The sequence below is a fragment of the Cyclopterus lumpus genome, chromosome 3 (genome assembly GCF_009769545.1).
Source record: "Cyclopterus lumpus isolate fCycLum1 chromosome 3, fCycLum1.pri, whole genome shotgun sequence".
Lineage (NCBI taxonomy): Eukaryota > Metazoa > Chordata > Actinopteri > Perciformes > Cyclopteridae > Cyclopterus > Cyclopterus lumpus.
The window spans coordinates 6,570,509-6,699,338 of record NC_046968.1 but is presented as its reverse complement, the minus strand read 5'-3'; the positions used below and the strand labels follow the sequence as shown (position 1 = coordinate 6,699,338).

The 128,830-nt window shown below is 42.9% G+C and overlaps 4 protein-coding genes across 5 annotated transcripts in view; 2 read left to right on the top strand and 2 right to left on the bottom strand.

Annotated features, from left to right (window-relative positions):
* Nucleotides 1–11,039: 11,039 nt before the first annotated feature.
* On the bottom strand, nucleotides 11,040–64,599 carry cep89 (centrosomal protein 89). The gene is made up of 18 exons (XM_034529569.1): nucleotides 64,293–64,599; nucleotides 63,561–63,667; nucleotides 62,902–63,048; nucleotides 62,217–62,409; nucleotides 60,033–60,084; nucleotides 58,993–59,091; nucleotides 58,431–58,670; nucleotides 57,567–57,709; nucleotides 56,049–56,099; nucleotides 55,445–55,528; nucleotides 53,958–54,061; nucleotides 52,920–53,035; nucleotides 52,329–52,509; nucleotides 51,596–51,763; nucleotides 50,087–50,228; nucleotides 47,483–47,572; nucleotides 20,340–20,488; nucleotides 11,040–12,251 (listed from the first exon to the last, which is right to left on the bottom strand). Exons 1-18 carry the CDS (start codon nucleotides 64,332–64,334, stop codon nucleotides 11,942–11,944), a joined length of 2,418 nt encoding a protein of 805 aa, XP_034385460.1. The 5' UTR covers nucleotides 64,335–64,599; the 3' UTR covers nucleotides 11,040–11,941.
* On the top strand, nucleotides 30,967–37,364 carry zgc:165481 (uncharacterized protein LOC100073327 homolog). The gene is made up of 2 exons (XM_034557559.1): nucleotides 30,967–30,970; nucleotides 36,619–37,364. The coding sequence occupies exons 1-2, from the start codon at nucleotides 30,967–30,969 to the stop codon at nucleotides 37,362–37,364; spliced, it is 750 nt and encodes a 249-aa protein (XP_034413450.1).
* A 2,667-nt stretch (nucleotides 64,600–67,266) lies between the features above and the next one.
* rhpn2 (rhophilin, Rho GTPase binding protein 2) lies at nucleotides 67,267–92,606 on the bottom strand. 2 transcript variants are annotated; one of them, XM_034561924.1, is made up of 15 exons: nucleotides 92,417–92,606; nucleotides 88,301–88,416; nucleotides 84,009–84,137; nucleotides 79,769–79,844; nucleotides 78,371–78,448; nucleotides 77,984–78,108; nucleotides 77,064–77,230; nucleotides 75,294–75,481; nucleotides 74,971–75,127; nucleotides 73,591–73,710; nucleotides 73,235–73,429; nucleotides 72,739–72,815; nucleotides 70,506–70,649; nucleotides 69,043–69,198; nucleotides 67,267–68,463 (listed from the first exon to the last, which is right to left on the bottom strand). In XM_034561924.1, the coding sequence occupies exons 1-15, from the start codon at nucleotides 92,480–92,482 to the stop codon at nucleotides 68,197–68,199; spliced, it is 2,061 nt and encodes a 686-aa protein (XP_034417815.1). In that variant the 5' UTR covers nucleotides 92,483–92,606; the 3' UTR covers nucleotides 67,267–68,196. The 2 variants fall into 2 exon arrangements, with proteins under 2 accessions (XP_034417815.1, XP_034417824.1); XM_034561933.1 differs by having other exon boundaries at nucleotides 67,278–68,463; nucleotides 72,769–72,815; nucleotides 92,417–92,597.
* A 17,065-nt stretch (nucleotides 92,607–109,671) lies between these two features.
* The window catches only part of slc7a10a (solute carrier family 7 member 10a), a 19,755-nt gene continuing 596 nt past the window's right edge, over nucleotides 109,672–128,830 (top strand). Inside the window, exons 1-11 of the mRNA XM_034527992.1 lie at nucleotides 109,672–109,860; nucleotides 113,882–114,086; nucleotides 115,301–115,452; nucleotides 123,977–124,102; nucleotides 124,690–124,843; nucleotides 125,521–125,644; nucleotides 126,072–126,175; nucleotides 126,293–126,389; nucleotides 126,521–126,670; nucleotides 127,500–127,677; nucleotides 127,769–128,830. The exon at nucleotides 127,769–128,830 is cut by the window's right edge and continues 596 nt beyond it. Of these exons, the coding sequence (XP_034383883.1) occupies nucleotides 109,755–109,860; nucleotides 113,882–114,086; nucleotides 115,301–115,452; nucleotides 123,977–124,102; nucleotides 124,690–124,843; nucleotides 125,521–125,644; nucleotides 126,072–126,175; nucleotides 126,293–126,389; nucleotides 126,521–126,670; nucleotides 127,500–127,677; nucleotides 127,769–127,869 (1,497 nt within the window). The 5' untranslated portion in view covers nucleotides 109,672–109,754 and the 3' untranslated portion in view covers nucleotides 127,870–128,830. The remainder of the gene's footprint in view (nucleotides 109,861–113,881; nucleotides 114,087–115,300; nucleotides 115,453–123,976; nucleotides 124,103–124,689; nucleotides 124,844–125,520; nucleotides 125,645–126,071; nucleotides 126,176–126,292; nucleotides 126,390–126,520; nucleotides 126,671–127,499; nucleotides 127,678–127,768) is intronic.

The window sequence follows — 128,830 nt, the reverse complement described above, 5'->3', positions numbered from 1 at the left end:
CGGCTCCCCGTGTCCCGTCGGCGTCCCGGCTGATCCCGGCTCCCTGTGTCCCGGCCGATCCCGGCTACCCGGGTCCCGTCGCCGCCCCGGCCGACTCCGTCGCCGCCCCGGCCAATCCCGGATCCCCGTGTCCCGTCGGCATCCCGGTCGATCCCGGCTCCCCGTGTCCTGTCGGCGTCCCGGCCGATCCCGGCTCCCCGTGTCCCGGCCGATCCCGGCTACCCGGGTCCCGTCGCCGCCCCGGCCGACTCCGGTTCCCCGGGTCACGTCGCCGAACCAGCAGACCCCGGTTCCTCGGGTCACGTCGCCGCCCCGGCAGACTCCAGTTCCCCGGGTCACGTCGCCGCCCCGGCAGACTCCGGTTCCCCGTGTCCCGTCGGCATCCCGGCCGATCCCGGCTCCCCGTGTCCCGTCGGCGTCCCGGCCGATCCCGGCTCCCCGTGTCCCGGCCGATCCCGGCTACCCGGGTCCCGTCGCCGCCCCGGCCGACTCCGTCGCCGCCCCGGCCAATCCCGGATCCCCGTGTCCCGTCGGCATCCCGGTCGATCCCGGCTCCCCGTGTCCCGTCGGCGTCCCGGCCGATCCCGGCTCCCCGTGTCCCGGCCGATCCCGGCTACCCGGGTCCCGTCGCCGCCCCGGCTGACTCCGGTTCCCCGGGTCACGTCGCCGAACCGGCAGACCCCGGTTCCTCGGGTCACGTCGCCGCCCCGGCAGACCCCGGGTCACGTCGCCGCCCCGGCAGACTCCAGTTCCCCGGGTCACGTCGCCGCCCCGGCAGACTCCGGTTCCCCGTGTCCCGTCAGCGCCCCGGCCGATCCCGGCTCCCTGTGTCCCGGCCGATCCCGGCTACCCGGGTCCCGTCGCCGCCCCGGCCAATCCCGGATCCCCGTGTCCCGTCGGCATCCCGGTCGATCCCGGCTCCCCGTGTCCTGTCGGCGTCCCGGCCGATCCCGGCTCCCAGTGTCCCGGCCGATCCCGGCTACCCGGGTCCCGTCGCCGCCCCGGCCGACTCCGGTTCCCCGGGTCACGTCGCCGAACCGGCAAACCCCGGTTCCTCGGGTCACGTCGCCGACCCGGCAGACCCCGGGTCACGTCGCCGCCCCGGCAGACTCCAGTTCCCCGGGTCACGTCGCCGCCCCGGCAGACTCCGGTTCCCCGTGTCCCGTCAGCGCCCCGGCCGATCCCGGCTCCCCTTGTCTCGTCGCCGCCCCGGCCAATCCCGGATCCCCGTGTCCCGTCGGCATCCCGGCCGATCCCGGCTCCCCGTGTCCCGTCGGCGTCCCGGCCGATCCCGGCTCCCCGTGTCCCGTCGGCGTCCCGGCCGATCCCGGCTCCCTGTGTCCCGGCCGATCCCGGCTACCCGGGTCCCGTCGCCGCCCCGGCCGACTCCGGTTCCGCGGGTCACGTCGCCGCCCCGGCAGACTCTGTTTCCTCCTGTCCCGTTGCCGCCCCGGCCGACTCAGGCTCCCTGTGTTCGGTCGCCACCCTGGCCGCTTCCGGCTTCTGTTCCCGGGGTTCCTTTGACACGACCTACGGCTCCAGAGCCCGGTTCCCCTGAGCCCGGTTTTCCGGAGTCCGTCTGTCCGTCTGGTGACCGTCCTTCAGCCCGTCCCCCGGAGTCCATCTGTTCGCCTGGTGGCCGTCCTTCAGCCCGTTCCCCGGAGCCCTTCCGTCCGCCTGGTGGTCGCCCTTCTGCCCGTCCCCCGGAGCAGGTCTATCTGCCTGGTGGCCGTCCTCCTGCCCGTCCTCCGGAGCAGGTCAGTCCTCCTGGTGGTCGTCCTTACGAAGCATTTTCTAAATGGATTGTGGCTCAGTTGATTTCTTCACCGGGTTGAGACTAGTGGCCACTAAAAGAACCACCACCCTGTGTAACCGGACTTCACACCACTATCCGTCGTCTGCCTGGAGAGGTATTACCTTTTTGCAGTGGCTTTGATGTATCCAGGTGTTCCGCTCTGCGATTTTTAACGACGTTGGAGTAGTCAGTAAGACGGTGAATGGACCTTCCCAGCGTGGATGGTGCCAATGTTTTCTTTTCACCACCTTGATGAGGACCTGGTCGCCTGGCTCCACACGGGTGTTCTGGAGGGGAACAGAGATGTCTGGCAGGTTATTTGTTCGAGCAATCTCGTTGCTTTTAAAAAGACGGCTCATCCAGTCAGCTAGTGTGTGCTCCGCCCCCGCCTCATCTACCTCTCTTATAGTGTCTATAATTGGTAGTCTAAACTGCCTCCTTGTCACTATTTCAAAAGGTGACAGCCCCTGTGGAGTGGGCGTAATTCTCATGTATGTTTCAACCAGAGACACACATTCCTCCCATGTCCTCCCAGTCTCTTCCATTGTTTTTCTAAGTCTCAGTTTTACTGTGCCGTTTGTCCTCTCGACTAACCCTGCACTCTGGGGGTGATATGCGCAGTGGTTTTTTAACTGAATGTTTAAATGTTCGGACATTAAGGAGATGACCCGATTTACAAAATGAGAGCTGTTGTCACTGTACAGTCTCTCTGGAATCCCTTTGTTTGGTATGATACTCTTGCAAATGGCTTTTGCTACAGTTATGGAGTCTGGGTTCAAAGTGATGCATCTCTTAATGGTGATATGTGCTTGTGACATAAGTGTAGCTGTTAATGCCAAATAACGTGCTGGGAATAAGAAAGCCATCTTTGTCTCACTCAATAACATGGATACTGCGTGTGGTACCATCAGTATGAGCGGATGGAACAGTATAATTTCAGCTGTGCAGCCATAGCGGCTGCACATACTGCTTGCACACATACAGGGAGGGCCTGGAACACAGGGTCCAATTTCTTTGAATAGAATCCTATTGGTCGTGATTTGGTCCCGTGTTTCTGTGTTAAAACTGATGTCATGAAGGCTCCCTTGCAGTCAACAGTCTGTTCAAATGGTTTGTCATAATCGGGTAATGCCAGGACAGATTAGCCCAGATTAGCCCACGAGGCAACATTTAGTAGCCTTGAAAGCGTTATCTGCAGCTGGTGTCCATTGTATCTTTCCTGTCAAGGTCATGTCGTCCAACAATGGTTGTGTTAAGCACAGGAATTGACCATGCTCATTTCTTCCTCCATTGCCTCTACCTCGGCCTCCTCTATAACCTCCTTGTCCTCTTGCTCGCCCTACAAAAAAAAACTTCCTGCTCATCCCTCTCTGCTGATACTACAAATGCTGCTGTCAGCTGGCTGCATTTTCCGCATAGTTTAAGCACTCTTGCACTGAACCTGTTCTGTGGTTGACGTTGAACTTTCGGATATATTCAGCTATTCCTGGGCCGAAACCATTCATTAAGGCCTGTTTTAACTGTTGTTGGTAGGGGGTGGCGTCTCCAACATCATATGGGACGCCGCTGTTTGCTCTAAAGCACTCCTCTAATCTCATCCTGTAATTTTGTAGAGTCTCCTTCTCGTCCTGTCTACATGTCGCTATTTTAGTGTAATCTGGTGCTACAGTGAACACCCTTCGTACATCTTCATATACTGCGTCGGTCTGAGCGCGCAGGTTTGCATGTCCTACAACTAGGAAATTTGCATTGACGCCTGCTCCTGCTCCTGTAAACACTCCCTTTACTCTTCCCCACTCGTGCCCAAATATTCCCCAAAACGTCCTAAGGACTTCACCTCCGTTCAATTGGAATGCATCCACCAATGCGCGATGCTCCCTGCAGAACGTTTCTGCATCTCGTTTGTACGGAGTCAGTCCTTCACATGCTTTTCTACATTGTTCTTCTGTCCATGGATGGAAAACATTTACCGTTACTTCCTGATCTAGGGTGCCGTGTGCTTGCCCTGGCATTTGTAAACCGTAATGCGGATTTGCTACGGCGACCAAGGGAAACGCAGAGGCCTGTGCATGCATGTCATCTTTCAGTTGTTCTAAGTCGGGGTATAAAGGGGGAGTGAGAGACGGGTTCCTCCCTGCTGCAACCAAACGTGTTTCAACAGGACTACGCATACCTTGTATTATATTTTAGTTTGTCTGTTCTGCTTTATTTTGTATTTGTAATTTTCTATTCCTCTATTGTGTTCATTGCCTCATGTATTTTCTGAAATGTTTACTTGTATTGATGTTGTTTTTACCTTGCTTATATGTAGAGCACTTTGTAAACTGTTTTTAAAGGTGCTATATAAATAAATGTATCATTATTATTATACCGCTCTCTCCCTTTTGTGCCATCCTCTCTACGTGTTTATCTATTGCTGCTTCACCTCTCTTTTTCCTCTCTGCTCTGGCTTTCTCCGCTTTTCTTGCGATCTCTCTCTCTTTTCTGTCTAGTTCTTCTCTCATTTCTCTCTCTCTATCTCTCCTTGCTCTCCTTGCTGCTGCACTACCTGATGTTGACACTCCTGTTTCATCGTCAGAATCTACTGAAACTGCTGCTACCATTGTACTTTGCTTGTCCCTCTCTTGGCTTTCTGGTCTTTTCTTTCTCTGCTCACTCCATATTTTTGCCGTTCTCATCTGTTTGTCCAACCCCTCTCTTTCTTTTCCTGTCTTTCCTGCCGCTGTAGCCCTAAGTGTTTCCAATAACTCAATACAGCTTGCTTTTTCTAACCTTCCTGTGAAACCATGTTTCTTATGCCAGGTTTTACAATGGATCATACTACCAGGACAATAATGCTCCATGTACTTCATGTCCCCCGTAGGGACCGGTTTGCTATCCCCATTCCCCATTATTCTTTACACTATGTGTTCTTACTTGACAACGTGTCTTTCAGAACCTAAATCCCTATTCATCACTTGTGTACTTCAACAGACCACAGAGTTTGTGTTATCACCGTTAGGTTTCTACTCTGCGCGCTGATTCCACTGATGACAGTTATTCAACCACTTGCATTCGACATTCATTCACAATTGTATGACCTCCTCAGGGTGGAGTAACCGCAAACCTCCTTTCGGTGGAGTAACCGTAAACCTCCTTTCGGTGGAGTAACCGCAAACCTTCTTTCGGTGGAGTAACCGCAACCTCCTTTCGGTGGAGTAACCGCAACCTCCTTTCGGTGCAGTAACCGCAAACCTCCTTTCGGTGGAGTAACCGCAAACCTTCTTTCGGTGGAGTAACCGCAACCTCCTTTCGGTGGAGTAACCGCAACCTCCTTTCGGTGCAGTAACCGCAACCTCCTTTCGGTGCAGTAACCGCAAACCTCCTTTCGGTGGAGTAACCGCAACCTCCTTTCGATGGAGTAACCGTAAACCTCCTTTCGGTGGAGTAACCGCAACCTCCTTTCGGTGGAGTAACCGCAAACCTCCTTTCGGTGGAGTAACCGTTCCTTACCTGTTATCTGAGGTCACTGGTTGGGTCTGGATCCTGTCAATCGTCTCAGGGAAGAAGGAGGTTGGATATTTAAGGCACCGGCCCGGCCACGAATTCACGTCACGGGACTTTGACAGGATCGGCTGATGACCATGGCTGTCGACAGACTTCGGCGTGTCTTCCCCTTCCTCTTTTCCGTTGACGATGTCTTGGGATCCGGCTCGAAGGACCAATTAATGTGGGGTTTTTACCATAAAGATAAAGCCCCACTAGTTCAATTATCAGACCCACACTCCAATGACCACAGATGACAGACTCAAGCTCTTGGTTTTACTTGCTGCAAGGAGAATGTTGAGCTGTGCCTCTGCACGTCTCCAAAACACTCTGGCTCGCCATTCTCCAGACAGTCCTTTTTATTGAAGCAAGTGGTTATCCCACACAGAATGAGGAAACAGTTTGTCTAGTCCCTTATCAGTCTGAGATGACCCTGAACCATGTGTGGTGCGCGGGTGTGTGAGGTATGTGGGGAGACACAAAACAAACCTAGTTTTGTGCCTGCACATCTTGTCCTCAGGGTGAACGGTATAGAATAAGTAAAACAACAACGTATTACTCTTCTTCTGTTAGCTACAGTAATTACATTCATAGGGCGTACATTCTTTAATGCAAATTGAAAACACATGCTCTAAACTCTAACACTTTTCTCCCATCAACCTTGACCAATTGTCTTCAACGGGTTCTACTTCTAAACCATCCAAGCTAGTTGCAATATATGACCACTGGCATGGTCCAGGTCAACCCCAAGGTCCCCCAAAAGCCCCCCCCCCCCCCTAACCCAATGAAAACATGGACACAGATCATTAGGTTACATAAGGACCGGATGGCTCGTAATAATGGCCTTGGTATGCCACGCTCCCACAGTACCGTGCACCTTATCAAATACCATAAATGTAGACTAGACAGGCAAACACCCATAGACCCTCTAATAACCCTGCAGGTATAGCATGCTGGTCCACTGCTCCAGGGCCTTGACGGATTCAGCATGGCCCCTTCTGGATCTGAGGTCCAAAAATCTGTCTCTTGGACCCCATCCCGACGAGGCTGCTTAAAGACGTTTTGCCTTTAATTGGCACCTCTCTGTTGGATATTGTTAATGTGTCTTTGCTAACAGGCCATGTACTACATTCCATCAAAGTAGCTGTAATTATACCTCTCCTGAAGAAGCCCACTCTTAATCCAGAGGTGTTGGGTAGATATAGACCAATCTCTAACCTTCCTCTCTAAGATCCTTGAGAAAGTAGTCGCAGATCAGTTGTGTGACTTTCAGTCAGGATTTAGAAAACACCACAGCACAAAGACAGCACTGGTGAAATTTACAAATGACCTTCTAATTGCATCAGATAAAGGACTCATCTCCGTACTGGTATTATTAGACCTTAGTGCTGCGTTCGACACCATTGATCATGACATCCTATTACAGAGATTGGATCAGTCGATTGGCATTTCAGGTACCGCATTAGGTTGGTTTAAATCCTATTTATCAGATCGATCTCAATTTGTATTTGTAAACGATGAAGCCTCAATGACCACCAACGTTAATCACGGAGTTCCACAAGGTTCTGTGCTTGGACCAATTTGATTTACCTTATATATGCTTCCTTTGGGCAACATGATCAGGAAACACTCTATAAACTTTCATTGCTATGCAGATGATACTCAATTATATCTATCGATCAAACCAGAGGAGACCAACCAGCTCGCTAAAATTCAAGCATGTCTTAAAGACATAAAAATATGGATGAGAGTAGACTTAAGACGTTCCTGTTTAATAGTGCTTATAGTTAGGGCTGAATCAGGTTTGCCCTGGTCCAGCCCTTAGATATGCTGCTATAGGCTTATAGGCTGCTGGGGGATGTTTTATGATACACTGAGCACCTATCTCCTCTTCTCTTTCTACTTGCACCTTACTAACTCTGCTTCCTCCCCGGAGTCTTTGTGACTTCACGTCTCATTGGACTTGGCTGTGTCTGATGCCTCTTGCCTGGTGAGCCGCCTCCTGCCTTGGCCCTGCTGATGCGCCCCGACCCCCCTCCTCTCTACCTCCTTCTGTTTCATGGATTGTGGAGGTCCATTCATGGATGGTGGAGGTCCATTCATGGATGGTGGAGGTCCATTCATACATTGTCATATTCATGTAATGTGTTTATGTAACTCTGTAATGATGTTCATCTGTTGCTTCTGTCCATCCAGGGAGAGGGATCCTCCTCTGTTCCTGATCCGATGTGAGGTCCTGGGCCCTACAGGGATGTAGTAAGATTGTAAAGCCCTCTGAGGGGACCTTGTAATTTTGAATTGAAAGTCTTCAATCTCTACCTCCTTCACAGAGGATGTGTTTGTCTACTTTGTCAATTGGGTCTTCCCACTGCTTGACAATATCCCCAGTCCAGATGAGCAGTTCTCCTCCCCTATGAACATATCCCATAGTCCTGCTTTCCCTTCCTGAGTGGTCTGGCTGACTTCCTTGGGACCAAATATCTATCCTCCATTAACTCTTTCCATATCTGGGTTTTTGCTGATGAATTCTACTTTCATCTTATTTAGTGCCCTGCAGTGGTATTTAGCTGCAGAAGGTCATTGTATGGATTATTTTGATGACAAATAAAATGAAACATTATGCATTGAAAACATGGTGACAAAAGTGAATAACTAAAAAAAGAGTCATCTGCTCTTGGAAGTATATTTGACCTGCTGTATTCATATTTGAATCTCATTTTATAATATTTGCAGGTCCCAGACATAACATTTTTTACATTACATTACATGTCATTTAGCTGACGCTTTTATCCAAAGCGACTTACAATAAGTGACATGAAATGGTCTCCACTGAAGAAAACTCTCTTCAGTCAGTGGGTCGTGTTTAAAGAGGATGAGAGTAGTACATGTGAAATGCCATGATTTTGAACAGCCTCTAACACGCTCAGCTACGATGTATAATAATTAATTATTTTAATCCCACTCCATGCCGCCAATGGTGTGCCAAAGTTACAAAATGAACAACAATATGCCTTTGGCACATATCTTCACATTCCAATAAATCTCTCTGTGTTCTCTTGTGCACAGAGAGCAACAACTAAGTATCTATAGACGTGAGGAGGTAGGAAAATAAGAACTAACTTCTAGAGACGTCGGGGGAGGTGAGGATACCGGCCTTCTGATTCCCCCCATGTGGAAACACTCTCTCTTCCCTTTATCATAGTATCACTATATTGATCCGGTCTTGGTTATATAAGTTTATTTTTGGACCAAATGGCCAAAATACAATTTTGTAATTTAGTGATTTTCTGTAATTTGTCTTTGTTTAACAGCCATTTCTTTTGTAGTAGCTGTGAAGGCAGTTCTGATTGTGGCGACTATGCAACAATGATAGCGACGCCTGGTGTCATTTATTGAGCCAACACAGCAATAATGTGACAAGCAGAGTTCATAATCAGCTATTGTCCTTGTGTACAAGGAATTTACTTTCTTTTTTGCATCTTTCTCTATGTACTTACACAGAAATAGAAAAACACTGCAAATCAGGACAAATAAAAGGTGTTATGTACACAAGTAGTGAAAAAATAGGTGTAAATATAAATATATCACCAATATTTATAAAAAGCACCATGTATCAACAATGAAATAAAAAGTCAAACGTTCTTTAAGTTGTAAACAAAACAACGAGATGATTATTTACAGTATGTACATACGGTGATGGTAAAATATAGCATTGCTTATGTTACAAAGGTAGAGCATGAATGGCATAGAGAATTGGTTGGTCACTTGGAGGGTCACAGGGCCAGAGAAGACAATGGGCCTATGCTTCGAAACAGCCTGCGTAGGTAACATAGATAAGAACAAATCGCAATGTGCGTGAGAGAGCCGTTTTATATGATTATGCCACACTAACCTTTTATAAGAATTGATACGTTATGTTTGTGAGAAATATGCTTACTTTGCAGAAACTGAAAGTGGTTTAGATGCTGTCTATCCCTACATTGTCTTCTCATGATTGTGTGTTGTGTTTCTTTAAAAGGGGTGTAACTTTCAGGTGTGTATAAATGAGCATGAGGCTTTTTCAAATGTTGAACCTTATCCCACAGACGGCCCTGAGTAGCTGTGTGATAATTTTCCTCCTTGCAAGAAATAAACGGACAAAGACAACTTTGATTTCAGAGACTTCATTCCTCCTTTCCCGATTGACAGAAACAATCTGCCATCACAATACATACAGTACATACATACAGTACATACATACATACATACAGTACATACAGTACATACATACATACATACATACATACATACATACATACATACATACTGACAGTGACAGGATATATGTACATTTTTTAAAAAGTCAGCAAGAAGAAACTGTCTGGATGTTTTGGCGTACACTGTTCTGCAGCGCCACCCACAGGGGAGAAGCTGAAACAGGTGAAGGGTCTGCAGTGGTGTGCTGTGCCCATTTCCTGTACAGTGCCAGTGATTATGGTCCAGGCTGCTGTCTCCTTTCTGTCAGGAAGTATTTGATCCACCGACAAAATACCTGCAAGCTGGAGTTGCAGGATGTTGTGCTGTCACTTGTTAACGGCATCTGATTGCCCTGGTCAACCGGGAGGGGAGTGAATGTGAATGTTTGCTTTCATATTTCTTAAGGATCCAAGAGTCTATAATTAGAATTTGAATGGCTTTTACAGGGTTTTTTAGTTGTTAGAAGGTAGTTGTTCCCAACCAATGGATTATACTTATTTTAAACAGGTACATTTCTGTCTTCTGAATACCAGACAAAGTGCAGTGTTTAATACACATACTGCTTATGGTAACAACATATTTACACTACTGTACAATAACAACTTTGCAACAAACATTCCCTATTTGGAAGAGGAGAGGATTTGGGCCTATTGTTCATGCTGGGTTGTGCTGAATGTTTTCATGAATATAGGTCCCATAGGTCTATATTTCAGATGTTTCAGGGCATGCAGAATATGTTTAAATAATATATGACAGAATTGTGCTCTATAAATAAACTTGCCTTGCCTTGACCTTTACAGCGTTAAATTCCTTTGATTAAAATGTTCATGTAATTGTACCCGATGAAGGGCAAAAGGCCGGAACGTTCTTTTATTAAGTCAGTGCAGGTGACAGACGGTGTGCAGGATTCTTCTCAGTCTTGACCTTTTGGTGCTGTGCAGATGCCAATAGCTTCATAGCGTTTGAATTTTAATCTAAAGAGTAATTCTTGGATGTTTTGTTGTAATGTTTAAGAGTCTCTCTGGTACATAACACTGCTTTTGTCGGGGCAAGAAACGTACATCCTTAAATGTACACATTCATACGAGTATATGTATGGTCGGCGGTCACTATGATGTTATTTTGTTGTTGTTGTTGTTGTTTTTTAAAGCGCATGTATCATGTTCATTGTGGATGACACTGTGGCTGAGAGGCACAATACCATATTTGGGCTGTTTAGATTTGTTGGCAGCCTGCGATCATACGTGTCTGAGCCGTCATGCTGGGCCGAGATCGTCAGCGGGGATTTGTGGTCCATCTCTATTCAGACAGCACTCTGCCTTGTGGTATCGGTCTAATGCAGCAGGGCTGTGGTAGTGATGTCATGGCATGACCGTTAGTATGATGTCTGTGCTCCCAACAATGCCCACTGGGCTACTGTTTTGTAGTGGAAAAAATAATTATTCTGAAACACACTATCCCAAGAAATATCACTTGGAGTCACTTCCCCTTGTCTGAAGCAGATTTAATTGAAAGTCAGTTAAAAAAATTCTGCTAAATCATGCCCCAAAATATAATCTGATGGTTTAAAAAGGTAATAATAGGAATAAGAATAATGTGACACGAGAGCCAAGTGCATTTCTTTGTACATAAACACTTGTTTTACCTTTTCAGGATATGCTCTGAAGTGCAGAATCTTCTCCAGAAAAAAAATCACTCAATGTCATTTAGATCATGTTGAATATCCTACTCTCCCTGTAGCTTTTCCACGTCTGCCTGTCCTGTACCATGTAACATTGGAACAATGATAATAATGCCCAGCAGGTGGCAACATTGGCCTAATTCTCTAGGACAAGATAGCCTTAATCAAGCTAAATAATGCAACTTTCTTCAATATTGGATGATATATATGGGTATGGATTGTTCATATATTATACTAGTTGGCATGGTCTATAAAACAGACAAATTTAACAGATGAAAAAATCGTTATAAAGATTATAAATCTTGGCAGCCGGATGTCAGCTATATTTGGCCACGCTGTCAAAACTGCTTCGTTCTGCTTCTTTTTTTTGTGCCTATGTATATCTATCACTGCAATCCTTGTGCCCAAACCAAGTTTCCTTGCGGGACAAAAAAGTTTGAAGTGACCTTACCCAGACAACTATTGCCTCCCCTTCATTTTCCATCCCGGCTTCTACCAAAGAAATGTGCTTACGAAGTAGTTCAATGCAGTTATGAGTTTGTTCCAGCTGACTATGCAAGTTTTAAGGTTTTACCTGCGAAACAAAGGGGTCCTGGCAAATGCTGGTACGTTGACATGTTCAGGACTGGAACTAATGCCGTTATCTCCACAGTCTATCTTGCCATTATGAGTGAACACACCTATGGTTTATGGCTTCAAGAATCTTAACAATAGAAATCCAGCCCATGCTTATGCCTCTCGTCCAAGGGGTTGTTTTGGTGGTCTGAGTCCGATTTAAATATGGACCTTCTCTGGTGCCCGGGGCTCTGATGAGAGGTCAAGGCGAGAGGCCCGGAGCTGTGTGTTTGATGCTGGGTGGCTGCAGTGGCCTCATCTGGAGCCTGGGAAGGCCGGCCTGGAGCGGCGCTGCCGTGGAGGTCCGCACTGAGCATCGAGTCCAAAAGAGTCTCTCTCATCTGTTGGTTCTCCCTGGTTGCCGTCTGCCACACCACCTCCAACTCTTCCTCTACTTCCCTGGAGGAGCAGAGGGAGGAGAGGCAACGGGGAGGTCAGTTAGTCATGCGCAAACTGATAGGGTAACATAAAGGAAAGAAGGAAAGAAAAGAAAGTTCTGATAATTGGATTGAACAATTACGAAAGAGAGAGAAAAAAAAAATACTTGTAGGCTGACAAACGTAACTAAACTCAAATGAAAGGTGGCATGCAGCGTTGATGTCGTCATGAAGCTCATTCATACTGCGGCTGCCTCGTCCTCACTCTTTATCCAAAAACACTGGGCTCCTGGGAACACAGCTGCATGCGTCATCTCCTCCACCAATTATTTCTTAAGTAGTGCCTCAAGCATTGTATTTTTTTTAAATGAAGGAGAGAAAAGCTCATATTAGCAATAGGCGTCAGAATGTGATGGAGCACAATCGTGGCTGTACTTGCTTTGGTTACATTTCACAGTGGTGGGAATATAAAATGAAGAGTTGAATAACGCAAGTCAAATGGAGGACGTGGGAGTGGGCAGTAAGATTGAAGGAGACTAAATCTTTCCATGTCAAAGATGTTGAAGTACTGCAAGTACCACCAATCAAACTAACGGCCAGATTGGAAAGGGTTGTGCACCTCTTTTCTACGCCTGGATTCCACTGTGTCATCGATCCACCTGCAGACACTTGAAGAAGCGTCAGTTCTGCATCCAACGCGTTAGTAATGGTGGGAAACTAAAGAGTCAAATATGAAGATCAGAAGTGACAGAGTGACATTTGTGAAGATGCTTGTGTTCAAGCAGCGTTCATCTATGGCACTCTATAGAGCAGCTTAATGCTGCTCTGACTGAGCTCCACCAAGAGTTGGGAGGAGATGCTCTTTCTTCTTTGCTGTGTGTTGCTGTCAGGGATGTAGATCAACAAATTGCAACAAGATCAGACAGAAATGTGCTGGTTCCTTTGATTTCCTTCTGATAATCTGGGGTGTTCACCTCCAGAACTTTAGTGTTAGGGTTGGATTGAACCTCATATGTCTCTCACGACCCAAAACACATTCAATTGTGTGCAGAATAACTTATTTCAACCAGGATTTATAGATTAAAACGACGCGATTTTACATTTAACTGGCCACAACATTTAACCCTTAGGTTAGTTATGGCCTGTTTAAACTCAGTCAAGCTGTTTAATTACTTTTAATAAGGGTCTGTTGAAACGAAAGCTTAAGGCCACATTGAATGCAAACAGGACACAGATTTTATTTTACTTTTCTCACCACAGGCCATTTTAAATCCACGGTGCTAGAACCTACAAGTCATCACAGCTCTCATTGTGCCGATTATGCTGAAATAGCCTCGTCCCTCTTGATGTCAAGAAACCGATCTGGAGGAAACGTAAAGAAAACCGAGTTTTATGGCATCAGTTGATTTTGAATGCGTCCTCCCGCTCTGACAGTTATTTCCATATGATCCCAATGATTGCTTCTTTATTTAGAAGCTCAACGATCCTTACTAACCATAATTATCACCCCAGCAAAACCTTTTTGTTACTCTGTCAAACAGCATGAGCAATATCTCAATTATTTAACCTCTAGATAATGTCCATTTTAAAAAGGAACACTTTGCTTGACACCATTACAGTAGTCGTACTCTAAATGAATACAACTGCTCTGAGCAAAGTCATGTTTAGGTTTTATTGAGACCCTCTCAGAAAGCTGTTTTTTGTCCTCTACTTTTGCATCCGATAGTCTAAATACTATGTCCACCAGCTGGTATAGGTTCAAAGTGCAAGGCCTTCACCGTCACGATGCCGGCCACGACACATAATCCCTGTTTCAGAGTTTGAGCTTTTGCCACATTCTTGACAAGACTGACAGGAACATGAACAACAGCCATGACAGCAATGCTGAAGAACGACTCCAATGTCCAGAAATGTGTCCATTTGGAATAAAAGCCATTACTGAATCAAAAGAAATACTATTTTTCTTTTCAGCCAGAAGATCTTTCTCTGGCCGTTTACCGACTACTGATAGATCCCTTTGACCCTTTTCCCAGTCGATGCTGCCTCGCATGTCGAGACCCGAGTTCCACACTCACGTCACCTGACGACAACTGGGCCAATTCCCTGACAGCGGAGCAAACGATTCGCTAATTAAGGACCGTGAGGTGCGTTGTAAAGCTTCAGGAAAAGCAAGCCAACGCAACGTGAGCTGAGATTATTTATCACGGAGTGAACAATATTGATATTCCACGTTAGAGTTGACATTTCTCTCTTTTGGTTTCACCAATCAACAGCCTGCTATTCACAGACAGAGACAAAAGAAAGAAGGCGTGATAATAGAACAACAGCTCCAAGGAGACAGCACTGCAATTACCTGCGTGTGCTGTTATTGCCATAATGGCGGCTGGATTAAAGCTCTTTCGTCACATGCATTTGACACGTCAGCAACTGAGGCGACCCGCTGCCGTGTCTGGACTCAGGTCGCCGCTTATTACAGGGAGCATCAGCATAACTGTACAACTCAAATATTGTTCATGTGCATTGGAAAGGAAGTGACAGGCGGAAGAGCCTCGTCTTCAAAGAAAGCGACGGACTCGTCTGCGTTAGCTGGCCAGCTGGTTGCAATTAAGTTTAAACACGTGTTACTAATTCAGAGTAAAGATGGATTCAACAGGTACATAGTAGAAACACACACATAGGATTGGGGATACACTTTTGTTGTTGTTTGTCTATCTTAAAGCAGTGACACACAAGACAAGACTAATAGTCTGCAGCCACGCTGTAGCAGCTCTGTGAGGCTGTCCTTAGAGGAACAACTGTAAAAAACTCATTTGATAAGATACTTATTATAATAATTAATGTCCATGCACGCTGCACAGAGTGAACCCAGCGACCTGCTCGTCTGCTTATAACAGCTGACTGTAACGGTTGCAGCGCCACCATCAAGCTCCCATTTGTGGTGTGGAGGTGATGATCGGATGCTCATCAACTATTGGATGGATTGACATACAATTTGGTACAGACATTCATGTCCCTCTTGGCATGAATTGTGATCAATTTGGCGATCCCTTAACCTTTCATTCAACGCCATCATCAATTTGTCTAATATTTGCCCGTCTGTTGGCAACACCGTATTATAAATAGTATTTCACAATGATGAATATTTCATGTTTTAGTGGGCAACGTCGGATCAAAACTCTGATGTATTTCAATTTAACAGGCTTTGGGACAACTGATTGCCCACCCGAGCCTCAGCTGCACTTTGAAGTCAGTGCTCATGAGAAAATGTTCACATGCGAACACGCTGGACTAAGATTGTATCAAGTTTGAATCATATGGATAGTTTATAATGGTCCAAAGGATCATTTTGGAGACAAGTGTAACCATCTATTTAGTTGTTTAGGTGTGGGGACCTGTTGCCTTAAAACCCCACAGATGGCGTTTGAAAAATAAATCTAAAATCATTAAGTCACTCTGAGAGCCAGCTGTATCTTGAGAGCATTGATTCAACTATGTGGGGAAAAAAGGAGGAGAAACACACTCTAATTCTTCTACAATGATTAATGATGTTTCTTTGAGTGACTAAAAACACTTTCTTCCTTGAGTATAGACCCACACAAACTCCATCGTCTGCTAATTACCTCGAGCCCAAACAGCATGCATGAATATATATATATATATATATATATATATATATATATATATATATATGTATATGTGTGTGTTACCCATGGCAACCACACTGCATTGTCTCTTTTGCAGCTGCTCAGACAAAATAAAAAAGATAAATCTCGCCGCAATAAGGAGTTGGACAATTAAAGTGTGTCTGTCGTGTGTAAGTGTATTTTTTGTGTGGCGACCGGCAGGTTGCACAGCTGCAATCTGACCCAAAAGGCTCAGCAGCAGCTCTTCTACCTCAGTACGTCTCCATTACAATTATGGCTTCAGGAAGCTGCAGCCATCTTAGGATTCGGTCTATTGCTCTGCAACAGAACTCCCCCTCAACATCCTCGGCCTGTCAGCTCAGACACAAACATTATTCAATGTTATCTGAGCAGCTGGGGTTTATAAGTCAGGCTGGGAGGCAGAAACAGGGAACCACATGAGACAATCCGTCCTTAATTATCACTTCGATAAAAAGTATTTGTCCTTCTGTTCCCAAACTGCAAAAGAAGTGTGTCATTTCGCATACACAGGGATAATTTAATAGCTCTCGAACCAGATAGATACTGCAATGGCTGAGTAATAGTCAATTGTAACATTCACACATGTCACCAGCTCTTCTAAATGTAATCTGGCTATTCTCAGATCCATATTTTAGGAGTTTTCAATGTGCCGTCCAGCATGCTTTGGGCGATACTCGGACATCATTTACATCAATTATTTTATACATTTTGTTATGGAATAAAGCTTGTGAAATTATTCTAAAAACTTATGCAATCGAATTGCAAGATATATTATATTGTAACATTATAAGAGCAACTAACAGGTCACACTGTGGGTTATTTCAGTCCAAGTCAGAAATGTCATCTTGGTGCAGCTCTACAAACGCATTATGGATTATATATGTGAGCGGAATGCTGCTATTAGCAGAGTACTCCTATGACGTGCCAATGGCAGACCTCCCCCTCGACTTGATCACAAAACCAACCTTCCAAAGAGAAGCTGGAGAACCGCAGGTACAAAAGAAGAAAGCGGTAGCTACTTGTGTAAAGTGTGTGTATAGAATCATCGTCCATCAATGTCAATTACATTGAGGGGGGGGGGGGGGGACCGCTGAGACTTTGTCACAGCAAGTAAGGAACAAGTAACCAAAAGGGGAAAAGAGTCTCTCTGCTGGACAGCAGACACAGAACCCCTCTTGAACCTGATGGGAAACCAAGGGATAATGAAATGCCATTAAACTGTGTTTATCTGCATTCATGGGCTTTCGCATTAATGATGCATGAGGTTCCAAGCTTGTGCGCCATTAACATAAAAAGTCAGCGGCTTACACCGCTTGTTATCCAGTGTGCGAAAACAGTAGGATTAAGACTGCAGCAGCCACAAGCTTGGAAGGAGGAAGACTGAATTTAGGTCTGAGCTACAACGGAAAGAGTATTTCACCAAGCTGAAACAATATCCAAGTAAACACAAGCTTACCCGGCTTTTAATAGTCCTATTAATAGGGGGGAGGGGAGGGGGGGGGGGCAGTGATCAGAAGGCTCAATTCCCCCCCTCCCGAGCTCCTGGAAGTCTCAGGCAGTGCTGCCTGCCTCTTCCTCTCTCTGTCTCTCTCTCTCTCAACAGAACAGAAGCAGGCAGGCAATAATCGCAACCTGCTGCTGCAGCACAGGTAGAATACCAAACAGGGCATCAGAGAGAAAAGAGGTAGACTTTTCTTCTCTGTGGAGGCGAGAAGTTTGACTTCAGCTGAGTGGATCGCTACCCGGCTGAACTCCTCATGCTCTCGCTGGTTACTCCAAGACACAAGTGGGACAAGAACTCGCCACCAACTATATACACTCATAGTTTCACTTTCCTGCTGTGGCTGGTAGACTAGTCTACTCTATTATTTGGAAGTCAGTCGGGCCTTCACCCACACGCATGCCGATGACTCACAGCATCCAGGGTACAGCGCGCATGTTTGGTGAGTCTGGTGGTGAATGCAGTTGCACAAGGCCAGCAGCACAGCGGTTTGCGGTGACGTAGAGCAGCCGCAAGTGCCGTGAGGGATGTGTTTGGTAGTGTGTGTGTGTGATTTGTCATTACAATGCCCTCAGGGTCGAGCAGGACAGGATCTTCTCACAATCTGATTAGCTAGCTTTCATTTGATAGCGGCGGGCAGCAGGCCCAGGGACAGAGCTAAAAACAGACACACCAACGAGGCAATAAAGGGGAAGTGGGAGATTGTTTCAGGAGCAACAAAGTACCAGGAGAGTTTTTCACGGCTGTCACACTGTAGCAGTAAGAATATCGTAAAAATGTCAGTCTCAACTCAGAGGATCGGACACTTTTTTCCATACAATGCCTGTCGTTTCAGTTATTTTGGTTATTACAGTACTTCCCCCACCAGGACAATTCAATTAGCTTAATGGACTATGATTATCATTTACAAACAGCCTTCATTTGTAAGATTGCTATTCTCTTCTTCTCTTCTCAAATTCTAGCAGTAAGTATTTTTTTAAAAAGCCAAGAATGTACTGTATATGTATACAACGACAAGAAAAACACACAGTATAGATTTACATGAATACAATATGAAACACATACTTAAGTTTGCATTTACAACAATGATTACCCACCATTCTATGCTGTTTGTCACAGTTTATGTGTAATTCTAAAATAAAGTGCTTGAGGCAATATGTGAATCCTGTTAAAAAAAAGAGAAAGAAATCAGGTAGGCTTGTTTCATCCCCAGCCAGGTAGCATCTGTAGAGGCTCTCACACAGTGGGGATCGGAGGGCTGGTAGCAACAGACGGTCTTCGGGGGGTTAACTGATTTAGTGTGGAGAGAGAATGTGTGAGCTGCGTGATCCGCTGCGTGCAGTGGTTTAGTGATGTCTGCATCGATATATTATATTGTACAAATACAGAAAGCCTGGAGAATACACCGATGCACAGAAGCAAAAGAGATGCCGTCTTGCTTTTGTAAAGTGGTGAATTGCATTATCAGGTGTTGTTGTTGTGTGTACTTATTGCATTGTTGTCCTGTTGGCTATTGTTGATCAAGGTTGATATAAATAATGATAAAATAATGATATTTGAGTAAATAATTTTAAAAAAAAAATCAAGTTATGATAATATTTCAATATGTGTTACTGTAACGAAAAACCCAACATAAACAAAAACGTCGTCCCTTCGGAGATAACCACCAACCTGCTGCGTCCTGAACAGAATTGTTGACATACTTCCATATTTACCACAATGTGTTACTGAGGGATTCACCCCCGGAATTCACGGATTTGCATGATGTGAACAATAAACCTCGCGGCACTCGAGGAGGTTGTTATTAAAGTGTTAATAATGAGATCACAAGCATCATAGTTGGTATGTGAGGCCCCAAAATCAAGTATGTCGATTTCTAAAATGGATCGGTCGGCGGATATTTTGAGCAGAATCGTTCTCAGTGCAGCTGCAATGATATGTTACAGATGTGTGTAACTGCGGACTATCGCCTCTTCCCCGACTGTTGTCCCTGCTGCGTATTGCATCTTTCGGACGCTTGGCGTTCATTTCTGAGGAAACCGGCGCTCCAAGCGGATGCAGGGTATGCGGGGCAGTAATCATGCACCCACGGCTTAAAGCTTCTTGAACTGATTTTTGTGGCCACTCGAGGCCGGCGCAACAAGCTGTGAACAAAGGATTGGCATATTGTCACGATGTGCGGTTGATATGGCGAATGTGTTTGCAAACAGAGAGGCAGGGAGAACCAGGACCAGGACTGAGCGGAGAGCTGAAGGTCAGACCCTGCTGCAGTAAAATGAGAGGTTTTCCAAAGGGGACTCTGGTGCTCGACCAAAATCAACATGTAAAATCAAAATCAATTAAATTCAGTTTATTTCAAATAGCCCAATATCACAAATTACAAATTTGCCTCAGAGGGCTTTACAATCTGTACACAACATCCCTGTCCCAGGACCTCACATCGGATCAGGAAAAACTAAAAACTAAATCAAAATGCAGTAGCTTTAAAGACTTGTGACCAAGGAATGTACATCCATGCAAAAGGCATTTGAGTCAGTGCTCTCTGGTGGGCAAACTATGGAAACACTTTCCCCTGAATTATTTCAAAATCTGGCATGTCTGTGCTGTACTGTCCCTGTGATAAATCAATGATAAGCAAAACCAGATGATAATTGGCCTGACTTATTCTCTTTGAAGGAAACAATGGAAGAAAAAGACAGACGATTAACATCGTCTAGACACCCCCCATCTGTTTCTGGCCAGTAATTGTCTTGTTGATGTGACCGGCTCTGCCTTCGTGCACACCTCACGGCTGCCTCTCGGTGTCTCTGCCCTCCCTCCCGCGACACACACACCGTCTCCTCTCTCTTTCTCCTCCGTGTCCTCCTCCCTTTTCCTGTACGCCCGCCCGCCTGCCTCCCCCCCCCCCCCCCCCCCTCCCCTCTCCCTCTCTCTCTCCTCCTACCGTTTGGACTGCAGCAGTCTCTCCTCAGCCTCCTGTCTTTCTCTGAGCAGCCTCTGCAGGTGAAGGATCTCCCTCTGGCAAGAAGCTGTCCTCCCCTCCGCAGCCTCCTCTAACCCTGCCAGTCTGGTTGACGCCTGCCTCCGGTACACCTGCACATACACGCACAGACACACACACACACACACACACACACAGACAGAGGAATGAGATGTGGAGTGTTGCTATGAAGGAGGCGGATTTACATGAAGGACAGCGCAGCAGGGACAACTGTGGTGGAGGAGGGGGAGTCACACACATTGGGACAAGGTGAGAAACCACACACACACACACACACACACACACAGTAACCTGCAGATCTTCTATGGAGAGGCTGGCGTGGGTGCATCTGTACTTCTACTGCATTTGTTGTTTGAATCTTTGTGACCAGAAAATAATAGTTCTGCAGGAGACCTACATCTAAGTTGTTGTATCAGCAGATCAGCTGCTGTTGAGCTGTGGACAGTAGAGAACTACTGCATGTGGTGCAGCACACACACACTCATACAAGTGGCATACATGTTTACCATTATGTGGACTAGAATAACAGTCATGGCAATAAAGCAAACGGGAGAGCAAGTAAAGTAAAGAAAAAATCTATTACAGAAAACACTGTGAGGGAGCAAGAGAGGCAGAGGGAAATACTAATGACCCAAAAAGATATGTTGGGCTGCTGCTCTGTGCTCTGCAGTTGGATATTTAGTGAAGAGAAAAACAAGGTCTGTATTAGGACACACACTGTGTGTCCATGTTTATCTTTTATTTGTGTGTGTGCATTGGAGTTTATTACTCTGTCTGATTGATAAAGGGAGGCATTTTTTTTTGAGTAGAAAAAGGTGTTTAAAAACTGTTGATAGATTTAGTACTGATTTAAAAACATGGCGGTATTTCTGAAGCCATCTTAGCCCGTCTTTGAATGTGCTATTTATGGTACAAGATCAGAGGACTGGTGAGTTGTAATTCAATATAATAATAATAATAATAATAATACATTTATTTATATAGCACCTTTAAAAACAGAGTTTACAAAGTGCTCTATATAAGCAAGGTAAAAACATAACATCAATACAAGTAAACATTTCAGAAAATACATGAGACAATGAACACAATAGAGGAATAGAACATTACAAATACAAAATAAAGCAGAACAGACAAACTAAAATAGGGGAAACAAAAGGAAACTGCATAAAAGGACGACATCACTTAAAAGCAGTTCTATAAAAATGGGTTTTAAGAAGTGATTTAAAAGAAGCTACTGATTCTGCTAGTCTTATCCCCTCAGGTAGGTCGTTCCAAAGTCGAGGGACTCTGATGGCAAAAGCACGGTCACCCTTTGATTCAAGCCTTGACTTTGGAACGGCCAGAAGGGCCTTGAAGGGTCTTGAAGGGCCTTGAAGGGCCCCACCGGAGGATCTAAGGCTGCGAGCTGGCTCATATGGGGCTAACATTTCAATGATGTAGCTTGGGGCCAGACCCAGGCGCGCTTTAAAAGTGAGCAGCAAAATCTTAAAATCAATTCTAAAACTAACAGGGAGCCAGTGGAGAGAGGCCAGGACTGGAGTCATGTGATGCCGTCTGTTAGAACCAGTCAGAAGCCGAGCTGCTGCATTCTGGACTAGTGGGAGACGGGAGATGGATTTTTGATTTAAGCCAGAAAGGAGGGAGTTGCAGTAGTCGAGTCGAGAGAAAATGAGTGCATGAATGACTTTTTACAGATCTGAGTGTGACAATATGGGTTTGATTTTTGAGATTATTCTTAATTGAAAGAAGCAGAACTGGACAATTTTTTTGATCTGTGATTCAAAATTTAATTGAGAGCCAAACATTACACCCACATTTCTGGCAACAGGTTTTAAATAAGCAGCCAGGGGACCAAGTTGACTCTTGATGAGACTGCTGTTATTGTTTGGGGAACTGAATAATATGACTTCTGATTTGGAGTTATTGAGCTGAAGAAAATATTGAGCCATCCAGCAGTTAACGTCAGAGAGACAATCTAAGACAGCAGCCAGGCTCTCTGGCTCACCAGGTCTCAGCGGAAGGTATATCTGTGTGTCGTCTGCATAGCAATGAAAAGATACGTTGTGTCGCTGGAGGATTTGGCCGAGTGGAAGCATGTAGATAGAAAATAAAAGTGGACCTAAAATTGAACCTTGTGGTACACCACAGGTAATGTGAGTCGTGGAAGACGAGTGATTACCTATGGTGACCGAGTACGATCTTTCTAAAAGGTAAGAATAAAACCAGCCAAGTGCAGTGTCCTTGATGCCAACCCAGGTTTTGAGGCGATCGATTAAAATGGCGTGATCTACAGTATCAAAAGCTGCACTAAGGTCTAAAAGAATTAAAATGGCGCTCTCCCCCCTGTCTGCTGCTAAAAGGAGGTCATTAGTTACCTTGAGGAGGGCAGTTTCTGTGCTATGAAGTGCTCTAAAACCGGACTGAAATTTCTCAAATATATTATTATGATTCATAAAAGAGTTGTGTTGAAACCACTTTTTCTAAAACTTTTGATAAAAAATATATACACAATAATATAATAATAATAATATAGTATGAATATTATATATAATTATATATATAATTATTATATATATATATTATTATATATATATTATATATATAAATATACACAATGTCATACAACAGTGCCTCATGATGCTTGTGAAAAACGAGAAATGAAATCACCTAAACAACTGTACTCCTATTAGTGCTGCACGTATGCGTGCGTGTGTGCGTGCCTCAATGACTTTAGAACAATACTATTTCACATTTCCTATGATTCGTTCTATGGTTGCGGTATTGTATATTTTGGACATTGTATGTTGCTGACAGTTTTGTAATTTCTACACATTTTCCCCTTTACCGTTTTATTTTACTATGTGACTGTTTGGGCCACGTTTTAGAAAGATAATTGCTCATGAAGAGATGATGAAAAGCGTGAAACAAATAAAGTAATTGCCTGGGATGGACTTGAAAGCTAAGAGCGAGTCAAAATGAGTTTGGCTCTGGGTAAAAAGGACTTTGGGTCCAATTAAATTTGACAGTTGCAGAGTCTCTCTCTTCCCATAGCCAAATGTGACCATTTCTTCCACATGGCTAGAAACTGCTGTTCATAAACAAAAAACTAAAAAATCACATTATTTCCAGACCAATAGTACACCGGGGAAATATAGTCCATACAGAAGAAAATCAGGTCATCATCGTCACCGATTTTTATAAATAATAATTAACCGCCTACACAATCTACACAATGGTGGAATCAACCACGAAACACATCATGTAGCTTTCCACCTTCCTATCAACATACAGACCCCAGAATATAAACAGAGCCTTGAAAGAGTAACACAACGCTGAGGAGCGCGTCATCAGTGTGGAACCCGAGACACCGAGTGGAGCGGTTTGTTCAGCAGTAAGTACATTGAAACGGCCCATTGTTGAATCAATGTATGAATGATGTTCGAATACAGATAGCAGTATCATTTTCCCCTGAAGGTGGATCTTGGCATGCATTAAATCATCTGTGACAGGCTCAGATATTCAGCCTCACCGTCTCTTAAAGACAAGGGATGCTGTATTTCCCCCAAAAGCTCTTCAGCCATGAGGCGGCTTGTTTTTAATTCGCAGACACTTTGAAACACCAATGGAACAGATGTGTTATACGACCCAACCAAGATTGTTTTTTGATTCCTCTTTTAAAGATAAGCTCTTGATGACGCCGACGAGTACTGATGCTGGAGCTGGTATCTTCAACTGTTTTGTCACCGAAAGCTTGGAGTGTCTTTCTTTAAGCAATCAAGCATTAGTAGTTTCAAGCAATACATATATTCAGAGCATCATCAGACCAACAATTGAAAACCTTTTTACTCAACCTCCTCTGAAGCGGTCTATCAGTGCACCTGCACAAGCCCCCGCAGTGCAGAAACTGGTTAGGTAACAAAACGAGGTAAAGGTAAAGTGTGAACGTTTGTTACGTGAAACAAATATATTGGTTGGGTCATTTATGTAAGTGCTTAAATTACGTTAGAAAAAGTCAACGGTGACTTGGTTTCACATGGGACACAAACATGGGACTGCTGGGTGAAAGTCCCGTGTTTGTTTGACCCATCCATCGTCCCTGACCCGCCCCCCTTTGTGGACTTTGCAGGGCCACAAGAAGAGCGTCAGACTTTGAAGCCATATTTTTGTCATATCCAAACCACGGAATCACATCTTCCAAGTCCATCATATGATGCCATGGGGCATAGACTTAATCTGAAAAGAGACATTTGCTAAACAGCAGATCATTTTTTATTTATTTATTTCCAGTACAAACAGTTAAAGAACCCTTATTTAAATCGTTAAGTCCTACAAGTTGAAAAATTCACTAATAGCCGAGTCCGGAGTTATTTTCCTCTGCATAACGATGAGCATGTGAGCGAACCGTTGGGAGGCGGAATTAAAGGCTTGCCATTGTTCCTGCTCTATGGGCCCACGGATACGGAAGAGGTCGTGTTACACGCAGCAGTCGAATCTGTTTGGCATCAGGAGCAACTTTCGTGGGAATGAACGGGACCTCGCCTTCAAAGCTGTATCCCGTTCTCTTCATACATCCACGGGGACTTTAATGCTCATACTACGTCACCTGACTTCCTTAAAGGCAGCCCTGCTGCATGTCTCGGCTCACAAATACATGTTGAATACATGTGCAAGTGCAAAACAGTTAATGAGCACAGCACTACAATAGTGTTGCAAGTACTGTGTCTGATTGATTAAGCATCTGACCTGCCTTTAATTTACTGACACCTTGCCACTGTGGAGTGCAGGCTGGTGTGTGTTTGTTTTAATGACTTGTGGGGTAATAAATCATGGCCAGCAGAATGCACAGCGTATAGCTAACCGCAGAGCAAAGCATTATTATTGGTCTGATATTTGAATAAAAAGTGTCCAAAAAAAGGCATTGACATCACAAACATGGCGGAGAGTTTTAGGTTCGGTGACTCAAATTAGCTGAGGTGACAGTTAGCAGCTACCAGTGGCCGCTTCTCCTCAGAAGAAGCTCTAGGTGGTTATTAGGTGGCAGTAGATGTCATCAGCCACCACCCTGCCGTAGTCTGACGTACGTAACGACCAGCGACATCGACAGGCTATTTCATCCCTTGCCCTATGTCACAGCTAAAGAAAATCAAACCACAACCGACAATTTAAACAGCCGTCTTACGATGTTATGACAAGGCTATATATATATAAATAACCGAAATATTGACCAATATACTGTAACTTTAAATGGTCAATCATTTGATGGTGCAATAAATTGTTTCAATGTTTAACACAGTGTCAATGTGTCAACTGCCAATTAAATCATATAATTCATATTTTTTACGTAATCATGTATCAGTTTGTTGTAGTTTGCTAAAGGACAATGATGTCACCAGATGATGTGTAGTCTACAGAGAGTATTTTCCGTGCACAAAAAGAGAAGGTGACATGTGTTGGCTGGCGATATCAAACATCTTAACACGTTCAAGAAACAGTTAACAATCTTGGTCCTATCTCAGCAGGGTTGCTACAAGGCCCCCGCTAACATGTGTGCCTTCTAAATATTCATCTGAAACGCATCTGGATCCATTCCCATCATATATTGGACACTTGGCCGGGCGAGTTGAGAGCTCTAGCCGTGAATATGGCCCTAGCTCTCTTCCTATCCAACATGCAAATTTCCAGTTGTGCTCAGTAATGAATGGAATTTGTATTTTCTGATGGAGAACTTTAACCTGGAAAGCAAAAATGTCTCCAAAGCTTACCCTAAATCTCCATCAGCCCCCTGGGGAGGCAGCACGGCAACAGCATCAGCGGTGACATTTAGCCCTCATAACACCCAAACCAATACACCCCCCTCCTAGCTATGTCCCAGAGGCTGGCTGACCTTCTCCACACGGTAACAACAAAAAAACACACAAAGAATTCAGTATTTGTCATACTACCATTCATGGGCGATTGTAGTTGTATATAAATAGGTTTTTCCATTATTGTTTATACATATCTTCACAACAATTGTTTATTCTCTGAAGTTTCCACAAAGCACACATTAGAACACACACACACACACACACAAACGTTGATATCAGTCTGAAAGCTTAAGAGTCGTGTGTCTTATAATATTTCATGTGTGAGCATTAGCTTTCCGTGTGCATGTGTTACACGTCCCTGTACATTTGAGCACTAGCTTTCAAAATCATTGAACGTACATTTCAGTCAGTCAACTCATGTTTCATGGATCTTTATGTGAAAATAGATTAATATGTATATGGCGTCCGACAATAATAACTTCCCCCTGGGGCGACCCAGAGCCTACTGATGGATGTTGTGGAAGAGCGCTCGATGTACTGCATGTTGCAGTGACGCTTTCTGCTTAAACTTGCTCTCAAGTTTCACTATGTTTAATTTCTAAAATGACCAGTCATCTGGTTCTGTTGTTTATCCATAGGAAATGCCATTCGAAATTCATCCTCTGGGTCCTACCACCTGTTTGAAACCAGCAATGTATTAGAGCTGCCATATGTCCTGCCTCGCAGTGAAAAACTAGTTGTGCCTCAGCCGACACCAGCTTCTACAGTAATAGTCTGAATGCAGAGTAAATCGTAGGCTTGTGTTAAAGGCTACCGTCTATACATCCTTGTATCTGTCAACCTGCCATTATTCAAACACCTCACAACCTCATAACCACACCATACCCTTTTATACGATTAATTAATTCACAAATCCAAATGTTTAAATTCCCGACGGCAAAGCCTCCATTCTCTGTATGAAGCATCAGTGCACGAGTAAACAAACTGACCTTTTCTTGCTGAAATTGGCTGTCTTGTGTCATTAGGTAATGAAGCAGTTCAATAGGGCAGGAAGACTACATGATACCCTACGCTACACCCGATCTTACTGCATCTAATAAAAGTGGATAAAACGGAGCATAATGAGAGGGAAAAAAAGAAAAGTTGTCCCTGAGGGGAACAAGCAAGACAGTCACATTTCCACTGCATGGTTCGACAGGGCAACACTGCCTTTTTTGAAGAGCCAATCTACCAGCATTATCCATTTTTGTATTCACTAAACCTAGATTTTTAATGGCACCCTACAAAACTACACTATAGGCCTAGACTACGTTGTACACTTGAACAAAGTGCAAGATTCCAGTGGTAGATAGTGCAAAACTGGTTGCAATTCTAAACAAAAGAAAAAAAACAACCTTGTGGCTGTGCTGGTTAAAAATATAGGGTGCATCTCCCAGTGGGTAAAACTAAAAATATAGGGTGCATCTCCCAGTGGGTAAAACTAAAAATATAGGGCGCATCTCCCAGTGGGTAAAACTAAAAATATAGGGCGCATCTCCCAGTGGCCAACCGGAGAACCCTGTGTGTTTCTGAGCAGCTCCAGCATGTAAATATGTATAACTTCCCGAATGTGAAGCAGGTCGGTCAGGTATCTTCTGTTGCTTCAGAAAAGGTAACAAAGGATGACATTTCTCCTTCTAAGCTACTGATGTACAGCATTGCATGGCTCAATGTCAAGGAAGATCTGATTTACCACCTGTCACCAGACTCTGCTGTCATGCCCTTTTGGTTAAAGATCTCTGACCTTTGCCGAGAAGTGAAGCTCTTTTAGTATGAGGCAGTCCACCGGTGTGAGGAGGTTGGCTCGCAACGGCAAAGGATAGCTACTGTACTGGGTTAGCGTAATGACAGGAGTAAGACAAAGAAGCCTCGTTGCCTGCTGTTTTTTTTTTTTAAAGTTCAGAGCGTGGGTTGTTGGAGCAGCTTTTCTGCCAACAGCGCACACACACACGCACAAATGCACTTCCCTTGGTTAAGAACTGGGAAGACAACGCGGCCGACAGCCCATCGGATTAACTGAGCTCTCCTCAGGTTTGTAACAAACATCTGCCAATGTCAAAGTCAATGTCACAATTAGTTCATGTGGCAAACATGCACATACCATATACTTGGGCACATAACACTGGATTTTGAGTGCTTTAGCAATATAAGCTCAATTATTTAGTGGTTAAGGTGAAATTACAAAGTGAATCTTTTTACACTCGTCTTATACTGTATGTATGTAATGTATATTTAGGTGAAGGTTGCAGCAGACTCTGTTCTGTTAGTGCTCACTTTTCTCCTTTACACACTTATGCATGCCTGCATTTTATGGTAAGGAGCTTCCAGAACTAAGCCACATCCACAGACATACAGTAATTGTTGTTTATGACAAATTATAATACGGGTAGATGAAATCAAGCATTCTGATTGGTTGAGAGTGAGTCACAGGGTGTACTTAATTCAGCCATAAAGTCCTGTATGCCTGTTTTCATTTATCTGAGCGTTCCATATCAGTGCGCACTCAAAACAGGTAGATTTTGTGCGGCCGTTAGTTGTCATTTCAAGCTTGACAGTTACCAAACGTGTTTCGTGTGAAGAGGAACTTCAGGTGGACGTCATGCCGCCATAGATAAGAAAGAACATTGTGACCTATGAAATGTTGCGCAACGAAAAAAAGCTCCCTTCAAAGCTACCGGGCACCAAATCTAAATGAAAGACAGCGTTGGAGTGATAATAATAATAATAATAATTCATCAGAGACGAAGGGGACATGAGAAAGGTTTTCCACGGATGCACAAGTAATTGAGATATCCAAATCAACATGAACAAAGTGTAGTAGCAAGTGTATTGTCATTTCTGTTATTTTAATGGAACTTTTATAAAATGAGAAATGTGAATGAATGAGATGGTGCAAGATCTAGCTAGGCTAACACACGTGATGTTCCCACTGCTGTTTGTCTGTTGCATAGTAACAGCCCCACACACAGGGACTATTTTCTCTAGGCTACTGAAATGCGATACACAACGTTTGGTGGCTACAACTATTTTGTGCTGAAAGGCAGCTTACTATTCACTTATTATTTATAATGTCGCTGGCAACTGTATTATAAAAGCAATAAGGTCCTCGAGGCAGGACTGTATCGTCAATAATGCTACGCATCGGGGATAACAACACCCTTGAACCGGACATTATTGTACGATACAGTCCTGCCTCTCGAACCTTATTGATTAAATACACTGACAGAAGTGTCATTTTAGGTCCACACTTGTAACTGCCAAGGACTGGTGAAAGATGTCTGAATATCTGTCAAAATGAGAGCAGCTCAAAAGGTTTCACAGGTCAATGTGCAAAATGCGGAGTAGAGAGGCCACGATTGACCCTTCTTTTTGACCGTTAAGACTCGCCCTCCCTGTTGCTACTCTGTCAGGCAACCATAGAGTCCACACTGTCACTAACTACACTCCCTGCATGAATATAATTGTATTTTTGGAAAATCCATCCATCCATCCATCCATTTTCAATACCGCTTATCCTCATTAGGGTCGCGGGGGTGCTGGAGCCTATCCCAGCTGACATAGGGCGAAGGCAGGGGACACCCTGGACAGGCCGCCAGTCCATCGAGGGCACATGTAGGGACATACAACCATTCACTCTCACATTCACACCTATGGGACATTTAGAGATCAATTAACCTGCAGCATGTCTTTGGACTGTGGGAGGAAGCCGGAGAGCCCGGAGAGAACCCACGCTGCCACGGGGAGAACATGCAAACTCCACACAGAAGGACCGCTCCGACCGGGAATTGAACCCGCGGCCCTCTTGCTGTGAGGCGACAGTGCTAGCCACTACACCACCGTGCAGCCCCAATTTTTGGAAAATGAAAAAGCAAATTCAGAGAGCAGCATTTGAAGGATGTAAACCTGATTCAGGAGCAAAAACAGGTTAAAAAGGAGATAGAAGCTCAAGTCTTCAGATCACAGTGTAAAAGTGAACCAAGTTAACCAAGAGACTGGTCTGTGTGTACACCCATTTGTTGTGAACAAGGATGAAAGATCTGCCAACAGCAGCATGAACATAATCTTCTGAATCAATCGTATAATTGAGAGGAGCCACACCAAGCAGATATTATGACCGCAAAGGTCAAAGCTATCATCAACAATCCACACGGAAAGGAGCAAGAGGAGGAGGCAGGGGAGCAGAGGACATATGCCATATACAGTATAAAGGGAGGGTTTACACCCACACACAGGAGTTTAAAATGGGGGGTGCTTCAGGGGCTTCCTTGTGTGGTATGTATTGTGGGATTCCTGCTCGGAAGTCTGAGTCAAAATGCCGTTGGAGGTAGATCCTCCAAAAAGGTTTTCTAATGGCAAGACTGTACACCTAAACCCAGCAAGTTGTACTTGCCAGCTAAAAGCCATTTTCCCTGTAGAAGAGAGCATGCATCTACTACCTCCCCCTTGTTATTTGCTATAAATGCAGTACACACAGCGTGTCATCAAATTTGTCCTGCCAAGATCCATGCAGAATATTGACTGTAAAGGTGCAGATGCAACAGAGCGCCTGGAGCCCGATGTTGTACTACACTTCTGTCGCTGGGATGACCCAGCTCAGGCTTTGCTTTCATCTTGGTGATAAAAGTATTTCGCTATAATGCAATACAATTTGTTGATCAAAGCTCTTTTTGCTTTCTACAAATATCGACTTGTTGATAGTCAACGTGAGTCTTATCGATTTCCCCATGGGTACGTTTTTTCTCTGGTTCAGCCTCCTGTGTCAGCCACAAAACAGCAAGAATGGAGCTGGTAGGGATTCAAAGGCAGAGGTACATAGTGTTCGTACCAACAAGTCTGCCATATTGAGTGACAAATTGCGTTGTTTGTAATTATCCATAAGAACAACACATTTTCCCATCTGATGCCACATCTGAAAGGACGGCATAATTTATCGGTTACAAATCACTGTTGGCAAATACATCTGTTTTACAATGTGACTCGGTAATGAATGGAATTGGTATTGGTGGAGAACTTTAACCTGGAAAGCAAAAATTACTAGGGTTTAGGGAAAGATTTGATTTTGGCTAAAAAAATAAGCACTTTGTATAGGTATGAGAAATATGCTGGTTTGGGGGGAAATTACTACTTCGGTACCTTTGTTGTCCACATTGGTACGGTTGTAACAATGTTACCAGAAAACTGTTTGGAAATGGAAAACCGACAGTGGTCTCCCGTATTAAAGCGTGGTGCTTTGTTGGCCCACCCATCCACCCGGACCTCATCTCTACACAGACTTTTTCGCTCTACAAAAACATTGGCTCTCCTCATGCTCAATGTGGCCACTAGAGGGCTTTGTTGCTTGTTCTACAAGCACCCGTCATTTTGGGGCACTTGGACGGATGCTGTCGGGTTGCTTCCTGGAATGCACGCCTCGTTCCTGCTGCATGTGTGTAATTGGCATTTGATTTCATGTGCAATTGTGCAGGAGTGCCACAATGGAGGGGGAGACGGACATATACGTAGAGCAACTGGTCCAACAGATGCTCAAAAGGGAATTAGACGGCAATGAATCCCTTGGTAGTTGCATCCTAATTGTAGGCTACAAACTAGTTTTTGGCAGCACAAAGGCTTTAATGTCCTGTGTAATTGTACTATCAGCTGATGTTGAATCACACGTTGTGCGCTCGATAAGGCGTGTGACGTGTGAAATGTATCTTTCAGACACTACTACAATCTCTTATCCGCAACTGCTTTCAGACTGTATTAAAAATGTGAAAGCCACCCGCTCTGAAGAAACTGGGTCCATACAATCTAAATGTACGACTAACTAACAGATCTTTGTTCTCCTCAAGACCCAAGCCAAGTTCCCATGACTTGCTCACTACCTGCTGATTAAAGTGAAGAGGGTTTAACTTCAGCCAAGGCTCCCTTCAGATGGGCCCAGCTTTACATTGAGCCCAGCTATTCTCATTTTGGTGACGAGCCGCTCCAGAGCTTTTAAAAAAAATGTTTTTACTGATTAATTGATAGCATTAAATCGATCAACATGTTGTTGTTTAATGGTTAAACTGTTAATAAGTGCAATAAGCACTTAGATAGCAGCCAAACTCAGTTTCTAGTTTTCTGCGTCTAAATGCAAGCTGGACCTCCGTTTCTTGTTCAAGGACGCTTTAAACCACTCTCTGGGTAAAGTCTCCCTAATCAATATACAGCCCAGCACAGAATAGGTTACTAAAAAATACAATATAATAAGATAATAGCGCTCAGTTTTTTTTTAAACAACCCATATGTGTGCCAAAGTAATATTTAACAGGATACTCTGGAGAACAAGAACACAATTTCCTCTTTTTTTTAGCATCAAGACTCCCCCAACTCTCCAATCAGATCCCAAATGTCAAATGTCAGCTTCAGTCCACCTCCTCCCGTTATTCCTCCTACAGTCCATAGTGGAGCTGCATAACTGGTTTCAAATCAACGTTTTACCTTTCAAAGTAGACATATGTACCATGGAGACTAACTAATCAGTCATTCAATCAATCTGTCAATAAGTCAGTTAAGCAAACAGTTGACTAGTCTGTCAGACAGCAACCGATCGATCGGTCCGTCAGAATACATATATTCATACATAATGCAGGACTAGGAAGCTGTTGAGCTCTCTTTCTTATGGAAGCCCATTTCCACCACTGTAAGAAAAAAATGAGGATCCTGTAAGTCATAATAATGAGATACTATCATAATAATGAGATACTATCTCATTATAATGAGATACTATCTCATTATTTCGACTTACTATCTCATTATAATGAGATAGTATCTCATTATTATGACTTACAGGATCCTAATTTTTTTCTTACAGTGGCGGAAATGGGCTTCCATACTTCTTCACACTCCATGTGGAGTGTATAACACTGCTGTGGCTAGGAAACAAAGAGTGGTTGATTTGTTGATCAACCACACACAGCTATCACTCCATTGGTTGCCAGCTGCCGTTCCCCAATTGGCAGCGAGCAGTAATCCCAAATTCAAGCCTCAAAATATCCCTTCAGAGAACTATGAGCAACCTCTCAGTCTATTTCCCAAAGGCGACTCAGCTCTGATTTAAGTTGTTCTTTTCTGTGGGGCTATGAGACGGATTCCTCATGGGTATGATGTGGAGTGTGTTCATATACCAACGGCCAGCGGAAAACAATTTCAAGGTTGAGATATTGGAGGATCTGGCAGCATAGAAACAATGGAAAATCCCGGTAGTCTTTTGAACCAGAGCAGCCCAGTGGAAACGTTTGTTGAACCCCGGAATGGAAATGTAATTATTCAACTCAAAACGCAGCATCTCAAATGACAACTTTTGGAAGTATTCAAGATATATTAAAAACCTCCACAGCCAAACGGATATGACACAGAATCTCAACATCCCAACTCACTTCCAGCTGAGCACATTGCTCGTTGCTCGTTCCACCCCACCCTCTCTCTCCCTTTGTTTCCTTCCTCTACTTCACTGCCTGTCCTCTCTTCTAAATTGGCTTTTAAAAATGTATTGATGAATGACTGGCACCTGGCATCGAACAGATGATTGACAGTGCGACAGGCACAGGTTTGATTGGTTTGTACGCACTCAAGATATGAAATGGATAAACAGAGGTGTGGCTCTACTGGAAAATCCAATTTACATATCTGGCAACTGCAGAGCGGTTATGCGCATTGAAAGTTGTGTACTATGACAGTATTGTGTGGAATTAAAAAGGTATGAACCAATAAAGGAGCGCAACAAAAATAAGAAAATAAGCTTTAAGAACACACACATGTATCTCTTTGACCAGAAATAATTGTATGTGTGTGTGTGTACATTTAACTCCACAAGACAGCTTTGTAACCTTCATGTTTAAGTTCATGTTGCCAAGGAGCTGGATTTTCTCTTGCATGATCCCAGTGCAGTGTCCTATCATTACTGCATTCATCTGTCCAGTCTGGGGGAAACTGGAGAAAATCGGCTCCTTGGATTGATGCAGCTGCTTCTTCCTGGCATCTTTCTGACATGTTTCAGAAGGCTTTTTAACGTAACAGGCTGCTGGCTGAAATATTTAACAGTCAGCAAGACACAGAGAGGCCTGCTGGGCAACTGCCAGTGCAACATCCACCTAATCAATCTATATTTCATGGTCATGAATGAATGAAGGACTGGCTTTTCTTTATATAGCATCTTCCTGACGGGAGGGGGACTCTCTAATGACGAGGTGAAGTAAATAAAGTAAGATTTAACAGCAATGAGGTAACTGCAGCTGGAGCTCGCGTAAGCACTCGGTTTTGTTTTCGTTTTTACTCAACCTTTTTTTTTTTTTACCTCAAAAGATAAACCTTGACCTGGACAAAGACTGGAAAGCCTGTTTCAGACTCTGCTGCGACCCCTGTCCTCGCTGATTGTCTCGTCTGGGGGATAGGCGACAGAATGCACACGTCCCTCACCATGTCAGCAGGTATTAAACAATAAAAGGACCGCTGATTCTACTCATGGGTAACCTCTCTAACGGGCATACTGACTTAACAAGAAAATTAGTCGGTTAAAACAAAGAAACCACTGCATTTGTCTTCCTGTAGAAAATTGGGAGTTATAGTCCCTCTTTTGCTCTGGACTATTTCAAGAGAAGAGAGCATTAAAATGAATTCATTTAATTGTCATTCCATGCCTCATTCAGTTTTAACAGCTCTATGTATAAAACACAAAGCATACAACTATATGACATAGTATAGAGCAATAAGAGGTTTAATTGAATACGGTATGTAGCACCGTGCATTGCGGATTTATGTCGCTTGCTGGAGCAGAGAGCGTCTCTCTTTCAGTCTCCTGAGTCATATTTTATAAGTTGACCTGAGGATATGTAATGCTGATTTCGAAAATTACAGATCTGCTCCCTTATGTGTGATCCCACCTATTTCACAACCCTGCGGGGCATTATAAGAAATCCACGGCATGGCTTCCCTAAAGAATATAGTTCCTGGCCTCGCCTCTGGTAGCAAGCACATCATGGCTCAGGTATATCTTGAATGATATGTGAAAACCAAAATGTGGCAGTAATGGGTGGAAATGGGTCTGGTCCCTATACCACAACAGAATGTTTGACTGGTTATTGGTTTGTATCGTGTCTTGATATCCTCTAATCTTTGCATGTTTGGTCCCCCATTAACAAGATCACCACCATGCCAACCATGAAACTCCATCAATACATTACAATGATACCAACAAACATTTATCAATGGGTTAACGCTCCATTTCATTTCACCACTTAGCACACTACTCTGAAATGTTAGTCACTTAGCAAGAGTGACACAAATATGAAGTTGAATTATTGATTAGACGTTCCCCAAAGTTCATGTTTATTATTCCAAGTCCGAACAACATACTTAAATGAATCATTGTATTAATTAAGTATTTTCATATTATGAAGCTGTTTAAATCTTAAATTATGTTTGTATGTACCTGAAGATGACAGTGATCTCATCTGTGCCACAGTGAAGGTCTGAGGAGGAGTACAGAGGGTGGGGGCTCCTTAACCTCATTCCTATTCATGCTAGGTGTCTATGGATTCATGCTTGCAGCTATTTGACATTATTAATGATGACTGACAGTTTCTTGCCGTTTCTCCAGGGAGGAAACTGATCATTGGAGTTGTCTCGTGTCAGCCCTTAATTAAGCAACTCAGGAGATGTATGCTCCTTTTTGGGGGTGAAATCTTTAATATCAATAATATGCCTCTATTATTCCACTCTCTATATATTTATTTTTACTTTGTAAATATTCTCTTTTTTCACTCAATAATCTGTGGGTTTTGTAATTATGATCTTTGACCTTAATAAATTCAACAGGCATGGATTATTGCACTAAGCATTAACAGAAGACGAGCAATTGGCTTTTAATTAAGAAATGTCATTGTTCTAAAGATGCGTATCCTATTGGATCAAATAGAAACCTAAAAATGGCTTTTTATCATGCCAGGGACAACATAAGCTTCAATTCAGAGGCTCGTCGTTTTAATAAAGCTCTGCAATAAAATTCCATTCTACACAAAATTACTGCATCAACTGGAAATGTTGGAGGAGCAGCTATCCCTCCCAGCTCTCCCCGAAGATCAATAGCATTCCTGGCTATGTCACGGAGGGCTCTGGGATCCCACCCTGATCCAACTCCCAAACCATATATCATTCATCACCAGCACGCACAGAGAACACTCGCAGTCAGAGAAGAAGGCTGACCTTTCCCTGCTGGGTACAGCCGATCACAGTAGCTAGAAACATCAACTTGTTCCAAAGGCAATTTCCATCCTACTTAAAGTCACATGTAATGCTGGACTGTGTACTATTTTCCTTCTGACTCTCTGCCTCTATATTTCTCCCGCCTACCCCAGAACACGACTTGAAGATGAGCGGGTCTCAGGCTGAGATCGAGGAGAAGGACTGTCCCCCACCAGAGGAACTGGAGTGTAAAATCTGTTACCAACGCTACAATGCCCACAACCGTAAGCCTAAGATCCTGGACTGCCTGCACCGGGTCTGCGTCCGCTGCCTCGTTAAGATCTTGGACATCGCCGACGGGACGGGCTTCATCTCCTGCCCCTTTTGCCGACACCAGACCGAGGTCACAGAGTACGAGGTGTCAGCCCTCCCCGATGATGCTATCATCATGTCCCACTTGGCAATGCGGGACAAATCCTGGAGCTCCGACCACAATAAGGAGGTGCTCCTGACTCCAACGAGTTTCTCCTCCTCCAGCCCGTCTCACGACTCCTCCAACTGCCTGGTCATCACTATAATGGAAGTGCAGGGGGGCTCACAGCACTCCCCGGGCCGAAACGGCAGCTCTGACGTCTACGCCGAGCAGAGCCTGGACTCGGTGTCAATGGGCTCCAATGGGCCGGTTGATCAGGACGCCCTGTCCAAGTTCTGTAATCATGTCCCGCGCATCCTGGTCTGGCTGCTGGGTTTCTTATACTTTGGCTCACTGCCTCTAGGAATTTACTTGTTGGTGATCCAGAGAGTGACACTGGGCATTGTGTGTGTTAGCTTGGTGCCATCGAGCCTGACAGTTTGCCTGGTCTACGGGTTCTGCCAGTGCCTGTGCCAGGGCCTGTGTGACTGTTCCTCCAGGGGCTGATGGGATGGGACGGGATAAAGTCAGCTGCAGTAAACAGGTATTTGATGTGTTTTACCCAAAGGGGAAGATGATGCGCTTTCCGACACAGACATAACAAATAATTGGCCAGTACAGAGACCTCAGGCCGCCTTCAGTCTTGGTCCGGTGCAACCCGTTTGGCCAACAGGAACAGAGCCCCCGACAAGATGTGTTGGTTGGAGCAGCGCCTCTACCTACATTTCTGTAATGTATTTCTGTAACCCATATTCGTTCTGTGCTGTGTATGAATTAGTTCGACATAACATTTGAGAGCAGATCCATAACTTTTGACTGACTTAATGACAGCACTGATAGAGTCCTTGGCCCTCATTTATCAACACTGTGTGCTGCCGAAAAATTGTGCATGCAATCGTTTTCAAGTGACACGTGGGATTAACATTAACAGTATTAACTTGGCTCTCCCAAGATGTTCCTTGGCTGATTAACCAATGAGTTTCAGCATTAATGGATAATTGTGAGTTCCCAATGACAAAAAGGGACGGAAATCAAAGTTTGGACACCAGTTAAAATCAAAAGGACACCAATTACTTTTTAGTGAGTGTTATTTAGGTCCATACTCTAGCATTCATGGCACTAGATGTTACCAAATATTTCTTCCTCGGTGCTCATTGGGATACTGGTCTTACCATCAGCTCATAAAACAATGCATGGAGGAAACGCATCGGTTCACTGGCATCTATCGGCTGAAGCTGTTGGTGTACTGCCGGTCTGTCTTTATATCCTGGTTGAAACACGACTCTTCCAGAAGAATGTAGTTGACAGGTCATGAATGAGCAACTGCAAAAATAGCGCTTTTCCAATTTCAGTGTACTGTTAACCAATGCACGGAATATTACAGGAAAAGGCTGAATGCATGTTAGTATGCAATGCACATCTCAGTGTAGACTAAACACAAATACAAATTACCAAATCAACTTTGAATTGGCCATAGTATTTTATGTCTTACCTATTTTACTGTCACAGCAATGGCTTTGGTCATACATGTGATGAGGTCGTCAGCATTGCTTTTTGAATGTGCCCTGCTCCTCTTCCTCTCTCTATCTATCATTGCGTTGAATGGATTTAGCACATTAGAGGCATAAACCAGACTCATATCTCAGGTTTTTTGATAGTCTTCGAATGTTAAGCAACAACCTACCCATTCAGTTCCTTGTCTGATTGAAAATAGCACCGGCTGCTCTGTCAGATTGTGTGCTACTGGTTGTAAAACACTACAAAAAGGTAGAGTTTATGGCTATGGGAGTCCTTCACGCTGTAAGTCACATCCTGCCATACTTAAGCCATGTGGATTTGTTGTTGTGTGGCACCTCAAGGTTGTGTGCATTATTCATGTGGCATCTTGGTTGTTCTTTTGCATGTAAGGCAAACACTCCCCTACGTATCACCATCCCGGCATATGGATTTCAGGAAGAAAGGGAACAATAAACTACGACGCTGTTTTAACGATTCTCATCATGTATAACTAGTTTTACATTTAGTTTCACATGTATGTAGAGAGAACGTTTTTATTTTTGATTAAAGCTTCGTCTGTGGGTTTCTAAAAAGTAGTTTGCCTTATAGCTCTGTGACAAAAAACACACATTTCAGTGTGTTAGATTCTCCGGAGACTTCTTGAGCTGCTGCAGTCGTACCCAGCAACGGGTGACATTTCCAGCACCACAAAAAAAAAGGTTAAGACTATAAATTGAGTGTTTCATTATGTAAGTGGAACTTTCTGTTCCTGAGCACGGTGTTTTATGAATTCACACTACTTTTGGGTGCCAACTTTCTTGTGCTCATTCTACATTGTACTCGTAGGAGTCCACCTTTTCTGTGCAATGTTGATACCTGAGGGCCCTGGGCTGTAAGAATGTTGATAGAAATAAACACACTTCAGGTAATTATATTCCTCATCAAAATGGATATGTCAAATTTGGGGGGGGAAAGGTTAATTTTGTACTAAACCCTTCCTCTACAGTTCAATGTCCAGTTAGTCCTCTCCATTCTCTGATGAGTGGTTCTACATTTTCTCTTCTTACCTTTCCTTTGTCAACTTCTTCCTCTCACTGTTCTTCTAGCTGTCTCTGTAGCCACTCCCTCCATGTTTTCCTGTGTTTCTTCTATGATCTACAGACTGCAGCTCTCAGCTTAGTGCCACACTTCTGATTACAGAAGCTACTAGACAATGAAATAAATGGAGAATTATTTTCTATATGTTGCGTCTGTACTTATTTCTATGTCTGCTGCCTGCCTATTTAGTTCATAACCATCAACATCGCTGTCAGCGCATGTTGATCTTGCAAAGTGTGTCCCATCAACCTCAACAAGCATGATGCTGTTGTTGTACTTTAAACCAATTAAATCACAAAGCTAGGGGGGCATTTTAATCTCCGGGCATTTTAATCTCCAGGCCACTAAATTTGTATAAGTCGATTGATTCTTCAAACCGTCACGAGACTGATGAGATAAGATCTGGCTGCACAAGATTTGAAGTGTTTCAAAGCGAGAGACAACAAAAGAACAATTTCTTTCACGCATAATGATGGTATTTCTAACTCAAAAAAGATGGATCGGCCTCTTGTTTTAGTTTTTTTTCAGGTCAATAACAGTCATAGATAATAAAGCAAAGTGATTAGGCTGATTTATACAGTACAACCAGCTAGAGACGGACTAGATTAGGAGCAAAAGAAAAAGAAAACAAAGGAAATTAGAGCCGAGAGACATCGACGGCAGGTCAGACAGTAGAAAGAAGATTTCATTTTCTGCCTGAGTGGGCAGAGCAGTAGCACAGTGCTCGTCAGTGGAGTGTTTGCACTGCCGGTTGTGCTGGCTGACATCTACAGGACCCTGCTTTCATCTTTCTGAGTGGCAGGTTACTTTTTTCTTTTCTTTTTTTAAACCTCCTCCCCCTCATCTGGGATATAAGGTACAGATATAAGAGGACACTGGATATAAGACATATAAGATATACCACAGACCTCACCTAACTGTCATCAGTTTGCATGTGGACTCTGTCTCTCTTTAAATTACACAATGTTTCCAGTAGAAGTGTAGTTTGTCAAGGACAAGATGTGAAGATAAAGAATCTTTGGGAATACAACTCATTTCCTGGGTTTCAGCTTTCAAATAGCAGCCAAAAAGTGGAAGAATCCTTAATTTCTTCAATTATTCACAAACACTAAAGATGAGGTCAGGGGTCACAACACCCTGACAATAGAAGGGGCAAACATCAATGCAATCCTATGATTATGTGAGATCACTGCGAAGGGTCCTGGGAAAGAAATGCTAACTAAGCGCGGAGGAGGATTTTGATTGGGAAGAAAAGTCCCCCGCTAGCATCAAGCAGCACGGTTCACGCAAACCTTTGACCTGGCTATATTTATACACGCATTCACTAAAATATTAAAAAATTTCAGGTGTTTCGAGGAGATGGAGGAGCATGAATTTGAATTACACATGAATAATGTAGTCGCAATCTGCCTTTTCTCTTTATAGCACACACTTAACACACAGTCCTTATCTTTTCAATTCATAAGGAGGCAACATGCACTCCAATCATCGAAGCTTGATAAGAATCAAATGAGAGCGAGAGGTTTTGGCTGGTCACTCATAAGAAAGCTGTGGGGATGTGGTAGCATTTCAGATTGGTGTGAAATGTGAGAGCCATAACATGTTAATGTTGTGGACTATAGTCAAATCTGATGGGAAAATGCTGCATCTGGTGCTTCAAACCAAACCAAAATCATTTGGATTTAATTATATACATGAGATTGACAGATGGAGTGTTAATGGATACATTATTTTTGCAAACAATGTTAGAAAAAAAAGAGATATTTTAACCTTCCTCACTGACATAACTGACTCATGTTGTGGTATGTTTTTCCAAAGCAGCACATTCATGCATGTTTTCCCATTATGGAAATGTGCCTGGTTATTTGGTTATTAAACTCCACCACCATGATGCAGATATATGAATGACTAGTTATGAATAGTCATTTTAACATAATGTGGACATAACGTTCTTTTTTATTTACGGGACGTTCACAGCCTTCCTGTATGTCCTGTGGAATTAATAGATAATCCCATTAATGTGCTTGTTTTAGTGTGTTCATCTGATAAGGAAAACCCAGATTGTCGAAAAAAATGATGGGCTAGATCCCATGTTATGTAGGACTATTGTCATATAAATACTTGGGATTCTTAATTGATGATTCTCTCTCTTTTAAACCTCACATTCAGCAACTTGTGAAGAAGTTGAAGTTGAGGCTGGGTTTCTATTTAAATAATAAGTCTTGCTTTTCTTTTGATGTTAAAAAGAGACTTGTTGCTGCTACTTTTATGTCTGTGATGGATTATGGTGATGTTTTATATATGCATGCATCTTCTTGATGTCTTCACTCCTAAGATACTGTCTACCATGGAGCATTGAGGTTCATAACCAATCTTAAGGCTCTTACTCACCATTGCTCCCTGTATGGGCTGGTTGGACTGCATTGTCCACCCGTAGACTGAATCTTTGGCATGTCCTTATTTATAAGGCAATTCTTAACGTACTTCCATCTTATCTATGTATGTTAATTCATCAGAAAAATGCTGGAAGCTACCGTCTTCGCTCTGACCCATGAGCAAGGCCTCCTCTTGCTATCTGTCCCTAACGTCCGTCTGGAAATGGGAAAAAGGGCTTTTAGCTTTGCTGCTCCTGCGGTTTGGAATTTGCTGCAGACTGATTTGGGTCAACGGGAGCCGGTCTCTTTAGGTGGTTTTAAAAAGAGATTGAAAGAGTTGGAGGAAGGTTCATCTGGTTGTAGATGTTTTTCTGACTGAGGTATGTGCACCTGTGGTGAACTGGGATATAATGACTTGAGTCTTAGTTTTACTAATTTCTTTTATTGTCTGTCACTGTTTTATGTTGTATGTCGGAAACTTTGTTAAATGTGCCTTTGCTGTCTTGGCCAGGACACTCTTGTAAAGGAGATGTTTTATCTTAATGAGGCTTTTCCTGGTTAAATACATTTTAAATAAATAAAAATGTTAAAAAACAATATAGCATAAAAGTAAGATATCAGTCTAATCATATATACAAGCAAAAGAAGGCAGAGGATCAAAGAATGACAAGATGTTTAGACTCTAGAGCAGTGCAAATGTCCTCCTTGCCATGCCTGTAAATTATTACATTATTAACTATGAAAATAACACATTAATCAATAATGACAAGAATCTTCAGGAGTTAGTTTATAATGAAGCACTTCCTGACGATGCATGACTCGTTTATTGAGTTGTAGCTGATCTATGACAGTAAATCTAACTAAAGTGGATGGAGTGTTTATCGGATTGACTTCACGCATGGTGGGTGTATAGATGAGGACTCGGGCTTTTGGGATTAATGGTTCTCAAAAAAGCTGCAACTTTCAAATGAGCACATTTTGAACGGGCACTGCAATAGTGGTTCATAACTTAAAACAATGCCTGTGTTATTTACAGCTCCAGTATAACCACTGCAGCACCTTGAAGGAGAAGTAACTGTACACCTTTAAGTGTTATCCTTTGTTAATATCTTGTTTTGCTGTCAGAGAATGAGGGAGTAGTCTAAGGTAATAGTACCTGTAAACATTTCTTTAGCAAGCTCTAGGCAATGAGTTAAATCAATCAAAGGAGGGAACTGGAAGAATCGCATATTTCTTCAATTAATCACAAACACTGAAGATGATGATGCTTACGATAGCACAGTGGTGAAAAGAGTACTCAGAACAACAACCACAGAGTAAAAATGCTCTGATAGACCTACAAGTAGGCTAAATGTTCTGCATTCAAAATCTTAGTGCAGTACTTGAGTGGCCTAAATGTACCTAGCTTCATTTCACCACTGCTAGGGCACAACATTGTAGCCTCTTTATTTTTTTCTCAAATTTCCAGGGGAGCATGTACCAGGACCCCACTCGAGAGTCAACCACCACAGACTCACACAATCCTGTAGGAAGCACTGAATACAATCTAAAATGAGGAAGGGAATTATTTTCCATCAATTACCATCACACACACACACACACACACACATCTCGCTTTCTCTCTGGGCTGTTGCTATAGATACACAAATAAAATTGTCAGCCCCACTGAGATGTTTTTCCCTGATGTGGCTTGAATGACAAGAGCTGCTGACAGCTGGAACACAGAGCACTGGCCGTGGAGCAAGGGCTAATACTGCCAGACGAATGCCATGTTCACCTTTGGCATGACAAATGAACCAATCATGACAGGCTGTACAAATTGGTGTTGCAGCACACCAATCATCACAGCGGTTAGATTCAAACTATGACGGCATTTAGACAGATGTAGAAACGGTTGCCATGGTGATTTGTTGGAATTGTCTGAGTGTTTGGGGGTTTTTTTCCCTCAGAAAATAGATGTAATCCATGCAGTTGTTGTCACAAAACGGATTAGGAGAAAAAAGTTGTTTTAATTAATACATAATGAGGTGATAATAAACATGACAAATGAACAAATCTTGCATTCCTTTTCTTTTGTATATTATCGCTATGGCAGGTCTGAACAAAGTGGCGACAAACATCTTTTACTAGAAATCAATTAAGTTATTGGCTGCATTTGAAGCAGGAAGTAATACATCCAATCACAGTAATTATCAGACAATAATCAGACAATACACAGGCAATTTAGTGGTATCCGCACAGTTGTGGTCTTGACCGTTTTTTAAGTAAGTCTCTTTGTCTGAGAACAGGACAGAGCAAAAGTGAGGCCAAGACGAGACCTTCAGAAAGGGGTTTCGAGTCGTACGACGCTGGAATCAGCAGCAGACATCAAACAGTAATGAGCTGCAGGAATACAGCACATGTAGCATCGTTGCCACGGATACAAGCAGGTAAGCACCATAGCTACTGTAAGAAAACTATGTTTAGGGGTTCAGGGAGCGGCGCGTTTGGGATTTGGGACGCTGCCTTTGCGTTTCTCCTATACGTGTTGCCTGGGGTGCACAAGCAGTGGGCGGGACTAGACTGAGAATTGCGACGTCTCAACCCGGAGAAACCTTGCTCTATTGTCAATAAAACGCTTATACATATCCTTTCAAGTTGAACTAATTCTTGATTGGTTGGTCGGGAAATTCTGTAAACAATTAATTAAAGAAGATGTTGTAAAAACAGTGATGGTGAAGTTTTAGAAGGAGATGTTAAGTGTATGAAGATGAGAAAAGAACAGAGGGAAAAAATGACAAAGAAATGTGAAAATTAAAGAACAAATAACTTCAGACATCACAACCACAGCCAGAGCCCAGTCCGGAACCTCTCCCTCCTCCCTATCCTTCATCCTCAGCCTCAACAGAATTCGCACAACTCGCCATCAGTCCAGAGACTCCAGGCGGTCTCTCTTTGGAACACTGGCCTACCTGACGAGCCCCGCACACACCAGAACCAGTAATATGTGTGAAATACCATTCAACCGTAATGATCCCAGTGTTGATAGTTTACAGATTATCAAAAGAAAACGCTGAGTAGGCTGGTAACGGTGTGCTTTAGCAGAAACAAAAGCATCAGCTGCGCATGCAGCAACGCTGTCACAGAGCAAACGGCAAAACAAAAGGAAAACAAAATGCAGAAGTCAATTTTGTTGATAATCATGATGATGAAGATGATGTGTTTGAACCCGCCTATGAAATGTGAATAAGATGTGTATTTACCTTCGAAGACAATCAAAGACTTGAGGCTTCTGAGGGCATGGAGGACGAGGTCGAGGAGGAGGAGGAGGAGGAGGAGGAGGAGGAGGACAATTCAAGAGGAGAGATGGTGCCTGCTAAAGGACTGCAGGCAGAGGAGGGACGTAGAGGGGAGAGAGGAGAGGAGATGGACGGCAGGGCTGAACACATCACCCACACTGATAGCACAGGACACACACACACACACACACACACACACATCCTGATATGCAGGCACAGACTGTTAATGCAGGAGGAAATAGAAGGATGTGAAGGGACTTTTTTGTGTGTTTGCAGAGCATGCAAATCTGTCATTATAGCATCTGAAGATAGAAAACATATTACTGCTATCTATGATAAATGGAATATTTACAGCCTACGGTTTTTACAAGAAAAAAAAAAAAAGAAGAACAAAATAATCCTTAAATTCAGCAGGGACCGACTAGAGGCAAATAACCAGAGCCATAATATCTATTCCAATACATTTGCATTTCAAATAAAAAAGTTTCACTGCTCCCAAAACCTACAATCAGCAGGGTTTATTGAACGAGTAAATGGCACAATAAAATGCAATGTTTGGCTCCGGTAATGTTTAGTATGCAGATATTGCCTAACAGTTTGTTAACCGTTTGTTAGCCAGGATGAGTACATGGGAGAGAACACAGCATCATCATATCAAGAAAGTCAAAAAGAAAGGAGATTACCTCTTCTGTTCTCCCCCACTCAGACCGGGTCTAAACCAGTCAAGATCGTAAAAGGAGAGTTGGGTCCTAATTTAGGTCGTAAAGCAAAAGACCTGGAATGCATCAAGGGGGGAAGGGGAAGGGCCCTTTCAAGCACACTAACTGCTGTCTGCATGGCAGAGAGAGCATCTCGGATTCAACTCACCCACTGCATGAAGGTACATCAGTCCTCTACTGAAAACTGCGTCACTGATAAACAAATACCCGTCTCCTGAAACCAATATGGACACCTGTCTCAACCCCAGTGAAGAAACCAACAACAATCGGAGGCCTAGGGAGTGCCTGTGAAGGGGAGCTCAGTGCTGAGTTTGAAAGTAGAAACTAGATAACCATTGAATATGGCACCACCTGGACCGAGGCCAGGAACAATTTCCGTTGCGACTCTCACCATACGATGAACCGACTGGCTTTAAATGTGTCCGACAGCGGTTCTCCTCCGCCGAACTGCTGAGTAACAAGAATTGTGCCGCTTTATATTCCGGTATAGTGCTGACCCATTGCCCCCTGTTTCTCACCCCATGCAGAAATCATACCTGTTTTACTAGGTACTGTGCTGAGGGAACTCTGAAGTGGTGCAATGAGACGTTTGATATTACACAGACGACTGATGGGTAAGAGAAATCGTGGTTTAAACACCAGACTGCAGCCAGAGCTGACACCTGGTGGTCCTGAGGTAAGAGGCTTCTGTCAAAACTTTCAAAACAGTGAAATGGCACATGAGCTGATATTGCCTTTCTATGGATGGCATTGCAATGCAAGCAAGCCGCCCGGGAAGTGGTTCACCACAGAACCAGCAGACAGCTGACCACAACATCAGGAAGCTTCAGTCCGTCTGTCTATAGTGATGCCATCGTAGTATCCAGGGGAGTGCCAGATAGATATGGGGCTTGAAATCAAATTGAGACACGTTTTGAATCAGTACGGTTTTGGTGGGCGACAATAAACAAAAGTGTCTACTGGATCAATGGCATAAATTAAAACGACAACGATGTGTTCATTATACCCGTGATGCAATAGAAGGCCTTGCATGGACAAAACCAGCCTCATGGCTTGGCAAAATAGAATGGCCTTAGACCTTAGCATTTCTGTCCATAATAACCAAAACGTTGGGTTGTCACTACAGTCTTGATCCTGTGTGGATGCTGCTGCATCCCCTGCATCCGCGGACTCCTCCTCAGGGAGCTCTCCTGAGGAAGGCCGAACACGACACTACTCGCAGTCGCAGTGTCACAGAGATGCTCAAGAGATCAATGGGCCAAAGTCAAAGAGACACACGCAGCAACACTGTTGTCATTGCTGGTGATTCCACACTTTATTAAACATAGGAAAATGAAGAGCTAGAAAGTCAATGAGTGTTTGTCAATTCATGCATTCTGAGTGGTGGAGTCAGATAGTAGATGGATTATCAAGTGCAGTGGAGTGGGCCGATCGATGGGAAATAGATTGGAGCGTTATCTTGGACGAAGTTGACTTCAGATAAAATGCTGCGTTCAAGTGTGGAATGTTGAGGCACAGCTGAGCCAAAGATGTAGCCTCACATGCTACTCCGACATCAGGGGTTAAAATCAGATTAACCTGCCTGGGGTAGTTTCCGGGGTATAGGTCCGTGGCAACGATGGTCGTGTGAAAGTGATGTTTTGAATAAAGGAACTTACTTTGACTTCTTCCTGTAGTTTTCCTAATCGTATTGTGCCATTCAGGATCCTGCTGACAAATCCCTGCTTTTCCTGCTGAAGAACGGAAGCCTGGGAAGGTAGAGAAGGAAGACAGGGGGTTACTGATCTAAAACAGGAACACAAAGGGGACACACACACACACACACACACACACACACACAATTGGATGGAGGAAGTACGGGATTATGGGAGGGATGATGAAGGAAGAGAAGGAAAGAGAATTGAAACTGTTGCCAATCAACAGTAGTCCGGTGTGAGCTATACAAACACTACCGCAAAGTATCCTTATTTTACATTAATAGAACCAATCAAAGTTTGTAGGTGTGCAGAAAAATAAGAAGGATACGAAAAGGATACAAATACAATACATCATTAAAACAATGGTGAAACATCTGTCAGCCTACAAAGCACAGCTAGTGCATCATGAAAGAACTTTAACTCAAGCTTGTGCTGTAAAATGAAATGGATGCACATTACAATTGAAACAAAATGAAAGATGTTTTGTATTGTGCCGAGAACATCAGATCGTGTCTTGGATATTAACATAAACGCAGTAATCCTGAAGGTCACAGCCAGACAATGAAGGCGACCATGATTGTCCTTCACTTGAAGAGCCAGTCCTCTTCAAATCTGCTCCTAGAAACAGACGCTCCTAATGTAATCTCGCCACAATAATATATTTACTGTGCGCATGCACAGACACACACATTAATCGTAGTCACTCTGTTTTCTTCCAGACAAATTGGTTCTTGTTATCTTTAGACCTGTTACCTCTAATATGGTGTCAGTCTGACCTTCCACACATGATGGGCTCTGGCTTTTCCTCTAAAAAGCCGGCCATGGCAGAGTCCCTGAATCTATTAACATTTACCAGAAATGTACCTTTCTCAGTTCCTCTGCCACACACTCGGCCAACCGAGCCAAGTTCTATTTGTTTCAGATTAGCAGGTATTTGTTTTTTGGTTTGTCATAGCTTTGACCATATGTTCTATTCTCTATATATTCATCTACTAACATGGCAGAGCAACTCCTTTGCCATGGTATAATTATACCCACAAAAAAGACTCTTCCAGTTCAGTACCAAGGCTGTGGGAGAACAAAAAGTCCTATTAAAAGAATATAAGTCTTTTGTTCATCAGTACAATGCTCAACAGTGAGAAAATGACATGTTCTTACATGCTAACTTTTCTATGATTTCATGCCTGATTATTTCTTGCTGAATACACTCAGTAGAGTACAGATGTCAGCCAGAACTCAGCACCGAGGAGCTGTTTCCTCAAGACTCTATTCTTTCATAAATAATGAAGCGCTTGACCCTGGACCAAGATTACACGGGTGCTTTTCCTTCTGGGACGTGCCACAATGTCTGCTGTGGTGAAAGTGTCCATTGCAAGCACAGGTAAGTACATTCTGTGCCATGTTTAATCCGTCCCACTTATCATATTCCCCGGCCTTATTTGCGGTATCATCCTGACTCACAGCTGTGCTGACATGGAGAGTGCCCTCAGGAGGCAAGGGAATGCTAAATGACAAACACACAAAAACAAAAGGTTCCTGAGATCTTTGAGGACCCTCTGCCCTCTGCCCTCTGCCCTCTGCCCTCTGCCCTCTGCCTCTGCCTCTGCCTCTGCTGACCAACCGCCATCAGCCACATGCTGCACGGCTGCTCCGTGTTACTCAATAGCCTAAACTGATTCATACAGCGTTGAGTTTCCATTTGACTATTTGTGAATATGGAACACTGCAACCAATCCAATATAACAAAGTTAATATAGTATAAAACAGTGCAGTAGAATATAGGGTGGTATATAAAATATAAATTGAAGTCACTACACTTAACATTTCCATACTACTTTATGCTAAACTATTTATGACTTTATGTATGTTCTTATATTCATATATTAATACAGACAAACACTAAGTATCATTACTCAATCATATTATGTATTATACAGTGTTATAGTAGATGACATCTCACTCTTGACTGACTTTGCATCTACAAATCACAACACTATGTATTGCACCATTAGCTGAAGTACAACACTGGGTATATATAATTGTTTTAATCTATATTCTGTTTTCTTTTTATCTCTACTGAATTTCCCCCCGGGGGATCAATACCGTCTTGAATTAAATGGATACAAAAATGTTGGTTAGCCTTTGGAGGCAAATACATTTCTGGGATTCAGGTTTTTAAGGCTAAATCGTCGTCTAGACGATAGCAGGTGGGTTTGCGAGATTGTTTACCTCCATGCAACCAAAGTTTTCTCAAACATGATTGTAGTCTGAGTAGCACTGACCCAGCAGGAACCAGAATGCTTCTGAAACCCAAACCTTGTTCCACTGCATTCATATGCAGCTATCAGTGTCTGAATTATCATGTGTAATACCTAAACCTTCTGCAGTGTCAAAAGTCCAAAGTGTAGTCCCTTGTTTCCCTGCAGTCATAGAGGTGTCAGGGACATCACTTGTACGTACACACACAGGCTCACTAGGGTGTCAGCAGCGCTGCTACTCCACGTGAATCATGTGTACTATGGGATGTACAAAATCTTTCAACACGATCAGTAGCATTGGTTGTACCATTTGTAATAGTTGGTCTCTCTCCAGGGAAATGTGCTCAGCCACAGAAATGACAGCTCCCATGTATTGCCGAGTCTTTTCCTCTTTCAACACGCACTCTTCCTTCTGTCTCTTCAATACACTCATCCTCCTCTCAGCTTTCCTGGACGATGGAGAGACGGGAGAGAAAGAAGATTTTAAAGAAAACAGATGGGGGGAGGGGGGGGGGGGAAACAATGAGACAAAAAAAGAAAAGGAGGATGGCAACAAAGAAAAATAGGAGGAAGAATAAAGTGGCAATTGAAGAACGCTGGTGGAAAAAATGTCTCAGGGGTTAAGGGAAACACACAGGGCAGATAGAACGGTTGAAAACCAGGAATACAATACAAAGAGTTAACTGGATGATATCTGGAGACCCTGCCTCCATGACACTGTTGGCTCATCAAACACCTTCTCACAATCTTCACACTTCCACAATAATCTCAGCCCAGGGTCTGCAGGGAGCAGAGGATGGTGGCAGAGACCAGAATACATTTTAAAACAGATGTAATCCCTGACCAAAATAAATGATGTACTGTTGGAAAATAACCTGATGTGAACTATGGTAAGATGGGAAATGCTGTTGAAAAGTCACTCGGGCAACTTCTGCTTATGTCTGTACAGATTGTTAAATACCTCTAAGACGTCATTTTGGTTGTACTTTTTGGGTGGAAGGGGGATTTTTTTTTTTTTTTATAACATGGGATAAAACACTGTACAAAAAAGAGGTTGTGAGCATGCCTCTAGTTCTCACACACCGTTGACCTTCCCAGAAACCAGAGATCAAGCTACCAGCTCAAATCTCACTTCAGCATAAAGGGAGAGTGCTAATTAGCTAAATTGGATTTAGTGGTTGGCGATTTGATTTAAGGATGTCTTCATGGGATTCTTTTTTTTCCCTTTTTAGTTCAACTAAACTCTCTGGGTCACACTTTAATTCAATAATTATGAGGTAAAATTGTACAACCATTTTATGCCCTGCAAACCCACATTTTATTTTTTTCCGCCTGTCGAGGTTAAAGTCGAACAGAAACGAATGGGAGGTCACTAAACTCCATGTACTCATGAGAATAATTGAGGCGTGAGTTTCCATGTCTTAATAGGTGCAACACAATTAACAAGAGGGTCTATCCAACAGTTTGTACACTCCTGAGGAGCAAAATAAGCAAAAACACCTGTGTGGGTGGACAATAGGTGTGAAGGGAATTTAAATGCTTCTATGTTTACAATGTAATAAAAACAAACAGTGTATATATTCCATTGCTTTGGGCTGAATAAGATAATAAAACATGCAAATGATATTATCTGGCCTATTATTGACTGCACACTTTAGTCTCATCAACAGCATTAGTAGCAAGAGCAGTATTAATGGGGACAGTAGCAGTACACTGTCAAAATAAAGCGTCAAACATTTCTTTGAGGAGACTGGCATGTCATAGCATCATGTAATGTGTCGGATGATATCAGACTATTTATTTGTATATTTAGTACCTGTTGGCTTGTTTGTTGAGACCCTGCTCAGCCTCCATTCTCGTTATGTCCGCAGTCAGGTTGGCCTTGTCCAGAGCCAGACTCCTATTCTCCTCTTGCAGGCTGGACAATCTGAGAAGTAACTCGTCCATCTCACTTTTATTCTGACTCTCCTGCTGCTCCAATTGTCTGCGAGCCAAGAGCAGATTGCACGGCACATTATAACAAAACATCTGGGCCTTGCTGAACACCTTTCAACAAAGAATATTGTACACTATAAATTGTACAAACCTACATAGATTTTTACGACTAACTTTCCCACCTCTATCAAACATGACCAATGTACCAACAGCGAGGACTCCGTACGACATTTGTCACGCCCCTGTGCCACTGTCTACTGCAATTAGCAGTGCAATGCTTCAGGCGCTACTCTTGTTTGTTTGTCTTGTCTTATTCTTGTTTTGTCTTCGACAAATCTATTTTAAACTGAATAAATAAGAAACTGAACTAACTGAATGTGCCATGTGGACAATATCAAGGACGCTGTAGACCCTTTTTCTATATACAGCAAGCGAGAGAGTTTGTCACAATGCCTCAATGTGTGTCACTAATAAAAACTACTGAGAGTTCATTCATTGTCTTGTTCTTACCACGCAACACAAAGTTAAGAAGCAGAACCTTTTCTAATACCAACTGAATAACCTTTTAGAGAAATACATGTTTAAATGTTTCAAATGAGACATTGTAGGCGTACCGTCTGAGTTTCCCAGCTATGTTGCAGTGTTCGTCCCAGGTGACGGCATCCTTGAGACGGGCCTGCAGCACTTGGACCTCCCTTCCTTTTTTCTGCAACTCTCTCCTGCTCTCTTCCTGGTCCTCCTGCAAACGCTGGTTTTCCGCCTCTGACAACATCAGCTTCTTAGACACCTTGGACACTACAACGCGAGGGAAGGGAAGCAGAGTTCTGCTTGTTTACGCGGAACACTGTTTACATTAACCCTGTGCTGGACAGCCTCCGTTTCAACTTAAAAAACACTAAATCAGCGGTTCTTGTTTCCATTTCAAGCTGCTGTGTCACATTCTAATGTATAAAGTAACTGTTAACAGCATGAAATACAGCAGAATTGTAACTGAAATCGGATCGGAACTTCTTCCAAAATCTTCTTGTTATTATCTTTTATCCTTATTGTTATAGTGTTGAAAAACACACACACACAATCTGCTGTGGGCTACAGATCTGTGGTGCTGCGTGTTCGCGCTGTGCCACTCTGCCCATTCCAGCTGCTGCGCTCTGAGATACCGACAAAGTCGCTACGGATGTACGGCTTTGAGGTTGTCTTTGTACCTTCAGAATGGTGTCTGCTGTGGCTGGCCTTGGCCTTAACGTGCTGAGCCTCGAGCTGATCCATCAGAACCTGGTTCTCCTGCAATACCAGCAGGGCCTGTTGTTGTAGCTGATGACTTACGGGGGGGCAGGGGGGTGGAGAGGAGAGAGAGAAATATTATGTCTAAAGCAAAACGCTGCTGTAATATGGCAGCATGAAGAATCACAAGCTTGCCTTATATAGGTACTGAATAGGTTGTAGCTTTTTTTGAAATATAAATGCCTTTTATTTTAAAAGCCAAAGTCTGAATGTACATGTGGGCGACTGTGGGTCAGTTAGCAGGAGGTCCGTCTTTCAACCAGAGGGTCGATGGTTCGATCCCCGCCTAGCCCTTGTCGATGTGTCCTTGAGCAAGACACTTAACCACAAATTGCTCCCCGTAGCTGTGTCTACGGTGTAGTAAGTAAGTCTCTTGGATAAAAGCGTCAGCTAAATGAAATGTTATGTAACACTACACTACACACTCAACACTAGGCATCACAAGTTAATTGAATGTTTTTGTGGAAAAACCACAACAGACACACATGAATATTCCAAGCAGAGAATCGTCTCACATGGTAGGACGCCGCAAAAGGACACAACATGTATTGTACTCTAGTCTACAGTAAGAAAAGTATTTAAACGTTGATATCAAGTTGATACACAATTTAAAACGGGTTCAAATGCCTCCATCGGACTATATCTGACATGTCAGAGCGATTCACAATGAATAGACACGGTAAGTATAGGAGTCAGCATTCAGTACAAGCCGGAGTGGTGACAAAAGACACAGCAGTGATGGGGAAGATATAGGAGCACAGCAGAAGAGATAAAGGCTTTACTACTTTTATGTCATTCGTTCACACTATATAAGCCCAGAGACGGGCAAGCAGGGGTGCAGAAGAGAATAAAAGGAGGCATTTAATGTTCACTACATCAGGGGAATGAATGGTGACGGCCAAGGAAGTGCTGATGGTGCCGAACAAATACACATGCACAGAGAGAATATTTATTCTTACCAGTTCTTCTGGCTGACCCCTTCGGTCTTTGCAATTTCACCATGGAGTCTCTCATTTTCTTTGATTATAGCCTCTACATGAACACGCAACTTCTTCACCTCCTCCTGTGGCAAGCAGACAAAGACACGTGTGAATCTCTGATTTCAAGGACAGCCAAACAAAACCCCCCAAAAAGGAAATCCTCTACTGTGCTACCAACCCTCTGCTAAGGATCAATGGTCTTCCTTCCAAGACAAGAGCCTTGATAGCAACTAGCTGGGTGCACCAGTTCTCTAGGGGCCTGTGCCATGAAGCGAGATAAGTGAGTTAGCCAGCTATCTTTTAGATTAGATTAGAAAGCTTTAATAATCCCCAGAGGGGAAACTCATTTGCCACCAAATCATCTCATATGGACAACAATAGACATAGTTTCCACAGGGCACAACCGACGGAAAAACCATTCCAGCGAATAAATAACACCATAAAACGCCATTTGAGACATGAAAACATCAGAAAGGTGCTAGATCTAAAAAACCGCATCTAAATGTTATAAAACGGATAGCTGCTGGAACAAAAGACCTTCTGAGTCGTTCAGTGGAGCTACTGAATGAGCCTCTGAGCACATTAAAAACACACGATCGGTTTTTGTTTGGCCTTGTTCTCTTTTCTACAGTCGAGATCAAAGTCTGGGGTGAGGCCGAGCGAGCCTTTCTGATCATCTTATTGATCCTGTGTTAATAATCCGCAGTAATGCAGTCTACCCCCCCAGCAAAGAACAGGATAGAAGATTCCCTGATTGTATTAGAACATGAAGAAGCTTTGTGCTGATATCGAATGATCTCAGCTTCCTCTCAAAGGAGTCCAAGTCTTGACTGAGACTTTGTAAATGCAGTATCAGTGTTCTTTTTAAATAGATATTTATTATATATTATATTTATTTATTTAAATATTTACATGACTTGACACATCTGCTGAGATCACTGGGGAGAGCTCCTCTCTGAACTTAACTAGCATAGTCTTCCAGTACAATAAGCAGGCTCACTTCTAACAGGGGTAGTTGGCAATGGAAACCTAGAGCTAAGCTAAACTGTTCTGGAGCAGGTCAACTCCAGCAGATCAGATCAAAACATCTCAACAGCCCCTTATACTGAACAATCAGCTCACTGGAAAAAACGCAGTCATCATTCCAACAGGATCATCATTTATTTTTGATTAATAATTGAAAATATAACCTACAACCTCTGTTGTCTTTTACTATGAAAATATTCCACGCACCGTTAAACAGCTTTGCTGGTGATACATGTGACATTCAGTCAGATAAATCTGTGTGTTGCAGGTTTTGATCACATGCATTACATATATCAAAAGGCAGCACATTCAGCGTTTGCTGCTTATGTTTCTGATAACACAAAACATTCTCCTAAATGGTCAGAGGACAGATGATAATAGTGGATAATAATAAGAAACACACACACACACACATACAGTTTCTCACACACACACTTTACCTCAGTGGTTTGCCGAAGTGCATCATTCTCGTTCATCCTGTCTTCATAGGCCAGCACCAAAGGAGATAAATACTTCATGTCAAGCTTAAAAAAATAAATAAAAAAGGACAGAGAGAAATTATCCAAATTGGCCACAACATCAAAACATTGTCTCTATTCACATATGCGGCTTATCGAAGGAAGGAAAATCCTTTTCCAGCCCACCAGCCACAGCGGTTGGTAAATCTGAACCACACAAGGTGCAGATGGGCTTTATTTTCTTGATCTCTCCAGCAGGAGTCCAGTCACTGTGAACACATTGTGAACAACATGGCTGCATGCGTTGGTCATTTGAGTGGTAATGCACACTCTTCTCCTTCTGCAACTTTTTACTGAAGCTGAGCTTCCAAACTATCAGACCCGTTATGTGCCACCAGACTGAGTATGTATGATTACACATGTTAAACCTGCATCAATCTGCTGAATAAAAAAACTTGCCTATTAAACTAGCAGGCAATCTTAAACAGATTGATTTGTTAATGTTGACTATTAAGCAGCCATACGGTTAGAATTCTGCCCTGCCATATTAAAGTAATTTACTTCACAGCTATATAAAGATACTGACCAGCCAGGGAGGAGGCGACCCTGTCTTTGGTAAGCCGCTGATTCTTGAACTCTGGATGAAACACAATAAGAAAGTTAGTCATCATACAAGTGGAGCTATGGTTGATATGGCAGCTTTAAATGGTGTCCTTCCCACAAAGTAAATAGAAAAATGTTGAAATGGTGAGAGGATTAAAGTCTGCTGCTTCTTGTGGACAGGTGCTTGGGGAAATTCATAGGGAAGCTCCACCCCAGCTCATTCACTTTGCTCGGCTTCTGCCAATCGGCTTGTAGCTCCGTCACTTCGAGCTAAACACTCTACGAAGTCACGACTGTTTGCTGTCCTGGCTCCTCATTGGTGGAACGAGCTCCCCATTGACATCAGGACAGCAGAAAGTCTCTACACCTTCCGTCGCAAACTAAAAACACATCTTTTTCGACTCTACCTTGAATAGGGAAGGTAGCACTTCAGTAGCACTTAAATGTCCCTTACTGATAGCACTTTGTAGTTTAACTTTAGTGAAGAAATTGTACTCGCTTGATTCTTGTTGTTCTGAGTTTGGACTCATGGTTTAATGCACTTATTGTAAGTCGCTTTGGATAAAAGCGTCAGCTAAATGACATGTAATGTAATGCAAGCCAACATTTTCTAAATCGCAAAGAACATTATCGTTTATAACTACAGAACAAATGGGAAATCAAAAGTAAACGGCAATGTTAATGTGGTGTATGGAAGCAGACAAAAATTCTAGCTTGCCCAATTTAACAAATCCAGATTCATCTTATCTCTTATTGTCATTCTCGGGATGAAACTACTTCCTAATCTTTTCCTTTATCTCTTGCTTTCACCAGCCGTCAGTATTGAGGGCGAGCAGAGACATCCAGCAACAGCAGAAGCAAACTGGTAGTGATGAGAGCAGAGATCTCTTGGTGTGAAGACATAGCATGAGGTGGCCATGATTAAAGCCACAGGCCAGCTTTCTTCTGCAGTGTAAAACACACAATAAACCAGAATGGACACACAGCCACAGACAGGGACAAGTGACTCCTTTAGTGCAACACATCTGATAGAAGGACAGACAAAAGAAAAGCCAGATTTAGCTCATCGGGGATTCGGATCAAAGGCAGATTTCTATCTTGAAGGCTTGCTGTGAAAATAAAGTGATGTACTTTGTCATAGATTTGGTATAAAAATGCTGATTGAAGTAGACTGAGGGGAGATGATTGCATTACAGAACACATGTTCTCCTATCGGTGAAGAGCGTAGAGGACTCCACTAGAACAGATACTCCTGTTGTCGTTTAATTCTGGCAACATGAGCCAGAATGGTAGGGGCTGATTGATACCAGAAAGGGCCCTGGTGTCATGAGGAACCGTTCTACAGGTGCGCTTTTTAAGGCTGCCTCCATTAGCCTTCTACAAGAAGTCTCTCATGCAAGGCGTGAGCTCATAACAGGGCCTACAATCAGGTTGCAGGAGGTCTCGTTCATAAATTGTCAATTTGGGAAACCGAGATGAGGTGCGACGCAGAAGGTGTTACCTCCTGTTTGGACAGCGGTCTGAAGGAGGTTTGGTAGCGGCTCAGCTCCACATTCAGACGGTGGACTGTCAATTTGAGGGCGTCATTTTCATCCACCAGCTCCTGAGCGTGTTGCCTCAGATTCAGTAGCTCCGCCTGGCTGCCTGTAAGCACAGCTGATCCGGTTATACATATTTTCGAGACGTGCTCTTATTCAGAATGCTGCGAGAACTGAAAAGAATACACTCGATTGATTCAGGAATTAAAAATTATATTTATCGCAAACAAGAAAAGTCGAGGGCTTAGTGGCCTAACTATACATACAATACCCCTAGTTTGCTGTTCTAGTTTCAGAAAGAAGGGAACAGCGAGGGCTGGTGTTATCTAAGACAACTTTAGTGATGGCTTTGGTCTTTCTTCAGCATGACTTTGTCTCTCCATGGGGTCTGCTGACTGACCCTGAACCCTTCACCCTCGGGGTATAGTAAAGAGAACATAATGAAAGCTTCAGTGAATAGTACTTTTCCATGCTGCATCTTTCTGCCCACCGGGAGGTCGGAGTCTCTAAGCACCAAGCCAACCTGCTACCCATTTAAACCGCCACTTTTCCATCCTTCTCTAAACTCTTCATGATTTTCCTTTTCGTGTTTCATTACTCCGACGCCTTCTACTTCTACTCATAATGCTGAGGAGTTGCTGTGGAGCTCAAGGGTCAGATCCACATCTACTCACAGCCGTATCTCCAGCTCCCTCCTCCCTGGTGCGACTCGCCGCTTCACTCCCTCTCCCTTTCCTCCCCTCCCCCTTCTATTGATTATTTTTCTCCCTCACGTCATTCCCTTCTGTCCGTCTCCTTGTGCGTCGCCAGCGGCTCGTCCAATCTACCTGCAGATGACCTCGGGTTGGAGGAGGCTTGGCTGTGACTGATCTCCTGCTCCAGCCGTTGCAGCCGCTCCTCCAGTAGCTTTTGTTCATCTACCATCCTCGTGTCCTCCACTGGCAAAGCCCACGCTACCTCCCTCTGCACCTCATTGCATGCCTTGCTGAGCTTTGGAGACGGCTGGGTGGGAGGTTTCAGGTTTTTGGCTTGGCTGGGTGGTTCGGTGGTTAGGATGGGTAGCTCGGCTGTAATAGGGAGGGTCAATACTTTGACTCAAAGTACACAAACATTGTCTCAATGGAATAAAACGTGAAAATCTAATGTATTCCTAAAAGATGATGTCATTATGGGAATGTGTGTATTAAGCAGAGCTTTTTTTGAACCTTTTATGTTAAAGTAATCTGACAGTTAAAACTAACTGTATAAAAATACAACATAAACATTCGTAATAACCTAACCAACAGAGGGCATATTCCCGTCAGACAGCACTTTTCAGTTGTCACATGACAGACAATAATAATTGTCAAAATGACAAGAAGACCCACAGCAGGCTTCTTTGGGACTTACACCCACACGGCACATCTCCCCGACTTCCAGGGCTCTTCCTGACAGAGGCTTTCTTCTTGGTAGAATCTACACAATGGACACCGGTTTCCTCAGGAAGATCTGAGAGATAAGAGAACAATCAGTAACCATACAAAAAGGCAGTGCCAATAGGACGAGTGCTGGATTAAAGAAATATCTCGTAAATGCATTTTAGGGACACGTAAAACATTTTTCGAACGGGGAAAGCGTGAGGCCAGCTTTGGTAACAACAACTATATAATGATTTTAATGATGTGAGGTACATTATGTCTGCTGTGAAACGACATAGAGTTGTATCTTTGTCGTCCTCTCAAGCCTGAGGAGGATCCGTATGAAGAATAGCCGAGTCACCATTTATTTTCGTTTCCTTTGTATGGGAGAAAATTCTGAAATCCAATTGCACATCTCTTTATATATCATCCATTACATTGATTTCGCAGCATGTTGTTTGAATGATTTTTATGGATCATTTGCTACTTTTTAAGAGTTTTTTTCTGGTCTGTAAGCAATTTATAATTATAAACATTCCAACTACTGATACATATTGCTGTCTACCCACCACAATATTGTCTGTTGAAGGTATTCATCGTCACCACCATCTTTTCACACCAGTGGTTACAACCAGCAGGAGTACCAACTGATGTGCTTTTAATGTGACCGCAATGTGTAAACCGATTTAGAAAAGTCATACCCTGTCAGAGGCAGTATGTTTGCCCGTGACTATTTCCTACAATCTCTGGATCTACAAACATAAATAAAATCTCAAAGTCTGACCAGTAAATACACCAAAATCAATGTATGTCCAATGCATCAAAAAAGCTTGAGTAATTTGTTATTGCTTCCAAAAAGACTCATTGAATATCTACCATGTGTAGATATTGACGTCTGAAGTTGTTTTATTGGGCTGTAAGGTCACGGCTCGGGTAAATGTACAATGGATAGCCTCATTAAACTTTACACAGCATTTGGTCTTATTATAGGTTGGGTTATTTTGCCACTACTGACAGATTATGAGTAATTACCTGGAGAAGGTGCTCTTCTGCTAGACATCTGAATGAGCTGTGATGTACTGGGCTGAAAGACAGACAGGCCAAACCAACAGACAGGCAGTCAGAGACGGATAATGAGAAATTCTTTTCAAAGAGATTTCCAAAGCCCCGCTGCCCGGAGCCCTTTTGTGAAGAGACCACTATGCCCATCATGGCCATTGTCGAAATGTGGAAAATAAAATCTTGTTGGTGCGTTTGCAGCATTGCTCTGAATCCCCAGAGACACATTAAGGCCATGTGAAGGGAGAAAAGAAAAGAAAGAATGAAATACAAGAACGTGGCAGACTGAACAGTGTAATCCACTATTGGTTCAAGGCATAATGCTCAAATGATTAGAAAATAAACTATATTCATACGCTAAGCTGGCTGTTGATTAAGTACATCTGATGCGGTTTAATTCAACAGTCTTGCAATAACAAAGCTACCTTCGTAAAAGGTTCTGATTCGACTGTGTGGGCACAGTGGAGCACTGCATGCTTTGAACAGAGGTGTGTTTCTGTTATTCTGTTACCCTCGTTAATATAAATGGAATGGACAAAATGTTTTCAGCTCACTTACTGGAGAAAAAAGCAGCAGGCAGCTAGACTCTGAGAGCCTGAACAGGCAACTAACACGGGGAAACAGAGCCCAGTGGGGCCATTAGAAGTTAGCAACCCAATGGAGCGATATATAGGATAATAACATGAATAGAATAGAAAAATATGCTGTGAGATAAGACTCTTGGGATATATCCATTTCACAGGTAAAATGGATAGACACAGAGCATGGAGTTGGCTTAACTCTGAGTAGGTAAAGAGAGACATTACAGGTGCGTGGCACGGTACCCACTTCTAATACCCTGTTGTAAGGGACAACCATGAATCACAATTACAAAGTCAGTTTTCGACGCAGGTTGCAGGGTTAGAGGAATACCAATTTGTCGCCACCTGAACCGTCAGAGGCAAACGATGCAGAATGATCTCATGGGGCAAAGGGGGAAGTCTCAGCAAATAAATACAACATAAAAACAGGGTAGGAACCCTGCAATGGCACAGCCAAAAGAGCTTGACAGAGGAACAGTGATTCAGGGACACTGAAAGGATATCTCAACACTCTCTGCGAGTCCTAGAAATGACTACCGAGCAGAATCCGCCAGTAAACTTTACAAATCGTCTCTTGAGTGTAAGACTCAATGGATCACGTTACCTTTATTCTGTGTGAAAATGTGCCTCCTAGTGGATCACACTGGTATCACGATACGCACAAAGCTTCAGAGAAGTCACAAACTGAAGTATGTATTAAAGTATTTCAGAAAGGATAATTATCTTCCCTCAACACAACATTTAAAAAGCAGATATTCTGACACTGGTGTTACTGATAACATTAACAATGTCTCAGTAGGACATCCCAATGTACACACGGGACCCTAAATGGCTTCACCTGAATGTAATACAAGTCATTATTAATCACAATCTGAGACTGTGCCTTACCATACCCACACTGCCAAACTATTTAGTATGGCAGAACAACATTTAGTATGTCCCAATATACAGAATGCCAAAAATGCCAGGATGTACTGCATCCGGTCACATTTTGCAGTATGCAATCCAGCATGCTTTTCTGGCCATTCTGACCCACAATCCACTGTACATATATCTGCAGATATATGTACAAAATGGTCATGGTGCAATGTTATGAGGAAGTAGTATGTCCCAATTAAATGCATACTGCATGCAACAGTACGTACTTTGTAAAGACAGCTGCCGTATATACTAAAAGTAAAAATTAAAAATATGCGATTGGGAAAGAAGCTTGACATAAAACTGATCTACAGGCCCCCGTATTTGGTCCCATTCTATGTAGCCTGTCACAACCATTCCAGTGAGCCAGCATGCACAACACCAGACACACATAAATGGAACTTATTATAAATTATAAATGTTATTTGTTACACCTGTGTGTTTATCCTGCAATGAAATGTGAAATTGGCTGATGGTGGGTCTAGTGCTCTGCTGGACACCATGCAACTCCAGCTGGAGGTTCACTCATTTGCTAAAACAATCTTAAACAGCAGTTATTTATGGTGAGAAAAAATGTTTTCCTTTGTCTTTTTTTCAAATTGGAAATAGTCAGAAACTCGCTTATACATAACAATGAGATCATACTGTAGAGTCTCACCTTCGGTTTTAGTGGCACAGAATAGATAGGTTCTGTGATCGAACAATTCACCTCTCTGTCAAGAGTTTGGTAAACATGTTCCTCCCTGTCCTCTTCACTCTCCACCTCCTCTTCCTTGTCTTCCAACTCCTCCTCTGAGTGGTCAGGGGAGGACAGGCGTGGTCGGCTGTCCAAATCTTCTGACCATCTGTCCCTGAGGAAGGTAATAAAGCAATATAGTGATAACCAAAACGGCTAAATTAAATTCCGTTATCATTCATTCCATTATTTATAACTATGCGTATCCTACTGTGATGTCTAAAAATGTATTCTATGAGAAAGCCTACTTGTAAAATTGCACACACAAAAAAGAAAGAATTAGAATATAATTTGAAGTCTCAGTAAAAGCATAGATGGCTTCTTGAGATAGACATTACTATCCGTATTCCAAAATCTCTCTTTCATTTTTAAAGGTCACATTACACATTTTACAGACATCTCTTTTGCTCAATTTCTATCAAATGTACTATTTGAGGAAGCTCAAACAATACATGTACTTCTACTCCTTAAAGTAGGCCCCTTTGTTCTACTGTGACCCTGTTTTTCTACTGTGACACGCTAGATAAATACAGCCCCAGGTACGGTTGGAATAATTTGTCACAAAGCTTGTGATAATACTGACGCATTTGCCAGAGGATGTTTTTACCTTTTGAAAAGTTCTGTGTTGATGTTTGGCTCAGATATGAAGAACTCTGATTGGCCACTTTCAGAGAAAGACCTCGGCCGGATGGGAGGGATGGCCCATGTCTGTCCAGTGAGCGACGAAGACCAGATGGCTGCTGCCAAGGCCGATCTCGAGATGGAAATACGTAATTCATATGAGATTGGACAGACACTTTGTGTAATATACGCATAAGAAATGCTGCTAATCGCATCAAAATGTCAATACTTTATTATTTCTTAATGTTGATATTGATGTGATACATTGTTAGGTAAATGTATGATGAAGCTTAGTAATGAATACATTGGTCATGGTAACAGTCCAAGCTCTTACAGGATGAGACCAGAATACATCTCTTCTACAAACATTTCAATAATAGTTCAATGTTTGAGGACAGCATGAAGTTACACATAGGCTGGTGATACATGAGAGTACATTTTTGAGAAATAAGATTGACACCGATGCATCTTAGAGAAGTTAATAAAGTAAGAGTTGCATTTATTGTTTCAGAGTTACGTCTCAAAGTACGGAAAAGGATCTGTGATGAATCCCTGGCTAGTTCCCAGGACAGGAATACAGGGAGGAGGAGGAGAAGAAGGAAACACAATGAAAGGATGGTGGAGGTGATGGAGGTTGTTAGGTACCTGGGTCTCTCAGGTGAGGGGTTTGGGCTGCGAGGGGGCGGGGTACGAGGCACAGCAGGCTTGGGGGCAATGGAGGCAGCAGGGATCAAACCATGAGCTATATGCTTCTAAACGACACGCACAGAGGAGGGTTAGAGAGAGGGTTAGCGTCACATGGACACACAGTAACACGCACACGATGTGGGCCAATGGTGAAGGAGCGTGTGAGTTCGTCACGTTACATTCAATCATTGTTTTCACATCCACACGGACGAAAAACTAAAGAGGCTGAAGTCACACAGGTGGAAGGGTGGGAAAGGATGATTACAGAATATACAACGTGACCACTTGATAAACGAGACACCACTGAAGTATTCAAACAGCCTGTTGTTATAGTGTGTCCAGTATTCAGCCGTCAACTACACAATAGTTGTCTTTCTAAATAACAGAAGGGAGAATAAAGCACTCATTGTACTCGCCGTTTTAATTGTTGGTCAACAATATGACGTATTAACGTGACAACCCCGGTGTTGTCAAACACTAGCTTAAACATGTCTGAATTATCTCACGTAAGCCTAACTTTTGCTTTAAATAACCGAAGTTATCTAGCAGTTAGTTAAACTATTTAGGTGAAGTAAACGCTAGGTTGGTGTTAGCTCAATTAAGCACACAAAACAGTCATTTAAACGAGCTTAGACGTTTAGCTAGAAATGAAACACGGTGAACGTAGTTGATAAAAGAAGCGAAACTTACAAAGTCGTTGTCTTTCTCCCTCCTGAAGTTGAATTTTAACATAGTGGAAATAAGTGACGACTTTGTATTCAATAACGTTAGCCGGAAGTTTTGCTTTAACGTCAGTTTAGGCGAACTTGTGTGCCGACCATACTTTAAGTCGAATAACCGGAGAAAGGGCTTCGTGTCGTTGCCATTGTGTTTCAAATTATCTGTCCTATTTCGCCCTCAAACAATAAAGGGAGAAAAGAAAAAAAAAAGGCAAGCTAGCAGCGTTCAACAGGCTGGCTGTTTGCAAAAGATTTATCGTATCTAGACGCTTCACCGTAAGACAGCACCTTCCTACAAAAGCAGCGCTGATTGGTTAAACGTGAGGAGCGGAGCCAATCAGCGATGAAAACGATTCACCTAGCAACAACGTCCTTACCGACCAGCGGCCATGCCGACAGGGGGCGATGTCGCGCCATTAAAAACTAAATATGTCTTTCTATGTCGATAAAGCAACAATATAATGTATCATAAATACAATATACAGCATACTTTAATGAATGTGTCCAGTACAATGTAATAAATACCCTTTTAAAGCATACCTCACATGACACTCATTCAAGTTTGTCTTCCATCCAGTTCACTTTGTGAGTTCAATAAAGCTCCAAAAACGTTGCAGCCACACTAAAAAAAATGATTCAAACTTTAAACAAATATCCCCACATTTATCTCCACTGATTGATAGAATTAAGGTTGTCCAAGCATGAACAGATAGGGGAAAGACATGTTGTCATAATATCCTGGTGAAGAAGGCCGGCTCCATCATTGGCTGCAAACAGGACTATCCTGAGCAGGTGGTGTAGAGGAGGACACTGAAGAAATGATTGTCCATATTGGAGAACCCGGACCACCCTCTCCACCACCTACTGCAGGGACAGCGTTCTCCAACAGACTGATACAGGAGAACATTCCTGATACAGGAGAACATTCCTGCCAAATGCTATTAGACTTTATAATAAATCACCTCTGGCCAGATCCTCCTCAAATGTAATCAACATCAATAAACCTCACACCACTTTCATTTTATATACTTTATACACACTAATATACACTGTATATACTTTTTAAATATATTTTATTAATTTATTTAATTTTCTTAAATGAAATATGTCTTGCTCTGCTAATGTATTGTATTGTATATCTTGTAACCTTGTTTGCTGCTGCTACAAACAAATTCCCCCCTGGGGATGAATAAAGTATCTATCTATCCATCTCTCCATCTTTTCTACCCACCCACTGTGTAGGATGATTGTAATAATATACCTTGTAAAAAACATATAATCTGCTGAAATTTAGTTTTATCAATTCAATTCAATTCAATTTCAATTCAATTCAAGTGCTGAACTTTGCCCTTAAGAACAGTGGAAGTGTAAATCCTATAACCAAAAGTCAACAGATTTGATTCCAGCAGGAGATAGTTTGACTTTAGGGGGAACTCATTTTCAAAGTTCAAAGCTTTGAGAATAAACGATAAAGCTCTGTCTGTTATGCCTAAATGCCCAACCACACACAAAACACACAGATAAGTGCCAAGCTATTGCCCAAAGATCATGACTCGTATGGGTGATTAGCGACCGGATGGGATAAATCACATGGTGTTTTTCTTGTTTCCATGCAGGCAGATTAGGATGTCATGTGACCCCAGGCCAGACTCCCATCGGTTACAAACCCATGAGTGTTGATTTAGTGTGTGTTGGCACAGCGAGGGCTGTGTTCAAACTTCATTCCAGTCATTCTTAACCTGCTGGGTAGCTTCAATCACTGAGATACACAGAACCACAAATATATGAACATATATTAAATAAAAAAATCCAGGAAATTAGTTTTGTCCCCTTCTTTTATTGAGATTTGAGTTTATACATATGACACAAAGACTTATAGACAAATCGTTCACACCACAGTTGCTATGCAGTACAAAGTTCAGGGAGAGAAGCAAAGGCAACCTGAAACCTTTAGAAGAACAGGTACCATGACCCTCAGCATAGACCAAGGCATTTAGGATCAGTATGCACGTGAAATCCTCTGAAAGCATTTATGAATATCAATCAATTACGGCACTTTGTTAAGCATAAATGGCACTTAAGACACCAGGTAAACGGAGACAGTAGAGGGTTACATCTCGTCAGTGTTACGGTTTAAAAACATTTACATTTTAAAATATATCTTTCCATCGACAAAATGTACCAGTATATATATATATATATATATATATATATATATATATATATATATATATATATATTTCACCAAAAGGATTAAGCAAGGCTAGTAAAATACATTCCTCCAAGAAACCAACCAAGAAGTCCAACGTGCAAAAATTCACAACTTGACCATTCACAAACTCATTCTGAAACCTACAACGTACAGGTATATATATATATATAAAATATTTTTTTGTGTATTTTTTTTATTACATAAATAATTTGATTATCAAATGTGCATAATAATCTACTTTGTAGATAAAGAGATAGCCCAACACTGCAAAGTGTCAGTAAAATGTGGGATGTGACTCAAAGAGCAGAAACCTGACTGTGGGCTTTGATCAAAGTCACTGTTGGGTGACCGGCCGTCCAGGTACGATGCAGGAAGCCATCGGCCTTCCCACATTCTTCCCTTCTGGAGACAAAATAACCTTTTAACTACATCAAGATTCACATTAACACAGAGACACGCAGCTCACGGTCTTCTTACAAATGGACAAACTGCCAGACGGCGGCAGCACTGATCAAAGAGGGCCAGAACCGGGTACGATGAGTCGGGATGGCGAGTGGGACATCCTGGCACATTCCAGATGTGGAGGCATTTTGTGGAGGCACATCTAAAATACCTATGATTCCATTTACATTGTGTCCCAGACATGGCACTTAGCAGAAGCAATAATCCTCAAAGGCTGTCTCGCAAATGAAGTGACAATAATACAAGGTATTTGTGTGATTATTATTTTTTCTTTTTTTTTTAGCAGCTTATAGAACTTTGCATTCATCAACTCTACCCGGACAAAAAACATCTGCACAGCACAATTTGTATCTCCCTTCAATCACTGGCTTAACATTCAGCATTAAGGTTAAAATACCTACATATCTGTTTAGAAAATGTATGCATTTCAAACCCCAAAAACCAATCAGTCTCCACCGGTTTACAACAAATATTGTGTCAATGACCTAATCCTTCACATATACCGCTTGAAACACGCCCTGTATTGAGGACACAGAGGACATAACTGTACAGTGCACAGCTCCGTCGGTACATAATGGAAGTAACAAGGGACGGCTTAAGCCACAATAAAATTACCCCCTTGCCGCCCAGTTGGAGCCGACGCCGGGTCTGTTTGTACAACTTCGCTTCTGCGTCCCTCAATTCATCCAGAGCGCTTCTTCAAGAAAACATACTGAGTTGACAGTGTAACGTAGAGGCCTGTCTCAGTGCTGTGTGAATGTATGTATGTATGTATATACACACATATATTATATTTATATACATAGAGAGAGAGAGAGAGAGAGAGAGAGAGAGAGAGAGACTGGAATGATAACTGGCATGCTTTTCCCACTGTGCAGTTGTACTGTGCTGTACACATACTGGCGCAGAACAGAATGATTTCCCACTATCTTTGTTGTGCAGCCCAGTTTACTTCAGGCTCCTATGTTACAGTATTTGGCACAGCCACGTTCCGAGGTAGCTGGCAGAAATGTCCTCAATGCACTGGTGACATACAAGCTACATAGACTGCTGCTCAGTATTTCAGTGGAAACACCGAAGGGAACTGATACCGTAGCATAGCAGGTTCAGTATGGGTACAACACAGCACTGAATGCAGCCATACTTGGACTAATATGCATACTGCACAAAGCTTGCAGACTGCAAAACGTCTGCAGCCAGCTCAGTAGAGGGCACTGTCGTTGTTGTAGGAGCTGGAGCTGGGGAACGAGGGACAGGGCTTATTCCAGGGAAGGGAACCGGAGTGATCCGCTGTGGGGAGGCTGAGGGTGCTGGCGCTCTTCAGCCGGTTCTTCAGAGCGAAGTTGAGGAACGATGACTTCTTGGTGACTTTGCGGGACTTGGGGTTTTTGTCGTCGTCGTCGTAGGCCAGACAAATCATGGAGTAGGTCTTAGGCAGGTTTCCGCAGAAGGTGGCACTCTTGGTTGGCTGGACAGAGAGATTGACAGTGAACTAATTAGTCACGGTTTGTTTTAATCATAGAGTCGCTCTGGACCCTGCACAGCCTCGATCGATGAATGGGATCAATAGGTTAGACATTTTAGTTGGTCATTTTCTCACTCTTTTAACACAGAGGTCAATAAATACCTCAAATCACTTTCTAACAATAACAGGATGGCTTTTTGATAAACATAGCTGTTACTTTTTACCCTGTGCATGTCCCACTGAGAATGAGCCTAAGACTAAATTATTTGAGCTCACCCACTGGCTCATGAACCATTTTCTACATAATCCCCCGAAAAAAAACTAAACTGAATTTGTTATTTTAGTCTCTGGTTATTTAACAACTCACACAGATGAACTCTGGTTTGGTGCACTGCATCATATCCAGAGATGTTTCCTGTGAAGTTGAATACGATATTTACTTTGTCCGGAAAACCTAACCTCAAAGGAGAAATCGGATATTCTAACTGTCAGCTGATACAAACACCAATCTTGCTGTCAATCAAGGAAACCAGATTGATGACATTCTTTCTCAGCCGACAGGAAGGAAAAGGTCACGCATACCATTGGAGGGTTGCTGTCCATAATGCTGACCACCTGGATGTCAATCCCCTCCTCGTTCACATCCTTCAGCAGCCGCATCACATCGCTCACGCTCATCCATTTGCAATCAATGTCGCCCACGGCAACAATGTAGTCACCCTCTTTCAGACCATCGGCCTGGAAAGACACAAGGAAGAACATGAGTCAGAGAGGAGGAACAGGAAGAGAGAAAGAACAGGAAGAGAGGAAGAACATGAGTCAGAGAGGAGGAAGAGAGGAAGAATAAGAAAGAGGGAGGAACAGGAGTCAGAGAGGAGGAACAGGAAGAGAGGAAGAACAGGAGTCAGAGAGGAGGAACAGGAGTCAGAGAGGGAGAACGGGAAGAGAGGAAGAACAGAAAGAGGGAGGAACAGGAAGAGAGGAAGAACGAGTCAGAGAGGAAGAACAGGAGTCAGAGAGGAGGAACAGGAAGAGAGGAAGAACAGGAGTCAGAGAGGAGGAACAGGAAGAGAGGGGGAACAGGAAGAGAGGAAGAACAGGAGTCAGAGAGGAGGAACAGGAAGAGGGAGGAACAGGAAGAACAGGAGTTCAAGAGGAGGAAGAGGGAGGAACAGGAAGAGGGAGGAACAGGAAGAGGGAGGAACAGGAAGAGAGGAAGAACAGGAGTCAGAGAGGGAGAACACCAGTAAGAGAGAAAGGCCAGTGAAATGTCCTGATGCTGCAAATCACAAAGTAAATATTAACAGGATTTGCTTGAACGGCAACCAAGTCAGGTTCAACCCCCTGAAGGGGAAATCTGTCTCATCTACATGAGCTGAGCTATTTCTGTCTGATAACGTGATCTGTGTTCAGAGGCAGATCCGGAGAATCAGTCCGTTCCAAAATAAATCCTGGTGAATGCAGTGTTAAAAGTTATAAAAAGTGTGGCCTAGTTTGGCTTATGTAATACAACTAATCTGATTCTCTGCATAGCCTGCAGGGCCCAACAAGAGTCGTCTCTTTGTCAGCACCTCTCAATGAGCTGTCGGACTGAAAAGGATTGCGGAGAGTAAATACTCTCTGAATCTTAATTAAATTAGTAGCCACGGTGACTGTAGGAGGGGGAGGGGGGAGCGCCTCCGAACATTCTTGAAAGCTAAATCCTGGTTAGGTTTCTGAGAATTACGTTATTTAATCCAAGGTTCTCTGAGCAAATAAGACTATGCCATTTGAACTTGTTTGATATTCAGGGCGCGAGCAGGAATTTTCAAACGGTTGGTTCTCCCACCTCAGGCAGGGAGTTAATATTGAGCAACTATGGCTATCTGTTAAAATTCAACTTGACAGTACTTCAGGTCAGTACAGACTGTGCTTAAAAGAACATAGTTTAATTGCAAGCTAATTTTAATACCATACAGAAGTGAATTGAAACTAAATGCTGGCTGCAAAATAGGTGATCAAACTTCCCGTGTTCATCCAAAGATAAGAAATATAGGTTGACTTACAGCAGCGGAGCAGAGGCGGTCCAACGAAACCACCTGGACTGGTGATTCTCCTTTCAGGGTGAAGCCCAGGTCTCTGTCTTCTGGGAGTTTTATAGTCCGTGGGGCTGTCCACCGCTGCCTGGCTGAGAAGACCGACAGAGGGCCCTAAACAGAGACAGTGTGGGGATGCTGGAGTCAATACGGCGAATAATAAATCGCAATAATAATATACATTACGATAGTATGTTTACTTTCTTTCTTTACTTTTCGAAAATAAATTAATGAACCTATTGATCTAGTGTTTTATATCTGGTCGTGACATGTTTCTCCCAAATATGCTGCACATACATCAGCATCGTTTCCTGCGGTTACCGGGGTAACCGCAGCAGCAAAAAGGTACATCTGCCTCTACTAGTACTATCGAAGATGTTCAAACGACAAGGAGCCCTAGAGATGAACACAGTTGTTTGTCACTGATGTCTAAACGAATGCAATGAGAGACTAAGATGGGCTATTTAAACATCTTTAGACTGGGACAGTGACTGGCCATCGCTGATGGGACGTTGTGCAAACTCAAATCAAAACACAATCTTTCACATCACGTCAACTCCGTAAAGCAGCCACTCGAAAGGAAACTGTGGAGGCCATGAATGCCACACAGGTGTTTCAGCCTTTGCCACCTAGGTCTCAAAATAGCCAGAGGTACATGATAGCCATGTGGCCATGGCGGATATTTAAATGATCCATCTCTCTTAGATTAGCCCCTTTCTTTTCCCCCAGACTTGCACTCTCACCAGTCCAGTCTCATTTCCTTTTGAAAAGGCATGCATCCTCCCGGTGCCTATGAAAAACTCTCAACATGCTGAACAGGTTACTTCTGCCTACTTCATAGTATCTTCCATACTGTACAGTTGTAGCTGACAAAACTATGGCCGCAATCATCAATTCATTCTGTTTAATAGATTCATTTTCCAGTATAAACTTTTAAATTATCTTGAATCACTGAAGCTTACTTTGTCTTGACACGTATACATAACATTATTAACCTCTATGCATCACAAGGGAGATTTTCGTCTTTTTAATTTTGCAGCCAATCGTCATAAACTGTGTCGCTTAAATACAGACACTCAAGGACAAAAATGTCCCCATTGAAACCTATTAAAACCATAATTTTTTTTTATCCCATGGCCATTGCAGCATGAAATAATTTCTTCATATATATATATATATATATATATATTCAATATTTTCAAACCAATGTTGATGTTTTTCATTGAAAATTTCATATGAACAGTGGACAAACGAACATTTGATGGGTTAAAGGTTTTTGTCCTAGCAGGTAGAGACAAGTGTTAAATCAACCGTAGTTTTCAATCATATTTATAAAAGGACTTCAATGATTAATCATTTTAAACTGTCACAAGTTACTTTCCCATTAAAGACAAACATGTCCTGCTATTTAATAACTAGCTCCTATTAATACACTTCTTATCTTATGGAAACATCTCTCCTCCACAATTAATCCTATGTCAGAGGCCTCTCCGCCCTGCTCCGTTAATTCTATCGCCGTGGTGATTGTGCTGGATTTCACTTTTCAATCTCAATCCAAGGATTTGAGCCTCTTCGTCAAGACTGTTGTGAAATCCAACCGTGATCTTCTGGGGTGGATTTTACAACAGAGACTCCTCACATCTGTTGTTTGGGAACGTCCGCTTCCACCATTGACCTGCTTACCAATCATTTGCATCTGCGGTTGTGATGATTTTTTTTTTTTGTAGTAGTAGTAGTAGTGATTGTAAACCCGTGCGAGATAAAAGAAAGGACTCGCAATTGAACGCCTTTTTCAGAGGACACAAACAGAAGATTGCAGTTATAGTGGCAGAGGATGCCAGTGCCCGTCTCCTATCCACCACCTCCACCTCCCATCCAGGGTCCGAGCCCCTCTGTCTATGGTTAGTGTTAGTTTTGCTTGTGTTGCTATGGATGAATGTCCTGGAAGGCTTTGGAAACAAGATCAGACTTTGGATTGCCTCTTGCTCAAATGTGCCAAAGCTTCCAGGAGACACATCCTTGGTTGGTTGTATTCATAAATGACAAAAGAATCTATATAAAAATACACTCTGGGTTTTAAGTACACTACCAACGTCTAAAAATACAAATCCAGAGCCATTTCATGTCACTTGATGAATAAACCGACCATGATGTACAAGGAAAAATAGCAATGTTAATGGAAGATTATTAGTAACCCACATACCAGCCTCTGGAAGAAGTCTGTGACTTTCACCTTTGTCGTTGCGGGAACCTCCATCTCTGCTTTGTGCTCTGTTTTAGCTACGGAAATAAAGGAAGAAAAAAAGAAACATTGCAGTCATTCTACACTGTTTACTCAACAGTCACATCCACCTTTCAACTGGCGCCATGTTGAGAGAGGCGGACAGGGAGTTAGCAGTGTAAACATTACGTCACCTTTACCTGACAACAATGTCCCTTATCACAGCTGATTGCAGCAGGTGTGGAACAAAACCAACTACGTGTTAAAACCAACCGTTTCCCGAGAGACAAACCTCACAAATGAACACCTCGGTCCTGCTTGACTTTGGCAGCATTCGTGAAGTGTTTGTTGTGGTGAGACTGAGGTGACTGGTTAGTTTCTATGTCAACCACAGGAAGAATAGCAGTCACCTCAGAGACTCAAATAAAATCGGTACAACTGTTCCCATTCTCCTCGTTTAAAAACATTTAAGACTCACAGATGATGTCCGGGGCCTCCGTGTAGTCAGTGAACTCCTCCTCGTCTTCATTTTCGCTGCACTTGTTGAGGGAGCGCTGGAGACTGGCTCTCAAGATGTCCTCCAGGACCTCCAGCTTGTTCAAGTGATGGCACAAACTATAGATCCTTAGAGCCTCCTCGTGACCCGTTATGGCCCGGCGAATGTGCGCTTTACCTGGGAGGGAGGATGGAGAATTGGCCATAGGGTGGATTCAAGTGGAAAGGGGAGCGGAGGAGAGAATAAGAGAACAAAGAGGAAAGAAGAGGGTCAGAGGTGAACGGGGGAATGTCAGTTCTGGTGTCCTCCATTGTCTTCAGTTACGTGCTCATTCTTACCGATGCGTTCACGTTCATCTCTTCTTTTCAGGATGTCAAGAGGAGAGCGTCCCTCTGGGAGGCGATCGTAGACCTGGGACAGCGTCTTCTCTTGCTGGTCCTCATCGTCACTGAGACCCACTGAACGCACAGACAGAACCAACGTTAGCGTTAACCGAAAAAACTGAACGTTACCTCCCACCAAGATCGGGGTCGATGCTGAAAACAAATGTCCGACTTCACTCTGGGTGAGAGTCCTGTCTCTATGGGTCCTGTGGTTAATTGCTCTATTCTCCTCGTTCGCGCAGGAATCTGTTAATGAGCTGCCAAACTCAAAGCCGCTTGGCTTCGTTGGTCCTCCATTCAGCCCAGCCCCATTCATTGCACTCGCTAAAATTATGACCGTCCATGCTAAACTTCATGTAATATGCTGTATTTTTAAATCGCTTTTTAATCTGCCGTTTAATCTGCTGTTTAATCACTTCTAAAGTGCATTTGTTAAGGTGTAGTAATAAAGTGAAGTGATATGAAACAATGGCATACCATTGAAAACTAAGGCAGTGTGACACTAAACCATGCTGGAGGGGTTTTATTCCTTTACAAAACATCCTTTAGCTCGTCTCTCGCTCAGTGGCTGGCTCACTCGAGGCCACTTGATTATACACATCATTACGAGGCTACAGAAATGGAATCCTACAGCAGTCGACATCCACTCAATTTTAACTCGCTCCAACCATCTCTCTTTTTCCCCTCATGCTCCCTCTCTGAACTATGGTGTGTGTGTGTGTGTGTGTGTGTGTGTGCGTGTCTCTCTAAATAGCTGTTGTGTAATAGCATTGTGGCTGGCTGTGGTTCAGCCCAGCCATCTGACATGAACAACTCAGTGGCCCATACAGCACATTAAGAGAAGGATCAGGTTTTCCAGGGTGTTAAAAAGTCTTATTACACCAATCCCAGAATAGTTTTACACCTTAGCAGCCAACAGCCAGCCTAATACCACAGAACTAGTCGAATTCAAACATGTACGGTGGATGTGCAGAGAGGTCGTTTATGAGTGGATACAACTTTGTGGACATAACCTCCACCTGTGTTGTTGTCAAACGAGAAGAGGGACAACATTTGATTCGTCCCGACTTTGCCTCTAACTATGGGATTATTAAACAACTTTGTGTCACAGTATGTCTGTGCGGAGCACACCTGTCTCTATTTGGCATCTAGTGCACGACTGCAAAAGGAGCAGTCGCTAACAAATAAGAGATTCGTAGTGACATTCTCTCCTTTTTTTTTTTTTAGTCGTTCATGTTTGTATTAAAAATTCTGAATTGAGTTCAACCTTCTCTGTCATCTTTTTACACGTGAAATATGTGTGAAAATGATTAAAATCAAGTGTAAATTTCTTACACTGGTGGTCCAAGAGCGCTGAGGCTACAAAGAAGTGTGCCATGGAGCGGTAGTGGTTGGTTTTGACTTGCGTCGTGGTGGACCAGAAGAACGGGACATTGTCTTTGATTGGTGTCTGGATCATAGACTGGTGGACTAGGTCGTAGATTTCTGAGACCTGGCAGGAAAAGGAGGGTAGAGTTACCGAGAGGACATACAAATTAAATTAAATTGTTGTGACATTATTACTTTACATGCACTTTGCCTACAGTGTATCGCCAGTAAAAGGAACAACACACTGCCTCAATGATACGAGGGCTGTGTGGGCCTTTGCTGCCTTTTACCTTTGCAGCCTCCTGGGCCATTTTCATGAGGCAATGGAACTGGTTTCGGATACCAGGCAGTGCAGTCTTCTCAAACAGGCACTCCTGAGCCTGAGCGAGCGTCATCCGGATCAACATACTGAGCATGGCTGGGCTCATGTCGTAGCTGGGAGTGTGGGTGAAGGTCTCCTTCAGGTGGTTCAGGATACCTGGGGGAGAACGGGAGGTCAGCGCAGCTCGAAACCAAACTATTCATTTTCATTTTCTGTAGCTAGACCTTTAAAAAGGTGCGAGTGGTAAAAAAAAAATAATAATAATAATAATTATTAATTAATGGGACTGCTGACTAAGAATTTCAAATGTTTTGTTTTGTTTGTGCTTTTAAGACCCTTTCCTGTCTTTTCTCTTCATTATTAACGAGTTACTCTACAAGTGGCAGCTGGTACTCCGCGTTGTAGAAGTACTGTACCGATAGTATAGTTAAGGGTTTGGGTAAGAGTGAATATTCATAGACAAGACTCAAATAGTTTATTTGGGAGAGGTCATATGGTTTGCTTGTCCACAAAATGACTTCAGTCTGCTGGTCCATGAACCGTAATTACTGACACATTGTCTCATACAAATGTTTTAAAAGGTTCCAACAGAGAATTAAGTGATCCAGTTTGTCAGAGCATCTAACTTCTTCCTTTCCTCGGGCATGCTGCTGTTGCTACAGTATCCAGTGCTGTCTAGTGGGCGTCTTTAAAGTTGAGCCAAGACGACACAAACCTTGCTAAATTAGTTTTTCATGTTTGATGGAAGCAACAAAACCATCTGCATTCCAACTGAGAATGCCTCCCCTCTTATTCTACAGATTAATAACCTCGCAGCAGAGAGATGTAGACAACTTAATAACAGAGCACTGCCTCGCGAGTCCTCGTCTAAGATTATTGTTGGCTCGCTCCTCACGTCCTCTAAGCCTCTTTCGTGTCCCTGGCTAAAGGGCACTGCGGCAGTCCTTCTGCAGACAGCATCCCTGCCTATCACCTCAGCTTAGTTTATTGTTGTCCCTGCACACTAGTGACAATACCCCTCATAACAACATCATTATTTTACTTAGTAGAAGTCTAAATTATAGCCATCAAAGCAGCATCACCAAAGCCATAGCCCGTAGAGCTGTAATTATACTGCACTCCTCATACTGCCAAGACATAATTCTATCAAGACTTGTCCGAGCTTCCTGAAACCTCAGAGGGTTGGGAAACCAGTTCCTATGATGGGTCTGGAGCTCAGCCACATGACAAGAAGCCAGAGAGACATTTATTCTTCGTCATGGAGCTGAAGTCAGAGGGCGGAGGCTGGCACATTTTCTGAAAATATGTCTGTGATTCATGCCAGTGCACTTTTTCTGAACAGTGTGTGCTTTTTTTGTTAAACGGGAAGGTCATTAGAAGATGTCTGAAAGGGGAGAGGATCATTTACACCGGGCTATTTTTGGGCCATAGTAATGGTCTGATTTTCATATTAAATGTTTCAAAGAACAAAACATTTAAGGTGTTAACGGTTTTGGCTTCTTTGTTTAGTAACCATTCTCCTGTCTTTCATTTTCCTCCTCTCTCTACTCCAATCACCTGTTTCTTACAATGGGAGCGTTTCAGGAGCTTAGTTTTTCGTATTATTTCTCTCTTTTGAACTACTGAAACCAGATATCACAAGGGATCACAGATAAGCCTGGTCTTAAAGAAATAAAGAAAATAATGTTGTATCTGTAGTATCTCTTTAAACTAGTTCATGACTCCGATCTCTTCCTACCTGCACTTTTCTGGAAGGCAGAGATGGCCTCCTCCAGGCCGGCTATCGTCTGTCGGTTACTACGGGTACCGATTTGAGAGTAAAGGGCGGCCATGTTGAAGAGGATGCTGGCCTTCTCCAGGGACAGGTTCTGTTGGCACACCGGCACTCCTGTGAACGAGTCGTACCTGATGGAAAGAGAGCAAAAGTTTGTCACTATTTATTTAAATATTCCCTGTAGGAATGTAATGGGTAAATACAGCGGGAATAAAAGCCTGTATGCCACAATGTGTTGTAAAAACTCTACATCACACTTTAAGTTTGTGAGAGTTTGAAGCCTTTCAGACGGTTTTCTTCACTATCTCTGCTGCGTGAATGAAGTGCATTTAGCATAAAGTCAGTCGGTGGTCAGATGCCATATCAGCGAAAAAAAATTATAATGTATGTACTTCATTTAAACGTTCACTCTTGAGTTTAAAGTAATTCTACAGGTAGGGTTTTGTCATTATTTGCTGACAGTGTCTGCTCATGAAGACAGGTGCAACATGCAGCAGGAAGGCAATATAAAATGTAAAAAATCGTCGATCAATCAGTCCTATTTATTTATTTATATATTCATTTATCTCTTTTATTAGACAAAGCACAGCCTGGCGTCTTCAGGTAGAGATATACCAGTTGATCCATGGATTTAAGGATGTAAAATGTCTTGGGTGTTTAAGCTCAAAGGCTTTGGAAAACCCCAGTGTAGGAGCTCAAGGCAGCTAGATTAAAGAGCAGCTTTCTTCAGAATATTCTTTCCTTAATCTCCGTTGTATCACTTCTCACATAACCTCACCGGTTGCCTTTCCGTTTAGGGTTTGGAACTTAAGGTTCTGTTGATGATATTTGTTTTGTAAACCAGTATCCTATGAAAAATGTCAATAGTAATCATTGGTGTGTACCAGGTGAAGAAGATGCCAGTCTGGCGGTTTGGGGAGAAGAATCGGTTCTCCATCAGAGGAAGATGGCTGGAGTATTTGGCCAGCAGTTCCACCCCGGCCTCGTCTCGACTTGGCGTCCTGCAAGCCTAGAAACATGGAAGTAAAGAGATGTGATGGAGTCTGCAATGATGGAAAACGTATTGCAGTGAAGACAGCTCGGTTGTTGTTGAAAGGATCATTCCACCCAAATTTTGCTCACTTAGGAGTCTTTTACTATTATTATTATTATTATTATTATTATTATAATTATATTATGGAATCCACTAAAAAAACTTTTTTTAAAAAGCCACGTATCAGAAACGATTAACACAACATATAAGGTCGTGTCAGACTTTGTGTGCACACTACCTGTCGCAGGTCCATCAGGTCAGCAATCTCATCTTCAAAACTGTTCCCGTCTTCACTGTAGTGCTCCAAGATGAAGTCCTGTCAGAAACAACAAAAACAACTCAACATCTCAATACACCATTTTCCAGGCTCGTAGTCGGGGAGTGCTCTGCTGCTTAACCCTGTGACCTTTCGGTTACAGGGCAGCCACTCTCACAGCTAATCCACATCATTCTCAACAGCACACAGAAGTCATATCAAGTGGGGCCAGCGAGCGCTGCCATTCTGTCAGAGGCTGCCAGGCATTAAGGTTGGCTAGATTACGGTCAATGAGTAGAGCAGCATTAACATGCTCATAAAGTCTCAGTTCTTGGCCACAAACCAGAAGTATCATCAGGACATTTACATAAAGAGCCTCCCCGCGTCTGGGCATAGCTACATGATGGTTTCAAAAGCACTCCCCATAACCACTGACCCACTTTGGTGAACAAGACAACACGTCTTATGGTCGGATGATATATTGTTCCTGAACATACACACAGCGATCATAATGTCGTAGTTGAAGTGCAGGGTGCAGACAATGTGACCCAAATACGTCCTGAAAGGAGACGTATCAATACAGACTCAGTTCCTTGAAAACCAGACAATGTGGGTCATATTTGTTGCATGGTAAATATTGCTGTCCCGTTACTATTGGTTAGTTTCTATTTAGGATTGCTATTCCTCCCCATCCACAAAGTCTGTGTTCATACTGTAAGGATCTTTGGGAACGTTCTCTGTGACATATATTTTATTTAATGGCAGTTTGGGTTATTTGATGATGATATAAGAAAGAAAGAAAGAAATGTACACTTTTATTGATCCCCGGGGATCATTCTTCTCTGCATTTGACCCATCCTTGTTTATTAAGGAGCAGTGGGCTGCAGTGAAGCGCCCAGGGAGCAACTGGGGGTTCAGTGTCTTGCTCAAGGACACTTCCACATGCAGCTATAGGGAGAGCGGGGATCGAACCGGAGACCTTGTGGTTACGGGACGACCACTCTGCCCCATGAGCTACAGCCAACCCCTGCATATACTGTATGTGCCGGTGAGAACACAATATTTAAGCTCTTTGGAGCTCAGTGAGTTGCTGCTTACATCAAGTACTATATTAGCATGAAAAGAACAACTTCAAACCTTGCATGTGAAATCATACCTGGCCAAAGCTGATTATGATTACCATAGAAACACTGTTTAACAACATCACATTATTCTGTATCTCTTTGCTCCAACATTTTACCAAAGTTATATGTTTTTTTTCTTGAAAGGAAAATGTTGGGAGTCAGATTGCCTGCATCGCATGAAATGGAAAATTCTAAATGTCAAGTATATTTGCAATAACAAAAAGGGCGAAGCAAGCTGTACGTGTTGCTTCTGTACCTTGAACAGAGTGGAGAAATCAATGTCTTTTGTCTCCTTCAGACCCAGAGCAATGAGGGGGATGTTGGTAGTTTCCCTGTGAGCAAAACAGAAAAATATTGTGATCAGTCATCACATATGCTCAAAGTAATACGCATAACAGTAAAGATTCTTGATGTTTGCAACCAATACAATAAGTCAGTAAATGCTAACAATACACAATACAGCAGGACTTTGCATACAAAAAAGGACAATGTCGTGCTTATCTTGGTGTGATTTATGTACGCACGGCCAAACAGCCAAACACTGATGCATTAATAGGTGAACAAAAGCGGGCTCCAAGTTGTGGTGCAAGATACCAAACGACAAGAAACTCCCTTTGACGACAGACCCAGCCTTGTTAGGGATATCGCGGCAATAACACGGTCAGATCATAACATGTTTATTATGTGCAGTGCCCAGGATCACACCAGCGACGTCTCTAGTACTTGAGAAAGTTAACATTTTGATCAAATCTTTAGTGTAGCTTCACAGAGGGGGAGTCAGGATTAGACAGATGGTGCTGTAAGCACACACACACACACACACACACACACACTGGAGGAGTTAGGATTTAAAAGGTGAATGGGGGCCCCCACGTCTCCTCGTGTTGTAAAGCCTCACATCTCTCTGTTGATAAATCATTCTGGAGTTGCAGCCCTGCTTCACTAACGCCAACGAGCAGGCTCTTTACCTTCTATTGTTTTTTACCGACCAAAAAGTAAATAGAAGGCTGCCATAAAACGGCAGGTTTCCCTTCTGATCTCAGCTGTAGCTATACTAGTTTGGAGGGGGGAGGAGAGGGTTCTGGCTGTATAAACCTGGAGGTCCTTGCTGCCGACAGATGGAAAGCAGTCAGCTTGTTATCAGAGCTGAGGAAATACAAACTGACCGATACCTGCTGCAAAACCTTTCTGAAAGCAGGGGAGTGAGGTGTTGCCCTTAAAAGAAACAAGCTTGGGTTACTTCTGGTTTTGCTGGGCATTTTATTATTCAAATTTCCAACGAGGGCAACAGCAGCCCAAACATCAGCTCCAACATGAACACGCCGTGGTGTTGTTATCCTGAACCCCATTTGAAATTGATCCCCTTTGATGGAAAGAGTCCCAGAGACTCGGTGCAGCCTTTTCACTGCATGCAAGACGTCAAAACCACCTTACACTCATTCGTCACTTGACGATAAGGCAGCATTCCTCTGGCACACTGGCTCCGTGAATCACAGAAAACCTCATTCATCAGCAACAGGCTGCAGTGTAAGCCATTAGTACTCGTAGATGAGATCGCTCTGGTCTTTTCTCTGGTTTGACAGAGGGGAGAGGAGGGGAGGGGGGGGTATCTGTTCTGCAGGGAATTTGAAATGTTAAAAGCCTCTCAGAAGCTCACTCCCCTTCCTCTCTCACACACACACACACACACACACACACACACACACACACACACACACACAGTGTACGTGTGTGTGTGTCAGTGTGCATGACATGGAACAGACGACCATCGAAACGGCAGTCAGGCGGAGCTCTGGTTTTAGCTCTGGGCTTTAAACCCTTTACCAAAAAACAAAACTCTGCATCTAGAGTTGTTTCGTGTTGGCGCAGAGGAGACCGGTGCGTTTCTGGCTTCTTGGCCTCTTCGACCCCCCACAAAAGGTTGAGTGGTGGCTTGAGTAAGTTCGCCACAGGGCAAGTGTGCTTCAAAGGGAAAGGTTGCACATTTTGAGAAGTACGCTTATCTGCTTTCTTGCCCGTGATAACATGAACACATGTCTGCCAATTAAATATGAAAGAAGAGCAAGGAGACAGGCTTGGCTTAGCTTCGAATGAAAACTGGGAAACTAGTCTGGCTCTGTCCAAAGGTCTGAAAAAAAATCCATTCAGCTTGTTGTCCAGGTCAAGAACATGTCAAAGAGGAACTGAACAACCATTTACTCAGCACAAGTGACATGTTGGTCAGAATACCACACTCACAAATGTGTAGAGTAAGCATGTTGTTCAACAAAGTGTTAATGGATAAGCGGCCATGATACGATTGTCAAGATACAGTGAGCGAGTAGCCGTTATTATTCTCACGGGGTGGTTGAAGTGGGCTCACCAGCGTCCCGTACAGCCAGCACGCTGCACCGGTCACATATATGTGCTTTCCGTTATGCATTAGCTCATGCTCGAACCAGCTCAATCTGGTCTGAGTGAGATGTAACCTCAGAGAGGGGCCATCCAGAGGACGCTGTGCTGGTGGGAATGGCCTCGAAATAAGCGAGGAGACTTTTTTTTTTTTTTTCGTGCTTCAGACCGAGGTTGTATTTCAGGCTGAGAGGAGGAGGCAAACTCTCCATTGTGCCTGTGCAAGGTCATCCCACTGAGACACCTGCTCCGACTTTCTCAACATATCCGATACTCCTGCGTGCAAGCTACGCGTCCGCCTGTATAGCAGGGCCTTTTGTAAGTCTGGTGGTGTGAATGTGATGGTGCACGTGTTTTCATCAAAAAACAGCAAGACAATGGTGGCCAGCTGATGGTTGTTTCCCAGCATTCCTATTGTTTATGGATGGAGCAGGTGCTTCAATAAGAGCCTGACAAGGAAGCTGGTGAGAGGCTGAATGTTCCCACACTCGAGTCTGTCTGCTCCCATGAGACAGAGGACACTTGGACCTGAAGACTGTACCGAGAGGCAGCTGTTGAATTCTGTCTACATCCATGTAATTAGTAAACCAAATGTCTTGTTCTTAGTGGCTAGTGTGTTTAATTTAAATCTAAAAAGAGGAGGATGTTTCCTTATTCTTTGAACCAAAAAAAAAAGGTGGTCGCAGCTTGGACAAAAAGCATCCCTCAATGCTCCTCAGAACTGTTACCATAGTTACCACCATACAACAACCCATGACCCACGATCCTCCACAGTCTCCCTCTCCTTCTCTTCACCCTGTTGTGATTTGTTGTCATGGGCAACATGGCATCCTCTACAGAAGTGTGTTGTGGTTTGTGTACGAATGGTAATGAATAAATGCATCATACATGTACTGTATGTTTGTGGTGTTGTGGATCAAACTCTCGCGTCCAGTCTGCCATCAGTCCAAGAAAGAAGTTCTCTGTCAATAATACGCCCACGGTCTGTGTGTGTTTTGATAGTTTTGTCGAGGAATGACTTGCACCGACCCTCGACCACACAGTCCCCGGTTAGTGGCACAAACACACGAATAGGTCAAATAATTGCTTATTCTTGCCCTGCTGTTAGTCAGCAGTCACCCTTCTTTTTTCTTTTTTTTTTAAATGACTGTTGACTTTAACGTGTGTATCCTCATGACATACTGCATTTTCCCAGCCCACGAACTTGGCTCGTCTTTGAATAAATTAAAACATCAGAAGCTATCACTGTCACACGAGCCCATAAAAACTCTATGATCAGACCGACGGTGAGAAGCTTTGAATAAGAAGTTTGTCCCAATTTGCATGCAAGTTCAGCTCATAGTTTCCTCGTCGCTTTGTGCATTGTATCACAGAAACCAGCCGGTCCGGTCCGGCAACAACAAACTCGTGCACTTTGTCCTCGTGTTGTTTTAACATGCCTCGCTCTTCCGCAATACACCAATTTTCTCTGCTCATCTGTCATTAAGTGTCTTTCATGTGGAGGCCTTCGTGATGACTTAACCACAGAGTATCGGAGCCAGATCAGTCTCTTATCGGCTGCCAGTGAACACTGTGTGTCTGTGTTATTCTTCTGCTTTATGAATAGCAGTCTGGGATTCAGATCTCCAGATTGTTTGCATATTGAGAATACTCTGACATGTCCTCACCTCTTTGAAAATTAGAATTAGGATCAGATTTTGTTCAAGATTAAGGTTTCATATTGTTGGGTCAATGGTGTCCTTATGTGAAGAGAGCGCCAGGGCCCAGTGTCCACACTGGAAATCTCTGTGCGCGCATTTTAACATGCACTCTATTTAATGGACTCATCCCAGGCAGTTAGTATGAAAGTACATATTTCATTAATCCAAGTAAGTACATTATATTGCCTGAGGATGCATTGCTACTGGCAAAACCAAACCGCATGTCATTTTCATTGGCAATGTTCATTTTTAATCCAACAACGTACATTTCTCCCTTTTAATTATTAAATAGTTTTTTTATGATGATGAATGTTTGTCACTTTGAAGCAGTTTCCATATTGCACCAGCTGTGGCCGTAGTGGAATCATTAGTAATAAAAGAGGGAGCCGTAATACGTTGACTTACTGGGTGTTCTGGTAGACCTCCACTGAGCTGTTGAGTCCCTCCAGCTCGCCCATCAGCAGCTGCAGGTTGGAGTTAACATAGCTCAACTCCAACAGAACCATCTCTTTCACCTTGTTATTGGACGTAGCCCTGCACACGGGAGAGATTTGGAGAGGAAAAAAAAGAATGACACGACATGTTTGAAATAAAAATAAAATAAAATAAATATCAGTCTTGTTATTATCCACTCTGACAAAGCCAAACGTTCCCGCAGCTGAGTATTAAAACAAGCATGCCCCCCCCCTCCCCCCCCACTATTCTGGACCACAGACCTGCGTCATTGTGCCTTACCGTGCACTTCATTTACTCTCCAGCACACAGCGGCTTTACCAAGATCTATGAATCACAGTTGCAATCCCTGCGTAGTGCAAATGGGACGTGATCGCACAACGTGGAGAGGTCAGTGGTCAGAGGGCCTCATTTCAATGTCATTTGGTGTACATTTATGGAAACCAAAGGTTCGGTATGTACACTACACACATGAGTGAATACTGTACGTTTTTTTGTGTTGAGGTGGGCAAAGATTAGCGCATTACACTGACACTGTGTGTGTGTGTGTGTGTGTGTGTGTGTGTGTGTGTGTGTGTGTGTGTGTGTGTGTGTGTGTGTGTGTGTTGAGGCTCACTGCACAGCAGAGATAAGGTTGTAATGATAAGCCTGTGTGTTACCATGCAAAGACAAAGTGGTGGGATCTTTTGTAAAGCAGAATTTATGATGCATTGTACATTTGTGAAACTGCAATTAACATGCATCTGTAGTGATATCAGGTAACACACACACACACACACACAGCAATAGTCTCATTTTTTCCTTATCTGTCTTTTGCAGTGAACCCTAACACATTCTCTGTCAGTTGTAACTAATGCACACCCCAGACTCATTCTCTCTCTCTCTCTCTCTGTGATGTTTAAGAAGAATGGTGAGATGAAGAAGCCCTGATCAGGCAGGAGTTTAAATGTAATCAGTTAAGCTGAAAGTTAAAGAGACAAAGCATGTATGGAGGATGAATCAACACGTTTTAGGGAATCAAGGGACTCTTCTTCTTTAAAACTGGTTCACTCTGCTCTTTGGTTTTGAATCGTGCTCTTAAAATTACTGAGAGCAGTCTCTCTCTCTCTATCTCTCTCTATAAAACACATTGGAACATAACCGGGAGGGTCAACTCCTACTTAGCATCGCTTCCTTTTGGCCTGCTGAAGGGTTTCTAAAGGAGGTTTGGCCTGGGGAAGCCATCAGGGTGGAGGAGGTGGAGGTGCTGTGGTTTGGGCAGAATAGATGCCAACTCGCCAGCCAAAAGGCTGTTTTTAATATCTAATATCATCCTGCTGAGCGTGGGAACAAGCCTGTTACCCACAAGTGGGGTTTCACTGAAATCCCTCCCCACCGCTACCAAAACCTCTTTCCTGGAAGTGCTGTTTTATATATTCTTGGCAGATTGACAGTGTGTTGTATTTTTCCTCAAAGCCTTTGATTGGAACAGGGATATCCGGTCCTGATGATGATTGGAGTTGACAGAGAGAATGACTATCTATTACATGTCAAGCTTTAAAAAGGGCGGTCCACCGCTTTGACGCATGAAGTTTCAGTTGCGAAGTCTTCTGTGACTTTGGGGGAGATTTCTAGCGTTTGAAAAACAGCTAAACCATGAACTCTCAAACCCAAGCCAAGATAACCCTGATGACATCTCGGCCTCTGCTGCTTCGACTTTTGAGCATTCATCTTTTTTTTCCCTCGCTACATGTACATAGATGTCTGAGTTGTTTTTTTTGCTTTTGCAGTTTGGTCTTTCCTGTATCCCTGTCGGTCTTTTTCTCTCTTCTATCATCGCCGTTAAGTGCAGTGAGGTTAAGAGAAGAGAACTGGTCTGACTAGAATGCCTCCACCTGTTGCTGATAGAGAGAGGAATGCAGAACAAAAGAAAAAGGGAAAAAAGTAAGATTGACGGCAGCAAATGACAAGGACAAACAAACACACACACACACACACACACACACAAGGATTTAGATTCTTCATATGTCATAATGACTCAAACTAAACTCTTAATATAATATTTTTATGCTGCTTCTTTTGTAATAAAAAAAGGGTCTTTTCTGTTCTCGAATACTTTGTTTATTGATGCAAATGTGGTTTAGATAGGTCAAGTGGATGGTCCAAATAGGTAGGATTGCCATGGCAACCTTGTTGTATATTATTATATATATATACACACACACACATGGAAGATCGCAGGTACAGTCAAGACTGTATATGACCATAAATAAATCGTGCTTGGAGCATACATGAAACTTTAAAAAAAAAAAATCATCCTGGCTGTTCCCTGCGCTGCAGCTGGGCTACTAGAGGCACTCAGTCAGTCCATTTGCCCCTGGCCTTGGCTGGGCAGACTATGTGAAGCACTAGAGGAATGTGGAGGCCTCTGAGGCCGACAGTAGGCTTAGACAGACCTAATGGACACACACACACACACACACACACACACACACACACACACACACACAGAGATGATTTGAGAATCCCAGTGGAAGTTGAGGCTCCACTATCTCAGCGAAAAGGTGCACCGCTGTACCTTATTGTACCGCAGGACACTTTTATATTATCAGCAGGCCTTTACAGTTCACCAACCTTTTCCATGGGGAACATTGTCCTTTTGCCAAAGGCTACACAAACCAGAAGGTGGACACTGAAAGAACTGTATATCTTAATGCAATCCAAATCCTGCAATAACAAACAGTACTTTTATGAAGCGTATAATATTCCCTTTCTTTTGACACTTTGTCAACGAGCTTTGATTCAACTCTGGACATGTTTTTCCCTGTAGATCATCTAGAATGACCTAAAATGGCCTCATAAGATGACTTATCACTCCAGGTTGTTTTTCTATCTCCTAACGTTGTCTCGCCAGGCAGCTAGCTGTTGAAAGACAGTATAGCAGGTTCGGGTGGTTTTTTTACGTGTTCAGGGAAACAAAGACCCAGATTGAATATAGAACATATAGAAAATGCACTGTTCTTCTCTCTTATCAGCAATTTACAATAGAAAAGAAAATTTCTCAATCTCCAAAAATAGACTCCTCAAATATGATGGCCTTACATTTAAGTACTAAAAAAATAAATAATCCAATGATTAACCAAAATGGCAGTCAAGAAACTAAAGCCTTCGTCTGCAGTTTACACAGGCCAAGCACTGACCTTTTCGGGATACAAAACACCGAAGGAAATCATTTGTCTAAACGAGGCAGAGACTAATTACAGGACAAGTAAAATAAAGAATGTTGGAAGGATTTCTGAAGTCACCTATGTTCTACAGCCCGCCTGAAGCCTTTGCTGTAATGCCACAGAAGAGAATAACAAACATAAAAGAGGGCGGGTTGAACTCTTGTGCACACAGCACAGCTGGTCAAGTGCAACGGACGGGCCTTAAACATACAGTGAAAACCAGGTAAACATGGAGCACTTCTGGACTGCTAGAGCCACTCTTCAGCCTGGCTTGAAGCTTTCTTTACAGTAAATAGGTCAGACAATAAGCCTACATTTTGTTTTACGAGTGATCCCATGATATAATTCCTGAAAAGACACAAATAGCATTTTGTAAAGAGCATTTTTGTCACAGCCAGGCTGAACAAAAAGCCTGCATGGTTTTCCAGAGGTCAGTAAACGTCCTAATTCTTTCCTGCTGCACTGCACCTGCTGAGAAATATGATCTCTAATAATGCCATTCAATGCTACAGGAAGTATTTCAGCAGCAAAATGGAGACGGATTTCGAGTCTGGGTGCCATTGACCAAGCCACATCTTTATCCAAACTAAATTCACCTTTTAGCTCCAGGGCCAAATGAAACAACACAACACAACAACAGGTACTCAAACCTCTTCTAGCTAAAGAGTTCACATAATATGCTGCGGTTTCTTAACAAACCACGTATGACAATAGCCATTTGTTTTCTGCTCCACTTCAACACGTGTCACCTAAGAGTTTCTGTGTTGTCCTAAGTCTCACCAAGAATTCATGGCATCCGATGACAGAATAATGACAGAGACGAAGCCAATTCGTCTCGACATCAGCAGACCAGCTGGAGTTTACTAGAGGTCACCAGTAGCACATAACAGACAGGTGAATGACAGACGGATGAAGGGCGAGGGCAACAAACGCATAACTGTGTCCAAACCATCCGGCACGTTCCACTGGCACAATCCGCGTTGCAGGGAATTAGCACATTAAGCGGACACGAATGGGGAGTATGTGTTTAGTTCTTACTTCAGCAGGTTCTCAGCTCCAGCCCTCATCCTCATCTGTTTGATGATCTGCTGGTTCAGAGTGGCTCGCTGATTCTGCAGTTTGCTTCGTCCGGTCTGGGCGAACGGGTTACAACCCTGAGAAAAGGAGATGCAGGAAAAAAAAACATGTCAGCAGAAGATTATATCTTGTGTTATGAGTGGGAGGGGAAAAAAAGAAGATTTGCATCAAGAAAAAACGTGCAAATAAGTTGGGGCGATTTCCCAAATGATGTTTTGTTACGCTAATGCAGTCGTAAAAATAGATTTTCAATTTCCTTCAAGTTGTTCAAAATCGATTTCATTATAACCTATGTCTCTGTATATCAGGTCAGTAAATCTGAACATATCATGATACCAGTGGCGGGACAAAATTGACCAGGTTTGTTCTTAAACCTTTCATCCAGAAACGAGATATTATTATTTGTTGAAATTATTAAATTGCTAGAACACGTTCCTCTGATGTCAACATGTTGTACATTTGGCTTTGGGATTTCTTTTCGTGACATTTTTCCTTTATTCCCAGAAGTAACGGTGAAAAGGAACCTGAATTGGGTGTGGGAGGCGCTGCACCTCTCTGTGTTTACACGCGGCCAGTCAGTGGCTGAACTGTGTGTCCTTGTCGCTATCCCAACCACAAGTGTCCCAGCCTCACAGAGTCAACAGGCTGTCACTCATACACGTGCAGAAAAATGGGCCTGAGACATTCATACTGACTGACTCACAGCACAACGGAGGTGTGGTCTGTTACTGTTATTCAAATTGCAAAAAAAAGCAGCACGATGCTCAAAAACCAGTCAGCTCAGTAAAACCTGTTAGTTTGCAGTCCTCAACTTGGGACACATTTACGTTGCGTTTGTACACAAGTCTGACGTCAGCAGCAGAATGAGCTTCAGTTTCTACACTAGGAGAAAAAGGGAAAGAGTCAGACGTCTCAGCACTCTTCAGTGTCGTTTTATGTTCATTACTTAAAGTCCCAGTTCACCTTTTGTTATGTACACCTCCGCGACTGGGAGGTTGCATTGACCCATGCTCAGCATGGCTGACAACAGCCTGGCTCGGAGGGATTGTTTTTAATTATTCAAGTCAGTCAGTGTAGTCGCGTTTTGTGCCCTTGAATCACCGGTCACATCGTTTACATCTGAGTCATGTTGCTCATCCAAAGGGACATCCTGTAAGATGAGTAAGCAGTGATGGTGTCCTGCCCAAATGTACGAACTGTGTACTGACCAGACAGCGTAATGATTAACCATTTACACAAGTGAGCACCTCCTTAATTACACAATGAAGCCGGGTCGAGGGTGCCGGGGGAAGGGGGGGGCGACAGCTATTCTTAGAATGACAGCAGGGCGAGGCCGAGAGCGTTCGACTGGAGAGGGTGTGAACAATTGGCAGTGTGCTGTCACATCAGTCATTACACCAAAACCGCAGCGTACATGTTTGAGTGAAAGAACAAGGGACTGGCTCGTGGTTGATAGTAACCATAGCAGTATGTTCTGTTTTCATTTTTAATATGTCGCACATTAAGAAACTTGCTGGCATTCCAAAAAGATGACCGTGATCCTGACGAAGCAACTTGACTCTGGTCAGCTGATCAGTGACCATTACATCATGTCTCATCATCAAGAGTTACAGTCCATGAAACTGATACCCCTCAACTTCTGGTCAGCTCAGAGACGAAACAAAAGCTCAACATTAAATCAAGTGACACAAAGAAGTGGGCCTTTAGCTCCGGCTATAATACTGCCTTACCTAACCCACTGGACCACTCAGGGAATTGAATTACTGAGGGTGGCGCTTTGGTAGACCGCTCAATGGGGGGGTGCTTCATTCATTCCGAAGAAGGACACATGTTTTTATTCAGTGAAGTACAGTAAAAGACAATATTCAATCGTCATTGGTCTTTTTAGAATAGAAACCCTGCTGAGGGAATACGAATGTGTTTCCAAGCTGAGGTAGCTCGTCTGGTTTCTCAACCAGGACACATGTTGTCAATTTGTGTCTGTGGTCTGGCTGGAGGACGGCCTCGGGCCAGATGCTACGTCAGTGCTCTCGTTGGCCGAGCAAGGAGAATCGTGCCGATTCGGCTTTTTTGGTCTGCCAGCTTTCCATCCAACAACCGTCCAGTCGGAGCTCAGCCAACTGGTGAGGTGAAAGAGTGGCTGGGACGACTGTCCTGAACCACGACAGCTCCCCGGAGCGTCGGTTGAACCCAACGAGGCCTTGTAAATCATTACACTCATTTTCAGCCAAAGAGAAGAAGGGTGCACAGAAAAATGGAAGCAAACATCGTCTTGGCTCTACTTAGTTACATTTTGACCAAAAAGTTTCCAAATCGTAAAACCCTTCAACATGACATAATGAGAACGCAGAACTCATTGCGTTGTGGTTTCCACTAATGTGCAAGGCTTTCTTTTTGTCCTTCTTTTTTTACTGAGAAGGGTTTCTGCAATGATTGCAAAGACTCAAGTGTGTTCAACACTTGGGAATGCAGAACAGAGGAGAAAGGAAATGGTGAGAGGGATGGAGAGAGTAGGATGAGACAGGCTCTACAACGTGTGTTACAGTAATAAAGGAAAGTGTTTGTGATTGGAGGTATTGGGCTCTACGCTCTCCCATCATTTCTAATGGCAGAGCCAGACCCTGGTTCCCACTAGTGTGCAGTCCACAGCCTAAATCCAGACAGCGTTCAGAGGGGGATTCGGGGGGACTGAAGGACACAAAGGGTCTGTTCAGTTGCCCATCCAAACAAGCTCATCTATGAAAACACTTTGCCGCATGGCAGACCGGGAACTCGGTTTAAAACACATTAGATAATCACTCAACTACTGCCGAGAGCTTTTCTCATAGCCTCAAACTAGACAAACTCACGACAATGTTACAGTCACAGCTCCATGAAACCTAAAACTGGTTGGAGGGGTTTCTGTGCCGGTTTCGAAGCGGTACATGTTAATTACTATGTAATGATGGCTCAGCAGCATACCTATTTAGATAATGAAAAGGTGTCAACTTCAACACCGCCGGGGAAAATATGTTATCTTCTCTGATCTATCAATTCAGTTTACTTGGCACTAACACACACATTTCAATCATTTAGCTGATGCTTTCATCCTGAAGCTGTGAGATGCAGTTAATCGATAAATATAAAAAAGGTCAAAGGTCAGGGCTTTAGTGGCCTTACAATGTTTCCTTAAACACAGCAGCCGATTGTTGTGATTATCTAAGTCCAGGAGGCTAAATCTGACTGTAGTTTACCAGGCGTCTCATCAAAGCTTTGGAAGAATCCTCTCACACACACACACACGTTAAATGCCAATCTCCATCGACACCTCTGATAACTAGCAGGAAACTGATGCTGTCAATTATGGGATGTTTGGTCATTGATCTCAGTCTCTGCCACTATCAGGCCGCTCTATTCTTGGAGTAAACGCACACACACACACACACACACACACACACACACGCACACACACTCACACACACGCACACACACGCACACACACGCACACACACACACACACACACACACACACACACACACAGATGAAGCTGACAGTGCTGAGGTTTCTGCTGCTGCTGGTGACACATCAGGCGCTGCAGTATTATTTGTTGTGTGCTACATTTTAGACCATAGGGTTTCTAAAAATTAAAAAGGAAACACTTTTCTCCATGTGGTGATTCATATACACCTTGGTATGATTTATTGTGTCCGAAACCTGTTTTCTGTGGTCAGTGAACGTCCCTCAGGTCATGACATCCTGTGGCCAGGCAGCATTTAACGACAGGTCACGTTAGTTAACGGCGTGTAAAAACAACGTTAAAATGAAGCTGTATCCGCTTCGTCTAACGTCTTTTGTAACAATAGAAATGAACCGAGACTCTGAAAATACAAAACATGAAACAGCTCCAGCCAAGCTGTAAACATGTCACACACAGTAAGCTAACAGCGGGCTAAAGTCATGTAACCTACCCACTTTCAACTGCAAACAACGCAAGTTAGTCAACGCAACGTTACGTGACGTAAACGGATATCTAGTTATATGTATATATCTCTATATATACATATATTGTTACCACATAGACACAAACAAAGACTCACCTTTCTGAAATAAGTGCCGTCTCCTCCGCCTTCTTTGATGCCGTTTGGTAAAAGAGTGTCCGTCATCCTGAGGGCTCGGAGACTCTCGGAGGGGAAACGAGTGAATTAAAAGTGTGTTTAAAAAGCAGAGCGCTGCGTTCAACAGGTGGGTATCCTCTCCGCTCCAACTGGCTGTCTGCTCGCGCTCCTCTGCGCACGCGACTTTTCCAGCAGAAACCACAAACTCCGCCCCAAACGGGGGTAAAAAGAAGAAGAAGGGGGAGGGTTGAGAGGCTGGGTGGTGCCTTCAAAGCATGAAGAAAAAGAGGTTGCTCTACCCATTTGTTGTTCACCTATATACAAATATGTCATATAGTCTACGCTTGTGCCTCCATTTGGCACATGATAGTGAGTAAATCACTGTTGTGCTCAAATAGCTACTGGTTTTGTTAAAAAAAAAAAACTTTTATTTACATTTAGTATTACCTGTTTTGTTGTTGTTGTTTTAAAAAAATATTTAAACCATGTTGTAAGTTAAGAACAAGAGACACCGAGACAAGTACAGTCCATACTGAGATAATATCCTAATTTTTCCTAATATGAATTATTATTTTTTATCTAAACAACAACCCCATAAATGTTGCAAGTTGTATTCAAATAATGTAGGGCAGAGCGGGGTTGTGTGGGACACTTTTGTATCGACACCGAATTACCTTCAATGGCTAAATGAAAAGCAATGGAAATATTATTATTCTTTTTTTTTTTAAATGTACACGGTAATTTCCCCAATATGATTACATCGTAAGACTTACATTCAATACTTTTCAGTCTTAATTTGAAGTCATCTTTTTACAATGCCACTTGTTCGCAAACGTATTTGTTTGAAAACATTTGTAAAAATTACAATATTTTCATAAATTACTGAAACAGCACTCTGTGGAGAGCAAGTGTCTTTTGCAGAGCCATACACTGACCGTGCACGTCTCCCACATGTGTGGAGAAAGACAGATGGTCTGAAAGGTGCTGACGTAAAGGGACAGATCGATACAAAGACTTACAAAAAGTAATACAAAACTGTGCTTTGAATTGTTTGCCTGGCAAAGGCAGTGATAGGATCTGTGGGTGACGTGAGCTTTACCCACACACGAGCTTTAAAGGAGCAGCGTGTAGGATTTTCGGACATCTAGTGGTTAGTTTCCAGATTGCAACCAACTCAATACCCCTCCCTTCACCCTTCTTCTTCCAAACTTGTCGGAGAACTGCCTGCTTCCATTGTGGCTCATTCTATGGTAACGAAAACACAACGATTCTTATTTAAAGATGACTAAACACTAATATTAATAATAATACAAAAAAAACATAGTTATGAACATTATATTCAATTTCTTCCAATAAACGCTCCCCTAAATTCCACACACTGTCTTTGTCAGTGGCTCCTTTAAAAGGTACAACGACAATCCATTATGTCGTGGTGTGTTTCGCTCATTAGTATGGCTGTGTCTGAGGATACAAGAGGAGCCGTCTGCTCGTGTTTGGCTGGTTTTGCCAGTTATAAAGCAGGTTACGAGGTGGTAAACACGGTCAGGAAAGGAGTATTGATAGCAACGACACAGAGTTGAAGCCATAGGAACGCGGGTGCTGCTGCTGCTGTAAACTAGGCCAAGGCTGTCTTTGTCTGGGACCTTTCTGCATCCTAAAGCCAGACAAAAGCTAGTAAAAAGGACATTTTCTTCTTTTTTTTGGATTCCTCGCCTCATTTAACATGTGTGGCTGAATGGTGTTCTTTCCATTTGAATCCTGAATGTTAAAGCACATTCTGTGGCTTTTTCATTTGGGCTTGTCAAGAACGCAGAGTTCATATTGAAAGGAATGCTGGTTAAGCAGTTCATTAAAGAACTCATATCAGTTTGCCAGTTTACCACAGAGTGAGTCAGTGAAGCACCGTGAAACGAACAAGGTGAATGATCACGAATGTTTTAGAGGTCAAAGAAGACATTTACATTGTTACTGACCATTTTACTTTTCTGAGGTGTTACGGCACAGCACTGAGCTAGAATGATGTCACAAGCCTGTGCAAACCGGTCAAGCTGCAAGTTTGTATGAGTCATAACTGTTAGTTAGTCAGCACATTAACAGTCAGACCACACGATGTGTGTAGCATCATTGGTATCACTGCCTACTTCTGACGTCACTGCAGAGGACTGGACTTTGGTGACACAAAAATATTGGAATATTGAGTAGAAAGAGTGCAGGGGGCTTCTGCATCTGTGATTAGGAGGATATTCAGCCACTTAAAGAGAGTGCAATTGCTAATTATGATGTGGAGTAGTCCTGATACAACTGGATAAATGTAAAATCAACTTCTGAAACATGAGGCTGAGGTCGCTGCCACTACCAGAACCACAAAAAAACACCAATCATTAATGTTGTACTAAACAACATGGACCACTGGGTGGGGGTAAAGGTCAATATTTAAGTATTGCCATTGCCCGTTCATTCTTCCATCCTTTTCTAAAATCACTGGATGATCTGCTTTACTCATTTAGTTTGTTAAATTTTTTAAACTGATGACCCATTTCCGCTTAGATGTGCCAGTCAGACGGGTAATACCAAGAACCGCTACATTAAAATGATTGACAATGTTGTTCATATGTGTTTTAAATGTCGGCCAAGTCTGTCTGAGAAAGATCTAAACCTTCCCACGTCACCTTGAGGTATTTCTCGTGGCACATATTCAGGAAACGCATGTGTCACTAATAATGACGGCTCCTTTCAATTCAAAGGTCTGTCACGAGGTAAACCCGTGGCCTGTATAGTAAGACGCACACACACGCTGCATAGCTGCCTCCATTAGTTATTAAATTAAGCCGGCCTGGAGGTGTCCGTGTTGTTGTTGCAAGATTTCACATCTTCATCTTTATCGTGGGCACCAAGCATGTTTGTAAATTAGACAAAAGGGCAAGTATTGAACATATTTTTTTTAAATTTATTTGCACAATTCAAACAATAAAATCACAACAGAGATAAATGAATATCACAGTGCAGGAAGAGACAAAAAGCCATCTAGGCTTATTTGAAGCCTCCACCTATATAATATTTAACATTTTACAAAATTACAAACATAAAATGGAAAATGCATAAGATAGACAACGAAAGAAAAAAGAAAGAAAGAAAGAAAAGAAAGAAAAATAATGTAATTATATCGAGTCTGAGTATATCCATGTATTTGTATGCGTTGAGTAAGAAAAACAAACTGCTTGTAACCTGTTTTCTCACATTGCCTTCTGTCCGGCCTTGAACCATCACATGGTCAACAGTTTAATCTCTTGTGCTTTAAATGTACTTGTCCTCTCTACGCTCAGTCACACGACCACGGAATCCAACCCGATGACATTCCACGTAATGAATTTGTAAACTTCAGCTGCTTATGTGACTCGACCCAGCGGGCCACGCGATAGTTATGGCTGCAAAACCATACTTTCTCTATAATCACAGGGCATGGCTTGGAGGTGAAAAACTGAGCGCGCTTTCTATTTACAACCTATTTCCCAGTGAATATGGGCGGTCCACACACTTCATCCACGCTATCGCGTGTCTGAGCATCTGTTTTCTTCCTGGTAAAAGAAAATCATGTATGAAAGGATATTGACTTTGCCTGATAGATGAATACTTTAACAGAGTTGTTCATGCAAACAGACACGATTAAAAAAGGTACTGAATACTGACGCCAATGCTCAGCTACCGTCATTCCAAAAATCTAACCGTCGTTCCCTCTGGGACCCATATTAGTAAAACCATATAGAGGTCCCGGCCCGTTAAAGAGTACGGTGAACTGAGGGTGCTTTGCCTATTCCGCTCATTTCTCTTCTCCTCACAACGAAGCACAAAGCCGATTGTAAGTGGACTGCTTCCCGGCTGCTTTTCTAAAAGCAGAGGGGGCACTGCAGTGAACAACGGGCACCGGCGTTCAACCCCTGGCCCAACAGGAAGTGCTTTGGGGTTGCTATGCAGCTCTGCTCCCCAGCCGCAAGAACTCGGAGTTCCCTGTTAACAAATGATGGCCAGTATAGCAAACCATTTGAGCGGGCACTCCAGAAGCCCTACAGTAAGAATAGATCAAGGCCGGGATGAGAGAGCGATAGTTTATCCTTGGCTGAAAAGTGGTGTTGGGTTCATGGCCTCTTCTCCTTCCTTTCCTCTTTTGTTCCCTCTTTCCTCACTCTCTACCCGTATCTGTCCCTCCTTTCCTCTCCCCTGCCTTTCCTCCCTTGGCGGCTCTCCCTTTACTTCACCTGTTACCTTTTCCATCCTTGTTTTAATGATCGTTTCCTCCTACTCGCCATTGCCGCTTCATAAACTTGATACATTCTACTAATACGTACTGCAATCGCACACTGTGATGTGGAATTGCTATAGCTCCTGATTATTATAATATATTATATCCTGGAATTACCCATTTCTGCCCTGAAATTAATACTGTGAAGTTAACGTCGAGGAGTAGAGATATCCACTGCCTAATGTAGTGCAGATGATAATATAATAGAAAATTGTCAGGGTGAACAACTGGTAATCTAAATGAACTAGTTGTAAAACCCTTGGCATATCCTCTGTGGCCTTGGTTTTCACTGCAATAAGACCTACACCTCTATGAAAACAACACAACTATGGCTAGAAATAGAGATAACTCAAAAATGTCTTTTGTGCAGAATAAGACATTTACAATGACAGAAATTATTTATTTTTTAAATAGTTGAATTTCTTTGATATGTTATTTTACAGAAATTGTCAAACAATGGAATCCATACAACTTTTTTCCAAATTACCATAAGTGTCAGCAAAGTCGGGAAAAGGGAAGCTCTGCACATTCAAGGATTCATATGGTTGTAGTGCTTTGAGCTAAATGCTAATGTCGACATGTGAGCCTCACTTATTGCTAACGACATCATTCATCAATCGTTGGAACGTCGCAGGTGCATTTTGTTATTCCAGCCCAGTTGGAGTAATGAAAGCTGTAATTTGGAGACAACTAACCTGCCTATAGCCTTTCAAGAGATCGAATTTACGGATGAGCTTGTCAGGTCATATTACCAGACCTTGAATGAGAAAGAGATTGTTAATCAGGTGCTCAAATGACTTGCTAAAAGTCTGTATTGGTTGGATTTGGTCATCTTTTTTACACCAAAGGCCAAAATAAATCTCTCAGAACACGATCATATGTTTTCCTCCTGTGCCCCGACTCATCACAAGAGCAAATCATCCATCCATCCATCCATTTTCAATACCGCTTATCCTCATTAGGGTCGCGGGGCGCTGGAGCCTATCCCAGCTGACATAGGGCGAAGGCAGGGGACACCCTGGACAGGCCGCCAGTCCATCGAGGGCACATGTAGGGACATACAACCATTCACTCTCACATTCACACCTATGGGACATTTAGAGATCAATTAACCTGCAGCATGTCTTTGGACTGTGGGAGGAAGCCGGAGAGCCCGGAGAGAACCCACGCTGCCACGGGGAGAACATGCAAACTCCACACAGAAGGACCGCTCCGACCGGGAATTGAACCCGCGGCCCTCTTGCTGTGAGGCGACAGTGCTAGCCACTACACCACCGTGCAGCCAGAGCAAATCATGACATTTCAAAATGTACAACCAGTGAACCTGGGTACGTTAATCCTTGTCACGCTCAGGTGTGACAATGGCCATGTGACCCAACAGTACATGCTGTTAAGTTGTAAACAAATACGCAGTCAATATCTGATTAAAAAAGAATGAGAGGAGAGATCTCTGCACACTCGTGACTCCAATACAATCTATTTTATCTTATCTCTATGAATCATTATTTATGCACAAATCTCCTTTTAATATCTACTTTCCCCGATGTCTACCTGCGAGCCAGCACCTCACAGCCTTTAAAATGGTACGAGCCTTCTCAGCCCATTATGTAGACTTTGTCGGCTGCGGCCTCTTAACTGAGACACAAGTTGTGTGGGTTGTCATCACAAATCTTTTTCTCTGTGACCAGAGGAAGCTGCTTCTCATCACCACCACACAAGTCCTTAAGCTCATCCTCCACTACACACTCCAACCCCCACCCCTTCTTCTTCCTCCTTCCATCCCATGATGTTCCCCTTATTTCTTCTACTCCTTTTCCTTCTGTCCTCCCTGTCCTCCAGCTCCTCCATCCTCCTGCCGCTGCACTGGGATGCTGTGATGTATCTGTTTACAGCACAACTCCTCCCCTGATGCCACCACAGTATTTGGGCTATTTTCCCCTCCATCTCCTCCTCTTCCTCGTCCCCTCCCGGCGTCACACTGAAGCCAGTGTTTTCGGCTTGCCTTCCTGTCGCCAACAAAGCATCTCCTCTCTTTGTTGGGGCCTCCTTTTGGAGATGGAGGCTGCGCTCCAAGTTAATTGTGCATTCGTTAGCATTCGCCTGCCGCAACTTAACAACTTAACTCCTTAAACTGTAGATGAAGTGTAGATGAAGTGGTGTGTGTGTGTGTGTGTGTGTGTGTGTGTGTGTGTGTGTGTGTGCGTGTGCTTTTCAATGGTTGTTATTTTTTTCTCGTTAAGGCAGCAGACACGGATGCAACAGAAACACTTTCAGCAATATTAAATTGCCAATCAATTTTTCTTTTCAAAAATCAAGCTCAAAGGACGCTCTAAGAGGCAGATTCCTCACGCTCAAGAGAGAAGTGAAGGATGTTCATTTACATTCCCTACCAGGTTCTGCTGTCTGCCGTGTGAGTCAAAAAAACAAACTTTCAGTTAGGAGAACCGGTCAGAGTGCTGCAGCTGATGGGCATGTCATTAGCTTTGCAGATATTTGATCACAAACATAAGTATTGGACAAAACGAACATGTTGATTTGTAGAAAGTGTAAGAGTTCCGAGAGTCTCGAGCTACCTTGTGCCTGGAAGAAGAAGCTCCGAAGCCAGAGATATATAATAATCATTAGTTAATCTTAACAAACAAGAGTCATCTGTATACATACATGGTCCAGGCCCGGACGCGCTCACATGGCTTCGCTTCCACAGTCTCCTGACTTAGCCAACAGTTTCTGTCTGGCGTCACCACGTAAGAGACCAAATTCACGTCTCACAATTAGTTTTATTCGCAGTCCATTCGCTGAGCTAAGCTCCCATTGGTTAGTGGAGGTATTCATGCAAATACCTTTCAGAGACACAGCATGCTACGCTGACCAGCGAATAAGACATAAGGTTCACACCTGAAGGTTAGTTCCATTGGCCACTTCAAAGAATGCCTCAAATCGATAAACTAGCGGGGGTCAAAGCTCACACTTCCGGTCAAGGACAGGAAGTTCCCCTTCAGAATAAAACCCTATTATCCTGCCTACAGAATAAAAGCAACATCTCAGGTTTCAATCGGCATCCCTTTAACTATTGTCTAAACAATAAAACATCCATTCATTCCCATGCATCATACAATGAATCATTACATTTGTCATTAACAAACAGAATAATAAAACAGTGATCCTCTCTTATGCTTCATAATACATTCCTCAGAATATTCCTCAAATTAATGATCATATCTTTCTTTATGTATTAATTTAAAACATAACCTCTCTTATCTACATGTGCAAGTGTATATAAAATCCACTACAACCTAACAAAAGCGAAGGGATCGCCAATGGTTTTACAGTTAACTCAGCTAGGAAGATGATTATGTGTTCCAAATCCTGTGGCAATATGTGGTGAGACATTTCACTAAAAACCACACATGTGAACCTCATGGAGTTGCTACAAAGGAGAAGTCAGGAGTCGCCAAAGTCTTTAGGACCACGTTACATGAAAAACCAACGAATGCCTGTACTGTCAATCAGGTGAGAGAAATTTCACCGGATAAGTGAAAACATTTTCCACCAATTCTTTTCCTCTCTGCTGTATCATCTCAAAAGTCTCTACAGTCCGTTACTTTTTCTTCTCTACCATTTCTCATTTCACGTATTTATCCATCTGATCTCTACAACCCATCATCTGAAAGTATTATGTTGAATGTATCAAATGTGGCTGCCTGTATCATGTGCATTGTCCTTTCCATTGATCGCCTCTTCATCTCTGTCTCCCTCTGCTTATAGCTGCTGGGAAGGAAGAAGAGCAAAAGGATTGCAAACTCACTGGAACTCATGATATATATCATATATATATATATACATATGTATATATATTTTCTTTGCAGATAAAAATCCCACTTCTCAAAACACAAACTTTTTAGAATCCTTACGGCTCTTTCAAGTATATGTTCTAGCACTGCTACGAGCAGGGAGACAAACCGAATTTAACAAAAAACTCGGACACGGACACCAAAACCGGACGTTACCTATGTTATGAAAAGAGTTGATGAATCCAGTCCTATATTCAGTCCGAAACACCGAAACACATCATTACATTTCTAATCAACTCATTCTGTATATGTTTACGCCATCACACCTTACTTTACTATACCTTTGATGTATAATACAAAACAAACTAAACTTAGAACGCTGCTCCTCTGATCACATGGTTAGGGTTTCGATCATTTATTACACGTTCTTTTTTAACGTTTAGATAAATTAATTTCAATACCTCCTCCCTTTATATGTACAATTGCTCATTATATATATTTATAGTAACTCATTTTAAATGGACATCAGCAAAAACAAGTCTCCAAAGTCTCGCGGAGGTATCTGCGTGATTACAAGATCACGGACAACATCACGCATGAGATTTTCGGTCAGCGGCTCCAATCTGAGGATTGGCTTGGTGCTACTGAGGGGTTAACAACAGACTCAATTTTTCAATGCAAATTATTTATATATATATATATATTTATATATATATATATATATATATTGTATATATATATAATATATATATATATTTATATTATATGATATTCATGATATTTATATTGTATATTTATGATATTTATATAATATGGTATTTATATATCATATTATACTGAATATTATTATGATATATATATATATTTACAGTATATGTATATATACTGAATTAAGATGTCCTTATTATGTCAGTGTTGGAATACATATTAAATATTTACAAATATTACAAAGTAGTAATGCATGTTTGATATTTTTTTTGCATTGAATCATACTGGGATGTTTGCTGAAATTGATTGTATGGCCCTACCAAAAAAACATCCCACCAGCCGCCACTGCTGATAATTTACATTATATTTCACCGCATAATCTACAGGACTACAGAAATTTTGATTATTACATTTTGGGTATTCAAATATTATTTTGAAGGACACCAATCCAAAAATATTCCATTACAAGTAAAAGTGTTTATCAGTTAAATGTATTGGAAGTATAAAAGGTGTTCATTCTGCCCCCACTTCGCTCCTGCAGATCACAAGCAACATTTCTCCACCTTCCCCTTAATGTATAAGGAAGTTTCAAGATGATGCTCCTCACAATGGACGGTAGGTCCAGTTCCTTCATATGCATCATTTGCTCCGTTAGATTTGAGCATCCTCGAAGAAAAAGAAGATAAGGATTTTAAGGCTTTAAGAACTTCACTTTTAACAGGTGTCCTGAGGTCAGATGGAGTTGACATCTTTGGAACAAGGACCAGGGACAACGTCTTCCACAGAACCGGGACTTCCATGTTGGAACTTTAGATTATTAAACTATTTGAATGGCATGTTATTTAAGATAATTAGACAGTTCTTGTGGAAACTGGGGGAAGTGGCATGCATTGTCCTTTTTGATTGTATCACTGGGAGTCGCCAGAGTAAGAAATGCCGACTGGTGAAAAAACAAGGGTCAAGCCGAAAGAAAAAGAAAAAAACTTGAGAGTCTTGTGACTGTAAATGCCAAGAACTGACAGAAAGGCTGCGTCTCATGGTTGAAAAGAACATTTTGTGTGTTTTGAATGTTTAGTCAGAGGCTAATGGTTATCCAGATGATCTTCAAGATGATCTCATTAAAAGTAATCTAATGTCTATGCTTGACAATTGAATAGCTCTGAATTACACAAAGATACAAATGCTTGCATTCAAGCTGTTACTTCCTGTTTTTTTTTTTTATTTAAGTCTTGTCGCTGTCCTGAGGGAATTCCTGTCTCCCTTTAAAAAGAGACCGTGTGAACCATTTAGGGGGAATAATTGGCAGAAATGGAATAAAATATTCATAATATGTTTTCATTAGTCTGAAACTAGGAATTGTTATGTTTTTGTTAGCTTAGAAAAAGCCGTTTATAACTACGTAGGGAGCGGGTCTGATCTGTTTTTAAAATTCTATATGTTTTTAAAAGCCAATTATTTAGTCATGAAAAAGAACCGCTTGTTGATAAAAGTAGGTATTTGTAGTAAAAAGAACATATACCTTTCCCATAAAGACCACCATAGTTCTCCGACACACTTGGAAAGGGAGGGGTGAACGGAGGGTCAAGTTGTCGCTTGCAACCTCACAGCTAAATGGCACTAAATCTCACACAATGTTCCTTTAAGAGTATATTCCAGTGATTGTTACTTGGGTGGAGCCTTTTCCTGAGATACCTGAATGAACTCTATTCCTTTGAGTGTTATTTTCATAGTCTGTACATTTGTCAAATATATAAATAGCTCTTATTGGCTTTTGTTGCGAGTTGAAGCTTTGCTAGTAAAAACACCTGATTGATAGCTGACGTAAAACAAGGCGTGATGTCACACCCTGGTTTGTGTCTGGACTGCGGTTTTGACGCCTCAAGTTGGCATTTTGTCCCGTTGCCATCTTGGATTTTTTTAATTAAAACGAAAGTGACCATATTTCGACTGCAGAGGAGTGACGGAAAGGGACGCCGTATACGGCTCTGTTAGGGTAGTGACCTGTCACTGACAAGGTAGCCAGAAGAAGACTTGAAACTACCGATTGAGACCATGTTTGCAATGTTTACTGAGGGAATAAATCAAGAGAGAAGTCGAGTCATTTTCTCATAGACTTCTAAGAGTCGCCCCCTGATGGCCATTAGAAGGAATGCACGTTTAAGGCCCTGTCGGATTGGCTTCCCTTTTACAGTTTTTTACAATTGAATATACACTAAAATCAAAAGTATTACACAATTATCCAAACCGTACAGTCAAGAAGCAAAACTCGGCCCAGATTTGCACCACTATAACGCACAATGTCTGCCTCACACTGTTTACAAAACAATACACACGACGGTTTGCAAAACACTAAACACACTTCTATCCATTACACACAGAAGTATATCGAGATGTCACTTCCTTGCACTGAATGACAAATGACCACACCTATGTGCCAATTGATTAAACACAGCAGTCAGGTGCGCAAACACAAGATTGCTTAATTGCGGACACACCAATCAGGTTTAAGCACAATGAAAACCAAGGAGGGTGATGCATGAAAACTGGGACATGTTTTTATTGTGAATCTCCATGTAGACTAATTAGAGTGTATAAAGAAAATAAATGTATATTTTCATCAGTCTGCAGCATTGGTCTTGTGTGGTGTCCAATGTATACTGTTCAAGTGTGTTTAGTGTTTTGCAAATCACTCTGTGTATTGTTTTGCAAAAAGTGTGAGCAGACATTGTGCTTATGGTGGTGCAAATGCGGGCGATGTTTTGCACTTTTTCTGTGTACTTCACTCCCACGACTAATCACTGAGAAGTAGAATTGCTAAAAGTGTTTTAGGTTTTCAACAGCAGTGTGTAACTGGTCCAAACCAAATTAAGTCATATGCTGTAACAAAATATGGTTTTGATAAATGTGTGTATAGTTTTTACAAGGGTGTTTGATTTTGCAAGGGATCTGAGGAGTTTTGCTAATTGGGTTTGTGGGTGTGCTAACTGTGTGTACCGCTTGCTCAACACACAGGATTTACAGCGCAGGTGCAGACAATGAACCATTACAGCACAACATACACCGCTCTGAACGAGTCCTATTCATGTCGATAAACTGAGGGAATAAACATTCAGGATCGTGATGGTTTCTCTCTTCAAAGGGATCCTAACCGTCATCTACCCTGTGTATGTGTGTGTGTGAAAACATATATGTGGCAGCGGGGTGTGGCTAGGCTCAGCTGCAGAGTGGGTGGAGCGGGGGTGTGGTTCAGGGAACAGTGTCATGATGTGTAAATGAGCCTCAGCTGGGATCAATTATATTCTGTGTTCCATATAAGAACAGGAGTAGCTGGAGAGCGGGTAGCGGAGGCCTGGATCGGTCGCTACCAGAAGCGACAATGATGTTTGCGGCCCCTTTTGTGCCTTTTTGTGAGATTAAACCCTGCTTCATCAATAAAGATGTATTCGTGTGGGTCAGCCATTGCATCTCTCAAACATTTACAGGAATAAAAAAAACACACATTTTACTTCAAACATATACGGTGGATATTCAGTCTATATGTACTACAACATTACTGTGCATGTACTGTGATACAATACATAGTGACAATGAGGCAAATTACCTGTTTTCCCTCCTGAAAGTACGAACAATGGATGCAACTGTGAAACGGCTTAAGTTTGGCTGGACTAGTTGGCTAGCTTCTCCCATGTACCTCCACATGATGAACAACAGTGGCACGGATTTCATCAGAAATTACTTGTCTTTGCTGTCCTCTGCCTCTGCCTCTTCCTCTCCATCTCCATCTCCATCTCCCTCTTCCGCTTCCGCTTCCGCTTCCGCTTCCTCTTCCTCTTCCTCTTCATCTCTCTTCCTCTCTCTTGTCCCTCAACCTCTGCATGGTTGGGATCCATTGTTCCAAAGGACATGAGCATGCCTCTAAGCTCTATTTATTGACCCCCAATTCTGATTGGTGTGTTAACAATTTTTGTTTTCACCTAGAGAAGGGTGTGGTCTCTGAGTTTATGTTATGATAACTTGAGTTAATTATATTGAGAGCATGTGTTTGCTGAATGAACACGTAGTGTAAAGAATGATTTATTTGGTCACTTTTGTGTAAGGTTTTGCAGAAAGTGTTTTGGATATTGAGACATGTGTGGACACAGGTGAATTGTGTTTTTGGTTATGGGAAATGTGTGTGTGCTTCTGGGAATGACGAAAAGGTCTGGGTGTTTGTGCTCCAGGAACCAGGTTTTGTGCTTTAGCAATCGAGAAAAACTGTAATCATTCCGGGGTAATGTCTCGCTCTCCCCGTCCCTCTGGCACGTAAATGCCTATTTAGCTAATTGGTATGAGTGTGAAGTTTTACAGAGGTCCTTGTGAGGAGACCAGACGACCACCCCCGGGCTGCACACTAAGTGTGTGAATCCAAAAAACACTATACTCTACCATCCAAATTTGATCGAGAAAAGAACAGGACTCAATATATGAACCACTACCTTGAGTCCTGTTCTTGTCCCGAAGTGACACAGCAGCCCCAAGTGTTGTCAGAAATAAGTAACATGGTTGTGCTTCATAGCTGAAAAAGTTTATCTTCTGTTCTTCTGTCGAGACTTCAAACCAGAAGAGAAGAGCAGCTGCTTTGCTTGGACTTCCATATTACCTGAGGGAGGACTCCAGCGGTTTCATCTCTGTCTGTGAGGTGTGTGAAAAACAATGCACTAAAAATACAGAAAGCTAAAAAGAACTGACATTTTGTCTATCAAACTATGGCATGATAAACTAGAGAGATGGGGAGTGAGAGAAAGAAGTAATTTGCGTATGTGTCTGTCTGTGTGTCTGTCTTATGTGTATATGTCTGTGTCTGTGTGTGTGTCTGTGTGTCTGTCTTATGTGTATATGTCTGTGTCTGTGTGTGTGTCTGTCTATGTGTATATGTCTGTGTCTGTGTGTGTCTGTCTGTCTGTCTATGTGTATATGTCTGTGTCTGTGTCTGTGTGTGTGTCTGTCTGTCTGTCTATGTGTATATGTCTGTGTCTGTGTGTGTGTCTGTCTGTCTGTTTATGTGTATATGTCTGTGTCTGTGTGTGTGTCTGTCTGTCTGTCTATGTGTATATGTCTGTGTCTGTGTGTGTGTGTGTCTGTCGGTATATGTCTGTGTCTGTATGTGTGTCTGTCTGTCTGTCTATGTGTATATGTCTGTGTGTGTGTGTGTGTGTGTCTGTCTGTCTGTCTATGTGTATATGTCTGTGTCTGTGTGTCTGTCTGTCTGTCGATGTGTATATGTCTGTGTCTGTGTGTGTGTCTGTCTGTCTGTCTATGTGTATATGTCTGTGTCTGTGTGTGTGTGTGTCTGTCGGTATATGTCTGTGTCTGTATGTGTGTCTGTCTGTCTGTCTATGTGTATATGTCTGTGTGTGTGTGTGTGTGTGTCTGTCTGTCTGTCTATGTGTATATGTCTGTGTCTGTGTGTGTGTCTGTCTGTCTGTCTATGTGTATATGTCTGTGTCTGTGTGTCTGTCTGTCTGTCGATGTGTATATGTCTGTGTCTGTGTGTGTGTCTGTCTGTCTGTCTATGTGTATATGTCTGTGTCTGTGTGTGTGTGTGTCTGTCGGTATATGTCTGTGTCTGTGTCTGTATGTGTGTCTGTCTGTCTGTCTATGTGTATATGTCTGTGTGTGTGTGTGTGTGTGTGTGTGTCTGTCTGTCTGTCTATGTGTATATGTCTGTGTCTGTGTGTGTGTCTGTGTGTATATGTCTGTGTCTGTGTGTGTGTCTGTCTGTCTGTCTATGTGTATATGTCTGTGTGTGTGTGTGTCTGTCTGTCTGTCTATGTGTATATGTCTGTGTCTGTGTGTGTGTCTGTCTGTATATGTCTGTGTCTGTGTGTGTGTCTGTCTGTCTGTCTATGTGTATATGTCTGTGTGTGTGTGTGTGTGTGTGTGTGTCTGTCTGTCTGTCTATGTGTATCTGTCTGTGTGTGTGTGTGTGTGTGTGTGTGTGTGTGTGTGTGTGTGTGTCAAACTGCACTAATGAGCACACCTGTGTGCTGCCAACATTAACGGTTGCAATAGTGATAACTTCAAAGGGAGTACAGTTCCATAGGCTTGACCCTAAGCCCTCCCAAACAAGTAGTAAATGAAGTTTGCTTAGTGACATGGTTAGCTACTAAATATTTCATTTTAATTTTCAAATTACCCGTTCACAAGGAGAAGCAACAACAAAAGTGGACATTGGCCTTCTCATCGTTGCAGAGGACGGTGGAAGTGGGAAACAGTTGCTGGCAAAGAACATTGTTGATGTCGCTGCTGGAGGAACGAATCTTTCTGCACCAGCTGAAGGATGTTGCCAAAGCCTTTGCAACGCTGACGGGACTCCTTTACAGCCTAAACGTGGACTATCCCAAAGGACTAAAGTACACTTTTGAAGTCATGGGCATCAGCAATGCCACTTGTTCAGCCAAAGTTAATGGACTCAGGAACAGGATGCTTCAAGCGTAAGCAAGTTGGCCAAGTTAATGGTTTTCACTTTCCGTAGTATTTTAAAAAGGCCTGTAAAAGTTGTAGAAATGTTGGGCTGTATTTTCATAATATTAAGATATGCCAATTGGTGCATTTTTGCTATGGAATTTGAATTAAATCAAATAGTAATATGAATGCTCTTTAATGTCTGTGTGTACCGTTAAAAAAAAGACGTGTAAGTTGTTTGGCCAAATTAAGCATTTTAATTTTGTTGAATTAACTTAACATTGAAAGTAAGATAAACTACTCATTAAAAAGTAACCTGGCTGCCTTAAAAAGATAAGTTAATTTAACAAGATGCCGAATGGAGTCAACTTGTGTTAGTATATTTGCTGCAACTAAAAATGATAAATTCATTAAACAAGAAGATTAGTTCAAACTACTAATATTTTCATGTTTGGACAGCTCAGAATATTAGTAGTCCTTCTTTGTTGTCTCAACTCTGATTTAGGTTTGTACAACTTAAAATGTATTGTTGGTAGTACTAAAAAACGTGTTGATTAAAATTAAAATTAAAAGTTGATAGGACTATTTTTTAGCTTTCCCTTTGTCTGCCCAACTATTCTTAGTGTAATTAACTCTAATTGAAGTTCAGACAATTTAAGTTTCTTAGCTTGTCTAACTCAATATTTTAAGGCAGCCAGTATTAATTACATTTTAATTAATTAATTAATTAGTATTAATTATATTTTAAAGCAGCCAATATTTTAAGTTGAACTAGCTTGTTTGTTTTTTTGGCTGTAGCTCACGGGGATGAGTGGTCGTCCCGTACCAGGTACCCGGTTCGAACCCCGCTTACCCCATTAGTTGCATGTCGAAGTGTCCTTGAGCTTCACAGCCCATTGCTCCTTAATAATTAAGGATGGGTTTAATGCAGAGGACAAATTTCATACATGTAATATGTATATATAATATGACAATAAAATATGGTTTTCATTACTCACCACATTTAAACTTTGACAACACACAAAACAAAACTGTCTTTTTATAATAAACCGTTTTCTACGCAGACTTGTCAGAAGAAACACAGTTAATTTACAGTAAGCGTGCACATAAGCCTTCCCAGTTGGCCAGTGTGCAAACCACCAGGCAACTGGTTCATATTTCTTATATACATCTATATTTTCCTGCGACCACAAGAAAAAAATATCTACTTTAAAAATGCATAAAGGCATGAGGTCACGAGACTCCATCTATAAATAAGGACGGTGTCGACGTTCTTGTTTTAACAGGTAGGCTTACGTGGAGTGTCAAATGAACAGTACGCTGGCACCCAGGAAATCTGATCAGAGTAAAAATGCCTTCTTTAGAACTTTTACACAAACAACACATAGACTAACCATGGGAAAAGGTCCGTGGATAACCACATAGGCAACACATTTGTGTCCCAACCAGTCCTACCAGTGACTGAAGCTGGCACGCCTCCAGCAATAGGAGCCAGCACCTAAAGCAGCTGAGCTCTACTGTCATGATTTGCATTATGTACACATTCTCTTATCCTGCTGTGACATGTACAAATTACATCTGTGGATACAAAAAAAAAGCCTGTTCTCATCCTGTTCTTTCAGTTTCTGTTGACCTAAAAAGCTACATGCCGATGGTGTTGATCATGACGACTATGGGTCAGTGGTTAGCAGGTCTGTCTTTCAATCAGGGGGTTGGTGGGTCAATCCTCGCCCTAGTCTATGTGTCCTTGAGCAAGACACTTAACCCTGAGTTGTTCCCTGTAGCTGTGTATGTAGTGCCTTTTTTCATTCATCTTATTTGAAGTTTACAGTTTCCCTAAACAGTTTGACTATCTTTTTATTCATTTATAATCATGTTTATCAAAATCTCGTAATCCCACTTTTACATCAGACTACCTGAGTCTAGGTGCTGATTTCAGTGGCGAGTCGTGCGCATGCGCGTGTCCTACGATTCATCAGTAGTAAATTATAAGGGCAGCCCGGGGAGCGGAGCTTGGTTCAGTTTACAGTATCTGGACCGGACTGAGGCGGGCAGGCAGCAAACTTGCAAGGCCAAGGAGATGGGGGACAAAGAGAAAAAGAAGAAGGATAAAAAGTCCTCCAATGGCGACAGAGTCACTCTGAAAAAAGAAATTGGACTTTTGAGCGCTTGCGCTATCATCATCGGTGAGTGTGTGCGCCAGTGTGCGTCTTAAATGTTCGTGGAGAGTGAATTCGGCTCCAAGTAGAAACGTCCGGCTCGCGGAATAACTACCGTGACGTGCACGCGCTGTGCAGTTGTTGCTGTGATGTACACGTTACAATGGCATATGGCACACAATAGGATACGGTCACGGAGTGGGGTCCGTTGTTCCCGAACTACTGTAAGTACACTGCAGGGGGATAAGGGAACTCGCCCGTAACATTCAGACACGGCTTCGCAGTCTGACTTTGGCACAAACCGCCGAAATACGCACGGAAAGAGTCGCTTTTACGCGCGGGCGGTCCGCCTCCGATGTGTCGGTCCACCTGGGTTTTGTGTGGAAACTGTTGCGTCAGTCGTGATCATCTGAATATGGACATGCCTACGTGGCTGAACTTTCCTCCTGTTGAACTTGAAAGCCATGCAGACAAAGCACAGCCTCCATATAGATGTATGGTTTTGTGGAACATTACAGATGTTGTGGAGCATTACTCTGCCATGGGGGGTTGTGGGTTCCACGGCCCCCACTGTAGATTGACGCCGGGGGTGAAGCAAGGCATCAGTGTTGTTCCTTGTACTCATCCTTAGATCACCGGCTCGTAGCCTTGTTCAAATGTGCTCGTGCTGCAGCACAGTACGTTGGCATTATACACATTGAGAGTATTAAAAGAGGAAGTTGCTTTGTTGCAAACGGTTTCCTAAATGATGATGCAGGTTGCAGAACAGTGATAGAGTGATACAGTATAAACGACCCCATCTGCAGCAGGAAAGTCAACAGGTTATGTGCTGTGATAATGTGACAGTCATGCAGAGGGTTCCCCAAGCACCAACTGATCATCAGAGTCCAGCCTCTACATTTATGGAGGCAGGGGGAGGACACGGCAATTTACTTAATGGCATGACATGAATGTCGTCATGAGGTCATGGAGTTATTTTTGTGCGAGAATTTGACTTGTTGGAGATGTGTACACTAACTCCCTTTTTTGTGTTGTACACTACGGATCGCTAACTTGCATGTTTTAGAGTAGGGAGGCTTTACATTCTGTCTGGTCATGAAAGAGTGAAGCAACATGTCGAGGGGGAGGATGAGGAATGTGCCGGGGGAAACATACAGTACTGCCATGACTTCCATAACTCCGCCTGTACGTCTGCTCTCCAAATGAGAAGGTCCTCCTCCACGAGTAGGCGGCCCCCTCCAAGTAAAAGGGATGTTGAAACAAACCAAGGTGGCTAAAAGTTGAAGACAGATGTTGAAATAATCAGAGCCCGTTGGCCGGTGATTTCCACAGAAGTTTTTTTTTCTTCTTTCTACAATGTTTGATATATGGAGATAAATGCGAAAATACCTGCCAGAAAAAGTAATAAATAGAGAATAACAAGGGCAGTTGTCATTAGGGCACATAACAAAACAGACTGAGATCTCGGTGAAAGGAGGAATAGAAAGCAATGTGACATTCAAAAAGCCTATAATAGCTTATCTTCATAAACAAGGTCACATCTATTGTGCTTTGATAGAGGTTGATACAGTTCCAGTTAAGGCTTATTCTTGACCCTGCCTGGTTATTTATTCATTCGGCAAGTAGCCGCTGTACAAATCCGTACATGTTCAAAGTACAACCAAAAGGCTGACTGCGTAAAATAAGTTATTCCCAAAGACTGGTCGCAGGAGATTTTATTAGGGTCGCCAAACTATTATATATTATTATATTATGTATATATATATATATATATATATATATATATTCTATAGTTTACAACACTTTTGAGCCACATGAGGGAGTCTGGATGGTCATATTATTCTGATTATTCTCGCTAACATTGAATCTAATATGACAGGCTAGTGTAATATCTGTTTGTTTTTTTTTTACTGAAGAGAGAAATACAAGGAGAGGCTGTTAACCCCGCCTTAATGCATATCGTTTATCTCATGAGACAAATTAAAAAGAATGACATATCCTGTGAACTAGGCTATTTAAAGGCATTTATGTGTAATAGAAAGTATACTGTATGTTTCCACCACACGTGCAATAAATCAAGTTGAGTTGTTGCTGTCTTTTTACACGTATACTACTTCAAAATAGCTGGTTTACCTCTCCAAGATAATTAAAAGTGATGCAGAAATGGCAATAAAAATGGTCAGGAGCGTACATATCGTGAATCGGGTCCCCAGAGAAGAAGTTTGGTAAACCCTGCTTTACAGTGCATCAGTGAGCTCCGAGGGTTACGGACTTGGTCTACTTTAACGTTGCTATTGTGTGAAATCAGTGCTCAAATCACTCAGGTTGGCACTAACCAGTTGCCAAGTCTTTTCTGTGTGGCGCACAGATGGAGTGAGGCCTGTGTGCAGCTATCGCGCACATACAACTTGAGTCATGCTACTACCCACCAGATCCAGCCTACTCACATATCTACCGCCCCGCTCTAGTCAGGTGGATCATTGGCTGCTGCCTCGCTGTGTGCAATCACTACCGCTGCTGCTTACGTTTTAAGGGCTGGACAGTCAAATCAAATGTATCCAATTACTTACGCTCCCACATTTCACCAGCCCCAGCTCCACTCCATAAACCACCTCATCCTGTAGTATCTCTTTCTGCGTGTACATACTAGTCAGATAGATCTGACTAGTATGTTTAAGGGTTGACAGACCCTTAAACATACTAGTTTAAGGGTTGACAGAAGAGCGTGGTGGTGTGTTGCTTCACTCGTGGTCACAAATTGAATAAAATGGTGATTGATCTGAGCAGTTAATTTGAGACCATTTCCCAGCTTCAGTGGAGGGAGGCTGAGAAGGTCAGCAGGACTGTGATTCATGCTCTCAGCCGCGATGCCAAGCTTTATGACATAACAAACACAACGTAGGCGTTATGCAACCGCTCTGCATCCCAGCACGGCCTCCACAATCAAATGTGACAGTGATAAATGCACTGTTTGGACCTCCTCGCTCCTTCTGCATTCAGCGCTGCTCCAACAGGGGAAGCTGCCTCACTGGGTTTTAAACAGCAACAATGTTTACAGTGGACAGAGTCATATTTTTATTTTCTTCGAAGAGCCCTTTTGTTCTCGAAGTTCTCCAAAGAGGAGAAAAACATGGTTTTGTTTAGACAGCTGTTGGTTTCTGCTAGTTTTTCTTTTTTTGTAGGGGTGATGACACATGAGTGCCATGCTGGATTTGAACTCATGACATAGTTGCTTATTATGTGTGCTTTGGCCAACTGAGCCACCAGGAAATCTCTGTTTGGGGGGGTAGCTGAGCCAGGAGCCTCAATGAGCCAGATATAACTATGGTGGTGTCATTATATTCTTCTACTATTAGCATTATTAGTGTGTTGGACATACACAGCTTGGCTTGGCTCTGCAACTACCGATTTCTGATGATCATCAAAATCAAGATTCATTTCAGCTTGGTACGGTGCATCTGTTCATAGAAGTAAAGACTTGTGTTAAATCTAAAATTATTAAAAGAAATATTATTGTCACTATTTTGGGGTTCGCCCAATTACCCTAATACAACCTGGAAGGGGCTCTCCCCCGCTATTTCCTTTTTCTTCTCATAAAGTCTGATCAAAAACTGAGAAAGTCTGTGTTTTATCGCTATTATTTATTTCTTTTGACTCTGTTGACATCCCACTGAATATTTAATGCATGCAGCCTGCAATGTCTTATGTAGCGCTGCCGTGTGGTTCCGCATCACCACGGGACAACAATGACACATGCTGACGCAAATCAACTTCTACCTTCTCTACCCTTCAACCGATCGAAAGGTCAAAGGGGGAATAATGTATTCTGTATGTTACTCTAGATTAACTAAAGGGCCACAGGGTGCACTCTCCTTGGTAGCATACAATTATTATAAATTACCATAAAAAAGACATTTCCAGCGTATCAAATAATGTTGTCCTAATTATCTTATACATAAATGGTTACAATGCTCTCTGACTACTTTCTAGTTAAATATTTGTATAGGGAAGGGCAAATAACCCTCTTAATCTGTGTTTTTCTTCAAAGGTAACATTATTGGTTCTGGGATATTCATCTCACCCAAAGGCGTATTGGAGCATGCAGGCTCCGTGGGGCTGTCACTCATCGTCTGGGTTTGTGGAGGGGGGATCTGTGCCCTCGGGTCCATGTGCTACGCTGAACTTGGGGTCACCATCCCAAAATCTGGAGGAGACTATTCATATGTGACAGAAATCTTTGGAGGGCTAGTGGGGTAAGTACTGTTGTTGTGTCCAGTTACCCTTTGTTTATCTCTACCAGGAAAATCATGCCATTGGTCACATGTATTAGTGCGTCTGTGAGTGAGTGAGTGAGTGTGCATCTCGAGGTCTGTCCACAGCTAATCTCACATTCTGCAGCAGCCAATGTAATATTTTGAGTTATGGCAGCATGCTCAAGGACCTCAAGGACCTCAAGGACCTCAAGGACCTCTTGCTGTTGCGGTGACTGCTATTGACAGCCGAGTGACTCCTCACTCACCACTCTGAACGGGTAGGGGCCGCTTGTGACAACCACAGCTGAGTGAATCTCAGACCCCCCCACCGAGCAACTGCACTGCGCCCACAGTGGAGGGATAACAGTGTGTGGTGTATATACACACTGCTATGTACCTTTTGGTTTGTTTTCATCTGTCCATCCGGGGAGAGGGATCCTCCTCTGTTGCTCTCCTGAAGGTTTCTTCCCATTTTTCCCTGTGAAAGGTTATTTTTGGGGAGTTTTTCCTGATCCGATGTGAGGTCCTGGGACAGGGATGTCGTATGTGTACAGATTGTAAAGCCCTCTGAGGCAAATTTGTAATTTGTGATATTGGGCTATACAAAATAAACTGAATTGAATTGAATTGAATTAATAGAACTGAGGGTTAGATTGTACTCACTTGGTATGGATTATACTTAACAGCCTGTAGACAAGAGGCCTGCCTGGGACTAATACGCCCGGAAAGTCTTGTGACTTGTCAGCTGATCATAGAGCAGCACTGTAAGACTGCTGTCGAACATGCACTGTGAATGCCTGGGGACGCACTAGTTTAGTCCTATATGGCTCATTCATTTGCATGTGCATTAAAGTTCAAATAAAATAAAATAATTAAAGTCCAGTAAGATCAGACATACTGTATTCTAGTGTCAGCAACAATTTCCATCCGCCGTGTGGTGCTTTTTTCACTATCTGAGCACCAGTCTCTTATAACTGGTGTCAAGATGCCATTGTGCAAGTCACGCAACCCCAACTGCTCCAGTGGAGCTATACAAAGACCAACAGCAGGAAACTATGGTTGTGCGGGGCAGCTCTGAGGTATAAGTGGGACTGTGAAGTCAGCATGGAACTGAAAGAGAGCGGCGAGAGCTCCTCGCCTGTCCAAAAACAGTATTCCCCACAGTGTTACTCTCACACACAACATCCTGTGTGTTTTGTCTCCTTATCCCGTAGTTTCCTGTTGTTATGGAGTGCCGTCCTCATCATGTATCCAACCACGCTGGCCGTCATCGCGCTCACTTTCTCCAATTACGTCTTGCAGCCGGCCTTCCAGGACTGCCTGCCGCCGTACGTCGCCACCAGACTCCTCGCTACCATCTGTATCTGTGAGTTACAAACATTAAAAAAAACAATGCGTTTTAGTTATGATCCATTAGTTCTTCTGTTTAGTCTATTTTTGGCTCTTTGCCATGAAGTATCCAAACTATACATCTCAGAGATCATCTGCAGATCAGTGCAGGTCTTTTTCCTCACTCATTATAAACCATATGCAACAATGACACGTTTAATTCTTCAGAACACACTTACGTACATATGTCTTTATATTTGTGAACTGTGCCATTGCAATACATGAAGTGCAATACAACATTGCAGCTGGGAATGTCTGACCTTCCACTGGAATGCAGCATTAAAACAGCAACTGTACAAGCTTTCATTAAGTGGGTGAAGGTGAGATCGCTATTGTGTACCATCTGTGATGGGGAGAGGCACAACAAACAAGGTTGACACATAGGCCCCATGAAATACGTTGCTTTTTTGGCTGTAGCTTCCCACAAGGGAAGATATTTATCCTGCTCGGTGATTGCGTGCCTATCGGCTTTTGTCATTGAATAGCAAGAGCCAAGCAAACGCCAATGTGCCTCTTATCTAGGGATTTTGTTGGGAAGACAACAATCAACGAATCCGGACTAAAGTTGTGTTGTGTGAACTACACGAGCCGAGGCGTTTCCGGGCCAGATGAGATATATAATCCCTCCAGTATGTTTTGGTTATACCTCGGGACCTCTAACCAGTTGAACATGCCCGGAATATCTCGCAAAAGAGACTTCCAAGAGGCATCCCGATCAGATGCGTGAACCACTTCAGCTGGCCCCTTTCAATGCAAAGGACCCCACAAAGAAAGCTAATTTTAAGCCACTTGCATCTGCGATCTCGTTCATTCGGTCACCAAAGCTTATGAACGCAGGTGAGAGTCCCAACATAGATAGACTGGTAAATCGATGTCCCGAGGCCCGGTCAGAGACGCTAGCCAAGACCTTCAGGGTCACTGAGGCACTCAAACCCCTCTACCATGTTACGGTGGTGATTCATTGGAGGGGGGAAAACGCTTATAATGGGAAAAGCCTGATTTTCAGAAAGTACGTCCTTATTTTGTCAAATTCCACGATATTCAGGTATTTTGCAGAATATTATTTTAAAATAAAAATTCAAGTGACTTTATTCTCTACTTAGGCACACATTACACACCGTATCACACTTCAGACCTTCTGTTCCTCTAGCGCAGTGGTCGCCAACCCGTCGATCGCGATCGACCGGTCGATTTCGGAGACGTTCCCTGTCGCTCTCCAAAATAAAATCAAAATTAATTCAGAAACACATTGTTCCTCATTCTCGAACATTTTCTGAAGAGTCTTCTGAAATGTTTTCTTGCAGACTTCAGAAGATCAACGTCAGAAAAGATCTCTGATCGCCTGATTCATGAACACCTGTAAATGGGTTCTCAGCTACGCTCCCGGATGAGGGGACCGTAGTCCTCCGTGGTGCTACAGGTGGGGCGCAGTGGGACATGCAGAAAGACCTTTATTGAGAACTTCACATATTACAAAAATACAAAGCACACGGACATAAAACTAAGTCATTAATAAATACATGGCAATATGCCTGTACCTTTGTGTAAATGTTTACGTTACGATGTTAACAGGTTACGCCTGCGCATGCGCGACGACCAAGATTCTTGGCGACTCGCCAGGTCCTACCTCCGTGAGATCGGCTTTTCTGCTGTTGCCCTTCAAAACAAAAGCTCAGTTCAGAACGAAGCCCAGATGAGAAACACTTTCATGAATGACAAATTTGTCCCGAAAACTGCATAAGTGGAGTTCAGAAAATCACCAAATCAAAATCCAGGAGCCGGCTCACAGACTGCCTCAGACTGGCTGTCTGTGCTGATGAGCCCAACTACAAGGCACTCACAGACAGTGTTCAGTCACAGACAGCTCACAGACTGGAGTCACATGACTTCTGATGGCATTGTGATGGGACACAGAGCTGAACTTACATTAATAACTAACTGAGCATGTTGTCAGTGTTGTGTTGTAGCTTCAGTTGGCAAATGTGTTTTTTCTTCTTCATATTGTATGCGGTTAACAAATAATTGACTTTTTATGTTGCACTGAAATTAAGTCATTTAGTGTGTTCTTGGTCACATCAATTTGAAAGCTGGACCAACGTGTTTGATTTCATTCAATTACAATGAGGCCAAATAAAAAGCCTCAAGGTCAGACCTACAGTGTTTTTCTCTCAACACCTCAATAGGTAGATCTTGCCTGTCACCAAGGCAGAGGTCAGGTATATTGGGCTTAAAAAGGTTGGTTACCACTGCTTTAGATATTCAGGTCACATGACTGTATGACCCAGAGTGACTCCAGTGAGGGAAATATCAGAGCAAACTTCCTTTCCTAGATCAACCTTCCTTTCCTAGCAACCAGGTCGCCCTCGAAAAAGAGATTTTGAATCTCGATGGGACTCACCTGGTTAAAAAAAGGTTTAAATAAAAAAACTGAGTACACTTAAAATCGATTAAGGAAATATTGATTGAGCATTGAATGATTGCAGATCTTAAAAAGTGCTGTGGAAACTAATGAGAGCAAGGACAAAGCAGAACAGGTCCCCGTTCAGACAAATCCGACCAACGTGTTGGGAGGGAGCGGCTAAATGTAAAACGAGGGAAAAGCCACAAAACTTCTACGGCTAAAACAATCTTAAACCAAATCCAGCTACTTTCATCTCATGCCTTGAAGATATTATGATACTGTGATAGTTCACAGTGTGCTGACGGCTGTCATTGACACATTTCATGATACCTTCTGATCTATTTCAAGCCTTTAATTTGACTAGCGCCTTTCCTTGAAATATTGTACAGTACAGCGTTCTGTATTTAAATAGACCGCAGGCTGTGCATGTATCTGGTAGGCAGTCCAGCCAGTTTGGTCTCGTCTGAACTGGATGCAGAAACGGGGGGATGGACAGCAGAGGGCTGGGGATCTGTGCCCGAGAGCGCGTGCATGTGCCTGAGGTTTGCATTTACAGAGCACGCTGGTCCACCACCACTATTTTTGGCGACAGAATGTGACAACCAGTGCCTAGTTAGGCCAGGGGCCCACTTTGTCGTGTTGTTCTCTTGAGTGTGGGACATTTTTCTGTGTGTGTGTCTGTATCAGTGTCAGACTTTATAATGGTGCCAGTCTTTGTGGACGCCGCTAATGAGAGGGTGTGTCTACGCCATTGTGCATTGTTTCCCAGTGGTTACCGTGATGCTCCTGTCACGGAGCACCATGGAATGATGATGGGGAATCCCATTGGCCAGCTGACATTCCGGTTGGATGTTTGATGTTCCTATTGGCTGCTTGGTACCGCCTCCGTCCTCCTCTCTGGTCCACAGCATCCCACTTCAGACCTACAGTGAGATTGGATCTGTGATCAGCAGCTATATGAGCTTCAATCAGTGTGAGTGAAATTTTATCAGCGGGGCGAAATGTCCAAAATTGCTTCCACAGCATCCTGATAACAGATGGAGATTCAGATTTCCCCCTTGAACCCTTGGATGATAGAAAGAGTGAAGGTGTACGGTTTGATAATTCTATTCAGTAGAACTCCATCATCTTCAAACACCAACTGCAGACATGTCACTCCTCTAAAACCGGTGGTGTAAACAAACTTTGAGCCACCTACAGCCTTTATTTAGCCTTTGGCATACACAACTTTGCTTAGAGTCAGTCACTCTGCAGTAGTGTTTGTAAATCGTGAATGCACTTCGAGGCATATTCTGATTCCAAAAATCAGTCACATAAATTGAACCCCAGAAGCAAAAACCTGTCTGTTCGCTCACAATCTGCCCAAAAGGGAATTTGCAAGACAGCTGAACGACACGTGAGGAAAGAACAAGTTAAAAGTTAAACTTGTCCTGGCTTGTCGGGGACAAAATGTTCACATTTGTTCAGCGTTTGGTGGTTTGTCTGAAGCCCTCAGTGAGATTACCCAGAATACATGTTGTTCTGCACTGCTGAGTCTTGTCGAGGCCCCCGTCATGTCCACTGAACTTTTCTTCGTGACAGATCCAGTTGTGGGTTGGTAGTGTTCTTTTAATAATAGGAGCACTGGACAGCCCACAGCGTCATAGTCATGCGCCCAGTACTCCCATTACCCTATAACGGCACTTTATTGTCAAACATGGGTCTTTAACTTTAACTGTCAAACTTCATCTTTAACTACCAGTTAGTACCAGTAACAAACAATAGAATGCCATTCATTTATGTAACATCATACCCAACAATCACTCTAAATGTGATCATGTTTTTCTTTTGAATCAGGGACACAAAGCCTTAGTTTTACTGAGGAGAAACAGCTGTGACTGTTGTCCATTCCACTGCAGCAGGGAGCCAGTTGAGTCACCACTTGTGTGCCACATCGGTGTGGTGGTGCAGCAGTGGGAGTAGGGTTGTTGTATCAGAGGTTGAATCTTTCCCACTGAGTTTGATGGATGACTTCAACATATTCCACAAAACAACCCGAAGAAATCAAGCCATTATTCTACTGAGCTTCCATTTTATTTAAATGAAAGAAAATAGTTACCGAACGAGAATTACCACCTCACCGTGCATGCACATTCATGTCTGTCCAAAGGTCCTCATTTCATCATTTTATCACGCATTTGTGTGATATTGTCCAAATTAGCATCAGAATTCTTGAATTATGGCCCAAAACATGTTCTGTGAGGTCACAGTGACTTTTTATCAGATCAATATTCAGTGAAAGTGGACCTTTGAGGCAACATTGAAAGAAATTCCCTTGAAGCGTTCTTGAGAGATGGGGTTAGATCAAATAAAATAATAATATATAATATAATAAGCTTTGACCTTCAATGGGTCAAAAACTGAACTTCCACAAGCGTAATCCCTTTTACAGTCCCACTGGATTATTTCCAGCCCTCCATACAGAACGATACAACTATAAGCACAGATCACATGCAAAGGTTCAAAATAGACTTCACTGTAATGTTTCCACAGATTCCCTGGCCATCCATCCAAGTTTGTATTTCTTTATCATTTTCAAGATGATTTTTATTCCTAAAGACAGCTTAATGGCAATGTAAGTGATTTAGGTGATTTATTTATTCATTTAAAAGTCTCTGTTATTTGCATTACAAAACCAAAATCCATGAGACAGATCTTGAATAAAAAAACAAAACAAAACAAAACGACAAAGTCAATGGAAACATAACGAGCTAGCGTGTTGTGGCCGTGTCCATCTGTAACACACCGTGCGTCGTCTTATTGGCCAGGTCTCTGTTGGACAAGAGAGTTTAGAACGGAGCTGCATTTAACGTTAATACAGCAGAAAACAACTCAACTATGTAAAGATAAAGCGGAGTAATAAATGAAGTCGCTCTGCGTGTTGTAATCTCAGCTTCTCCTTGCTTTGTCCACACAAATATGGGGATTGGTAACCTGATTTGTTCAGGTCCTACGCCCTGACCAGTGGTCTATCCTGACCTGAACTCCTCAAGGACAATACCGAATGTTAACCAACCGTCTCTGCCTCAACCAGCTCCGCGTGGAGGTTCTTACCAAGAACAGAAGTGGGTTTCATAACGACGCACCGGCTTGCTGTCGCCATGTTGAGAGCCGCTGAGAGTCAATCAAAAATGCTCACAATCCCGTATCTTGCACCGTTAAGTCTGAATGGGAGTTAATGAAGACAACTCGACAGTGAGGGCTTGGTGCAGCCTTCCTTTTGTCTGCCCGTACACTTCATCACTGACTGTACGATGTCAGTTGTCAGCATGTCTTTCATCCTGTCGATTTACTGGAGTCTGGAGTGAGTTACCTTGCTGTGGATGGACAGGACTGCATGATTATTGCCACTTCAGTGACTCCTGTGACCAGATCCTGGACCGACAGGAGGCGTTCCGGAGGTAAAAGCCCCCTGAAAAATCGTTCATGAAGTTGGGTTCAGAATCCATTAAGAGTAAAAGCAGTAATTAGTTTAGTATTCCAGTGCTGAGGCCGCCTTCAATGGGGGCTGTGATGGCAGGACACAGATTTACCTGCGTGGTCGCATTCAAAGCCTGCTGGCACCTCCTTCCTGTCAGGGTTAACATAGAAGGAAGTGGGGGGAGGAGGAGGGGTCGGGGGGCTTCACGGGAACACAGGAACGGAAATGCATGCAACACCCCTAGGGTGACTGACTATAAAACACCGCGGTGTTGTAGGGGAGAGAAAGCTCTGCCCAGTGCCACCGATACCTCCTGCCAAAAATGCACACGTGTGTGTGTGTGTGTGTGTGTGTGTGTGTGTGTGTGTGTGTGTGTGTGTGTGTGTGTGAGTGTGTGTGTGCGCGCTCCAACGGAAGCAGTTTCTTCAGATTTCTGTGGTGGGAGGGAGTCCTTGCCCCAGTGATGGATGACATGGTCGATAACACAGTCCACCCATATATGCACACACACACACACACACACACACACACACACACACACACACATACTTCTGTGAGTGTGTTTGAGTGTAAAAACGAGGGTCAGGGGAGAAATTGAGAAATATGGAGACTATATAAAGACGGGAGAGGAAACAAGACAAAAGACGAGACACAGAGAGATCCGTGCGATCGTTCTCGCATCCTGTCGCCTGAACCGCTTCACAGTCTCGAGCTCACGATTTGACGTGCCGCACTAATCTGAGTGCACGTGAGACACGAGCGGTGGTCAGCAAGCATGAAGGCTGAGGTGTGGGGCTTTGCCAATTATACAAATATGCATACATCACTTTCATGTGATACACCTCCCTACGAACACATACAGGCAAACACACACACGCCACTTTGAAATCAGGATCTGGTTTCATACTTTTAAATCCTTTATAATGGTTGTAGAATTGTTCAGATTGAATTATGCTCCATTTAGAAAGCCGTGTGTTTGGATAATGTTGCACAGCCCGAAACCGCAATAAAAAAAACATTTTGTTAGACTGAGTTGACACAATCTCCTCTACACAGTATTTCATTATTTATTCAGCCGATTTCCTTTGTGTACGACAGAATGATAATCAAAAGACAAATGCATCACAGTGTTCTTAAGAATTAATTTCAATTCAGTTTATTTTGTATAGCCCAATATCACAAATTACAAATTATCCTCAGAGGACTTTACAATCTGTACACATACGACATCCCTGTCCCAGGACCTCACATCGAATCAGGAAAAACTCCCCAAAAATAACCTTTCACAGGGAAAAAAGGGAAGAAACCTTCAGGAGAGCAACAGAGGAGGATCCCTCTCCCCGGATGGACAGATGCAATAGATGTCATGTGTACAGAATGAACAGCGTTACAGAGTTACATAAACACATTACATGAATATGACAATGTATGAATGGAACTCCAATCCATGAAACAGAAGGAGGTAGAGAGGAGGGGGGCCGGGGCGCATCAGCAGGGCCAACGTGGTTCACCAGGCATCAGACACCGCCAGGTCCAATAGACTCTATGTTTATCTGTCATCGTGCTCGACACTTTATGTTAAAGCCACATTATTTCATTTGGACCTCAGCCATGTCGGAAGTCTGAAAGGGGTTCGCTCCTAACGTCCCAGCCCCATAAAGCACGCAGCAGCGTACACACGGCATACATGAAGTGAAGCCAGTGCACACGGCCCGTCTCGAGTCCACTTGACATGCTCCTCTAATGCTGCGTTCATACCCAAACGCTTTTGGTAACGGCCACACATACCTCACATGCCGCACCCCACCCAGCACTCCGCTGAGCTGGATGTAATTAATGCTGTACATATTGGACGTTTACAAAATAGTCGATTACATGTGAGCTGGCTGACCGAATTGCAGTAATAGTGTGTTGCTTTTCAGACGGGGATGCGTGGTGTGATGTGTAAAGGATTGCCCATCTTAGAATTGAAAAAAAAGAAAAACTGCACAAAAGTATCTCCGTTTCTTTCTTACTCTGTGCTGGCAGCCCGATTCACACCTCGCTATCTGGGTTTACCTCTCACTTAAGGCTGCACTGAGTTTAAGGGCTACTGGAAAGCCCCTTGCACTTGCTTGTATTGGATCACTATAAATGTGGCCTTGTTATGGTGGCACACAGACACACACACACACACACACACACACACACACACACACACACACACACACACACACACACACACACACACACACACACAGGATGTAGGACTTCTGTCTGTTTTGTCAGGAAAGATGTGCACTTTATTTGTGCTGACAACGAGAGAAAAGTTGTGCGTAAAAACGTACAGACCTTAAAGCGTTCAACATAAATATGACAGATGCAGCAGAATACATGTAGTCCACACTTCCAGCTGGTGAATGTGCTGCTTTTCCTTTAAGGGGATTATTATTTCATAAAAGTGCATCATGCTTTCCCTCCTATTAATGGAGGCGGTACTCATACAGAACTGTGAAAGACCTGCATTCATTCATCAGGCATAAGCCTGTCAGAAACATGACTCTTTTCAATTACAGTAAGTGTGTGTGTGTGTGTGTGTGTGCGTGTGTGTGCGTGTGTGTGTGCGTGCGTGCGTGTGTGCGTGTGTGTGTGTTTCCACAGTATTCCTGACCTGGGTGAACTGCTCCAGTGTGCGCTGGGCGACGAGGATCCAGGATGTTTTCACTGTAGGAAAGCTGCTCGCTCTGGTACTCATCATAGTGGTCGGACTCATCCAGATCTGTCGAGGTAAACACACACATGCCTTTAACAGGATTTCTGTGGTTAATTATCTCCATTAGGAAACTTGTTGAAATAACAAATACTGAAAAGCAAAGAAAACACATGTGAAAGAACAGAGACTATTACATTAAATAGACCACCTACATGTTCAGCAACAGAACAGGATCATGACAAAGTCCTGCACTTCCATAATGTGGATAATTGCTCACAAAAAAAATAAAACCTATGAACTATAAAAATGTAAAAAAGTTCAGAGATTAATGTAGATTTCATGTTAAAAATGTCGAAAAAACCTTTCAACACCTCTGTTTGTTTCTAATGAGCTAATTCGGGAGGAAAACCACTGCCAGACTGTAAATTCTGTCACAGCAGATTGTGTTGACACTACTGACCCCTGGTGGACATAAATAGACAAAACGTGTACAGTTATTAAAGTAAAAAGCAAGAGTGACAAATAAAAGTGTTATATTGTAAGAAATAAATGAAACAAGTGAACTAAAAAGTGTTGCATTGTTTCGAAATACATTGTGGAGTAATACTTTATAGGTGATGTTGTATAGGATCTTTTCACAGTTTCTCCCCAACCTCTCCAGGTCACTATGACGCCCTTCGGCCCAGTGTGGCCTTTGAGTTCAGTCAGGAGCCCTCAGTGGGGCAGATAGCGCTGGCCTTCCTACAGGCCTCCTTCGCCTACAGCGGCTGGAACTTCCTCAACTACGTCACAGAGGAGGTCGTGGAGCCACGCAAGTACGCCACACATATCATTATTATTATTATACACTACCGTTCAAAAGTTTGGGGTCACTTAGAAATGTCCTTATTTTTCAAAGAAAAGCACTGTTTTCAACATTAAATTAATCAGAAATACACTCTATACATTGTTAATGTGGCAAATGACTATTCTAGGTGGAAACGTCTGTTTTTTAATGAAATATCTACATAGGTGTATAGAGGCCCATTTCCACAACTATCACTCCAGTGTTCTAATGGTACGTTGTGTTCTTAGAAGACGAATGGATGATTTGAACACACTTGTGTATTTATGTTAGCGCAGCTGAAAACAGTTATGCTAGTGAGAGAAGCTATAAAATGGCTGCAAATGGAGCATTCTTTGATGAAAGCAAAGTTTGAAGAAGAAAATTAATATTTCAAATAAAAATCATTATTGCTAACCTTGTCAATGTCTTGACTATATTTTCTATTCATTATGCAACTCATTTGATAAATAAAAGTCTGAGTTTTCATGGAAAACACGAAATTGTCTGGGTGACCCCAAACTTCTGAACGGTAGTGTATGTTATTTATGTCACTCTGCTCAGTCCCTCAGTCCAGGGCGATAGCATTGATTCAGTCTCGTTAAAGCTCCTTTAAACAACACCAACTTCCGTACTATCGCCATTACTTGTATCATTACTGTTTATCAGGAACCTGCCCCGTGCCATCTACATTTCCATCCCACTGGTGACCCTCGTCTACACTCTGACCAACATCGCCTACTTCTCCTCCATGACCCCGGAGGAGCTGCTGGCCTCCAACGCCGTGGCCGTGGTGAGTGAATGCATGCGTGGTGCAGGAGCTCATAGCCGGTCACAGGCCGCTTGAACAAGAGTCTCAGTTGTCTGGAAACTGGACGTCTGCTGAAGCTGAGAATCGTAGCACGAGACAGACCTCGACCCACCAATCAGTTAGTCAATAAGATTAAACGGTTTTTTCATGATCCCACAGGGAAAACTGGGTAACATTGATCATGATTTCTGTATGTGACTACTTTCCTTTGACTGACTTGAATTACAAGCCGTGTCCTAGAGTATTAAAAGATTAAGCTATCGTTTAAATTTTTTTTAAATGACCTCAAGAGACAAAGCCACAGTCTGGTATATGGACATGACTGTCGGGGACTGACTGACTGAATCACTAAGTCGATCACTCAATTAAAAGTCAATAATCGGACCCATCCGTTATTGTGTTGTTCCAGACATTCGGGGAAAAGCTGCTGGGGATGTTTTCCTGGGTGATGCCGATCTCCGTGGCGCTGTCCACCTTCGGAGGGATCAACGGGTACCTGTTCACCTCCTCAAGGTAGAACACACACTCCTCGCTTTGCACACGCCATGCCGTCCCTACATTCAATGTACGAATGTACACACACACACACACACACACACACATGCGCATCATCTGTCTGTCTCTCTGCAGATTGTGTTTCTCGGGAGCCAGAGAGGGTCACTTGCCTCATCTGCTGGCTATGATCCACCTAAAGAACTGCACCCCTATCCCGGCCCTGCTGGTCTGCGTGAGTGCCGCGCTCACAGTGTTGCCTACGTTGTCCCGCTTTGCACAAACTGTGTTTTTAAATTGATATCTTTTTTTCTTTTTATCGTTGAATATGTATTTGACCTTTGACCGTACCTCCACCTCCCACAGTGCCTTGCCACCATAGTCATCCTGTGCATCGGAGAGACACACAACCTGATCAACTACGTGTCCTTTATCAACTATTTGTCCTACGGCGTAACCATTGCTGGCCTCCTCTACCTCCGCAAGAAAAGACCCAACCTGGTCAGACCCATCAAGGTACAGAAAGACCACAGACCGGCTGCGGGAACTCAAATTAACTTGGCTTATTTCACCGCATGGCCCTGCTGAAGACATAACAGAATGTTATTACCATGTTATTACCATGTCGGAGCGCTCGGTTTACTTCAAATCCACTACCAGGGATCCCTGAGCTACTGTTCAGCTTTTCACCCTATCATTTTTCATTTTGAATACGTACATATATGTTTTCTTTGAAAAAATCCAAACCCAAGAGTGGGATTAGCAATATAAGATACATTGTGTAGCTACATAGTGAGATAAAAATAAGCCTCTTAGGAATTGTTATTAACAACAATTGGGGTCACACAAACACAAAAGAAGTGACAAAGTGTGTGTAGTCTCTTCCCATATCTTCCAGATGTGCAGTCAATAATTCAGATACATACAGGACTGTTTGGCTTGGACCAAATATTAATTATTACTGAATTTACATTTTCTTAGAGGAAAAAAACTCCACTATACTGTAACGTCTTGAAGGGCTTCTGAAGCAAGTACCTCAGGACTAGTTTGTCATTTAAGGTTGGTCATGCACATGTATCGTATTCTGGCGCCCCCTGGTGTTGGATAGGTAAATGATATGACGTGTGATAGAGAACGCATGCACTGGTTTTCAGTATTAAACATATATCCGATTGTCAATAATATTGTGAAAATGTTTGTAATAATAGTATTAGCCAAGCTCCTTTCTTGGATGTATTTTGGTTTCAAATGGAAAAAATAAGTGGCAAAATATATATATATATATATATATATATATATATATATATATATATATATATACAAAAATATATTGTGTCTTGTGCAGGTGAGCATGTTGATCCCCATCACCTACTTGATATTCTGGGCTGTGCTGCTGGGCTTCAGTCTGTACTCTGAACCGGTGGTGTGTGGCCTGGGGATGGTCATCATGCTGACTGGAGTCCCCGTATACTTTGTGGGCGTTCATTGGAAGGACAAACCCAAATGTGTCTACCAGCTAGTCGGTGAGTCGGGCTGTGAGATTTTAATATTCATAGATATGCCAGCAGTGGGTCCCTGATAATAACACTCCCCTTGTTGTCCTTTGCGTTGCAGAGCGAGTCACATACATTGGCCAGAAGGTGTGTTATGTGGTGTTTCCTCAGCAAGACCTTTCAGAGACTGAACCTCTCACTGCCTCCAAAGCAACTGACTGAGCAATACAGTCAACCAGGAATTCCCTTTTTACATCAACACCTGGTCTTCCTTCTTTTTCGTTCTCTTTTTTTTTTTTTTTTGCGTTACATCGTTTTAACATTGGTCGGTTTGTGGATGGTGAAGAGAAAGTTGTTGTCAATGTTCTTGCACAGGTGCAGCCTGAACGGGGCCACGATGAAGCTCCAGTATACAAGAGGAGGAGGGTTACACATAGGACAGTAGCACGTTAAACCCTGGAGCTCCGAAATATGTTTGTACTTGCTGGTTGATGCCGATGATCTCATCTTCTCCTTTGTGCTCACTCAAAGAACCTCCGTCTGCCATCTTCTGCTTCACTGCCAATCTATGCTTATTTTATGACTTTAACTCCTTGAGCTAATGTGCCTTATGAAACGGTATGTGTTGGTACAGTGGACTGGTTTGTGCGGGTATTTGGATTATGTAATATCTTACATATGCAAGCAGTTTCTGCACTTAGCAATACTTCTCTATTACTGCTGCTACCTTCCGCTCTGTTTCACTAATTATTCACACAATGTTTATAGTTCGTCAACTGTAGATGAATATTTCTCTGTCTGTATCTCGTATCTTTTTACTTTACGTTCTCTCCTTTTCCTTTTTACACTATAACACTACATTCTCATGAGCGCTACTATGGGTGTCTTCAGGTTATGATTAGAGATTACCGACATGACACTCATCATTCCCAGCAATATGTACAGCACACGGGACGTTTGTGGCCGCCAGCGGGACGGATGGCTCTCGGAAAGGAATAAGTTGCATCGCTGTTCTGCTTTTGGAAGTGTTCCCATCTTTAGGAATGCCACTGTGAACTCTCTCAAGGTGCTTGACCCACCAGGACACACGTCTCCACATCCATATTGACAGATCTATGGGTGGCTGGCAGTGGAGAACTGACCCCAGGTCCACCGACGTGTTGTAGATGTCTTGCTACGGTAC

Coding starts and splice junctions, on each gene's coding strand:
- rhpn2 (XM_034561924.1), bottom strand. CDS start 92,482: ATGACGGACACTCTTTTACCAAACGGCATCAAAGAAGGCGGAGGAGAC. Junction 75,482..77,063: donor TGCCTTCCAGAAAAGTGCAG/GTAGGAAGAGAT, acceptor GTTCTCCCCCAG/GTATCCTGAACCACCTGAAG. Junction 73,711..74,970: donor AGCGCTCTTGGACCACCAGT/GTAAGAAATTTA, acceptor CTGTGCGTTCAG/TGGGTCTCAGTGACGATGAG.
- cep89 (XM_034529569.1), bottom strand. CDS start 64,334: ATGTTAAAATTCAACTTCAGGAGGGAGAAAGACAACGACTTT. Junction 54,062..55,444: donor CACTTCGGCAAACCACTGAG/GTAAAGTGTGTG, acceptor TGCTTGCCACAG/GAGGAGGTGAAGAAGTTGCG. Junction 47,573..50,086: donor GAGACCAACTATTACAAATG/GTACAACCAATG, acceptor CTACCTTCCCAG/GCTTCCGTTCTTCAGCAGGA.